Genomic DNA, 144,179 nt, shown 5'->3' with positions numbered 1-144,179 from the left:
TGCACTACGTTAACTGCTATATCACTCGTTTGTGTGTTCTTCTTAGTGACGGGTTTGCGAGTAAGACTATTTACAAACTCAGCATCACCCGGTCTATTTTCCACAACCACTTTATTGGGGTCAGTTACCTGAATCGTATTATTGTTGTCAACGGGTGGATCTCCGTCCTCCGCTGCACCTGTCTCTGCCGCAGGCGGAGCCGCGTTTGACGGTCCAGCCTCAACCGGTTCGCTGATATCATCAGTAATATCATCAGCCGCAGAGCTATTGTCCTTATTTTTACCAGGACACGCACGAATTAAATGACCCACCTCCCCACAATTGAAACATTTCATCTTGTCCGTTGTAGCGTAAATAACATAATCAAAATCATCAACTTTGAAATGCAGTGACAGATCGAGATCCTCATCTTTTAAGATCATGTAGACAAATCTCCTAAAAGAAACTACATGTTTTAGCAGAGGAGATGTACAACCAATTGGAATCTTTTTGATGGGGGACACTAATTTACCATAACGGGATAAAACTCCCACCAAAGTTTCATCGCTTATGAAGGGTGGGACATTAGACAGCAAAACATTTCTGGATGGCGTGGAAAGTGGAAGGACGGGAGAAAACAGATTATTAATGACTATTCCAGTCTCAACTAGCTCATTTGCTTTTTCCACAGTGCTAAGAAAAATGACAGTGGCACTGTTCATTCTGGAGGCTGACATGATATGTTCATGCCCCACAACCTCTCCTACACCCAAACAACAATCCTCGACGCTCACCGCGGACGCCACTTTCACTCCATGGCGCCGCGTGAGTTTACTCAAACCTTGCACACCTGGGGCCGTCATGCTGTCCGCAAAAGAAAGGACGGTAGCACGCGGCCCAACCAAAACAAAAATACCAACACTTGCTAACAATAAATCAAGCAAAAATGAAAAAAGAAAAAATAGAAAAAAGTATAGATTCAAAGCACACTCGCACCGCTCTTGTCACGCTCAACAATCACACCGGAAGTGAGAGAGAGAGAGAGAGAGAGAGAGAGAGAGAGAGAGAGAGAGAGAGAGAGAGAGAGAGAGAGAGAGAGAGAGAGAGAGAGAGAGAGAGAGAGAGAGAGAGAGAGAGAGACTGCATCTGTTTCTGCTTTTTATTTGAGTATCTCGTGGTGACAAATCACATTACCCATGTTTTTAACATATACATTATATTTAGGCATCAGCACAATCTGAAAGACATTTCCAGCTGACAAGTTGCACTGCCCATATTTTACACAAGATGGTAGTACATCCTTTTCATTTTTCTTTTCATCTATGTTGAAATATTCAACATGTTAATATTAATGGTACAGTTCAATGGTACCTTATTTAGCATCAATCTTGCAATTGTTTAAATATTATAAATTTTTTAAATATTGAGTGTAAATTTATGACATTATTTTTATTTTTGTATTACCCTGGAATTAGTTTAAAAAAACAAAACAAATGACCACAGCTGTGAGGGGGTTTCTATTACAGCTGCTGAGAGAGAGAGACAGTAAATTTGGCATCTTCTCCATTTTACTGTCTTAATCCACCACTCTCTATTTTTTTCCCTCTACTAGAAAGTTACTCAAACATAATTGTGAATAGTTTTTTCTTTTGGTCTTGTAGAAAATGGGTAAGTGAAAATAATATTTGCTGTGATCTCCCATTCTCTGCCATTCACCGCTGTCGAAGTTTACCACGCAAATATTTACTTCTGTGTTCCAAAACTCGAAGTATGAAAAGGTCTGTATTAGAATGTTCACGCTGCTCTTATCTTTTACTTTTAATGCACACACACTTATATATACAGTATAATGTATATTAATTAATACTTTTTACTTAAGTATTTTTCTCATGAGCGACTTTAACTTTTACTTTCAAAGACATCGGATTGTGGTACCGTTCATATTACACAACTGTCTGTCTTGTCATTGAAGTCGTAGAGTTTTCAAATTACACGACCAGTCGGCGACAGGGGTGAACACATTACAAAACACATCCAAATTACATTTCACAACAGAGTACACGTGAGAAGTGATACGAGATACGAAAACAAATGCATGATCATATGTTATGCATTTCAGAATATGATGTGTATGTTTTTAATCGCCTAAAGGCATCATATATTTTATAGGTTACAATATGAAAAAGTACCTCCTACTGAAAAATCGACCTATTTGCTCACCTGACTGGCCAAGAGAATTAGCAATTTCTCTCCAACACTTCTCTTTCTCATGAGCGACTTAACTTTTACTAAAGTCAGTTTCAAAGTTCAACTTTCAATCTAACTCTAATGCCGAGTTTACACTACATGATTTTAAGCCAGATTTTCACTCGCTGACAGTTTGGTGGAGATATTCGGCAAAAGCATGAAATCATAGGCAAATCAGAGCGACGATCGCAATGTATGAATTATCAAAGACACGATTTGAGGGACTCGCGTTGCCGATGTCAGCGAGAAATCTAGGATGTTAAATATCTGGACCTGTCTGCTATTCCAAATCGTGCAATGTCAAATGTGTTTTAACTGAATACAACTGCAGCAATGACCTAAAGCCAATGAGAGAGCAAGAAACAGGGCACGGGAAGTTTATGTGGGAGGAGTCCTGATGTAACTGCAACAGAACATCAACTAGCATGGCTGCGGTATCAGGAAAGTCTCATTGGACCGAAGAAATAGAGGAAAAATGTGTGGAACATTGGCAGGAGCACCAGTGCCTATTTGATGTTTCCTCTGACCTGTACCACAACCGGGTGGAGAAAGAGAAGTGTTGAAGAGAAATTGCCAATTATCTTGGACAGTCAGGTAAGCAAATAGGTAGATTTTTCAGTAGGAGGTACTTTTTCATATTGTAACCAATAAAATACATTGAGGGGAAAAAGTATTTGATCCCCTGCTGATTTTGTATGTTTGCCCACTGACAAATGATCAGTCTATAATTTTAATGGTAGGTTAATTTGAACAGTGAGAGTCAGAATAACAACATCCATGTAACAACATCACAAAAAATGTCAAAAATGTTATAAATTGAATTGCATTTTAATGAGATAAACATGTACATGTGGTAACTGTGGTCTAAGTGGACAAATTGACTCAGGGCAGTTATTTAAAATGTTACACACAGTACCATCTTAGATGTGCATTACATCTTAAATTATCTAATGGTTTGCCTTAGCTTAGAGAAACATGTTCACACATGCCATTGTTTTTACTTGTCACTCTTTAAGGGATAGTTCATCCAAAAATGAAAATGTTCTCATTATTTACTCAACCTCATGATATCACATATGTGTATGACTTTCTTTCTTCTCCAGAACACATTTGAAGAAAAATAGAAAAATATCTTAGCTCTGTAGGTCCTTAAAATGCAAGTTAATTTAGATTTATCTTTTGAAGCTCCAAAAAACACAGACATCAACATAAACATCATCCATGATACACCAGTGGTTTAATAAATGTCTTTAAAAGCAATATGATCACTTTTGGTGTGGAAAAAAGTACTTTTTAACTAAAAATCCAACTTGAGGGTAAGGTTCGGGAGAGGGTGGAGTCCAAGGGGTATCATGTGACTTATTCGCGTTGCCATGATACAGAAGTAATCTCACGTTCTCCACTCAGTTGAGACATCCAGGATAAGCACACAAACGCACCATTGTGAGTAAAGAAACAGATAAATACAGATCAAAACCAAAACCAACCAAACTACTGTACAGCATTCCTCCCTCTTACTTGGAAACAGCACTGCTGATTTTCATGTCTGAAATGGAAATGCGATTACGTCACATGCGTGTACCGCTCCTGAATGGAAGCATGGTTTAGAGTTCAAAAAAGTACTTAAATATTTATCTTTTCCACACCAAAAGTGATCGTGTCGCATTAAGACATTAATGTAACAGCTGGTGTCATATGGACGATGTTTTTGCTGATGTTTTTGCTGATCTGTCTGTGTTTTTTGGAGCTTCAAAAGAGAAATCTCCATTCACTTGCATTTTTAGGACCTACTGAGATAAGATATTTTTTCTATTTTTCCTTAAGTCTGTTCTGGTGAAGAAAAAAGTAATATACACTTGGGATATCATGAGGGTGAGTAAATAATGAGAGAATTTTCATTTTTGAATCACTTTAAAGCCTCATTCTCAAACTTGGGACTTCTTAAAAAAAAAAAAAGCAGTCCTATGTCTTATATGAGTCAAATCTAATAGTACTCCTTTTAGTATAATATTTACATAACTACAATTGTCACATCAGTGCATGACAGCCACAAGCCTGCAATGAACCAGCTGTGATTGGTTGAGACACTGTGTTTGTGAGATGATCATTAGCCGTCTTTGACAAAATCAGATATGATACCATTCTTAACTGCCACGATATGCAACATTTTAGAATGTGCTTGTGGCTCCCTTGTAGAGTGGATTATTAGCCTAAAAGACAAGTGAGAACTTAATTAATTACCAGTGTAAAGCTCAGTTATAAGCACAGTTATAAGAGATTTACCACTAGCATGTGTGTACTTCTCACATTGAGCACTTGGTGTCAAAATCTAATTGAATGTTGTTGCCAACCAAGAATCGTTTAATGCATGGTTTAGAGAGACATTATCCAAACTTCAAAATCTTTTCACATTTAGCATAAAAACATTCAGTATATTCACAATAGAATATTAGCTTACTACCAATTAAATGCTGCACAGTATGTATACTGCCTGCTGTTTTATTTTATAATAATATGTGAAACATATTTTTAATTATTACTATGGTAAATTGCAGTGTGCTCTGTTATATACTGTATGATTTGGCAAATGTAGTTTGTCATCTGGGTCAGAACAGTATAAATAACATGGTTTGTAAAACTGGCTTAAAAATCAATGTTTTTTGAAAATGTAAAAATGGCAAAAGGTTTCTGTGAGGGTTAGGTTTAGGTTTAGGGTTAGAGGATAGAAAATAGCTCACTATTAAAACGTATCGGTTACCTAAGGTAACCTCGGTTCTCTCTAGATGAGGGAACGAGTATTGCGTAAGCTAGCTTACGCTACGGGAAAGATTCATCTTTTCTGAGATATTGAAGCCAAAAAATTATCCTTAATTTTTGTATCCATTGTCAACGCAGTGCGGCAGCTGCAGACCTTGAGCGGGCTAGCTAGCGAGCTCATAGGTTGCTCTGCGGCAACTGCTGCAGCCTATAGACGAGCTTGGGCGAACTCGCATCCAATGAGAGGCGTCCGCAGCGCCACTGCATCAAAGCCCGCCAAAATGGGCGTGATTAGAGTGCATATAAGCGTAGTTCGTAGGCTGGAACCCTGGTTTTCATTGACTGAAGCTGAAAAGTCGCCGTGGCGCTGAAAGCACGGCCGGCTACGCAATACTCGTTCCCTCATCTAGAGAGAACCGAGGTTACGTTAGGTAACCGATACGCTCTCTTACGAGAGGTTCTCTCGTATATGCGTAAGCTAGCTTACGCTATGGGAACCCATTGTCAACGCCGTGCGCGCCAAGCATCCACTGTATGAGCCCCAGGGAATTAAGGGGGACCCGGGGAGCCCTTATGAGTGGGGAAATAATATTTGGCCGGCAAGAATGCGGGTCATTGATTGTGTAATACATAAGCACATAGTGGGAAGGGAATCGACAGAGCGGCGGTGCCGGTCTGTGTGGAATGTGACCCATCAGTGCAGCTCACCAGGGGAGCTGTAGCGTATTAAACCGCTAGTAGTTTTGCCTGCAGAGCGGGCACTTCCATATTGTAAAATCTGACAAAGGTGGAGGGGAAGTCCATCCCGCTGCCACACATATGTCGTGAATGGAAATCCCGCTGGACCATGCCCACGAGGATGCCATGCCTCTAGTGGAGTGAGCCCTAATGCCCAACGGGCATGGCAGGTCTTTTGACGCCGTATGCAGCAGCAATAGCGTCCACTATCCATCTAGATAGTGTCTGTTTCGAGGCGGCGAGACCTTTGGTGCGCCCTCGAACGAAACAAAAAGCTGCTCAGAGCGCCTGAAAGCGGCAGAGCGCGCAGTATACAATCTCAGTGCTCTGACCGGGCAAAGGAGATTGGCGTCGCGTTCGCTATCGGATGCTGGCAGCGCCGATAGGGAAATGACCTGTGCTCTGAAAGGAGTACCGATCACCTTGGGAACATAGCCGTGTCTAGGCTTTAAAATGACCTTGGAGTCACTTGGTCCAAACTCAAGACACGCAGCGCTGACAGACAGCGCGTGAAGGTCTCCCACACGCTTGACTGATGACAGGGCAGTCAGAAAAACGGTTTTGAGTGAAAGGTATTTCAAATCCACGGAGTGAAGTGGTTCGAAAGGGGGCTTTCATAGTTTCGAGAACTATAGAAAGATCCCAGATAGGAACCGATGGGGGCGCTGGGGTTCATCCTTCTAGCTCCCCTGAGGAAGCGGATGACCAGCTCGCTTTTACCCCATGACTGGCCGTGCAGGGGTTCAGCGAACGCCGCAACGGCCGCCACATACACTTTGAGCGTGGATGGGGATCTGCCCTTATCCAGCAGCTCTTGTAGAAAAACGAGCAGCGACTGACACCCCACATGTCCGCGGGTCCAGGTCTCTGTCGGTGCACCATTTTGAGAACACAGACCATTTTGACGCATAGAGTCTTCTCGTGGAAGGGGCTCTAGCGTGTATGATGGTGTTTATTACTCCTTCTGGCAGAGCGACGGGTAGTCGCTGATCACCCACGCATGCAGCCCAGCTCTGGGTGGGGATGCCAGATTGTGCCGCGAGCTTGAGAGAGGAGATCTGCTCTCACTGGGATGGGCCACGGCGCTGTCAGTGACAGCTGCGTAAGCTCCGGAACCATGTCTGATTCTCCCAACGCTGGGCTATGAGGAGCACCGAGTGACGCTGCTTCCTGATCCTCTGCATTACCTGTGGCAATAGCGAGACGGGAGGGAAGGCGTAAGCGGGCGCCTGGGCCAGTCCTGGGCCAGCGTGTCCTCACTTTTCGAGAAAAATATTGGGCAGTGAGAGTTCTCTTTGGACGCAAAGAGGTCTATCTCTGCTCTGCCGAATAGGTGCCATAACGCCTGGACTGTTTGAGCGTGCAGGACCATTCCCCTAGGGGAATATTGTCTCTGGACAGTCTTTCCGGGCCGTCGTTCAGGTGGCCTGGCACGCGCGTCGCCCTCAGCGAGCGCAGGTGGCACTGGGACCAACTCAGTATGCGTTTCGTCAGATGGAAGAGGTTCCTGGATCTGACACCGCCCTGACGGTTTAGGTAGGATACCACAGATCTGTTGTCCGAACGGACCAGGACGTGGTGACCCTGAATGACCGGGAGAAAGCGCACGAGCGCGTACTCGACCGCTATCATTTCCAGACAATTTATGTGAAGGAGCTTTTCCTGAGCTGACCATAGGCCGAAAACCGGAGAGCCCTCGCAGACCGCGCCCCAACCCGTGTTGGACGCGTCTGTCGAGATGACTTTTCGGCGAGATACAGCTCCCATTGTCACTCCCCGCTGTGGGGGCTGCAGAGCTGATATACAGGTCTGAGTCACCTTGATGGGCTGGCGGCCTGTGGCCCAAGCCCGGCGAGACGCGCGGGTGTTTAGCCAATGCTGAAGCGGGCGCATGTGCAGTAAACCCAGCTGAAGTACTGCTGCGGCTGAGGCCATGTAACCTAGCACTCTCTGGAATTTCTTCAGAGGCGTGAGGCTGTTCATCTGAAAAGATGCGGCTAGTCGCTGAACACGGCGTGCGCGCTGTGTAGATAAGCGAGCCGTCATTGCCACGGAGTCTAGTTCTATTCCCAGGAAGGAAATGGTCTGACTGGGCTGTAGTGAGCTCTTGGTCCAATTGACTGCAAGACCCAAACTGTTCAGATGGCTGAGGAGAACTGCTCTGTGAGACAGAAGCTCCATATGTGACTGAGCCATAATCAGCCAGTCGTCCAAATAGTTCAGAATTCGCAAACCCTGACTCCGCAGGGGTGCGAGCGCCGCATCCATGCACTTCGTGAAAGTACGGGGTGCTAAGGACAGGCTGAACGGAAGGACGGTGTATTGATAAACCTGGCCGCCGAAGGCGAATCTCAAGAATGGCCTGTGACGGGATTTATCTGAATCTGAAAGTATGCATCTTTCAGATCGAGAGAAATAAACCAGTCCCCTGGCGCACATGCGCGAGGAGTTTCCTGATTGTAAGCATTTTGAACGGTCTTTTTGCAAGCACCTTGTTCAAAACCCTGAGATCTAATATGGGTCTGAGGCCGCCGTCTTTCTTGGGAACAAGAAAATAACGGCTGTAAAGCCCCGACTCGCTCAGAGAGGGTGGCACTTTTTCTATGGCCCTTTTGCACAGAAGGCTTGCTATTTCTGAACGAAGCATGCACGCTGCTTCCGTGTTCACAGTGGTTTCGAGCCAGCTCTGAAGCGAGGAGGGCGGCGATCGAACTGTAGCAAATAGCCCTGTTGTATTGTGCTTAACACCCACTTGGATATCCCTGGAATAGCTTCCCACGCTTTGAAGCGTAACGCTAGAGGGTGAATGGCCAATTCGCTCTGATTGCCGCACACAGAGCTGAACAAAATGTTTTGTGAGTGACTTCCGATTGGAATGAATGGGGAAAGAGTCACATCTGTTACGTGATGCGCAAGCATAGTCATGGGCACGGGACTTACACACAGAGGAATGTTTGCTGGCCGTGTAACAGAGCGGGCAGAGAATGGGCGCCAAGACGCATTTGTGGGCTCTTCATTGACTCTGACGCCGAGCGGTTCGTGAATCGCTTTATGAGAGCGTGCTCTGATAGGGGCACGGGATGTGTTATGCTTGTGTGTAGGGGCGAACACTGAGTTGTGGGCACTTTTTCTACACATAAGACATGTTTGCTCTTTACAAGATTTATTTGGGTCGCCATGAAAACGGCGTTTGAGTGCAGGCAAGCGGGCAGTGTCACCGGCTTGTTGGCTGCTAAATTCACCACTGTAGTAGCCTGAGAGAAGGGGACTGACAGGGGCAAAGCTTTGACGGTGGTCCGCCGCGGCGGACTGAGCCGTCGTTTGTTCAACAAAGTTAGGAAGACTTCGGTTGCTCTGGTTTCAGCGCTACCTTAAATCGAGGCCCGCTGGGGCGGCGGTCTGCGGCGGCTGTCTGAGCGCTGATCGAGGGCGGCCGCCCTGTCGACGCTGAGAAGTCTGAGTTTGTTGAACTGGGCGCTGTGAAGAGGCTCGTGCAGGAGGCTGATCACGTGAGCAGCCTGCAGAGGAGCTTAGCGCGACGCCGGCAGGAAGAGGTTCATGGCTTGGGTGGCTTTCTGGACTTCTGAGAAGCGGTCAACAATGCCACTCACCGCGGAGCCGAAGAGACCGGTCGGAGAGAGCGGTGCGTTGAGGAACGTGGAGCGCTCTGCTTCTCCCATGTCGGCTAGTGTTAGCCATAAGTGTCTCTCGGTCACAGTCAGCGATGCCATGCACTTCCCTAGAGCTTGGGCTGCAGCTTTGGTAGCGCGAAGGGCGAGGTCTGTCGCGCTTCGTAGATCAGTAACAGCCTCTGGGTGCCTGCCTTTCTCATCCCACTCCCGAAGAAGGTCTGCTTGTAGGATCTGTAAAACGGCCATTGAGTGCAGAGCAGATGCGGCTTGGCCGGTGGCGGAATAGGCGCGGCCAACATAGGCGGAAGTCACTCTGCAGGCCTTAGACGGGAGCACAGGCTTGGAACGCCATCTCACGGAGGGCGGACAAAGGTGTGCTGCTACCGAGTCCTCGACCGGGGGGATGGAGGAGTAGCCTCTCTCAGTGGCGCCGTCCACCGACGCGAGAGAGGTGGAGACGTGGGAACGGGTCCTTGGCTGAAAAAGGAGCGTTCCACGACTTTGCAAGCTCCGTATGTAATTCCGGCAGGAAGGGAGCGGACCGGGCCGCGGGTGTAGAGCGGCGATGGCTTTGAAGAAAGCAGCCGTCGAGTCTGTTGGGTGCCTGCTCAGGGGGCAGTGACCACTCGAGCCCGAGGTGGTCGACGGCCTGTGTGAGGAGGCGTGTTAACTCCCTTCGACTCGGGCGCGGTCCTGCTGGATTCCTGGGCCGAGGAGGAGGCTTGGGAGCCTGACCACTCCTCGCTGTCCGAGCCATGATGGAACAGCGGCCCTTATCCTCCGCCTCGTCATCCGAGATGGCAGCAGTGCGGCCGCTCGGCGGCAACTGCGCGTCCCGGGGGCGGGAGGGTGAAAACGATGCTCGAGGGAGAGGCTCCGGCGAGGCAGTCGCTTCAACCACAGTTTCCGGCAGCCTTTGTGAGCGGCGCTTCTTCCTGCGCGTGCTGAAGGTAAGCGGCGCGGCGGTTTCTGCTTTGAGCGCTCGAGTCGAGCCCGCAGGGTCGACATCGGTAGCTCCTCGCAGAATCGCATCCGCCTCAGTGAGGGCGAGCTCTGCGTGCCCCAGTCCCAGGCAGAGAGCGCAGATGATGTGGCGGTCTCCTGTGCTGAGAAGGGCGCGACATGAGGCGCAAGTGGAGCGAGGCATCTTGAAAAAGACGCTCGTACTCTTTTGTGAATAGTTTGTGAGAACTAGCTTGCTTTAAAAAGGATACGTCGTCGGATGGCGTAGCTCGCAGGATGGCTGAAGGTGGCTGAGACGGCCGGCTTCTTCTAGCGCTGTCCACGCTTGCTTGATGCCCCTCGAACGGCGACGCGGCTTCCAGGTCAGCGATGCGAAGAGCTTCGCTGAAGAGATGAAAATCAGGGTTCCAGCCTACGAACTACGCTTATATGCACTCTAATCACGCCCATTTTGGCGGGCTTTGATGCAGTGAGCGCGCGGACGCCTCTCATTGGATGCGAGTTCACCCAAGCTCGTCTATAGGCTGCAGCAGTTGCCGCAGAGCAACCTATGAGCTCGCTAGCTAGCCCGCTCAAGGTCTGCAGCTGCCGCACTGCGTTGACAATGGATACAAAAATTAAGGATAATTTTTTGGCTTCAATATCTCAGAAAAGATGAATCTTTCCCGTAGCGTAAGCTAGCTTACGCAATACGAGAGAACCTCTCGTAAGAGAACCATTATGTTTATGGAAAGTCTTTGTAAACCATGTATACAAACGCGCGCGCGCACGTGTGTATGTGTGTGTGTGTCTCACTGCTTCCCACTTAGCCTTGGCTTTCTCCTCCTCAAACTTGACATATTCATGAATAGTGATCAGGAGCTTCCACACTAGGAGTGCCGCCAGTCCCAGCAACAGAATAGCAGCAGTCACAGAGAGAACAACCACCAAGACATCAGGACCCTTAAGACACTCTACAAAAATAGACAAGCAAGGACAGAGAGAATAAAGGGATTTTCATAAAGAAAGGTTCTGATCTTTGCTTTGGTTATTGAGTATGAGTGTGTCGTTTTTGCACAACTAGCAGAACCAAACAGACTTACAAAAATAATGTTTTTAAACAAAATGCTCTTGCCTCAAGTAAAATGTTTGACAACTACATGTCACACAATGTCTCTCTCTCTCTCTCTCTCTCTCTCTCTCTCTCTCTCTCTCTCTCTCTCTCTCTCTCTGTCCCTGTCTTCTCACCTGGTTCTTTAACAAGATAGAGGAAGGATTTTCCACTGGCATCTTCATAATACTGGAAATTCTGCACACGGTCATTCTCATCCTTGTAGCTGCAGTTCACTGAGTTCTTCTCATGAAAGACTGGAGAGAACAGAGATAATGAACAACTTTGCAAGAATAACATCTGAACAAAATATGACAGCATGACAGCATGTTAACATATATTCATAATAGAATCAAAATAAAGTAAATAATAGCATTGTTAATGGAAAACAAAATATTAGTGCTGTAGATTTACATATTGTGTAGATTGGATTCTGCACATATAAATGGCATATTGAAGATGTATACTGTGGAGTACAGATGTACTCTGAAATTGATTTATTCGCTACTGTGGCTGGGAGATATATCTGTATATTGTAGTTTTGTTGGATGTTGTCGATATATGTTGAAGGTGTTCTGGTTTGAGATTTGAGGTTAACCAGCTCATCCACTGGCACAATCTTGTCTCTGCAGATGTGATTACAGTTCTTCTCATACAGATCCCCTCTCTTAGTGTTTACACTCGACACACTCCCTGCAGAAACACACAGACACACATAAATCCACACTAAATAATTAGAAAATTAAAAAATCAAGGCAACATGATGCAGTAAAATCCCTATGTTAATAATTGTTCTCAGTAACATTGCTTTGTTTAGTCAACTTTAACTAATTGCAAAAAGTCTTGAGAGAATTACTCATTTCCTACTCAGCCAACTTTCAACTCAATTGATAGCATTACATGATGGTAACTGCAATCTTTGCATCTGTAGAGAGATAGGGCTTGCCAGGCAAGGCAGTACATACAGTTGTTTGACATAGACATGCAATGCACTTCAACACTTAACATACAAACCTCAATAATGGTGAAAAACCACAGACCTCATTAAGTGAAAAGATGAGCTCATAATGTCACCACACAACAACTGACTAACAGTGGGAACCGAAAACAACAATTACCACATAAATAAAGTCAGCAAACAACAAGGAAAATAAGCCTGTAACACTAACCACATAATTTATTCATGCTTCAAGAGACACACAAATCTACAAAATTCAATATGAAGGTGTTCATTAAGACAACTCTGTTAGGCTAGTTGGGACAACATTCAGAATAATGTTGGTCTGACATGTGTATTGAAGTAGATGCAAAGTAATTCACATTTAGTATCTGTGACTCAAGAACCCATACAAGTTGGATAAAATGCAAACACACACACACACAAATGCTAATAAATGGACACACAAACACAATCAATGAATCTTATGTATAGCGATACACCTGGGTGAATTTCATGAAAACATTTGATTTTAGGGTAAAATATGATCTGGGAATTTCATCATTGGATTCACCTGTATTCATGTTAAAGCGATAGTTCACCCAAAAATCATTTACTAATCCTCATTCAAATTGCATTCAAATCCATATGCTTTTCTTTTGTTGAACACACAAGGGACATTCAAGGTGGAATGACAGTCTCAGTAAACATTCACTTTCATTGTGTGGAACACATATGTGTTCCTTGGAAGAAAGAAAGACAAATGGGTTTTGTACAACACGAAGGTGAGTAAATAATGACAGAATTTTCATTTTTGGGTGAACTATCCCTTTAAAGCAAATATATAAAAAGACAATCACACACAAACATTTTCCATTGTTGTTCAAACCAAACATCAGAATGATAAAGATATATTATTTGGGGGAAGAAAAGCAACTTTGACTGAGAAAAAACTCCAATATGTGCATCAAAAACTGTGTCTAATAAAGTGGCCACTGACTGTTTATTAAATCTAATAATGGGTCAATGACGTGATGCTCATTTTACTGTCCTGATCTATTAAGTTATTTAAAAATTCATAAAAAATGCAATTCACGGACACACACACACACACACACACACACACACACACTCTTGTTGTGTTTCCATGTTTTATGGGGACTTTCCATAGAAATAATGGTTTTTATACTGTACAAACTTTATATTCTATCCCCTAAACCTAACCCTACCCCTAAACCTAACCCTCACAGAAAACTTTCTGTATTTTTACATTTTCAAAAAACATAATTTAGTATGATTTATAAGCTGTTTTCCTCATGGGGACCGACAAAATGTCCCCACAAGGTCAAAAATTTCGGGTTTTACTATCCTTATGGGGACATTTGGTACCCACAAAGTGATAAATACACGCTCACACACACACACACACACACACACACACACACACACACACACACACACACACACACACACACACACACACACACAAAAACCTCTTTCCTCAGCAGGAAGCAAAACCTGCCTATGTTCACTGTCTATGGACTCACTTTTTGATGGTACAAGCATCAGGGCAGGTGGGGCATTTCTTGCAGGTTAATCCATAGGCTCCAGGCTGGGTGCACTCACAGACACCACACACACACAGTGTCCACACCCACAAAAGAGCAACCCTCAACTCCAAATACAGTAACAGCTCTCACTGTCCCATTCAGGGTTACACTGGCAGGATCCACAGTTGCACTCACATTACCTAATGGACATAACATACATATAGATGACCATTAATGAGCCTGTGAAAATAATGGAAGGATAATGCTGAAGTACATCATGAATATTTACATTAATTCCTGAATTATAATATGGTGTTACTTAATCCCTTAATGTTTGTGATTGGAGCAACAAAGCTTTACAGTAAAACCTCAACACATTTCACAAGTCAACACATTAGTTTCAACACACTGAAAGGATATTTAAGATAATAGGTTATATCTGAGAAAACAATTTTCACAATGCAGTCCATGCTTCCAACGGTTTCTCTCACACTGACTAAAACACACACACACACACTCACGTTGCGCAGCTATCATTATGAGGACTCTACATAAACATAATGATTTTTATACTGTACAAACTAGAGATTATATCCCTTAACCCTAACCTTAAATCTACGCCTCACAAAAACATGTTCTGCATTTTTACATTTTCAAAAAAACATTATGTAGTGTGTTTTTTAAGTGATAAAAATTTTGGGGACACTAGAAATGTCCTCATAAACCACATTTATAGCATAATAGCCTTGTAATTACCAGTTTGTAACCTAAAAAATAGGCCTCGTAAACCACCCACGCACACACGTATAGTAGTATTTACTGTAGACACTTGCAGTGGTACTTACTGTAGACATGGACATATGACATCCATAAAAATGACCTTGGAACTATTCAGTAATTGACAAATGGCAAAGGAGTGTGAAGTTCGCATCATTTATTCGCAGATGCCACTTTGATATGTTACAGCTAATGCAATGAATACATTGTAAAGTGTGCTTTAATTGTTCAAAAACAATATGTGACCACTGTATACTTTATACCACAGTTTTCACTTTAAAAAAAAACAGTATGTTATTGTCTGTTTTTGAGCAAAGTCGTTCAACTGAACATGACCTGAACAAACTGAATTATGTGACTGAGGCTCTAGGCAGCTGGGCAAATCTAAGTAGGTTATGTGCACAGACATGCAAAATTGAAGACCATCATTCCATAACATGCAATAAATTATTTGGCTCTATATGTGGATCACATTACCTAATATGGTGAAACACCTACCCTGTGGTGAGCAGAGAAGCTACAAGCAGCATTAAACGATCCGGCATCATCATTCAGTAAATGGCAAGAATAAAAGTTATGTATAATCCTCATGAAAATGCAATCCATTAACCGATGGCTCATTTTTGCACTGCAATTTCATGCCCTATCATGTAAGTCTTAATATGTTGTATAACATATTAAGATCAAAACATATAAATATTTAAATCATTGTTTTCTTATACACAATTAAGTGAACATGGGGGTGAATTTTAAATAAGTTCACTTCATTGTTTTAAGCAGTTCCCAAGTCCCAGAGTAATATGCATAACTTTTTTATCAAGAAATGTATTTAGAAAATGTCCAGGTTTCTTAATTATTTCCTAATGTTTCAAACAACATGTTATCTTGGTGATATTGTTTTAATTGATGACAAATGTATAAGTTTTTCCTGTCTTCAATATCACATTTTATCCTATGAGTCTTATGTAATATTCCTTTAAAGGTGTATTTTTGTGTAATTGTTATCACTTTAATACCAACCGGACTGGAGAGAGGTTCCATATTGAAGAGCACATCTAAACATGTTCAGCAGGAGACACGGAAATAAACACAGAGACAGCGGAAAAACACTGGGGCAGCGTACGTTGATGGAAGAACTGTCTGCACCCCAACTCCAAGAATTTCTAACTGCAGCCCTGGGTATAATTATTATATGTGATTTTATGAGACCAAGTATCCCATAAAGCATTGGTTGGACAAAAATAAATTTCACCTGAACACAGCTGTCCTTTGAACGGACGCAATTTCATCACATTCGCAGTATTGCCCCCAAACCTTCCCAAAATCAGTTGAGTGACATGTACATTGGCCACACACACACAGTCTCCCCGTCCACTACAGACCAGTGTCTCTGGGTTGGGGCTAGAGCTGACCTGCTGGGTGGGCTTATATTCCCCCTCAGAGTACTCACATCGAGCCTGGATCGCACAGGCACACACCACACTCAAGGGTCCCGTTGCCATGGTGACAGAAGGGGCTGGCCGTTTTTGAGGTCTGCTGACAGTCGCAGTCACAAGCATAGTCAACAGTCACTTGCAGTGCATTTTGGAAGCCTATTGGTTTCAATAGTGAATGTCTAGTGAATGTCCAGCTCTTCTCTTTGGGACAGCCGTATAGTTTCACCTCAGTGCTAAATTACACCCAAAAAAGATTAAGATGGAGTGAAAGCAAAGATACAGTATGCAATCCTTGTATTACAAAAAAACGAAGTTTAGAAAAACAACCACACATACTGTTTATAAAATGTCTTTGTGCAGTTTGACAGAATAGCAGGTTAGTCCAAGAAGGACTTCATACCTTAACGCAAATGTGACAGGGCGGAGGACGGGGCCTGGTCGTGATTTTACACACCTGGTCCCTTATCAGGCTAATCGATCCTCCAAGAGGGATAAAGGCTGACTGCGGATGGTGGTGCGACAGAGAAAGAACGTTTACGGGCAGCTGTCCATCCTATGTGTGTGTTTGTGTCTTTTGGTTTATTTCATTATTAAACTATTATTTATATTGTCAAGCTGGTTCTCACCTCCTCTTTTCCCTTAACCCCATTTACACTGGTTGCCTTTATCCCTCTCGGAGGCTTAATTAGCCTGATAAGGGACTGGGTGTGTAAAATCACGACCCGGCCCCGTCCTCCACCCTGTCACAGCAATATCTTAGGTTTACACATTATGAATATTTATGCACTATTCTTCACAATTTTGGAGATAAGTAGTACAAGCTTTTTTTCTGCATATAATTTTAACGTGTTTTGTCCCCATCCATACTACTAAAACAATATGGATTTGAGATGGATAGGCATCAGGCACTGACCTTATCTCCAATCTTGAGTCTGGTGCAGGATCAGACACCTGTCTTGACCTCTCCATAACGAACAGAGATAACTCATCTGGCACATCCAACAGCTCCAACTCAACTTTGGACCTGCTCCTCTGCAAAGTCAAAGGACTGATAGATTAAAGGTCAAGCTCTCGAGTGACTTCTTATGTTTATTGAAGTTAGGCTGACAGAGGAATTTTTCTGTGACAGTTATCAAATCATGGAATATTTGTACTTAAATTATTTTGTCACACCACAAGACCATTTAACATTAAACTAGTGGAGGCAAAAAGGTGATTAAAAATGGTGAAAAACTTAAAATAAAGAATTTTCCTTATACATTCATCAGATGCACAGGTAGCTGTCTAAACATGCAGGGCATTTTTGCCTTCTGCACCTCCACCAGTGACTTAGGTCATCCAGCTAGGGGTCATCAGCTGGGAGTCACCCATCAGAGATGTTTGACCCCATGAATTCCAGAACATCTCCTGGTGGAGGAGCAATTGTGAGGGACACCTCCCTGCCACCCCTCGCAGTTGGACTCCGGATCCTTTCCATTGCATTGCATTTGGCTTGGTTTCGCTACCCCACTCAATCCCTTTCCAGAAAACCTCAGATAAGGCCTAACAGGGTCAGCAGAAAAAATTCCTCCCCACCCATTTCCCACATTCTACTTCACCACTAATAACAAATGTCCCATATTCCTACGGTCTCACTTCTGCACACCCCACTTTTCATCCTACCTTCCATAGCTAGAAGCTCCCTTTCTCTGCTTCCCCTTCCATTTTCTTAAGAGACTCCTTCAAAAACTGTTCAAATTATACTGATGTCTTCAATAGATGCTGCATTGATCTTCCCATGAATCCTCGATGCCCAACTGCCACAGGGTAAGTGGCAGTCCTCCATTCATTTTCCATGCACTCGGCTGCCAGATCAGCATATTTTAGCTTCTTCATTTCATAGGCTGCCCCTAGTCCCTCTTCTCATGAGACAGTAAGCTCAATAATATGAATACTATAATAATATAAAATATAATAATAATATGAGTAATTAAATAGAAATTCAATTATATAGCACTAATTTTTGTCAAAGATGTTTGACATGCAGTTCTGGGGACATGAGGAAATTACATCGTACAATAGTTGAAAATTATTTCAGTTATTTCATATGTAACTTTTAGGCCCACGGCTGTGTGTAACATTATAAATTGTCTTAATTCTTCAGTCATAATGTACTATATTCATTCTGATATTATGCTATTCATTTAAACATTTATAACCAAGAAATCACTTGATTTTAAAAAGATAAACAGCATTCTTAATTACATATTTCTATATGATTATTTAAGTCTTTTATCCACTAAACATTAAGAGTTGTATTGCACTACACATATCAATTTAAGAGGTGAAACGCATGAAATGGCTGATATGAGTTAAATTGAAGACACATATTACAATCTCCACCTCAGTGGACAATGCAAGGGAACCATAATAGTATTATAGTATATCTATGCACTGCAAACAATAAGGCTGTAATATAAAAACACACAAAACAAGGACTCAATAATGACTGGGATGAAATATAATTTATTAAACATAAAAATAATGTGCAGAAATAGGCAATATAACAATTACAATAATACACTTTAATTGTTTCTTTTGAAGTTATAATTGAGAGATGGTTACATGCTAAACAAATGATTGTGTACCTTACTGTGCTATGAAATTGGTACATTATAAACAACTAGAGATGAGCATCCATTCACAGGGAACCGCCTTACAACTATAGGGGCTTTTAGATACCCTTTTAATCCTTTAAATGGGTCATGACATGCCTTTTTTATTATTGTACCATGTTGATTGAGGATCATTTATAGTATTAGTACTTTTTTTTTTTTTGGTTTTTGCAAAAAACAGTCATGTAAAACTAAATAATATGATTTTTCACCCTCATTTTGACCCTCTGTCAAAAACACTCGGTTTTGGTGCTGCTTCTCCTTTAAGACTTGACAGTAAACCCCCACTGTTATGATTGGCTCTTTGCTCTTGACTGACCTGCTCTCTCCTTGTAATCTAACTTCTGACCCCTGCTTGGTGGGGCTACATAAGTGATAAGGTAAAGTAGGAGTTGTTGTGGAGGCGGTCAGATGCAAATGTCTACCACAGTGTGACATCACAATCTGGAGGAAGCAGAGAACAAGTCGTTGTGGCAGCTTGGTGTCATCGAATACTCTTTTTGCAGTGAGGAGGACGTTTTCAGTTCTGAAATTTACAGTATGTTTTTTTTAGTACAATGACCTCTTATACTGCAAGTTAAAAGATCAAGGAAAATCTTATTCCTCCCCTTTAATGCATACCTTGGATCTTTGGTGGCCCGGGACCTCGTTCCACCCCGTACCTCATCCATTTTTTTTTTTTTTTTGGAGTTATGCCCACAGCTCTTTAGTATTCCTCAATTTTTCTCTTCTTAATAGTTTAACAAAAATGTTAAAAAAAAAATCAAAATTGCAAAAATATATTTATATAACTGCTTATTACCAAAAGAGTATAGGGTCATTAAAGACACAATAAGTGTCACTTTTTTGTGCTTCCATAAATATGTTTTTTTTATTATTATTATTTCATAACTATGTAGGTTTACTATCACAAGATACAGTATATTTCTTTGTTTATTACAACCAAAAATGTGGATGTACTACTGAAATTTGTATATAAAAACCACTTGACTTGACTATTTGGACCCTCAAGACTGTGTGTGAAGTAAAAATAAAATCAGATGATTTGACATTTTAAATTAAGAGACACATTTTGCTCGGGTCGTTTGGAGTAACCCTAAGAAAACTTTTTGATATTCTTGACTCAAAAAATCATGATATTTTAAAAACAGATATTTTGTACCTTGAAAAATATGTTTGAAAACGTTTTTAAATTCATTAAATAAGTTGTGTACCCTCTTGTGTATTCAAAATGCAAATAAAGTATTTCAATACATTTTACTTGATGGTTACACCACATTACATTTTGAAGTAATTACACATATTTTTTTACGGAATTTATGATTCCAGCATAGACACAAAGATTACATTTCTACATACTTGACACCTGTAAACAAAAACAAATAATAATAATAATAATCATTTTTATCACCTTGGACAATCTTATTTGTTAATGAACATAGAATAAAAATTATTAATTACTGTAAATAATTAATTATATAATAATATATTGCATTACATATTTAATCATTTTAATATAAACTAACTGTAATAAGGCTACTGCTGTCACAGATCCACTGGACTCCCTCTCTCACGCCACACTCTGCTCCCTCTCCCTCTCCCTCTCTCTACCCAGCTTTCACTCTCCCCATAGTTGATTACACACACCTGCATGTCATCAGTACTCTAATCATGGACTGCATAAAACCCCCACTCCCACGCTCAGTAGGTTGTCTGTTCTCATCTATGTACATCCTAAAAATACAGACTTCTTATCCACCTCAATACTTGCCAGTTTGTTTACCTACCTAGTTATTTGTTCCCATCATCTGAGTTTGGTGTATGTTTTGTCCTCCATGTATTTGACTCTCCCATTGTTTGCCACGATTCATTCAAGGACAAAAAGACTTGAGTTTTCTGATCATCTGCACTTTGTTAATTTCCCTTTTACTCACCAGCTGTTCATGTCATACCCGTGTTTGGATTAGCTCACCTGTTTGTTTCACCTCTCATCCCTTTCCTTGTCAATAAACCCTGTGATTGAGTCCATCCCTCTGCCTCTGAGAGTTTGTATTCAGACAACTGCAGACTAACCCAAACCCTAAAATACAACTTTAGTTTTTTTATTAGAAATTACATGACATGTGTCATATAAAAAGTGGTTTCTGTATGGTTTCAGGTTTTGCTTTTATTCTGGGGACTCATTCAGAACCTCAGCAGGAAAGCAAAACCTGCCCATCTACAAAGCTTTACAGTAAAACAGCAACACATTTGACAAGTCAATTAGTTTTGACACACTGAATACACCAGAGGAGATTACAAATATATATATTGTAGCAGGAGTACAGTAATGCATCAATTAAAACATTTAACTTCCTAAAATAAAAAGTAACAATCAGTATCTGGGGTGGGCACTGGCTGCATCAAGTACTTCAGTGCATCTCCTCCTCATGGACTGCACCAGAAATGCCAGTTCTTGCTGTGAGATGCTACCCCACTCTTCCACCAAGGCACTTGCATGTTCCTGGACATTTCTTGGGGGAATGGCCCTATCCCTCACCCTCCAATCCAACAGGTTTCAGACGTGCTCAATAGACGTGCTCTTCTCTGGCCATGGCAGAACACTGATATCCCTGTCTTGCAGGAAATCATGCACAGAACGAGCAGTATGGCTGGTGGCATTGTCATGCTGGAGGGTCATGTCAGGATGAGCCTGCAGGAAGGGTACCACTTGAGGGAGGATGTTGCTTTTGTGTTTAGCTTAGATCTGCATCTGGTGAAATAGCGCGCCATCTTTTTTGCACTTCTTTGTCTTTCCTGACTTTTTTGTGTAATATTATTATGCAGAAACACACTGACACAGTAATTGATGTATGTCGTCATGAAACAGAGTCCCTCCCCTACAAATCTGAACACATGTGGTCAATACCAGGTGTAAATGGGGTCTAAAAGACACTGTTGTATTTTGTGGGTTATCAATAGTGCTGGGTACATTGGAATTGTAATCTGGTACTGATTACAAAGTACATGAGTAAAATTGTAGTCAGTAACGCAATCTCTTAGGTTTCATTTTAAAGTTATCAAATCTGATTGCTTTTGGATTACTTCTGGCCTAATTCTTGTTTATTTGATGTCATATGCTTCTGAGTAGGAAAAGCTGGTACAATTTGTATATAATGTTGCTTAAATCCCTTAACGAAAACTAACTTAATGGATCAAAATATGGTAATATGATTTTGTGTGTGTTTGGGTTTTACTCTCTATGTGCCTGTTTCTGAATTAAATAAAAATGGCTCTTATACTTCAATGATTTTGCATTACAAATACCATCCATGTGTTGACAGATCAGAACAGTTACATTTGTCTCAAAAGTTGTTGCAATAGCACATTCATGGACATTTTTGAAGTCAAATGCAAAAGCAATACGCAAAAAAAAAACAAAACAACAACAACAAAAAAACTTTACAGCACCCACTCTGTGTGGGGATTACTGCTCCATCTTCAGTTTAATTACAGCCACCAGTATATCAATTCCACAAGCCTCCTCCCCCTTACGAAAACACTGGAAGACTTACCAACCTTATGAATTTGAAATATTTTGCTGCCACATTGCTGAACCACCCTTCAGTGTGGGTCAGTGCAAGAGTGCTATGGAACGCATGATGTCGCAGAATGACGTCAGTGTCTTCTAACGACATGCCACTGTTCAGCAGTGTTGTCTACTTGAAAAGAAGCACTTGTTTGAATGACCAAACACAATATGATCACCACAAACAAGTCCAATAGGGCTAAAATGACATTTAAAGTGCCTAAAATAACTGGCAGTATTTTTGGCTCTGAAATCATTCCAACCAGAACTCCTGTATGAAGAAGTGTGTTTCAAACAAACAACATGTCAGTGGTGACATTTATAGAATAAACCAGAAAGCAAGTTGGTGGTGTCCAATGTTGAATTTGATGCACCATCTTCCCTTGTGGTGTCAAAACACCTTAAATTGGTCCGGGCAGTTCAAACTTTCCCAGCCGACTGAATTGCTTAGCTGACCTGTTTTCACATCAAGGCATTCACCCATAAGTCAGGCTCCACTGGATTTGGATGCCTTGACTCACAAGTGACGAAGCACAAATATGTTTCCACCTCATAAATCTGATACAACAAAAATTTTGTGCAAAATCAGAGGACGTAAGGATACAAGGCTATGGATTGTGCCAAAAGGGACCAACCGGCCTTGGTTTCTAAAAATGGCATCTTAAAGGAACATGTATATATAGTCTGGTATTCATCTTGGGATGAAAACCCTGTAGATTTTTTACATAGCCACACAGATGTAGTACTCACCAAGCAAGGCTCCGTTGGGAAAATGGATGCCATAGCTTAAAATGACCAGTGGAGAAATGCAAATATGCAAATATGCTGGATCAGGAAACGGAGCTATTGGTTGCACAGAAATTGCCTAACTAGCCTTGGTTTCCAGAGCTAGTCGAAATGCTGGAAGCTCCACCATGTGAAATTCCGCTGTGGAGAGATTTACTCTCAGTCACAGGGCACGATTTGGCATCCACAGCAACAGCTGTGGAATCTACACACAGGGTTGGGAGAATTACTTTCTAAATGTATTCCACTACAGATTACAGAATACATGCTGTAAAATGTCATTTGTAACATATTCCATTAGATTACTCTAGGTCAGTAATGTATTCTTAATACTTTGGATTACTTCAGCACTGGTAGATTTTTTCAATTTTTTTGACTATAAAAACTCTATAAGACAAAATACACATATTAAAAATACATTCCATTCTATTCTACACATATAATATTTTTACCGGAAGACAATACAAAAAATATTATCAAGAATACGAATTTTGCCCTAATATCAAAGGTCTTACTAGAAAAAAAAATATGATCAACGGGAATTTTCTTGATACAGATATATGATCATGTCTGGTAACGTGTGCATGTAAAATGGCTAGAAATAGCATTTTAGCTTAGCATAAAGTTGACAATTTACACAAGGTTTATATCTATTTCTTCTACTCCAATCTTACTTCAAACTTACTTCTCTGTTTGCTTGTATGAATGTAACACATCATAAGAAAGTGTTTCACTGCTGTTCAAATGCACTTTGGATCGCATCATTTAACGTTTTCCATCTGAAAGGACTACAAATGCAAAGTAATCTCTTCAGTAATCAAATTACTTTTTGAATGTATCTGTAATCTAATTACTAATGATTTATATTGTAACTGAAGTGGAATACAGTTATATTTTGTATTTTAAATACGTAATCCTGTTACATGTATTCCATTACTCCCCAACCCTGCCTACACATTTGGACATAGAATGGAACACGTGGAACATAGATGGTTTGTCGCACACATTGCTTTACACAGTACGCTCCTAAGCCAGAGCCCCTTCTACCAGACGCATTTACACACTAAAGTGTTAAGTATTTTTAGACTGATGTTAATCACAGAATGAAAACCCAACATATCGCTCGATAAAAGTGATGCTTCATTTCCTGAAAGAGCATTTGGTTGCAGGTTTCTCCCCATTAATGCTAAAAACATATGTTGTATGTCATTGGCACTTTGATGAGCAAGCATGAGATTGTCACACAATTTTTACGTGGTGCGAGACATCTCGGACCCTCACACCCTGTTATGGTGCATTCACATACAAAACGAAGAAAATTATCAGCTCGCATTGCTCGCTCGAGTTTGACATCTGGATTATAAATGTGTTTAACGCGAACCCACGAGTATTCCCCCTTCCAGAAAAGGACAGGAGGAGGGGCTTCTACGACTTGGTTCATATGAAAGTACAACCAATAGCTGGAATCAAGTAGACGCACATATTTTCAGAACTTAGCAGGAAGTCCAACTTCCTCGCTCACTTTCCTCCAAGCGATGACCTGTCTCTGTACATGTATGACGTTGTGTCATACAATTCCGGGTGCCCACAAACCGCTACAACAAATTTTTCATGAATTTTTCCAGATTTCTTCTGCTACTACATCAGTACGTGAGTAACATCCGGACAACCTCAATGCATTCTCGCAACGTGTCATGCAGATTTTTCGCACTAGTTTTTTTTGCGTGTTCGAGTCGCATCATTCACTTCATTTCATGTTATGGCACACACTCTGCCCAATGCGAGCTTTGTGCATTTACATTGAGCATATATGCCAGTTTAGGCTGTTGAGTCAGCTCTTTGTACTATCTCTAAACAGTCTTGCTGGGAATCTGTCAGGTAGCAGGTTGGATTCCCCAAATACTTTTGCTAGATTTTCACTCGTTTCACTCGGTATACCCACATGGTTTCTGTGAAGGGAGATTAAGCTCTAATCACTAAAGAGTAGCTCTGAAACAAAAGCATTGTGACACAAATTTTGTATACTCCCCCCTCGAGCTAGTTACAACATGAATGTCTCTATAAGGATTTGCTCTAAAAACACACACACAGAGAAGGTTGTTTCCACTGGGTAAACACCTCTCTGGGTTGTTAAACACAACAGCAGTTTTAATACTGCTCTAGTGGTGCAAACCCTTTTGTACAATACCCGTTTGGCTAGTTACACTAGGAAGTCATTTCGGAAGGTTAAAAGTGCTCCCTCGCAGACGAGCCTTTTTCTATTAAACTAATTGTTTCCCAATATTGGTAAAAGTTATTATTATCATTTTAATCTAGTGATTATTCCAAGATTTCACTTAAGAAAAATTATCTTCTGTCTATTTTAAAGAAAGCGCCCCCCACATCAGGTTGGTTTAAGGTGCCCCTGCTGGCGGCCCCTTTTATAACCACGATCAAAGGACTGAGAATTTTGTCCTCCCTCCAAACAGTTTATCACTTCAACTGATGTGAGTTCTGTGGCGAAAATGTGCTACCCTCAGACTATTATCTTGCCTCCTTTCAGGCAATATGTACAGTATTTATTTAGTGTCACTGATGTGTCACTCACTGACCCGGGCTCTCGGGAGTGACCCCTAGCATCAGTTCAATGACGTAACATCTCATTCCCTCCTTTCAGGGAACACTGGTTACCGTAATTAGATGTTTCATTTGTAAACGAATCAGTGTTTTGAGCCAATCTTTTATGTGAACGAATCATTCTCGTTCACTTTCTACTGTTTCGGTTGTGAATGACTCTGTGCTTTTAATTGAACCACTTTAGTCAATGACTTGCTCATGACATAAACAAACTAATTTGTCACCACCTACTGGCATAAAAATGAAAAATTCAAGAAATCTCACTGAACAAATCAGTGAACAAAATCAAAACTAGTGAAGAATCAAAATAAAAGTCAAGGAGAGTGATACAAATAATGACAGAAGTGTTCTAAGATTCACAACAGAAGCCTTTTTTTGTTCGACGGTCTACAGTGCTTTCACTCACTTTGGAGTCCATTTTTAGTGGATAATGTGATGTTTAGTGTTTTAAATTGGAATATAAAAAAACTAATCAAATTTGGCTCCATAATGCCAATACTTGAGTCACAATGAGTAGCTGACCCGTCAAAGTTTAAGGAGTGGATGAGTTGATGACCATTTATGCTGGTCTTTTCAGCAGGGTATTTAGACACCAAGGTGAAATGAATTTGAGATTAATTTGAGATTGCTTATGGCATGTATTCTTGATGACTTCTTCAAAGGAAATGTACTTGTAATGTGAGAGGGTTTTGTTCCAAAAGCTCCAAATCCCATGCGCAGATTGCTGGTGACACTGCACAGAGCATGAGGTAGATCACTGCCAAGAGCATAAAGCTTTTGCAAGTCATCCCTCATGGTATTGGTCATGTCAATCAGGTAATACTACGGTGGACGAGAGAGCTCAATGTGCTGCAACCTAAAGAAGACGCATGCAAATAGAAAAAAACGCATGCAAATAGAAAAAAACGCATGCAAATAGAAAAAAACACCATCAAATTAAGAAAACATCTTCATCAGTTTCACAGCACACGTGTACTCCAAATACTCACAACACAACAATACAGAAGCTGCAACGTCACAACACAGCAAATACAGCGCTGCAAGTAACACAGACCACAACGGAAATGTTTCCGGGGGAACCAAATAAGTGACGAACCCGGCTGGGACGTGCGTGCTTACAGCAAATAACTGATATTGACAAGAAGTGAAAGCCTATATATTTTTTTTTTTATAAATAAACTATAATATTAAAATAATATTGTAATATATTGTATATAGAAATAATATTATAATATTATATTGTAATATTATACTTTTTTATAGTTCTTCTACTTTATTTTATTTATTTTAACTTTTTTTCCGCAAAACATACAGATATTAATTTTTTATGACATACAACTTGTATACAATATACAGAATGTATTAACAATATGTTCAATGTCATCAGAAATGAGAAAAGAACAATGAGCTGAAAACTAAAATAAACAAAAAAGATAGAGAAGAAGAACATGAAGGAAAGATATTAATCTTTACATCAGTTACACCAGAGCCATTCTCTCCATGGCTCTGAGTTACACTATACAAACTGTTTCATGTTATGTTTACATTTTCATAAAGAAAAGTTTCATAAGAAGGTGTAGGTAATGTAGGGTCCAATGTTTTAAAGTTGAGACACTGACACAGAGATGTATAACGGATATATAAAACGCATATTTTAACAGTTTTTTTGTAAAGTAAAAATAAATTTATTTGCAACCGTTATGTTAACAGCATTACATTTCTGTCCTCAGAACAGCTATTTAGCTGATGGACAACGTGCTGCGTTGTCATGGGAACATCCCAGATGAAAATAATTACGTTGGAAGTTGTCTTTCATTGCTCCCTTCATCAAGTGTGTTCCAAACGGCTACATAAATGGCACACTAGTGCCATGCTCACTCTAAAGTCCCACTTGAAGAGCTCTGCCGTCTAACCCTTCAAAGGGAGTAGGGCATAGGGATGCTCACGTGCAATAAGCACGTCCCAGCCGGGTTCGTCACTTATTTGGTTCCCCCGGAAACATTTCCGTTGTGGTCTGTATTACTTGCAGCGCGTTTCTATATTTGGTTGTGTTGTGAAGTTTTGCAGCGAGTTTCTGTATTTGGTTGTGTTGTGAGCTTTTGCAGCGCGTTTCTGTATTTTGTTGTGTTGTGAGTATTTGGAGCACACGTGTGTTGTGAAACTGATGAAGATGTTTTCTTAATTTGTGGGTGTTTTTTTATTTGCATGCGTTTTTTTCTATTTGCATGCGTCTTCTTTAGGTTGCAGCACATTGAGCTCTGTCGGCCACCGTATAATACAGATCCACTAGGTAATCAGTAACTTGCTTCACAGTGACAGTGAAATGCTTTGAATCATCTTAAAGACACAGAAGATAGCATTAGGTTACTTCAAGACTTCTTTTTCAATGGAAGATCTATTGTAATCTTGTGAAAGCCCCAGGCTATGTCTATAGAAAATTATTTTGGTGTCTATAGACCCTATTCACAGACTGTGTAAAAGTATTCAAATTTTTAATCATTCAGTGAAAATATATAACAGTTGCATTAGTTTTAACACTGTTGTGATGTGGTTTCAAAAACAGCTGTGAGAGAGTGACAGTAAATGTGGCTTCTTTCTCTCTTCTGACTTTAATTATCCATTTCGCTCTCTATTTATTCCTAATTTGGAAAGTTGTGGAAATGTAGTGGATTTCTCCATTCCCAGTTAGAGCAAATAGTAATGCAAAAATAATATTTCCTGTGATCTCCTATACACCACTATAGAAGTTTGCATCACATGGGAAGTCGACATGTTGCTTCTGAATGTTAGATTGACCTGACATCGGCAAACATTATGCTGAGTTACTGACAAGCGGCAGCTCCCATCAGACATCTTTGCATTGGTTCATGCTTGTTTACTTTCTCCTGTGGTGCGTCCGGAAGCATGTTGAATAAGCAGCGTGGGAGAACCAGATTGCATTTGCATAATCTGTGACAATCGCAATCCTGAGGTTACCTTTTTCCTCCATTTTTTGGGGAGCAGAGTTAATAAAATATGCATTCCCCGTCACTGTATGACATCCTTTACACTTTAAAACTTGCTTTTGGTGTTTCTCTGTGGACATTTCACCTGGAAACTGGAGCTCACACATGCCCTTACATTCAAAACCACTTCTCACTTTGGCTACTGACGGCATTGCTTTGAATGTTGGAAAGCACAGATGAATTTTAGCTCTAGAAGAGTCAACCTACTGTTTTCAATTTCACTGTGAGATCAGTCTGAAGTTAACGCTGCTATAGTTTACTTCTGCATTCCAAACCTTTATACGTGGAAAGGGTCCATAGGCAATTATTAATCCTTTAGTTCAAATGTGAAAATAAAAAATATACAACCACAGACCACACATATCAGTTAGATGTGCTCTTCATGGAAGTGGATTTTAAAAGCACAGTTAAACCTCATGTTTAGTTTGAGGTCTCAGAGACCCCAAGGGCTAAATAACTAATTACGACTATTATTTAATTAGGACAAATAGCAAATAGAAAACAAAACAAAACAAAAAGAGGAACTGTAATATTAATGATATTAGAATAGATGAGTTCATATATTTAGGAGGTACATCATGGAAAGAAACAGAATATGTTTATTTTTGTGGAAATATCATAACTGGTCTAAGGTTGAGGTAGATTTTTTGTGGCTTGATCCGAGTGATGTCATTGGCTGAACCCCCTGCGTTGTCACTCAGGGGGCGGTCCTCTAGCATCTTCATGCTACTTACAGGAAACTCCATAAACTTCATGCCACAACCAGACTGAATGAGACTATCCCTAAGATCACACTGGTACAAACTTGACCCTCCCTTTCTAAAGATCTAACACCCACGTTTCAAGACTTTAATGGTATAGCTCACCCAAAAATTCTCTCATCATTTACTCGACCTCATGCCATCCAAGATAGGTGTGGGTGAGATACAGATCAGCATTTAAGTCCTTTTGTTTTACTATCAATATCCACCTTTGACCAGCCCCAACCAGTAATGGGCTGAATGTGAAAGTCACTTCAACTTCAAGAGAAAGTGTAGATCTACAATAAGAAAGGACTTAAATATTGTTCTGTTTCTCACCCACACCTATCATATCGCTTCAGAAGATATAGATTTAACCACTCGAGTCTTATGAATTATACCCGCAATATTCCTTTAATTCAGATCAGTGCTGAGGTCTCTATGTAAAATAACAGGAGATGACTAGCCATTATCCACTTAGTGTCAGTGACTTTTTGATACAGACATCTCTCTCACTCTCTCTTTCTCACACACACACACACACACACACACACACACACACACACACACACACACACACTCACCCTGCGGCTTGTGCCCAACTATATGGCCATAATCTTTTTGGTTACTATGGTTACCCTACCCTGCAATTGCATACTTAAGGTGGCGATGACACTGTGTGTGAGCGCACTTTTACAAGATATGTGGGTGAAGCTTCATAATATTGAGTTAATTTGCAGATACTATTTTGAAAAGTAATGATGTCACTCATGTGCCTTCAAACCCACACTTATAAACACACACACACAAATTCCAGTATCATAACATCAGTATCGTTCAGCACACAAAGCTTATTGTCAGTATGCCATTTTCCCACAAGCACACATGATCACACATTTGTAAAATTATTACGTTGTGACTGACATTAACATCTCTGTCCCCAGCTTTGAGGCTTTGATTTAGTCAACATTTACGTCAGAGCTATGGCCTTTGCGTTCAGTGGGAGTGCTCTGACACATTGAGTTCTGGCACTCATGGATGACCTGAGTTTGAATCTAGCCTGGGTCATCTTCTCAACCCGCCACCCATAACCGTTTTTCATGAGATTTGTTTTACAGTTAAACGAACTGTATATATATATATATATATATATATATATATATATATATATATATATATGTGTGAGTTGAAGTCAGAAGTTTGCATACCTTTTACCTTAGCCAAATAGATTTAAACTCAGTTTTTCACAATTCCTGACATTTAATCTTAGAAAACATTCCCTGTCTTTGGTCAGTTAGGATCACTACTTTATTTTAAGAATGTGAAATGTCAGAATAATAGTAGAGAGAATTATTTATTTCAGTTTATATTTCTTTCATCACATACGTGGGCCAGACGTTTACATACACTTTGTTAGTATTTGGTAGCATTTAAATGGTTTAACTTGGGTCAAACCTTTTGGGTAGTCTTCCATAAGCTTCCTTGCTGATGTCTTGAGATTTTGCTTTAATATATCCACATAATTATCCTTCCTGATGATTTCATCTGTTTTGTGAAATGCACCAGGTCCTCCTGCAGCAAAGCAGCTCCACAACATGATGCTGCCACCCCCATGCTTCACGGTTGGGATGATGATCTTCGGCTTGCAAGGCTCATCCTTTTTCCGCTAAACAAAAAGATGGTCATTATGGCCAAACAGTGGACATTCTCCAAAAGATCTTTGTCCCCATGTGCACTTGCAAACTGTAGTCTGGCTTTTTTATGGCAGTTTTGGAGCAGTGGTTACTTCCTTACTGAGCAGCCTTTCAGGTTATGTGGATATAGGACTTGTTTTACTGTGGATATAGATACTTGTCTACCTCTTTCCTCCAGTATCTTCATAGGGTCCTTTGCTGTTTGGTGGGATTGATTTGCACTTTTCGTTCCAAACCATGTTCCTTTCTAGGAGACAGAATGCATCTCATTCCTGAGCAGTATGATGGCTGTATGGTCCCATAGGGTTTATACTTGCATACTATTGTTTGTACAGATGAACGTTGTACCTTCAGGCCACAATTATTTTTTCTGAGGTCTTGGCTGATTTCTTTTGATTTTCCCATGATGTCAAGCAAAGAGGCACTTAGTTTGAAGGTAGGACTCTAATTGCTAAAATCTAATTGTCTCATTTCCTAAAGGCTTGACATTATTTTCTGGAATTTTACAAGCTGCTTAAAGGCACAGTTAACTTAGTGTATGTAAACTTCTGACCTACTGGAATTGTGATATAGTCAATTAAAAGTGAAACTATCTGTCTGTAAACAATTTTTGTAAAAATCTCTCATGTTATGCATAACTTAGATGTTCTAAATGACTTGCCAAAACTATAGTTTGCTAATATGAAATCTGTAGAGTGGTTAAAAAATTAGTTTAAATGAATTCAACCTAAGTGTATGTAAACTTCTGACTTCAACTATATGTACAGCCGTGGCCAAAAGTATTGGCAGTGACATAAATTTTGTGTTTTGTAAAGTTTGTTGCTTCAGTATTTGTAGATTATGTTTCTATGTTATACTAGAAAACAATGCAAAGCTTTTCATAAGTTTTAAAGGCTTTTATTGGCAAAAACATTCCATAAAGGGTCAATATTTACAGTGTTGACCCTTGTTCTTCATAACCTCTGCAATTCACTCTGGCATGCTTGATATCAGCTTCTGGGCCAAATCCTGACTGATGGCGATCCATTCTTGTCTTATTAGTGCTCAGAGTTGGTCACAATTTATGGGCTTCTGCTTGTCCACTTGCCTTTTGAGGATTGACTAAAGGTTCTCTATGGGATTAACATCCGGGGAGTTGCCTGGCCACGGATCCAAAATTTCAATGTAATGATCTCCGAGCCACTTCATTATTACTCTTGCCTTGTGACATGGTGGAATCCATCATGCTGGAAAATGCACTGATCATCACCAAATTGCTCCTGGATCATTGGGAGAAGTTGCTCTTGCAGGACGTTTTAATACCATTCTTTATTCATGACAGGGGCAGAATTGGGCTGAATTGTGAGAGAGCCCACTCCCTTGTATGAAAAGCAACCCCACACATGGATGGTCTCAGGATGCTTCACTGTTGGCATGACACATGACTCCTGGTAGTGTTCACCTTTTCTTCTCCGGACTATCGATTTTCCAGATGTCCCAAACAGTCGGAAGGGAGCTTCTTCAGAGAAAATAACTTTGCACCAGTCTTCTGCTGTCCAATCTGTCCTTGATGTTTTTCTTGGAGAGAAGAGGCTTCTTTGCTGCCCTTCTTGATACCAGGACATTGTCCAAAAGTCTTCACCTCACTGTGCAGATGCACTCACACAACCTGCTGCCAATATTGAGCAAGCTCTGCACTGGTGGTGACACGATTCTGCAGCTGACTCCTCAGAAGGAGACGGCTTGCTGGTATGCTCTGGGATGTCCTGAAGCCTTCTTTGTATGTGAGGCAATTTTTATGCAAAGCGATGATGGCTGCACATCTTTCTTTAGAGGTAACCATTGCTAACAAGAACACAATGATTGGAAGCACTTCTTCCCTCCTTTTATAGCAATCAGTCTGCTCTTATAATCCAATCAGAATGATAGAGTGATTTCACCTGACTAGTACTCATTCACACTTTCCCAGGTGCTGCTGATATGATTAGTGAAATGATGTTAGCTGGTCATTTTGTGCCAGGGCCAAAAAACTGTGAAATTTTTATCTGATCACTCTGCACAACAATCTAGAAACAACATGAATCAACACCACAACAACTGAGGCAGAAAACTTTGCAAAACACAAAATTTATGTCACTGCCAATAGTTTTGGCCACGGCTGTACGTTCTGTACATGTAAACATGAACGGAAAGTGACGGAAATTCGAATTTACATCGAATTTTAATTCAAACAATAGCATCAATAATTTTATTCTGTATAATTTTTACTTACTTTGGCTAATCCTGTCCTTGAGTAATTTTGAGATGAAACTGTAAATCTATAGTTTGCTACACTGCAAGCGATTACACTACCAGTAGGGCATAACTACACTGAAGCATTTTCTTTTTTTAAATATTTAACTATCAGCATTAAACAGCATTTGAACAGATAGACCATTATATAAATAAATGAACTGAACACATAGTGATGCACAGCAGAATATAATAAAGATTACAAATAAATACTCTGCAACATATAAGATGTGAATTGATGTGAAGGGTATTCTTCGTAAAACTTGAGATTAATTGTTCTTTAATAGGGTTCATCCACATAAATCATCCGACCATATAGACTAATCCTCAGTACAGATCCACACGATTTATTTACCTACTGCAAAATGGATGATAGTTTTGACCTTTTCTACTAAAACCAACTTCTGGAAACAGACACATACACAAACATATATTCTCATTTAGTAATAGGCCAAAGTAACAATTGATTCAATATAAAACTATTTACAGAACACATGTTACACAATACATGAAGCATAACATGGGTCTTTCTAATTTAGATTTTTGCTCTCGATGCACTCTCAACATCCCAGGCACAAACATCCACTCTTTATGTAATTTATCTGTACAGCATTTTTGGATGGATGTTACTGAGAAACTGTCTGCCATCTTGAAATACAGAATTACTCTCTAATCAATTTTTGTATATTTAATTGATCCCCCATCTGCTCTGATTAAATCTACATACTGTATATTGCTTTAGCAATTGCAAAGAAAATCATGGTTCCTAACTGGAGAACTAAGCAATCATTAAGTACTAATTTGTCAAATGTAATAGAATACATAACAATGGGATAAAAGCCACATCAGAACATTGCACAAAGAATTTAACTGAAATATCAAATATCACCATTTATTATTATTTTCCCAACTATTGTAGATGAAAATCAATTTTTTTGTAAAAATCCCTATGATAAATGTTATTGTCTTATTTAATTTATTTGAGTTTTTAATATTTTATGTGTCTTTTGTAAAAGTTTCTGTTTGTCTGTTTGCTGTATGTGCCGTGAAATATTGTCAATAACAAAACCCAAACCCATCCGACCAAACCATTCACTAAAATACATTGAACTTCCCAATGCTTCCTATGAGAGGGAAAGGAGGGTTTAGGAGAGCATGTACATGAATCGAACCAATTCACTAAAATGTATCTGAATTTCGAATGATATAGAGAGTGGTTTAGGAGGAGAGTGCTTTTGAAGAATAAGAACAAGTTCTCAGGTGAACGTGTCAGAAAATGTTTCATCCAGGAATGGAATAGCATTTTTCCAGGACAGACATACATACCCTCATGATGAAATCGTAAGGTTTCATACCACTTTTCTAAATTTGGCTAATTTGTACGACTTTCACTACAGCCAATGATGTCACTGGATATCGTTTCCATCTAATATATGACAGTTACGTGCTTCTGTCACACACAACACCTTCCTATCATGTTTACACTCTCTACTGATCGGTAAGGTTTAGATAAGAGGTTTGGGTAAGGCCATAATATTAATAAGCATGTCCTTAATGCCTCTTGTGTGAAACTCGTTCTTCCACATTAGACATCCGGACATTTGCATGTGATGAAATCGTACAAATTTATATGAACAAACTCATATGACATCATACGAAATAGCCAACTCCTAAAATATGTATGGATTTTAATGAGACTAGGTTGGACAGACAGCCAAAAACGTTGACGAGGCCAAAAAATCCTGGACAGGAGGCAACACTAAATGGAACACAGTGAGTCTTTCAATCCAAATCAAACATCCCAGAATTTAAAATAAATGAATAAAAATATATATAAATAAATAAACATTTACATAAATGTTTAAACCATCTGCTACAATTTGATTTTAAATAGCATATAGGCAAAACTGCAGAATCTTGTAATGAACATGTTCAGATATACAGGCATGTAAGGGACAAACTCCCTGCCATTCTTCTAGTGTATTAAAGATAACTGCTTCTCAAAGTAAAAGATCAAAAAGTCAAAGGATTAATTATATTAATAATAGGCTGTTATTCATATTATTATATTAAAATTAACTTTTAAACAAAAAAATATATACACATATTTATATATATACAGTGGGTGAAAAAGACTGTCCAAATAGCATGCATTTCATTTATGAGTCATCTCTACAAATTCACAGTTACAAAACATATTTTTGTTCTCTTTCCTTCTCGTGTTCGTAACACATTTTGCATAACATTGGTCTATCAGGATAACAGTTTGTTGTGATGATAAGAACTCCACTAGAAAATAGAGATTTATTACAACCCCAATTCCAAAAACAGTATGAAAAAGTAATATTCACCCTTTGCTATATTGAAAACACAAGAACTACGAATTATATTATGTTTTTCCTTTTTTTTTTTAATGTGCAGTAATTTCAAATCAGACCATTGCAACACGCTCCAAAAAGTTTGGACAGTAGAGTGTTTACCACTGTGAAACATCACCATTTCTTCTAATAACACTTTTTAAGCATTTGAGCACTGAAGAGTTTGTTAAGTTTAGAAAGTGGAATTTTCCCCCAATCATTATTTATAGGTCTTTAGCTGCACAATTGTTCAGGGTCTTCGTTGTTGTATTGTGTGCTTCATAATGTATCACACATTCTCAATTGGAGACAGGTCAGTCTAGCGCCCACACTCTCTGCTTACACAGCCATGCACTTGAAATCTAGGCAGTATGTGGTTTGAAGTTGTCCTGCTGGACAATGCAGGGACGTCCCTGTAAAAGACGGTCCTGGATGGCTCTATATGTTGCTCCAAAATTTTTACATATCTGTCTGCATTGATGATGTCCTCACAGATGTGTGAGTTACCCTTAACATGACACACCAATGGCCCATACAGACACTGGCTTCTGGACCTGATGCTGATAACAGCTTGGATGGTCCATTTCCTATTTGGCCCGGATAACACGATTGCTTTGTTTTTCAAAAAACTTTTGAAATGAGGACTCTTCAAACCCAAAAAAAAATAACACAGTTCTACTTTCCATCTAAGATGAGACCGAGCCCAGAGAAGTCGGCAGCGCTTGTGGACAGTATTGATGTAGGGCTTCTGCTTTGCATAGTAAAGTCTTAACTTGCATCTGTGGATGCAGCGCGAGTGGTGTTGAACTAACAAAGGTCTACTAAAGTAATCCCAAGCCCATGTTCATGATATCCATTACAGATGAATGATGTTTTTTTTAAGACAGTGATGTCTGAGGGATTAGAGATCACACGCATTCAGAAATGGTTTTCGTCTTGCCCTTTACACACCGAGATTTGACCAGATTCCTTGAAACTATATTGTGCACTGTAGAGGGTGAAATAACCAATATCCTTCCAATTCGTCTTTGGAGATCTTTGTTCTCAAATTGCTGGATTATTTGCTGAAGCATCTGTTGTCAGATTGACAAGTATTGAATGATCTTTGCTCTTGAAGGACTCCAAATCACTCCTTTTTTATTTTATTAGCATTTTCCATACTGTCCCAACCTTTTTGGAATTGGGGTTGTAGGTCAAATGCTTTTATGCTGAAGTAACAGAAAGAACTCAATCTTTGAATTCAAAAAGTTGAATCATACAATTCTGTCATCATCAAGAGCCAATTTGTTATCATTACTGAACAGTTTTATTAGTGTTTTGATGGGCAAGACATCAAAAGCATCTGATCTCACATAATTTAAATGAATTTTGTCTTTCCCATTAAAAACATTTTTTATCCCCGATTTGGAAAGCCCAATTCCCAATGCGCTTCAAGTCCTCATGGTGGCTGGTGGCACGAGGAGGTTACTCCATGTGACTCTACCCTCCCTAGCAACCGGGCCAATTTGGTTGCTTAGGAGACCTGGCTGAAGTCGAACTCGTGACTCCAGGGGTAGTAGTCTTTACTCGCTGAGCTACCCAGGCCTCCCCATTTCCATTTTTCAATCAACTTTTTCAATCCAACACTGCCACTGAGAGAAGAGAAAGTAGGAAAGTCAGGAGAAGAGAAGCAATAAAAAGGGAAGAGAGGGCAAACCAGGGGAAACATACAAATATGCATAACGTTATGAAGAATCCAGCCCCTACAATCAAGATGCATCTGTCTCTGTGTTAGACTATGACGAGACCTTAGTATTTCCCTTATGAAGGAAAGAGGTTGGGAGAAATAATGAGAGGTTGAAACATGTAGACTGGTGGGGCCTGATTAGATCAATGCTAAAGAAACTGCAGATACCACTGGACCCAGCAATTCTGTCACCCCATCCTTTTTGTTTCTCTCTTTTTTCTCTCCCCCTCTCTTGCCTGTTGCTAAGTTACTGCCTTGTGTGCTGGAATTGTGAAATTGTGTGGTTGAGATAGAGAAGAAGAGGGATAAGCCACATTACACAGGCTTGATCTGTGCGCGTGTGTGTGGGTGTGTGTGTGTGTGTGTGTGTGTGTGTGTGTGTGTGTGTGTGTGTGTGTGTGTGCACAAGCGATTGCTTTTTAGTTCTCTTGACAATACTTCTTGAATTATCTGTGTTATTCACCTATGACACCACTTTCCTCCATGCACACACTGTGTTTAGAAAGAAAAGCTTAAAAAAACGATTGTCATGACCAGACCTGATCTGGGGTCAGCCTAGTCTAATAACACATGATGTTTGTTTGGATTGAGCGCTGCTGGAGATACTGATCTTTGACCAGACAAAGTGAGTGTGACGTGTTCTCCCAGCAGAGCGCTGAAACGAGACAAAACAAAGAAGCAACAATTAACACAGAAAGCCTGTGTTGGTGTGTGTGTGTGTGTGTGTGTGTGTGTGTGTGTGTGTGTGTGTGTGTGTGTGTGTGTGTGTGTGTGTGTGTGTGAGCGTGTATTTATCACTTTGTGGGGACCAAATGTCCCCATAAGGATAGTAAAACCCGAAATTTTTGACCTTGTGGGGACATTTTGTCGGTCCCCATGAGGAAAACAGCTTATAAATCATACTAAATTATGTTTTTTGAAAATGTAAAAATGCAGAAAGTTTTCTGTGAGGGTTAGGTTTAGGGGTAGGGTTAGGTTTAGGGGATAGAATATAAAGTTTGTACAGTATAAAAACCATTATGTCTATGGAAAGTCCCCATAAAACATGGAAACACAACGTGTGTGTGTGTGTGTGTGTGTGTGTGTGTATGTGTTTGTGTAGAGCTACCTGATCTTTGCAATAAGTGGTCAACTCACTGAGTGTGTCTGTCTTAATTAACCCATACACAATGTATACCTATGCTAGATAAAGCACACAAAACAGACACGCACAAGTGCATGCATACACATATGCATATTTGTGCATGCGCATTGACTTCTTTTGTTTATACTGTGCAAATGATGTTTTCTATCTTCTAAGCCTAATCCACACTCAAAAGGGCTGTCATTTTTTAATTAGTTAATATAGTGCAAAATAATTATACAGTATATATATTTTTTAAATACTTAACACAATCATGCCCACCGACCATATTTAATTTCAGTAATAAGGAATCTTTCTACCAACGGTGGAATTCAACATTAAATTAACACCTTCATGTTTTTGCGAGTCAGCAGGGGGTGGTACGCAAATCTCCAGATATACAAATACAGCTGCATGCAGCAGCTGGATGGATTGAGTTGCTTTTTTGAAAGTTTTAAACTACATTTTACTTGACACAACATCCTAAAAATGCAGTGTTTATGGCACAAAATGCTGAGAATCTATAAGACGTGACACAACCATATTGAGATGCTCCAAAAGCAAGATTTTGAAGTTCTGATCTACTGGACACTTTACGATCCCATAATCCCTCAGGAGCTGAGGCGACGTCAAGTTCAAAACATTGGATTTAAAAGAACTGCTGTAAACCATGAGTCGGACAGCTCCTCTCCACTGTAAGTGTTTTATATAACAATAATATAACATTTTCACGGCTGTTGTTCTTATGTCATATATTCAGGACACGAGATAATGCCCACATCCCTGGATGAAGTATATGTCCGAAATCTATTCATACTATTTGCATGCATACCTAAACGAATGTACTGTTTTGGCAGAAGTTAAGTGTGTCCTCCATCAAATACAGTATATACTGAAACAGCATGCCGTTTCAGATGCAGCAATGGTCTAAAAATAAATATGTATATAAAACAAAAAATGTCTGTAACACGTTCAAGCTCGGAGATGGAAGTGAGGAGACGGAGAGCAATGATGCAATCAAGTAAGGCTCTTTATTTATCTGCCTTCAACACTCTGTGTGCACTCTTCTCAGTGCTTTTCTCAGTTTAATCAGATCAGTGTAACACAAACTTTCTCAACATAAACTTCTTCAGTCTTCAGCTTCACAATAACATAAGACACGCCAGTCACTGGTCACTCGTGTCATTCTCTCTTTCTCTCTCTCTCTCTCTCGTCTGGAGGTGGCGTGGCTGTTTATATGTCGCTCTCCCCATGCTCACTGGAATTAGAGACAGGTGTTAAGACAGAATTTAGCTCCGGTGCAAGTGCAGATGGGCGGATTGTCCATCGTGATATTATAATGTATTTTAATTATCTCGAATATATTACATTTATAAGTTAATTTATACAGTATATACAGTATATACAGTATACAGAATATATATATATATATTCAGAGATTTATATAAATGGAGATTTCTCAGCAAATATTAAATAGGCAAACCACACAACCATACAGACATTTATGTGTACTTTTAGTATCCAAGCACAAACACTCATAGAAGCAGGTAAACATGCATAAACTGCGTATTTAGACATATTGGTAGATCCACACATGCACACACATACATTTGAATGCCTGTCTTTAATGGATGGAGAATCTAATTCTACTTAGTCTGCGAGTATGATTTTTATAATAAATGAAGTCAGTGAAATAAAAAGCAGACTCTCTCACATAAACTCACATAAATTTAGAAACAGATGTGAGTGCACACATAGTGCCATGCTGTGAGACCTCTCTAGGTCTTTTGGTTTGTGCTAGACTGCTAGTGCACCTCACTGGGTGATCTCAGAAAAGTGCCATTTTGACCGAGACAGAGGGAACAAGAGAGAACGTGATAGCGAGGGAGTGTGAACCCCCCACAGACAGTTGTAACTATGTGACAAAGGAAGGTTAAGCATTTGTGTTCTTAAACTTCTTTCTGTTCTCTACAGTCCCTGAGTTGAACCAACCAAAATAATTATACTTAGACCACTAGAACAGTGTGTCCTGTGTGTATTTGCTCCAATTATATGTAGCTGACTTGTTGTGCTGTAAATAAAGTTAGCCACTAGTTTTTGTGTGTTTGTGTATGCGCATTACGAAGAGGGAGTAAAGCCAACTTGGTTGCTAGGGGACCACTTTACTTAAATTTTGTTGCTAGGCTGCAAATTTACCCACTTTTCTGACCATTCAACCTGCAACCTATGTCTCGATTTCTTCCTCTCATTCCCTCTCTCTATTTTTCCAACCAAAATAACAACCATCTGTTACTATGCGTAAATGTTGCCTGTTGCTAAGGCGCATGGAGAACCATCTAAAAATATTCAGTTAAATACATGTCTTCACAAACAAAGAAGATGAATAGTTGTTGTTGTGCAGTGTGGACTGTGAAAGAAAGTACAAAGGAATTTAGTTATGTGTGAAGTTAATTGAAGCTGTGTGGGAGATCTGCAGCGCACTTAAGCTTTTCTTTGCATCTTTCCTATTAATCCATGTAATATGATAAAAAAACAAAAGTATTTAGTGCTTTGTAGTAACGGATTACATGTAATCCTAAATATGGATTACAAAAAACTGAATACTTGTGATTGGATTACATTTCATTTCATAATTGTGCATAATCAGAATACAGATACTTTTAATGGATTATCCAATTACATTATTGATCACCCAACAGTCAATATTAATAACAAGTGCGTAATTTACTTACTATGCTCCTAAATGTTAAAAGAGCGATCTGAGCCAAAGCCTGAAACATGTGCGATAGGTCAAGCCAGGTAGCATATAACTTGACTTTCAAAGTCAAGTGAAGTGGAGTGGTGGTGGTGTAGTGGGCTAAAGCACATAACTGTTAATCAGAAGGTTGCTGGTTTGATCCCCACAGCCACCAGCCTTGTGTCCTTGAGCAAGGCACTTAACTCCAGGTTGCTCCGGGGGAATTGTCCCTGTAATAAGTGCACTGTAAGTCACATTGGATAAAAGCGTCTGTCAAATGCATAAATGTAAATGTCAAAGAAGCATGGGGAAAAATAACTGAGCAATGAAATCTTTGTCTTACAAAAATTATAGCCATTGAAAAAGTCTCCACGTTCAATCTTAAGAAACACTTGGAGGCTTTTTATATGTTTGCATATGTATATGGTTTACTAATGTTAAATGAAAGAAGTATTAATGGGTACTTAATACATTTGAAATGTATTTGAAAACATGGTCATATCAGTCTTGCATTATTTATAGTAATAAGACAACTGGGCAAATTACATTGCAAACAATAATCTAATTGTACCACATGGTAATGCTGAATGGTCTGGGGATTAATGTCGCTCTGTATAAGTGACCTTTGCGCAAAGTAATTGCACACTTTTGTCTAACCACCAGCAATTGATTGTTGTAGGCTATTTTGGCAGGTCTGACAGTTAGAAAACAGCCTTCAACTTTATCTGGCTCAAAAGTAGAATAATCCTATAATTGTGTTATCATATTTCAGCACCTTAGTTAATTAAAAATAAGTTTTAAAATTTTTTGGCAAAGAAAGTGAAGAATCAATATTGTGTTGCAGAACGGCTTTACTTTCGCAGAAAAGTTTGCACTGGTTTTATCGACACTTCATTTTTCATTTCTTAATTTATCTCCGTGTCTTCTCTCCCACGGTTTTCTCTGTCAGTGTGACATTTGGCAGCCACCGCACGCCCGCGCTCTCTCAACAAACATGCTTGGCAGCATCTCACACACTGTCTTCACTTTTTCAAATTATTATTGTCACAGTTTCACTTGAGAACACTGTCCACTGTGTAAATCAATCCAATGGGTTTTGTAATCATAATTGCCGTGATATTTGGGGCAGTCTTGACCTCTTGACCTCTGCTTTTGGCAAGCCACATATCTCATTAAGATTAAATGAAAAGTCTTCCAAATGCACTTTCTTTACAAGATCATGGAGGTGAGTCTAGCGCAAAGCATGGACAACTGATGATTTTTCAAACCAATCATGGGTTGACGGATTTGAAAGGTGGATCAAATCTCTATTGATCAGAACATCTTCACCAGCTTTGAATGAGAATGGTCTCCTTGGCGACATCCAGGCTGTTGGCTCTCTTTCTTGACACCCACCCCCTTCCACATGAACCACACACACACACACACACACAGAACAGGAAACCTGAGCACAGGTCTCAGTTGAGTTGCATTGCCAATTCCTTGCAGGCTGATCCTGCTTATGAAGACAACTTGCTGATAGTCAAGAGTGTAAGTGTGAGAGCGTGCATCAGAAACTGGACACATTTTCTCCCATTTGCTTGTTGAGTGATGGTGTAATGACTTTAGGAGAATCTTTTAGTACATTTTACTCTAATGAAACTCGCCCAACTCAACAGGCAGTTGCCATTATAGTGGCTTGATCGTCCACAAACCTCAGCTTCAACGTTTTGCCTGTCCGTTCAGGATGAACGGTACATTCTTTAACCACACTGTCTTTATGCGCGGAGCTCTGCTCAACCGCAGTCAAGAACTGGCGGGGACACTGGTTGATTGCTGCACGGGTAACGGGAGCGAAGTGACCGCGAACGACGGCGGTGGGTCTTTAGTTCTCGCCCAAGATGAGCGCAAGCTGTTCGTGACGCGCGTGGTGCAGATCGCGGTGCTGTGCGTTCTGTCGCTCACGGTGATGTTCGGGATCTTCTTCCTTGGTTGCAACCTTATGATCAAGTCCGAAAGTATGATCAACTTTCTGGTCAAGGACCGGAGACCATCCAAAGACGTCGAGGCGGTGATGATCGGACTGAGTTAGTCACGGGTGTCACCTGTAACTGTCCGGCTGGACCGCATTCCAGGTGCAGCATGGCAAGTGACCCCCAGTTGTTCTCAGTTTGTGGGGCACGAAGATATGCAACTTACATTTTTACTCCCTTTGAAGCCGACGCGGATGAACTGTTTCAAAGATTACAGAGAAACACACTGACGTATTGTTACGAAAAGTTGCACGTTTATGAAATGCGAATGTATTGTTTATTCATGCGTAGCTCTTTGTATTTAAGGTTATTATGCTTATGTATTAAGAATGACAATATGGGAACAAGTGAATTTACAGTGAAGTGTTTACACGTTTTTACATCAGATTTAAGTAGTCTATGGAAAATGTTTGTACAAGACAATCACTTCCGAAAGCATGTCTTTTTATCTGAACAGTAACTCTTTTGCACTTTGCATTTCAAGTGTTATATATCTTTAAGATGTCCAAATGTATTTTTCTTCGAGTTTAGTTAAGGCACGCGAGGGGGGAAACCGCTCATTTGGTGGAGGGGGCATTTGCACGGTTCTTGTAATTTTTTTATGACTCCTTCCCCGTTTGCACGGGTTGACGTCTTTCCCCTCAGCATGCGCGATGCTCGGTGTGTCCAGCACTTTCTAAATATGACCTCAATGCTGCATGGAGTAAACTTGAAGTAGTGCAGCGTGCTTTGAATAAAATGTTGTTTAAAAATGCATTTGTTTTCTTTTATTTTCTTCCGAAATTCAGCCACGGAGTACGTTGAAATGACTGGCCAATTCAGAAAGATTTAGTTGAAACAAGCCTTTAAAAGTTTGTGTAGTTTCAGAGTGATATTTATTGACAATTATCTGAAATCTAAATGATGAATCCAGAATGTTCAAATGTAAATGTTATATATAAGGTAGATTAGATTTGTTTTCTAAATTCTTTGTCTTGCATTTATGAACATTTACACATACACACACAGCAGTAAACAGAATAACAGTTATTATGCAGGTGTCATGAGGGCCACAGATTAAAATATCAAAACAGCGCCTCTCAATCTTGCTCAATGAAAACCTTAGGCAATATCTATTGTCTAACAAGCAAATGAGAGCGAAATTGAAGGAATATAGGGAGGTGGAAATATGTGAGCCACCTAGGAAGAAAAAGGGAAAAAATGACTTTTTTTTTTTTTATCCTTGAGAAGGCAGACATAGAGGGTCATGTTATTGTAGAGAAGATCAGAGCACTTTCTCTTTTGTCCCCTATTCAGCATGGACAGCAGGATCCTGCTATAATACAGCTATTCAGCATCCAAAAGGAAAAGTCCTTTGCTGTTTCTTCTCTATTCCCTGTCCCATATGTTTTATGGGCTGTAAAAGAAAGATTCATTGGACTAACATTTAGACCTGTTTCATAAATTATTAAATTGTAAAAGCAATGAATATGTCCGCTTTCTAGTGTCAGTGCAGGACAGTTATATAAATTAATATGGCCAATAAAAAGTCAGGAGCACTATGTATGTATACATTAATGACATTCTCCTGCTCTCTCTCGCTCTCTCTCTCTCTCTCTACTGTAGTATACTGTACATGCATAGAGACAGAGAGCATGAGAAGAAAATATATGAAATCCCACGTGGACTATATTTAGAATAATTACCTACTGTATAGTGGCACATATTTGACACTCTGAGCATTCCCTAAACTTCATGAGTCCTCCACCTGGGATGCTTTTAAACTTTATAGCAGATATATGCTGCTCCTGTTTGGTTGCTTTTCATTACTATTCATTCCATTGCATCTATTAAAAATAAAATAGACAACTAAAATAAATTGCAAAATTTGTATTAAAATATTTGTGCAGTAAAAAATGATCACAATTTATATTTGTTTACAAAACTGAAAGACATTTAAGGCTTTAGACCAAATGGTTTCTATGATCATCAAAGAAGCATTAAGTCTATGATACTATGATCATCAAAGCATCACATTTTATATTGTCTTGCTAGTAACCTGGCCTCATAGAATCAGGTTAGTATATCAAAATAAACATTATGATTTTATGTGTAATTTTAAGTGTTGTACATATTGTGGCAGTTTCCTGGTGAAATGAACACTAGAAGCGCTATTCAACAACAAATACTTTTATTCCCTTTTACACAAATCAGAAGTAAAACAGCATCACATTTCACATACTTTTCACCCTCTGCTTTCTTATGACGAACACTTTTACTTGACTTGAAAAGACATTTTAATGCTTGCATGACATAACCAGCAATACATTTTCAAGCTTGTTCAAGCATGTTCAAATTGCACTCTAGCTCAACTGATAGAGCATTGCACTTGCTAGCAGAGAACTGGGTCCAAATCCTGCAGAGCACAGGTGAGTCCGATGAAGCACCAGAAAATAACATGATTACTTTAGCAATTGCATTTTTCATGTCTCATTTACTTTTTATGACACTATCGTTTAGGTTTGGGTTAAGGATATGGACTATGGAGGTCAGCTTTGTTCATCTGTTTGGGAGAAATGTTTAATTTGTAATATAAATTTAACTCGCTTTTAGCACCATACATTGGACATTTTACCTCAGAACTGCCACGATACCTGTAAGGAAACACATATAATTTAACTAGGCTGCTATTTCTACTGTTTCAGGCATGTTTTAAGCTAAAATCATGTCAGTATTACTCTTTAATCTCATTCAAATGAATAACTAAGACTTACCTTTTTTCTGTAGTAGAGGTTACATCAGATATATGCTCATGTAGAAGTGAAGTGCATACATTTTTAGTGAAAGCAATGGACATAAAGCATCTATGAAACATTAATAATACCACTAGATGGTACTCAACACGAGCTGCAGTTTGAAGGCTGAGGTGCCGGCAAGGTTTGAGTATTGTGCACTGTTATCAGAATGAGAAATACAATCGATAAAAAAACTGGAAAACATAAAACTTTAAAAGGCACACTTTTTGACAGTTGTGCCGTTAAATGCTGTTTATGATTAGTGAGGCGTAAAATGGGGCCTTGAACTGTCATTCAATGTTCATTTGGTGAGTTTCAACATGCCTCTGGTTACATATTTCCTTGACTCATGATGAGACACATTGTGTTCGTAAAATGCTGAAATACATTGGGTCATCTGTCCTTACTTGACTTGATGACAGTTTCCACTCCCAGTTTGAGCACTAGAGAGTCAGACAGGGGGCTTCCACAGCAGATGCTGCCTGTTCTGCAGCTTGGATCTATTAAAATATGATTTACTTTCATGGAAGTTTGGATATCTCTTTTAGTTTTAGTTTCTGTAGCTGTGGGTATGTTTGCCTCTTGTTATTGTTTAAGTAATGAAAGACATATACTGTATGCAAGGGCATAGCAGCCATGGGGGACGTTGGGGACATGCACTCCTTAAAAAGGTGATTTGGTCCCCCACATTTTTTCAAGCTAAAACCATACTGAGTCCAAATGGTGGATTTGTATACAGTAGGCTATTCTTTGCATTTTGTTGATTTGGGCTGATTGAGCAACCATCCATCCAATCACAAGACAGTTTCTTAAAGCGAAACATCCATTACATAATAGGTCGTCAGTCAGTCAGTCTATTCAACATGGCGCCCAGGGCTGGACTGGTAATCTGGCATACCGGGCATTTTCCCGGTGGGCCGACGCACTTTGGGGCCGATCAGGGGCGGACTGGCCATCGGAAGAACCGAGCGGGCTGGTGTGTCGGCCGCGTAACGTGCCGACTGGCCGCGATAATGCCACCGCGTTATGCAGAAAAGGACCCACTCAACTTTTGGGCCAGTTGCTAAATGTTGTAGATGTTGTAAAATCCCTGCCCGATTTCTCTTCCCAGTCCAGCCCTGGTGACGCCATTCATTTAAGTTGCCTTCAACAATGCTCATTTATCTATGTTTTTTATGGGCATTGTTGTTGATCTAAATTAATAACAAACACAGAGTAAAAAATAAAGTTATGCTCATGCACAATTCTCCTTAATAATTAAATTATTTATTCAGGACCAGCTTGTGCTTAGTCTTTTATTGTCATGTGTGAAACAGAAGCAAGTGCTTCACAAGATGCCCATTATTTATGCAGCTAATTTTGCCAAATGTCACAATTAATTAAATTAGCATTATTTGAACCTTTAAAATACAACAAATACAAGAATATAATACTTTTATAATAATATAATACTTATATCATAGTTGCATATTAATATATACTATAAAATAGTAATACTGCATTGTAAGTTATTTGTGGAAGCCACCTACTCACAGCTGTCACAATTACATTATTAAATGTTTATTTTTTAACTAACATGGTAATTTTGTTGCAATTATAAGGATGTTTTCTTTACCTTTGTGTGTTAAAGGAATATTCCGGGTTCAATACAAGTTAAGCTCAATCGACAGCATTTGTGGTGTACTGTTGATTACCACAAAAATACATTTTGGCTCATCCCTTCATTTCTAAAAACAGAAGAAAAGAAAAAAGAAAGAAAGAAAATAGAATGATTAACTTAACTTAAATTGTATTGGCTATTCCGTTAAACAACTTTTATGCTGTTGATCAGAGGGAATTTTGGAGATTTACTTGCTTGAGGGACCTCGTGGAGTAAAATCCCAGAATTTTATACTCTGTTGGGTTACCACTTGATGTCTAAAGTAAAATCTAGGTCTTTAGGTATAACCATATATAGAACCACTGAGTAGCGAGAATCAATTTGAAATAATATTTGGTACTGTTTCTAGGCTCTACCATTTGCAATTCTGGAGAAGTGAGCACATGTAAATCATGTCTGTCTATCCATCCAACATGTGCCTGGTGCTCTCAGGAGGTAATAAACACAAATTCATACAAAAACACCAGAAAATACATGCGTATAAACACAAATTGACATACTACTAGCAAATGGCTGCTTAAATGGACTAACTCTTAAAAATATCAGTGTGTGTGTGTGTGTGTGTGTGTGCGCGCGTGTGGATGTGGATGTGTGAGAGTGTGTGAGTGAGTGAAGTGTCCCTGTGAAGGGATCAAGAAATGAGAGCAGTAGGCACGTATACTTAAATTCCTCTTATAATAACCTTACATTGATTTTTCTCTTGTCCAGACCTTTGTGAACAGATTTAATCAAGTAAGTGTAAAGATACAAGCAGCTCAGACATCTTTCCTCTCCTCTTTCTCATCTTGTTTTTCTATGCCCCCACAGAGACAAGGCCTGTAAAAATAGCCGCTCTTCCTCCTGATTACGGCACGCGCCTTGATTAATTACAGTGTTTGAGGTGTTACTTTGGGGTGGGTGTGATTGTTGTGGGAGAGGAGCAATGAAATGAGCGAGAGAACTGGAGAGTGGGAGCAGACTGAAGAGAATAGGCAGCGCTTTCATTAAACTCTTGTGCCTGCAAAAGTTTGTGAACACGTCTTGCTACTGAAACAAATGGCTGGCATGCATCAGGGTCCATAGCATGGATGTAGAAATCAACAATGATATAGTAGTTAAAAGCTAAAGCTTAATATAGGGTACAATGGGGCTAATGGCTCTGCGGGGTAAAAGGATCCTTTGATTTGTAAATAAGTAGTAATTTGTAATTTTCAATTTTGTTCAATAGTTTCAAGTTTCAAGCAGGCTGTGTGTTGATCAGCATTATTTATAAGAGTGTTTTACAGATATGATGTCATCTACAATATGCAGAATTGTCCAATGTTTATGGCTGACAAAATCTTGTCAAATTAACAGAAAAAAAACTCCAGCCTGTTGCCAAGCATGTGTCAATTAACTTTCACATTTTTATGGTCTGATTTTGTCTTTTTCAATATGGCGGACATGCTGATGTACCGAGGTATTCAGAAATAGTTGCTAATGCATCATCTGTTAATATCTTTGATTAAAATTAACTCCTTGGTAAAATGGTAACTGCATATTAACGAATGCTATATTTGCTCAATGTAAAAGACATACTGTTCTCCAGGATAACATGAGACTTGTTATATAAACAAATCTTCAGGCACATTAGGCTACTTCAGCATTTCACAACCCTGCTGAAACAAACCCCCAATAGAAATTAGTTCCACTAAGAATACCGTTATGAACCATCAACAGACTACTGCTAAAGCCATTACCAAATGTTTTGGACAACGTTCCATTAGGATCTAAGGGTTTGTATTGGTTTCCATTACAGATAGGCCTTAGGTATTGGTCCCAGATGGTATCCACATAGCAAGCTACAGTGCATCCGGAATCACAGCGCTTCACTTTTTCCACATTTCTTTATGTTACAGTCTTATTCCAAAATTGATTAAATGTATTATATTCATTATTTTCCTGAAAATTCTACAAACAATACCCCATAATGACAACGTGAAAGAAGTTTGTTTGAAATCTTTGCAAATTTATAAAAAATAAATAAATAAATAAATAAAAAAATCACATGTACGTAAGTATTGACAGCCTTTGCTCAATAATTTGTTGAAGCACCTATGGCACCACCATGCTTCACTGTAGGGATGGTATTGGCCAGGTGATGAGCAGTGCCTGGTTTCCTCCAGACATGACGCTTGCCATTCAGGGCAAATAGTTCAATTTTTGTTTCATCAGACCAGAGAATTTCGTTTCTCATGGTCTGTGAGTCCTTCTGGTGACTTTTGGCAAACTCCAGGCGGGCTGTCATGTGCCATTTACTCAGGAGTGGCTTCCATCTGGTCACTGTACCCTACAGGCCTGATTGGTGGAGTTCTGCAGTGATGGTTGTTCTTCTGGAAGTTTCTCTTCTCTCCACAGAGAAACACTGGAGCTCTATCAGAGTGACCATCAGGTTCTTGGTCACCTCCCTGACTAAGTCCCTTCTCCCCGATCGCTCAGTTTGGCCGGGCGGCCAGCTCTAAGGAAGAGTCCTGGTGGTTCCAAACTTCTTCCATTTACGGATGATGGAGGCCACTGCGCTCATTGGGACATTTAATGCTGCAGAAATGTTTCTGTACCCTTCCCCAGATCTGTGCCTCGATACAATCCTGTCTCGGTGGTCTACAGAGAATTCCTTGGACTTCATGGCTTGGTTTGTGCTCTGACATGCACTGTTAACAGTGGGACCTTATATAGGCAGGTGTGTGCCTTTCCAAATCATGTCCAATCAACTGAATTTACCACAGGTGGACTCCAATCAAGTTGTAGAAACACCTCAAGGATGATCAGTGGAAACAGGATGCACCTGAGCTCAATTTTGTGTGTCATGGCAAAGGTTGTGAATACTTATGTACATGTAATTTTTTCATTATATCGTATTTTATTTTTAATAAATTTGCAAAGATTTCAAACAAACTACTTTTACATTGTCATTATGGGGTATTGTTTGTAGAATTTAATCCATTTTGGAATAAGGCTGTAACATCATAAAATGTGGAAAAAGTGGAGCGCTGTGAATACTGTCCGGATGCACTGTACCAACAGAAGCAAACATCTAACCATTAGAGACCAACAAGGGATCATAGTTTCCATTATAACCAATGCAATTACCAAGTAGAAGTTCTGCAAGGGTTTCTTTGGTTTAGTTTTTCCCACCAGGGGGCTGTTCCATAAACCAAGATTAGAGTATAAGCCAGGCTTAATTCGGTTAGTCAGGCTTATTTTTGGTAGATTTGGTTTCATAAATCAAACTTAAAAAAGTTCAAACTCAGTTACCCCAGCAACTTATGCTGGCAAATTAACCTGGTCCAGGGCAGGCTAACTGTCAGGCTAAGTCTGAGTTCAGGCTTAACGCGCATACCATTTATACTCACCTGCTGGTATTTCGATGTCATTTTATTTTACTTAACTACTTTCAGAGACAGGTCAGACCCATTGACTTTTAATGACAGCTACCTGTATGAGCGATATAGGTTCTCAAGAGATGGCATTGCATATATTTGTAGATTACTAAGCCCACACATTGCAAATAATACACACCGCAACAGAGCGCTCACAGTCCCACAGACGGTGTGCATTGCACTTCGCTTTTTTGCCAGTGGAACATTTTTGAACACAGTTGGAGATGCAGAGAATATCAGCAAAGCATCAGTTTGCCGCTCTGTACGAACTGTGTACCTTTCTTTAAAAAGACTACTCAATGTGTTCATCACATTCCTGGCCACAAAGCTATTCGTACCATTAAACATGCCTTTTATGGAATAGCTGGTAAGTTCAAATAACTATAAAACATGGAAATATTTCTTGACTGTTGATTTTACATGGGACATATTTAAAACAAACAAATAATTTTCCTAGGTTTCCCAAATGTTATCGGTGCATTGGACTGCACCCATGTGCGTATTAAGTGTCTGTCTGGTCCACATGAAGCGGACTTTGTGAATAGGAAATCAGTACACAGCATCAATGTACAGGTACGGTCCCACTGAGATGATATTGAAGGCTATGCTCTAGCACTGAGTGTTCTGTACTAAGCTGGGCACCAGTGTTTAGTTCATTGCAATTAAAATGTAGTGACCTACAGGTTTAATTTATTTTAGATGATTAGTGATGCAGATTGCATCATCACAAATGTAGAGGCCAAATGGCCAGGCTCTGTGCATGACTCCAGAATCTTTAGAGCCTCATCTCTCTACCAGCAACTAGCAAGAGGTATGCTAGTAATCACTTAAATCGCAAAAAGTCTTAAAAAAAGAAGAAAAAAAACTACATTATATATCTATATATACATTCATTCTGTCTATGCAGGAGAATTCTCAGGAGTTTTGCTGGGAGACAAGGGATACCCATGCCTGCCTTACCTCTTGACTCCCCATCAGGAGCCCCAGACAGAGGCACAGCACCGCTACAACATTGCCCATGCACGCACAAGAGGTTGTATAGAGATGGCATTTGGGCTGATAAAGTCAAGGTTTCAGTGCCTGAAGCACCTCAGAGTGACTCCACCTAGGGCATGTGACATTGTAGTTGCTTGTGTAGTGCTCCATAACATTGCTTGTCTGAGGAGAGAGAGGCAACCAAGGATTGTTGAAGAGGAAGACTGGGGCAGTGAAGCAGTATTGGAAGAAAACGAAACAGGCAGACTTATACGAGACACATATGCAAATAATTATTTTGCTTAATATGGTCTAAACCATGTGTAGCCTTTAAAATTTTCCACTGGCCCCTCAACTTTCTCCTTAGTTGAACAAACACACAGAAGTCAAAGTATTTAATGTGATTTGTCTTTATTCAGAGTGAATCTGCCTGTTAGGGGTGAAAACACACAAATAAATGTTGTGGAAAGTGATCAAAAAGGTAATGTTTTTTTTCTTTTCCTTTTTAAAAATGGTAGTTCTACTTGCATTTGTCTGTAGCTGTTGAATTTCCAGCTCCAACTTCCTCATCTTCAGTTTTTTATACTGGATGTCGATATCAATCGCTTCCATTTGTTTAAGGAGGTAGCGTTTATACACTCCTTTTATGTTTTCTGGGTTCTGTAGCAACATAGATTTAAGTTATTTCATTGAATACTCTTGTCACATTGTTTTCATTTCTTAATACTCACTTTGTCACATGTGGTCCCAGACTGAGAGGGCTCTAGAACAGTGTCAGCATCCTGAAAACACATTATGATCATTTTATCACACAAGTACACTTTTTAATATTCAATACAGTATAGCATGGAACCTGTGAGTACCTCAGGCCTCCTTGAACATACAGACACAGTCTCCTCATCCTCCTCATCTGATAGGCCTTCTCCCTGTGACCACTGATTAAACTCAGTTAAACTCATTAGCTTACATGACTGATTTAAAAGGTCTCATACTCACAGGCAACATGATGTCTGGTGGATCAATAATGCATACAGAATCTTGATAGAAAAAATATTTTTTTTTTTTACCAAAATGCACCATTACAGTAGCACAAGTACCTCTACGTGACAGTACTGCTATAATAAGGAATAATAAGAAGGAATAATGATAATAAAACACACACACACACCTTTTATATACTCACTCCTTATACTACGTGATATCATTTTAGATGATGTCCCCCCCTCTATTCCCTCAAGGACGGGCCTCCCTTTATTAATTTCCAAAGCCAGCTCCTCTGCAGGAGTGAAGCTGGCTGGTGGTGGCCCTCCCCCAGTGCCAGCAACCTCAGTCTTCTTTTTGGTCGCTGCAATTAAAAAAAAAAAAATTAAAAAAAAAACCTGAATAGTTGTAACTTCAAGCTGGCACTGATTACATATGTACATAACATTAGATTTACTTACCATTCTGAACTATATTTTTATATTTTATTTTCACCTGCTGCCAGGTTCTTTTTCCTTCATTTAAGGTGCTGCTGCGTGAAAGCAATTAATGTTACTGTTATTCACACACAAACTTTGCAATGTATTGTGACACACATTCAATGTTGATAAAGTATTTTAAATAGTTTACACCGCTACTTACGCATTGAGACGATCAGCAATTTCCTGCCAACCTTTCTCTCTTGCTTTATTTATTGCCGCTGTATTGCCTTTTTTGGTGATGACATTGTAACCCATTAGTAGGATTTAACACCGGAAAAAAAAAAAAAAAAAAAAGAAAGAAAAAAAGAAGAAAAGGAGGAAAAATATCTTCTTGGGTCTGAGCTCACCAAATACATATATTCAGAACTTATAATAGTATCTGGAGTCCCGGGTTCGGGGTCTCACACCTTGCGTTAACAAAAGAATTTTTTTTTTTCCTTAAATGTGTGTCTGCACTTGTTTAAACGGTTGTCTACAGTCCCAACTAGATAATAATTAAACTAATAAATTAAATAAGATGAATTAATGAATGAAACAATCGGTTCACTGAACAGTAACTGTATTCACTGAAATTTCTCTTTCCCTTCAATTCAACATTTACATATCACTTTGCACACATCACATGAGACTATCAGAGTCTTTACAAATCCCCACTTGAAAACAAAATATATCATTCATCAATGACAATAAAGAAAATAATAAAATAAACAAAAGAATCAACCTGTATATGTACACTGAAGTCTAAGTGCAATGCAATTGACTCAGTTCAGTTTGTGTGGCTGTAATCGACTCAGTTCAGTTTGTGTGAATGTGACTCAGTTCAGTTCGTGTGGAAGTGTATGCCTACTACAGTTTGCAGGAATGAACGATGAATGATAACGAATCTTTGTTTTTCTTCTCGTGAAGACAGAGTCCCCAGATGACGCAATTCCTCCACAGTGGAATCCAGCGCTGTTCTCCCTCACTGCGCGATCCAACACGAATCCAACACGATCACAGAGCGTTGAAACACTCTCCAAACTAATGCAATAAAACAGTTCAGACATTTATTTAGAAAAATATTGACGACGATGGATTAGATTAACGATAGCCACACATGTGGTTCACATCACTCTCTTCAATGAGCTGGCGCGCATGTGACGTCAGCACCCATCGACGCAATTATTATTTTCGTCCCTCAGCAAAAAAAAACAAAATAATAAATAAAATAATAATACATATGTCTGAACACTTCATGCACCAGGCAAGAAAATGAATATATATATATATATATATCTCAAAACAAAAACAAAAATACATGGAAATACATAAGAACACGGCCTCAATTAATTGGGTGGGTTACATCCTCCCCTGCTGAAACTCTGATGTCCTCATCAGATACTTAATTTGGTACACGACCCACAAGGCTAAATAACAATTCACTTTGAGTTTGTTGCACTCTCATTTGTTGTTGCATCATTTCAAGTACTTGACTAAAATAATTTGGTTTGGGTTCTACGCGTGCACTCTGCATCCCACATTGTGCTTTCCAAACAAAATCTTTCAATTTACTTGGGGGTCTCTTCTCTCTTTGGGACCTCCTTAACTCAATATGAGAATCAAGTTTCCCTTCAGCACTCAACTCGGGATGTACGGACACCTCATTAACATCATTCACTAAGGGTGAGACATCCTGTTGAATTACAGCCTCCCGGCTCTCTTTCACGTTGTCCTCAACAGATTCAGTGCCTTGCCAATCACCTTGGTGCATATCGACTTCATGCTTATTCAATGAACTGGGAAACACAAAAGAATCAGAGACCTCTCGCAAGGCTGTCCCCAACTGAAATTCTGGGGCATAAGGATTCAGACACACATTGGGACCTTCAGTTTCCACATTCTCATCACAACATTCAGCCTCCAGGTCCCCTTCCAACTCACGTTTACGCCTCCTGCATGTATCTGCTCCTTCAACAGCCGGAGCCTCATCAATTTCATCAGGACTAGTTGGAAGAAACCCACATGGGAGTAAAAGATCTCTGTGCAGGACACGTTCAGGGCCTTCGCAATTCTCAGGTTGAATAACATACACAGGGATCTCTGCATTAGGCTGCTTTACCACTACGTAGATGGTGGATTCCCAACGATCTGCAATCTTGTGCTTTCTCCGGATGTTAACATTTCTTACAAGAACACGATCGCCAACTTCTACTGTAGCAGCCGTCACTTTCTTATCCCATCTAGCTTTATTCATCAATTGTCTCTTTTCCGCGTTTTGAATGGCCAATTGATAAGCGTACCTCAGCCTTCGTTTCAACTCACTGACATAATGAGTTTTGGAATTATGCCCCTTTGGGTTAATCCCGAAGCAAAGGTCGATTGGGAGACGAGGTTGGCGTCCGAACATAAGAAAGAAAGGAGTCTCACCAGTCGAGTCATTCCTAGTGCAATTGTACGCATGCACTACAGGACGGACATATTTTCTCCAATGTTCCTTCTTTTTATCACTCAGGGTTCCCAGTAAATCCAGTAGGGTTCGGTTAAATCTTTCTACTGGGTTTCCCGGCGGGTGATAAGGTGTAGTGCGGGACTTAACTCCAGCTAGTGTGCACAACTCCTTCACAAGCTCAGACTCAAAATTCGCCCCCTGATCACTATGTATTCGCTTAAGAAAACCAAAACTGCAAATCAGATTTTCCCACAACACTGAAGCCACAGTTTTGGCTGTTTGGTCTTTAGTGGGAAATGCCCAAGAAAACTTAGTAAAAAAATCAGTAATGACTAATATGTTGCGGGTGTCATTTGAATCCGGCTCTAATGAAAAATAGTCAATACAGACTAATTCCAAGGGAGAATAAGCTTTGATGTTCACTAGTTCTGCAGCTCTTTGTGCACGAGCCTTTCTCTTGACGCACCTCTCACAAGTCCTGCACTTTCTCTCCACATATTCTGCCATTTTAAGCCAATAAAATCTGCCTCTTGCGAGCTCCAGAGTCCTTTCATACCCCATGTGCCCCGTTTCGTCATGAACTCCTTCAAGAGCTCTATCTCTGAAACTCGGGGGAACCACCAGCTGCCTGTATTGTTGCCCATACTGATCAGATACCTTACAATACAGTACGCCATCTACTAAGCTTAGTCTGGGCCTTTCCCTCAGCATTAGACTCACTTCTTTAGATTCTTTGAGTCTATCTGCATGAGTTACAGTTTCTCCAGACTTCACAAGGTCAATTACCCTTCTGATGGCTATATCCTCTCTCTGTAACTTGTACCAATCTGTGGGAGTCATACTGGGTAAAGCCGTTTGTCCAGGCCAGTGCTCAGGTTCTATCAAATCATCAGGAACCACATCATCATTGCAAAGAAACATCTCGACAGCAGGATTTGGGATGACTCTGCCTTCCAGCAGGTCTCCCTCCTCACACGGCTGTACGACATGCGTCTCGCAATACACTAAATGTCGCAAACACACAGTTTTGATTGCTTGATGCTCAATGTTTTCAAACTCAGTTGCTGCACATTCTGCTCTGCTTATCAAGTTTGCTACTCGTTCATCGATCTGTATGGCCTCCTCATCATCCATAAGTGGTTTTTGAGGACGACGCGACAGCCCGTCCGCGTCGACATTAGTTTTGCCTGCTCTGTACTTAATATCAAAATCATACATAGACAGAGCCGCGAGCCACCTATGGTCAGCCGCATCCAATTTAGCTGTAGTGAGCACATACACTAATGGACTGTTGTCTGTTAACACGGTAAACTTCGTGCCATACAAGAAATCGTGTAATTTTTCACACACAGCCCATTTGAGTGCTAAGTACTCTAACTTGTGCACTGGGTAGTTTTTCTCACTCTTAGAAAGACCGCGACTGGCATAGGCGATCACTCTTGTCTTCCCATCTTGAACTTGATATAAAGCAGCGCCTATGCCAGTGACGCTGGCGTCAGTGTGTAGAATGTATGGTAACTTCCAGTCCGCAAAACCTAGGACAGGCGCAGTTGTAAGCTTTTGAATGATAGTGTCAAAAGCAACTTGACACTCATTATCCCATTTGACAGCTAGGGATTGTGCTTTACTCCTAACACGGTAAGATGATGTTGACCGTCCTCTAGTAGAAAATTCACCCTGCAATAGCGCATTCAGAGGCTTAACTATCTGGGAGTAGCTTTCAACAAATTGCCGGTAATACCCAGCAAAGCCTAGGAATGACCTTCATATCTCTGACAGTCTTTGGGAGGGGCCATTCTGTTAGAGCAGAAATCTTGTCTGGGTCAGGGTGTATACCTTGAGCGGAAATAACATGCCCTAAATATTTAACAGAAGTTTGAAAGAACTTGCACTTGGAAGGTGCTAACTTCAGCCCAACGACGGAGATACGTTGGAGAACCTTCATGAGTCTAGCCTCATGTTCTTCAAGTGTGTCAGAGAAAATGATCAAGTCATCAAGAAAAGCTATAACTTCCTGCAAATTCAAACCAGCCTTTCTCCATGGTTCTCCATGACTTTCTCCATGGTTCTCTGAAAAGTTGCTGGAGAATTCGTCAGCCCTTGTGGTAAACGCCGAAATTGCCAGTTTCCAAACGGCGTAGTGAATGCAGTTTTGGGACGATCACTCTCTTCCACCTCCAACTGGTAATATCCACTTTTTAAATCTAGGACCGTGAACCACTTTGAACCTGACAGCAATGTAAAAGTTTCCTCGATCCTGGGAAGAGGATACGCATCTCCCTTCGTCAACTTATTTAGTTTGCGGTAATCAACCACCATTCTCAGGTCACCATTTTTCTTCCTCACCAGTACTACTGGTGAAGCATAAGGACTATTAGATTCTTCTATAATCTCACTAGCAAGCAAATCTAACAAGTGTTTCCTCAAGTCCTCAAAATCAGCTGGAGAGACACGACGAGTACGCTCTTTGAAAGGAACATGCTCAATTAGCTCTATTCTATGTGCCACGCCTGACACTCGTCCCACATCTAGATCATGCTTGGCAAATGCACTTGATGCCTCACAGTTTATCCTTCCAACTATGCGAGCTTTGAGCTCCTCAGAAATGGGGGAACCATCAAAATCTAGAATCACAGGGTTGTCTGCCTTTACCATAAGACTTGCTATCAGGGAAGTGGTAGTTTGAGAAGTACTAACATTATCACAGATAGGCACAGACTTAATCCAGTCCACCACTGAACACTCAGCGAGCACTCCCTTTGGCTGCAAGGTTACACTCTGGTCTGAAACATTTCGAAGGACTACTTTGACTTTATTTCGAGCTCTAGCCTCAACTTGTATCAACTTGCATTCCACGACTAAGCCACCTGGAATGTGATGCATCAGTGGTTCATCAATGATCATCATTTTACTCTGGCCACAATCTTTAGCTCAATACACCCCGGTCACCTCACGCTTTTCCCCTTTACTGATCGTTACAGATTTCTTGCCCGACAGTCTAACTGGGGTGAGGCACTGTGCCCCTTTACAAGGTGTTGAAATAGCGTCACAATTACAATATGCAGCCATCCAGTTAATGCTTATGGGCATTTGCAGTAGGTATTCCTTTCCCTGCAGCATATTACAATATTGTACAAGATGACGGAGAACACTTGTACCCACTAACAAGGGCAAATGAGCACTGTAAGTTTGATCTGGACAGACCAGCGCTAGTACGGCAACCACTGCATCTGTCCCACAAGCAGACTTGGGAAACTGCACATCGATTTCAATATATCCTAGATAAGGGACTAACTGCCCTGCAGCCCCCTCAACCCGGAGTAGTTCTACCATGGGGGTAATACCCTATGCTGTAAATACTGCTTGTAGAAAGATTCAGCTACACAAGTCACCTGGGACCCAGTGTCGATTAGACAACAACATTCAATTCCATCCACCCAAGCCTTACTTTCCCAAGGTTCTCCAACTAAGCCCCTAGGAACCTGGTTTATCTTTTCTATGGAACCTTTTACAACTCCAGCCTCTGTTCGTTCCACAACAGAGGCTACTCCATGTTTAAATGAGCAGTGGGTGTTGTCACTTTGTTTGGAAAACTCCTTTGCTCATGTCTCTGCACCAACTTTTTCTGCACCAAGGCTGCATTCACTGGATTAGTGCACTGTTGCAAATAATGAGAATCCTCACCACAGCGATAACAAAATCCACTCATGGGCAGTGACTTAGCTTGAGTTTGAGGCACAGGGTGTGATGGCTGCCCTTCTTTGCCCATTTTCTTGTTAGGCACATTTGATTGGTGTGGATCATATGGCAGTTTCTTCACTGAAGCTGGCTTCTGTGCCTTTGCTTTAGCCACCTCAGCTTCAAGCTCTTTAATGCGTCCTGTCAAGGCAAGATTGGCTTGTGCTTCCTCAGGGTTCGCTGTAAATCCCTGATCGGCAGTAATATGCATTTGGCTCTGCGCTTTTACAGGAGGCATGCATAAATGGAGATTCATACATTTCTCTTTAAGCTGATTCTCATGCTCGAAAGACCTCAGTTTGAAAAGCAAGCTAGAATAGCTCAAGTCAGGCTGTAAAGAATCTGATAGAAAATCTTTAAGACGCAACTGTGTTATCAGGACTTCATCCCAGCACCCTCTGATGAACTGCTTGAGAAGCAAAGTGTCAGAATTTTTACCAACCACTCCCCTCTTTTCAACCACCTCCTGCATCAAGGAATGGAGTCGCCTCAAATAATCAGAGGGCTTCTCACCCCGGTTTTGGTGCGTCTCTATAAACTGAATGTACAGCTCATCTCCCCCAGTGACACTACCATAAGCTTTATCTAGCTCCCGCGTGTACGTTTCTGGTGGCGCATTTGTACCTACTCCTAGGGCAACATTAAGAGCAGGGGGAAGGAGACTATCCAAAATGTGTCGTCTCTTATGCCTCTCCACCAGAGAAGTGTCTGAAAGTAACTGCCTAGCGTACAATTTCCAAGTGGTGAAATCAACTTCCCCACTAGGCTTGGGGCAATGCCCGGAAAACATTCTTAACTTGGGGAGTGAGGGAACATGTCCCTGGTAATCTGAGTCATGTTTCACCACATGTTCTACCACTACACGCTGTACTTCCTGTGGTATAGTGAAAGTGATAGGAGTTTCATGCGTTGCGTTCCTCTCCACAGGAGGTGAATCATCTAGAGTCGCAAAAGACACTTTTGATGCCGAATTGGCGACTACAGTTGGCGTTGCTGCTGGCATTACATTACAAAACTTTCCTGGAGCAGGGGTCGAAGTGGAAGGGCCCCTATCAACACAATCAGCTTTGTGTGCAAGCTTAGTCGCAACCTGCTGGCTTAGATCATTTACATTTACACAGTGAAGTTGTGCCATACTCTCTATTTGCACCAACAGCTGATCAGCCATATCATCCAGGGTTTGACCTGAATATTCACTCTGTATTGGTGTTGGGTAGCTAGAGTGAGATCACATATCTTCGATCTGTCTACTCTCTAGTGGCACAACACCCCATGCATTTTGGCCATCTGCATTCAAATATTCTTCTTCAGCTATTAAAGGGGTAGCAACCTCCTGAAATTCACAAAGAAGCTCTCCTGACGATCTGTCACCTAACCACTCAATTCTCTTCACCTCATCAAGATGATCGAAACATCTCCTCACTTCCATAAGAGTAGTATTTGGATCTACTTTTGTAAGTATTACAGATCTTTCAGCATCAAAATTCCATTCCAAGTCCATTGTGAGAGGAAAGAAATTAATTTAAAAAAATGCAATAAAATAATAATATTCGAGAACAGTTAGGACTAAAACCCGATTTTGTCAAACTAGCGCAGCCCCACGTTGGGCGCCAAATTTTTCTCTCTATTCTTGGATGTAACCCATTAGTAGGATTTAACACCGAAAAAAAAAAAAAAAGGAGGAAAAATATCTTCTTGGGTCTGAGCTCACCAAATACATATATTCAGAACTTATAATAGTATCTGGAGTCCTGGGTTCGGGGTCTCACACCTTGCGTTAACAAAATAATTTTTTTTGTTTTCCTTAAATGTGTGTCTGCACTTGTTTAAACGGTTGTCTACAGTCCCACTAGATAATAATTAAACTAATAAATTAAATAAGATGAATTAATGAATGAAACAATCGGTTCACTGAACAGTAACTGTATTCACTGAAATTTCTCTTTCCCTTCAATTCAACATTTACATATCACTTTGCACACATCACTTGAGACTATCAGAGTCTTTACAAATCCCCACTTGAAAACAAAATATATCATTCATCAATGACAATAAAGAAAATAATAAAATAAACAAAAGAATCAACCTGTATATGTACACTGAAGTCTAAGTGCAATGCAACTGACTCAGTTCAGTTTGTGTGGCTGTAATCGACTCAGTTCAGTTCGTGTGGAAGTGTATGCCTACTACAGTTTGCAGGAATGAACGATGAATGATAACGAATCTTTGTTTTTCTTCTCGTGAAGACAGAGTCCCCAGACAGGGCCGTGGGAAGTAGGGGTGCTGCATGTGCTGCAGCACCCCCCGTTGGAAAATGTAGACATTACAGCACTCTCTGACAGATGCAAAAAATAAATAAATAAACATATTAAAAAATATTTTAAATGCTCCTGGTTGTTATTAACCTAAGAAGTTTTAAGCATGAGGAAGTTTTGAGCAAAACTAAACAATTATTAATAATTAAAATAACGCAAAGCATCATTGTCAATGTCAACTGACGTCACGTTGCAACCGTTGCAACAGTGAAGGTATCTAGAGAAGAGACTCACACACTTGTCCCTAATGAATGTCCACACAGACATTTTGAACGCTTTGGACATCCATTCCCTCATGAGAGACTTTATATACTCAACTCCTGAGCCTAAGCCACATTTGGAGTAATGTAACGGGCTCCCTGCTCAAGGTAAAGCGTTTGGTTTATTATGAGCTTACAATGAGCAGTTTAACGTCACATAAATTACGCATTAATTTCACACTGATAATTTTGCTGCAAAAATGTATTTGGTTATATTATTGTGTGCTGTGCAAATTCGGCTTTTGAAAAAGTGAAAATGTGCCTATATTTGGATATTTTCGGTAGTGCTTTCAGCCTGTGGACCGTTTTAATTATGCATAGGCTGAATTATTCTCATTAGCTGTGTTCTGTGAGTGTGTGTGTGCACTGACAGAGAGGAAGTTTAAATAATATATATGTGCTGTTAAAAATATAAATATCTGCTTTTGTTGTGAATATGTTCTTGTCCGCTGCCTGTCAGCTGCCTATGCTAACAACCTTTTGGACATGTTTAACTGTCTTGGCTATTTGTATGTGTCTGGCTGTGTGCAACGGAGTCTGGTTACAAGATAAATATGTTTGGTTCTTATTGGTGTGAGTTTACTTTATTATTAGACTATTATTAAGAGGTGTCCACCTGACGCAAAAAAAATGCACCTCCAACTACAGCACCCCCAACTTAAAACCTCTTCCCACGGCCATGTCCCCAGATGACGCAATTCCTCCACAGTGGAATCCAGCGCTGTTCTCCCTCACTGCACGATCCAACACCGAATCCAACACGATCACCGAGCGTTGAAACACTCTCCAAACTAATGCAATAAAACAGTTCAGACATTTATTTAGAAAAATATTGACGACGATGGATTAGATTAACGATAGCCACACATGTGGTTCACATCACTCTCTTCAATGAGCTGGCGCGCATGTGACGTCAGCATCAATCACGAAATGCATTTAACATTCATAATGTTTAAACTTACAACATTATTCCCATTACATAAATGTGCAAACAGGTTTTAACAAGTATACTTTTACAGCATAAACGCTTTACATGTGTTCTATTGCACACTTTATACTCAATTACGAACAGCAATAACCATCCACATTTTCTTATATGAACCAACACAAACTTGGACATTATTTATGAAAATATGAAACAATTGTGACTTACCTAATGCAATAAAACAGTTCAGACATTTATTTAGAAAAATATTGACGACGATGGATTAGATTAACGATAGCCACACATGTGGTTCACATCACTCTCTTCAATGAGCTGGCGCGCATGTGACGTCAGCACCCATCGACGCAATTATTATTTTCGTCCCTCAGCAAAAAAAATAAATAAATAATAAATAAAATAATAATACATATGTCTGAACACTTCATGCACCAGGCAAGAAAATTAATATATATATATCTCAAAACAAAAAAACCCAAAAAAAAATACATGGAAATACATAGGAACACAGTCTCAATTAATTGGGTGGGTTACAACATCTTTAAATTCTTCATATGTTTCCAATAGCAAACGCTGTTCTGTTGCCGTGAACATCGCTGCTCTATCGTTTCCTTTTGTTGCCATGGTAGCCCACAGTAAATCGATTGACCCATGCTCAACTTTTCAGGACTTTTAAACAATGGCGTGCACGCGCAATTATCTAGACTATTTAAACCTGACTCAAATTAGTAATATCACATGATCCTCAACTTACTGTTATGGAACCAATTTAAGAGCGGATGTTTAGCTCGGCTCATTCAAGTCAGGTTTTGGACTTTAATCCCCGCTTTTCTAAGCGGCTTTTATGGAACAGCCCCCGGGGCTGTTTACAAAGCTGAAGCCATGAAAAGGTATCAGATTAATTTCTTATCCAAAAGCATTTCAAACTTACATGGTTAGACACTTCTGTTTAGTGGAAACCGATAGTGTGTTGTCTAAGGCACTTCTCTTGTGTTTGTGACAACTAGTTTAAGTTATTAATTGGGGGGGGTGACCTGTTCGATCATTCGTGAATCAGACATTAATATCATCCAGTCACCATGCAACTGTATTATTTTCTGCGTTTGCAGTCGCAAAATTAACATAATGATTTGTGTAAATGTGTAAATGTAGACCTATTAATTTTTCTTTTCAATTTGTAAAGTAAAACTCAACAGGAACTTTTATACTTGAGTGATTCAAAATCTAATCAAGTACAGTAATTATGTTGGTCAATGCCTTTGTTGACAATTGGCTTCTGTTGGTCCCTCATTTTGTTAAAAAAAACATTTTTTTGGGATATTTTGGATACTGCAACCCATTCATATGGCACTAAACCATTAAAGAATTTAGCTTTTGTGTTCCACAGAAGACATAGGGTAGACAGAGTGTCACGATTGTAGGTGAAGGCAGACAAGAGACAAGGATCTAACTGCAGTGATACTTTATTGGAACAACGGGGCAACACGAAAACACACGAACAAAGAAAACATCCACAATGGGAAACAGTAAAACAAAAACACGGAAGGCATACGAAGATAGAACAGGCGGGGTAACATCGACGGGAAACAGGCATCCACATACATCAAAGACCGACAGGGGAATGGAGAAACAAACAGGGTTAAATACACAAACATAATGAAGACTAAACGAGACACAGGTGAGAACAATGAAGAGTGCAGGCAGTGAGAGAGGCCAGGAATTGTGGGAATTGTAGTTTTATACACAGACGGTGAAACACGGGGCGGACAACAAGGAAAACGTGACATGGAATGTGATAAGTGATATGTGAAACAGAAAACACGGGGCAGACAACACAGGGACGTGACACAGAGTATAGTTGTAACACTTTTTGTTTTTACTGTACCGAACAAACCCCAGGATCAAAATAAATTACTCTCAAAATGTTAAATCTTGGCATGACCAAATAGTGTTTATCAGAGGCCGACTGGGCCATTCAAGACTAACACGTGCTTATACTGACTGATTTTCTCTGTGATTCTAGGATGTCCCAAAGTTCATTAATTGGGTAGAGAAATCAATAATTACAACAAGCAAGGTTTTTATAGTCATTCAGAAATAATTAATTATTCATAATGAAAGAGACATAAGAAATAAAAAACTACTCATTGAAAACGACTGTTAGAATGACAATCTGGCTAGAGGAATGTTCCTGTAAAAACAATTATATAATGCCTTCTAGTGGATATTTTCAATACTGCAACCCACTTATTACTCAAATCTGTGTTCCAGGGCAGGATGTTCAATAACCGTGGGGCCTTTACTACAAATGCTCTATCACCTTTCGTTTTGCATCTGGATCTTGGTAAAGCCAGCAGTTCAGGCAAAGATCAAAGAGCTCTAACTGTTCTGATGCCAAACCATGTAATTCTTTATATGTAATTAATACAATCTCAAAATCAAGTCTTAAATGAATAGGTAACCAATGCAAGGAAGCTAAAACTGGAGTAATATGATTAAAAGACCTAGTTTGTGTCAAAAGTCTAGCTGCAGCATTTTGCACTGATTGTAGTCGTGCTAAAGTGCATTGATTTAAAGTTGAAACATTACAATAATCTAGGCAAGACAAAATAAAAGCATTCTTTTCTATCCTTAAAACTTAATACCTCTCTCACCTTAGAAATGTTCTTAAACTGATAAAAGCAAGACTGAACTAACTTCCTCACTTGGTATTCAAAATTGAAATCACACCAAATTTCTCACCACCAGCTGAATATTCGGGTCAATTTGACGTTTTTCTCACAATAAGTTGTTGGAATTTTGGCCCATTCCTCCAGACAGAACTGGTGTAACTAAGGTTTGTAGGCCGCCTCGCTCGCACACACTTTTTCAGTTCTGCCCACAAATTTTCAATCAGATTGAGGTCAGGGCTTTGTGATGACCACTCCAATACCTTGACTTTGTTGTCCTTAAGCCATTTTGCCACAACTTTGGTGGTATGCTTGGGGTCATTGTCAATTTGAAGACCCATTGATGTCTCAGTGGCTGATGTCTTGAGATGTTGTTTCAATATATCTACATATTTTTCCTTCCTCATGATGCCATCTATTTAGTGAAGTGCACCAGTCCCTCCTGCAGCAAAGCACCCCCACAACATTATGATGCCACCCCCATGATTCACGGTTGGGATGATGTTCTTCAGCTTGCAAGCCTCACCCTTTTTCCTCCAAATATAACGAAGGTCATTTTGGCCAAACAGTTCGATTTCTGTTTCATCAGACCAGAGGACATTTCTCATAAAAGTAAAGTCCCCATGTGCACTTGCAAACTGTAGTCTGGCTTTTTTATGGCGGTTTTGGAGCAGTGGCTTCATCCTTGCTGAGCAGCATTTCAGGTTATATAAATATAGGACTCGTTTTACTGTGGATATAGATACTTGTCTACCTGTTTCCTCCAGCATCTTCACAAGGTCTTTTGCTGTTTGGTGTGATTGATTTGCACTTTTCATACCAAACCATGTTCCTTTCTAGGAGACAGAATGCATCTTGTTTGTACAGACGAATGTGGTACCTTCAGGCCTTTGAAAATTACTCTGGATGAACCAGACTTGTGGAGGTCCACAATTTGTTTTCTGAGGTCTTGGCTGATTTCTTTTGATTTTCCAATGATGTCAAGCAAAGAGGCTCTGAGTTTGAAGGTAGGCCTTAAAATACATCTACAGGTACACCTCCAAAGCTAATTGCCTAAAGGCTTGACATAATTTTCTTAAAGGCACAGTTAACTTATGTAAACTTCTGACCAACTGGAATTGTGATATAGTCCATTAAAAGTGAAACAATCTGTCTGTAAACAATTGTTGGAAAAATTACTCCTGTCCTGTACAAAGTAGATACAACTATAGTTTGCTAAAATGAAATCTGTGGAGTGGTTAAAAAATTTGTTTTAATGACTTCAACCTTGACTACGCACACCCGGCCCCCAATCAGGCAAATCAGCCGAGGAGAGGGATAAAGGCAGCTGGATGCGGCAGTTCATGAGAGAGAGAGCGCCACACGCAGCTGACATGTGTGCGTTTATGTTTTTGTCTTTGTTTTAATTTTACATTAAACTTCACTTTGATGGTTCGTCTGGTTCCTGCCTTCTCCTTTCCCATTTTAACACTGTTACACCCTCGCATAAAAAAACTAGATTATGTTTTTGGCCACTAAATGCATTAAGTATAATATAAATATTACATGTAAATTAAGTACAGCAGGCAGAAAAACAAACATCTCTGGAAAGTTAAGTCAGAGGTTCAGTTAGTGGTAGGTAGAGTTAAGAGAACTCCTGATGATGCTAGCAGTACTTTACATATCATTAGAGACTTGACAGTAAAGGAAACAGCAGTCAGAACATAATGAAGTTTATAACGCAGCTTTGTGTGTTGCTGGGAGCTGTGTGTTACTCCTCAACATGGCAGGTAAGATCTAAAAATTGCTTGATGCAATGAAAAATCATGGAACTATTTTTAATAATTGACAAGACAATACAATTACTTGAAATGGCTGTTACTCGATAGGTTAAAAAAGAAAAATCATGTAAGACTACATAAGCTGACAATATTTGAAGTATTTAGATTTAGTTGTATACTCTTAATGGGATAGTTCACACAAAACTGACAATTCTGTGATCATTTTCTCACCCTTGTGTTTTTCCAAACATGTATTTCTTCCGTGAAACTCAAAAGATCCTCAGACTTGAAACAACATGATTATGAATAAATGATCACAGAATTTTTATGTGATAGACATTGAAATGTATTTACAGCCACATTAGCATTTGTACTACCAAGTAAAGTGGTATGAGTATGTATTGAGACATAGAAGCTTGTTATCTATGTACAATGGACTGACACTCTCACTCCAGGCCAGTATATCAGCTCTGTAATTTGAATGAGCTGCAAGAACTGCCAACAAGCACACAGGCCTATGAACACAGAAAACTAAACACAGAAATATATTTTTAAATTTTTTTCCCTCTCATTATATGCTCTGGTAAGTTGCAACATTCTTATTGATCATCCAAACTCATGTTGTTCCACACAGAATGATCTGTATACATTTTTAGGCACTTAAACAGAGAACTCCCACATCTTTTCTTCTTTTATCAGTGTGCGGCCAAGCTCCCCTCAACACCAAGTTTGCTGAAGGGGCTTGTCCTTGGCAAATAAGCATATACATATACACCACTGTAGTCTATGACTGCGATGGTAGTCTAATTACTAAAGACTGGGTTTTATCTACATCTACATGCTTGAACAGTTATTAAGTTTAAATCAAGAGCACCATAACACAACTGTAGACAGATCATGATGTAGTTACACCTTCCTCTCTTTACAGAATCTCTGCATCTGACGTTATAATTTACTTGGGACGTCTCAGCAAAATAGCTCAAACTCTCATGAGATGTCCAGAACAGTCAAAAATCAAATAATCCACCAAACTGACATAACTTCACATTTTGACAATAACATAGCATTAGTACAGCTCTCCTCTTCTGTGGATTTCACTGATTATATTCGGCCAGTCTGTCTGGCTGCTGCTGGTACAATATTTACTGCAGGTACTGAGACTTGGGTCACTCTGTGGGGATATAGTGCTTCAAGTAAGTGGACATTGCTTCATAAACAATTCAATACTTATCCACCTTTCCGACACTTATTTCAAACATCACAATTAGCTAAAAAGTTTAAAAGTATTTTAAAAGATATTTGCACTGATCTATGTGTTTTATGTGTTAGACACCAATCCTGATGGCATGCTGCTGGAGGCAAAGATTTTCGGAACAAAAATAAAAAATTTTTTTTTACATGTATTATAATGTTGTTTCGGGGAATAACATCACAAACAACATCTTATGTGCTGCAGTTTCAAATCAGGAAGAGAGTAATGTATGTCATATATTACTCATTACATTTCTGTAAAGCAATTATACAGTAATATCCTGAGGCAACATCAGTAAGTGCCTTACTCATAGTGACAAAACAGGACTGTGATCTCAGTTTTTGTCCTATTTCTGTCCAGCGTGTCTCAGATTAAACCTACAAATTCTGCTGGAGCAGTCTAGAGCTTTAGATATATTTATATCATCACACCTATGTTGGCTGTTACAGTTGCTCACTGCATAATGGCACAAATATTTATATTTACTACATGTTAAGTGGTTGCTTTGCAGCTCAACTCTGGTGGTCCAATGGTCATTAATAAAGGTGCCCAGTGGATTCAGTCTGGAATAGTGATTGGTGATTGAAGCTGTCTTTATCCTACATATCCTGGTTTATACACCAGACTGTCTGATAAACAGGACTGGATCATAAATAGCAACCAGCCTAGATTTGTCGATTAACCCTTTGTTGAAACTCTCTTCAGAAGAGGATCACCCAACCTCTTATTTTCCTTTTCCCTCACATTCTGTAATGATTACCTTGTCTTGTTTCACCGTTGCCCTTTGTTTACCATTTTTGTCACTTTTGTATTCCTTAGTTTTCACTTTTGTCCCTTGTGTAGCTCCATAGTCTCCCTGTTAGCGTTCGTGTTCTCTGTCATTGTTTTCACCTGTCCTCATTAGTTTGCCATTGGTTTCTGTTCATCACCTTGTTACCTTGTTTGAGTTCTGTTTGTTCATTGGCCCCTTTTTCCCTTGTTCATGTATTTAAACCCTGTCTGTTTGTTCAGTCTCTGTTGGTCGTTGAATGTTGTTGGATGTTCGTGTTCCCACCGTTCCTACGAATGTTGATGTTCGCTCCCATGCCTGTTTTCCCATGTTCCCAGTTCCTGTGTTTTCGTGTCTTGTTTTCATTTTGCCCATCGTGGTAGTTTCATTTGTTATGTCTGTTTATCTCCTTGGTCAATAAAACCCGCGTTTGGATCCTACCTTCTGTCTGCCTTCTCCTGATTACCCACATCGTGACAGAACGACCAACCCCAATGGATCCAGCGGCCCAACAGGCCAACTACCAGCTGCTCTGCTTGAATTGAGGACCACGTCCAGGACTTCCTCAAACTGGCGTTTGTCTCCGACTTCCCGGACTTAATCCTGGCATCTTTCTTTCGGGGAAACCTGAATGCCTCACTAAGGGAGCGGTTGCCACTGGCGACGCTCGGCTGGACTTTGGAGGAGATGGTGGAAGAGGCTCTGCTGGTCAGCGGCTCGTCACTCACGGTGTACGTGGCAGAGGAGAATCCTGCCTCACCTCCCGCGGTGGTGACCTTCAGCTCGCACTTGGCTCTTCCTGTCACGCCAGTCCCACCTGTCAACGAGGTCACCCTCACGCCAGTCGCCTTCCATGAGCCAGCGCTGTCCACTTCGTCTGCCCGGAGGAGGGAGAGAAGACGGGCTTCCGCCTCCCGGCCCGCGCATGTCACGGTGAGCGAGCCAGAGCCCACGCATGTCACGGTGAGCGAGCCAGAGCCCATGCATGTCACGGTGAGCGAGCCTGAGCCCTCGACCGTCCCCGAGCCAGCGCCTGTAGCCTCGACCGTCCCCGAGCCAGCGCCTGTAGCCTCGACCGTCCCCGAGCCAGCGCCTGTAGCCTCGACCGTCCCCGAGCCAGCAGCCATGACCGTCCAAGAGCCAGTGCCAGCAGCCATGACCGTCCAAAAGCCAGTGCCAGTAGCCATGACCGTCCAAAAGCCAGCGCCAGTGGTCGTGCCCGTCCAAGTGTCAGCGCCTCTCGAGCCGCCCAGAGCTCCTCCTCCTGAGCCTTCCAGGGCTCCTCCTCTCGAGCCTCCTACGGCTCTGCCCCCAGAGACTCCAGAGCTTTCTAGGGCTCCGCCTCTCGAGCCTCTTACGGCTCCGCCTCCCGAGCCTCCTACGGCTCTGCTCCCAGAGACGCCAGAGCTTTCTACGGCTCCGCCTCTCGAGCCTCCTACGGCTCCACCTCTTGAGCCTCCTACGGCTCCACCTCCAGAGTCTCCTACAGCTCTGCTCCCAGAGCCTCCCGAGCCTCCTACGGCTCCGCCTCCCGAGCCTCCTATGGTGCTGCGCCCAGAGACTCCAGAGCCTTCTAGGGCTCCGCCTCCCAAGCCTCCTACGGCTCCGCCTCCAGAGCCTCCCGAGCCTCCGTCTTCGCCTCTAGAGCCTCCTGTGGCGCCACCTCCCTCTGCCCTGTCTCCTGGGCCTCCAATGGCACTGCCCCCTGAGCCTCCTGAGCCTCCCAAGGCTCTGCCTCCTGAGCCTCCCACAGCTCTGCCTCCTGAGCCTCCCACGGCTCCGCCCCCTGATCCTCCAGAGCTTTCCATGGTTCTGCCTCCCTCGGCTCCGCCTCCTGAGCCTCCAGAGCTTTCCATGGTTCCGCCTCCCTTGGCTCCGCCTCCTGAGCCTTCCTCATGTCCGTCTCCTGAGCCTTCCAGGTCTCCGCCCCTAAAGCCTCCTACGGCGCCCCCCTCGGCTCCGTCTCCTGAGCCTTCCTTGGCTCCGTCTCCTGAGCCTTCCAGGCCTCCGCCTCTAGAGCTGCCTATGGCGCCACCGCCCTCAGCTCCACCTCCTGAGCCATCCTCGGCTCCGCCTCCTAGGCCTTCCTCGGCTCCGTCTCCTGAGCCCTCCTCAGCTCCATCTCCTGAGCCTTCCTCAGCTCCGTCCCCAGAGCCTTCCAGGTCTCCAACTCTAGAGCTGCCTACGGCGCCACCGCCCTCGGCTCCACCTCCTGAGCCATCCTCGGCTCCGCCTCCTAGGCCTTCCTCGGCTCCCCCTCCTGAGTCTTCCTCAGCACCATCTCCTGAGCTTCCAGAGCCTCCCTCAGCTCCGCCTCCTGAGCCTCCCTCAGCTTCATCCCCAGAGCCCCTCTCAGCTCCGCCTCCGGGACCTGTCCCTGTCCGATGGCCTCCTCCCAGGCCCCCTGAACCGGCCCCTGCTCTACGGCCATCTCCCAGACCACCAAGACATGTCCCTGTACTGTGGCCACCTCCCAGGCCCCCCGAACCGGTCCCTTTTCCTTGTCTGCCCCTTGTTGCCCCCTGGACTGCCTGTCTGCCCCTCGTTGCCCCCTGGACTGCCTGTCTGCCCCTCGTTGCCCCCTGGACTGCCTGTCTGCCCTTCGTTGCTCCCCTTGGTCTGTCTGCCCACCACAAGCTTCCCCCAGTCAATGGACATTTGTTCTTCCTGTTTTTTTGTTATGTCACTTTTGAGCATCTGGAATCTGATCCTTTAAGGGGGGGCTCTGTAATGATTACCTTGTCTTGTTTCACCGTTGCCCTTTGTTTACCATTTTTGTCACTTTTGTATTCCTTAGTTTTCACTTTTGTCCCTTGTGTAGCTCCATAGTCTCCCTGTTAGCGTTCGTGTTCTCTGTCATTATTTTCAACTGTCCTCATTAGTTTGCCATTGGTTTCTGTTCATCACGTTGTTACCTTGTTTGAGTTCTGTTTGTTCATTGGCCCCTTTTTCCCTTGTTCATGTATTTAAACCCTGTCTGTTTGTTCAGTCTCTGTCGGTCGTTGAATGTTGTTGGATGTTCGTGTTCCCACGAATGTTGATGTTCGCTCCCATGCCTGTTTTCCCGTGTTCCCTGTTCCTGTGTTTTCGTGTCTTGTTTTCATTTTGTCCATCGTGGTAGTTTCATTTGTTATGTCTGTTTATCTCCTTGGTCAATAAAACCCGCGTTTGGATCCTACCTTCTGTCTGCCTTCTCCTGAGTACCCACATCGTGGGTAACCCACACATTCATCTTAATCTCATCTTTTCCTTCTGTCTCTTTTCTTAAAGACTGTGCATTTATGTAGTTTTATGAAATTAGCTGAATTTGCTGTAATTTTCTATAAGTCTAGGATCGGTCAGATTTTTAATTAACACAAATCATCATAATGATTGTAATAAAATGCATAAAACTTTGATATAGTTTAGCATTCTATTAAAAATGTCTATTCTTCTTAGACTGCGCATACTACAATAAAGTTAATTATGTAATGCAGAGCTTCCTGGAAACGGACTCTCATTTATCATCCTCACTTAGGGATGAGAACATTGCTATTTTGAGAGACTGGTTAACTTTCATTATAAGCAACCATTACAATGTTTCTTTAATAAGATTTGTTTTACAATACTATTTCACTTCATGGCCAAAATGTTTGTGAAAACATTTTAACCTGTCCTCTGCAATGTGATCATGTATACATTTTCTTTGTAAACATTTAATAATTATTTAATGTAATCACTTATATGCAGTACAGTATATACATTAAAAAAGGGTTTTTGAATGCTCTCATTCTTTCTGTCTCTATATTGTGGAATATGCGCACAGATAATATTCTACAATTACTAATGTGCTAGATGATAAAAAATAATGTGTTCCAGTTTTTATTGATTTATCCAAAGTGTTTGATTCAGTGGATCATGGTCTTCTCCTGCAAAGGCTCAAATGTATAGGTTTTAGTGACTCCGTGCTGAAGTGGTTTTCAAACTATTTGACTGGAAGAACTCAATGAATTATAGATATAGAAGAACCATAGATAGTTATAAATGTACACCTGTAATAGTAAAGGTGGGTGTTCCTCAAAGATCTATTCTGGGACCAATTTTAGGGGGGTGTCGTTTGCTTTTATTTGCAAATTAATTGCATCCACTATTTGTATGTCAACTAGACTACTGGATCTCTGTACTGGATCTACTATTGGATCTCTGTAGGACAGCCAAGTACATTTTTAATACATGGGATATGTTTCTGTTACATTCATTTTCCCTTGTATAATATAGCATAATTTGCGGACAAACACATAATTTGTGGACAGACACAGTCAGAATTGTGATTTAAAATTCTTTAAATCCATTTAATAGCGAATTCCCAGTGAAGAAAATTATCCATGAATCCTGAAGAGATCGGCCAATCTAAGAAGTTGCTTTTACCATGGAACCGGAACTCACTAGTGATGGTGCACTTCCATGAGGCACAGCAAATTAAAGTTGTAAGCTATACCGTTATGTTCAATGTGCATTTCTTAATACCAAGTCAGAGCAAGACAAAAAAGATAAAAATAAATAAAAGGAGGTCAAATGAGAATGTTTAAAAAAAGGCATATTTTATTTGTATTTTCAAAGCTGCATAACCAAACCTCATTCTGCACAAGAGACTTCAATGGACAAACTAACAATTATAAAACACATGAAGGAGAGAATAAACTTAGGATGAAGATCCAAAAGCATACTAGAGGACGAACATAAAAAACTCTTGCCAAAGGACAGATTCATTCTCGATCGCATTGATTGATAGAGTAGGTTATAATTTTTGTACAAACAACGTTTTATTCTGTACAAACAGATCGTAGTAAAAAGGCACTTAGTCACTCTCTCCATCATCACTGATGATTCCCTGCAGGTTGCCCCAGGATGCTGCTCTCTTGTGCCCCTTGTTTGTGTTGCTGTCCCCACTGTCCGAGTCTGAGTCCACAACACGTTTATAGGCAGATTTGGGAGGAGAGACATTCTGAGGGGATGCCATACCGCTGACGCTGCTCTCCTTTTGGGACGTCCTGATTAACGAAGTATACAGAGTTCAGAGTGTGCTTGAGATTACTGGGCATTTCTTTAGATTTAGGTCCAAACAAAGTAAAGATGACCCCAGAAAGTCATGATGCACTCTATGATTTGCATCAAAAGTTTAATAATAGTTAAGTGTAAAACACTGATTAATGCTTTCTTTTAATTTCAACAGCGCAAAATGTATCTCACAAGAGATATTGCCTTTACCCTGAGTGGAGATGATGTTACTGACATCCAGCTCAGCCAGCTCCTGTGCTTCTTCTCTCTTCAACCGAGCTTTCTTACATTTCTCGATCGACGGCTGACCTGGGACAGAAATATTTCCCAGGTAGACAGATTATGTGATTGTGAAACAGATCACACTGAAATATTCAGAAACAATGTGATTTTCAACTGTTCCAGAGCAAAACTTTATTTTTAAATGATGGTAACCAGTTATAACTGGTTCATTTCATTCAGATAATTTTTTTCATGAAACAAAAGGCCAAAGAGTTCACCACAGTACATTTTTGTACTTCACTTCGTGTTGCCCGAAAAAATGAAACGCGTCCTTTGATCATCAAGGAAGCTGCTACATCACACATTTGCTGCATCACATATTTCTTTCCCTAATTGCCTGTTGTGGGTGTCGCATTCTGTGAATGAAGACCTTTGTAACAACTACCAGACCAGGTTGCAGGTCTACAATTGGTATTTCAACCACACCTTAGCACAGAGTACTGTCACTTTAAAAAGCATGTTATTAACTGTCCTTTTTTTGTTCTAACCAATAACCATTTCAAAAGGAGGCTGCAGAACTAATGAACCGGAACGGAAAACATTACATTTTTAGTCCTTGCACTGAATATAATTTTTTTTGTACTGTATCCCAGTCCGATACCAGTGTTGATTTTTTTGCATAATCAGTTTAGAATATTTTTACATTATTGTGTGTAATTAATTGGGAGTACTCCTTTAATATGTAAAGAAGCACAAACCTCTAATTACACATTATTTATTAAGAAACACTTTATTATTAACTAGTTTACTGGATAATGTAGCAGCAAAATTAACAGCAATTCCAGTATAAGTCATCAGTAGAAAAGAAACCAGTGTTTTATTTTTGCTTTTTTAAAAAAAAAATCAAAAATGTTTCCATTTACAGGATTCAGATCTCTTTTTTGTTCGATTTAGTTGTAAGACATCAGCTCACTTTTCATTCTCACAGTTATTTTTTGGAACCCATTCAACTTAAATATTGTTATAAATACTAATAATGACAATAATACTAATAAAATAATAAATTGTTATTAATATTATTATTATTGACATTTAATTTTAAATACAACAGTAATATATTTAAGTCACGCACTTTTTAATATCTCACGCTTTTATTTTGACCTCTCCAGGAAGTCATGTATGTGTCTGTTTGTAGTCAAGTTCACAGTAGTTTAATTCACTTCTCATTCAAATTCTAGTAAAATGCACCTCCAGTGCTGTTCCAAATGCATATTATAAGTTAACCAAACTATTGAGCATCTACATCTGAGATGTTGTTCATGAGTACCGCTCAAATACTGCATACTGCTGTGAAGGCTAAAAATAGCATTGAGTGTGTATGTGTGTGTGTGTGTGTGTGTGTGTGTAAACAGAGCAGCGCCATTCAATAATGCGCTGGAGCTGTGCGTGCATTTATATTTTAGAAAACACAGCCTTTTGTGATTCACAGAGCTATCGCACGTCTTCAAGTGGCTTTGAATAAAATGCATGAATCAAATGAACTACTTTAATTGTGTTTTTATGGTTCTTCTATAGAATTTTTGGAGCTTGACAGTAACAACCATGACTAACATACAGTGTTGGAATGGGCTCGTCGGACCGATACCCGATCCGTCTAAAAGCTTCAGTATCAGAGCCGATACCGATCCAGGTCGGTGCATCCCTAATTATGAGCACTTTCGGACCGTGTGTGTGCACGTGTAAAGTAAATGACAGAGCAGAGTGGCACCTCTCGTCCATTCAGAAGCACGCAGCGCATTCTGACTGTATATCTTTGAATTAAATAACATCCTTCTGCTATTTAATGGTCACACCTGGCCATATCGAGATTTGAATTTCATTATTTCTCAAATTATCATTGATTTCATTTCAAAAAGGTAATATCCTGTAAAAAAAAAAAATACCAAAAATAGCAACATGATGATATTGTACAATTTAAAATTTTTAGGTAACACGATATTTCGTAAGTACTGGTATACCACGCAAACCTACATTAAAACAGCATAGCAACATATAACACTCACAGCATAAATAAAACTGTATTGTAAAACGAATTATATGGTCATTGGGAAGCACTGGAATTTCTGCCATCGAAAAAGCCATTCAAATTGAAATAAGGCGATATGAAACAGGTGAGGCTATCGTGTCAATACTGTATAAGGAGCCTCCAAAAACAGTCCAGTCCTTCAAGAGCAAAGATCCTTTGAGGTTTGTCAATTTGCCAACAGATACTTCAGCAAGTAATCCAGCACTTTGAGAACAATGTTCCCCAAAGACGAATTGGAAGGATTTTGGGCATTTCACCCTCTACAGTGCACAATATAGTTAAAAGAGTCAAGGAATCTGGTCAAATCTCGGTGCGTAAAGGGCAAGACGAAAACCCATTTCTGAATGCGTGTGATCTCTGATCCCTCAGACGTCACTGTCTTAAAAAAGTAATTAATCTGTAATGGATATCATGAACATGAACATGGGCTTGGAATAACTAGTAAACCTTTGTTAGTCAACACCACTCGCGCTGCATCCACAGATGCAAGTTAAGACTTTACTATGCAAAGCAGAAGCCCTACATCAACACTGTCCGCAAGCGCTGCCGACTTCTCTGGGCTCGGTCTCATCTTAGATGGAAAGTAGAACAGTGGAACTGTGTTTTTTTCAATCGTGTTATCCAAAGAGGAAAAGGGCCATCCAAGCTGTTATTAGCATCAGGTCCAAAAGCCAGTGCCTGTATGGGCACGGGGTGCGTCAGTGCCCATGGCATGGGTAATTTGCACATCTTTGAGAACATCATGAATGCAGACAGATATGTAAAAAGTTTGGGGCAACATATACTGCCATCCAGCACCGTCTTTTACAGGGACGTCCCTGCATTTTCCAGCAGGACAACTTCAAAGTACATACTGCCTAGATTTCAAGTGCATGGCTGTGTAAGCAGAGAGTGTGGGCGCTAGACTGACCTGTCTCCAATTGAGAATGTGTGATACATTATGAAGCACACAATACAACAACGAAGACCCTGAACAATTGTGCAGCTAAAGACCTATAATGAATGATTGGGGGAAAATTCCACTTTCTAAACTTAACAAACTCTTCAGTGCCCAAATGCTTAATAAGTGTTATTAGAAGAAATGGTGATGTTTCACAGCGGTAAACAATCGACTGTCCAAACTTTTTTGGAGCGTGTTGCAATCATCTGATTTGAAATTACTACACATACTATATATATAACATTTTCAAAAAACAATGAAATTCACAAGAGAAAACATCATCCGTTTAGATGTAGTACTTTCAATATAGCAAAGGGTGAATATAATTTACAAATCTTTTTGTTTATATTTTTGTTTATATTAGCATTTTTCTTACAGTCCCAACTTTTTTGGAATTGGGGTTGTAAAATATTTTGTATGTTTTTGGAGCCAAGATGTTATTGCAGTGACGCAACAGAAGAACATGGGCTAAGTATAATCACTTGTAGTAATATTTCTTATATCATTAAATCTAGTTATTCCAAACAAATTTAGAATGCGAATTTTCAGTGTTTGTATCCAGAATTGCTGGTTTCAACAAGAATTTTAGATAAATCACTAATTGACCTCTGCGTTATATTATTAGTTGCTTTTTTTTGTTACATACAGGTGACCATATATCACGTAAGGAGCAATTACAACGAAAAGTAGCCAAAATAAGTTTTCAATTATTAAACATCCAAGAATGGATGTGACACTTGGCACAGCGTTAACCTGATCATTAAAAACATTGCAAGAATGCATTTTGCACTCAGCATTCTGACGATTCACCAAAGCACGTGCCAGTTTGGGTGTGCACATCACAGATTCTCCAACACATATTGTTTAAAGCCACCAACCTTCCACACCCAGTTCCTCCAGCTCTTTTTTCAGCACTGCCACCTTGGCCTTCACTGATCGGCAGCCGTCCAACAGCTTCTTGTAATTCCGTCTGACACCACAGAGGGCGATGTAACGCTTCAGCCTGGACACGGCCTTATTTTCTTCATCCTGACACACAAAAAAAGTTTTTAAAAAATATTACTTTTCTGTGGGACAACTTCTCCGATCTGGAATTTATTTCCAGGGGCAATTGTTTTTACTTAAAGATGGCAATTTTTTTCTAACCTTTTAAAACACCATTTAAATCAAATACTTCAATTGAATCAGTAAATTGAAACATTTTAAGTCTAAACAATTATTGCTGTTATCAATTAAATAATTATTTAAGATAAATTCTAAAAATGTGTTTATTGCATGTGATACTTATGTGCATCACATACAATAAAAACACTTGTAGAATTTATCTTAAATAATTGTCTGGTCTATGTGTTAAGGCCTGAGTATACTTCGTTTTTCTGCGTCCCAGATCAGATCACACCCAGTGGACCCTATGACATTTCAAAGTTGCCACAAGCGAATATGAATGCACTGCCCACTACAACTTCTTTGTAATACTCTTAGTATACTGTAGTCAATGGCAGGCGCATATAACGACGATGTGCACATCCATGTGTCGAGAAAATCTGGGTCGTGCGCGGACTGTGCTGATGACGAAATTGAATGCAAGGAAAGATCAACAACAAGGACAACCGAAATATACTCTGGCCTTCAAAAGGTTAGTTCACCCAAAAATGAAAATTCTCTTATCATTTACCCTCCCTCATGCCATCCCAGATTTGTATGAGTTTCTTTCTTCTGCACAACACAAAGATTTTCAGAAGAATTTTTCACCTCTGTTAGTCCTCACAATGCAAGTGAATGGTGACCAGAACTTTGAAGGCCCACAAGGCAGTATAAAAGTAATCCATAAGACTCTAGTGGTTAAATCCCTATCTTCTTAAGCGATATGATACGTGTGGGTGAGAAAAACTGTAAATCTACTCTTTCACATTCTGGTGTGACATTCACTTTCACCCACCTACTTGATGGGGTGATCAAAGGTGGAGATTGATAGTAAAAAGGACTTAAATATTGATCTGTTTCTCACCCACACCTATCGTATCACTCCTGAAGAAATGGTTTTAACCCACTGGATTACTTTTATGCCTCCTTTATGTCATTTTTGGATCTTCTGATTTCTGGTCACCATTTACTTGCATTGTGAGGACATACAGAGCCGAGAAATCCTTCTAAAAATCTTTGTTTATATTCAGCAGAAGAAAGTCAGATACATCTGGGATGGCATGAGGGCGAGTAAATGATTAATTAAAATGTTTGGGTAAACTTTCCTTTTAAGCTGGCATCAGGATAGCCCATTTTCCTAGTGATTTTCAAGTGTGAGCTTTATTTACATAATCATCGACCATTAGGTGAGAGACTAAGCGTGTTACAATCTGACAGAGGGAGGTTGATAATCATTCGACTTCTGGGACTCCCTGCTGAGTTTATGGCTTCAAAAACTGGAAAAGCACATCAAGCTCATCAAGGGGGGCTCGTGTTCTCTTCAAATGACCAATGAGCTTCTCCTTCAACTGAAGAACTGATAAGAACAGACGTCAAGCTAATTTGAATAGTTTCATCAGCAACACATATCACAGCCGCATATCATCACAAACGCTGATTGTAATCCATAATGATTCTGTAACAAAGCATTTTTCTTCTACACCAACAGTCTGTTTTTATGGAACAGAATTTCTTAACTCACTGACAGCTGCATGTGGACCGTAGCAGTTCTAGCTCGATTGGTACCCTGGGCGAAACCCGCTTCAACACGCCCCCAAAATTGTTGACTGGGTGGGGGGGTTCCGCCGCAAGATGTAAGTGATGCTAGCAAAGCAAGCTAACTAACGCTAGCAAACGGTCTCTTGCTGCATTCTATTCAACTCAGAAAGTCGGATTTTCCAACTTCCTACTTGGAAAAGTGCAATGGAACACCACTTGAAGTTGTAATTGAAGTTGAACGAGACATTGCGTTTAACACCTCATATGGGGAGTGCCTTCATACTTATTTGAAACCACTCTACAATAATGCCAATATTCTAATATTGGCTATGGTGTTTGAGCCCCACCTGCTTTGGCACGAAACTGACCGCTATACAAACAGGTGCACAGACACCATTTCCTCAAAATTTCTCACTGAGAACAAGGAGCGCATCACTCGTGCCTTAAGAACTCAGAGTCTTGAAGTGCGGCTAGTGTTTGCAATGTCTCGTTCCCTTCGTCTCAGGGAACCGAGGTTACGTATATAACCAAGACGTTCCCTTACGACTTAGTCCACTTGACATTTGTTTATTACACATATGGGGAACATAATCCCATCACGCCACACTACACGTAACTTGCCAGAGAGGAAACACGGCGGCACAGTCTTATGGGATAAGCATGCCGTAGTGAGTGATCCTCGTGATGGCCAGGATATGAGACGAATATATGAACTATAGTCATATTGTACGAATTAACTCCCTATGAACACAGTTGGGAAGGGAATTTATTTATAATAAAGTGCTTGTGACTTTATGGAATTATAACGGCCTGAATGCAGGCAGTTGTATAAATTGAAGGGGGAAGGTCAAAAATCCCTTGTCTCTTCAGTTATATCGATACATATATAAAGATGTATTGATCACTATGTATCTATATTCTGTTGCTTAAACTTCTTTAATAAAGTGATGAATTAACTATATGCATTCGCACATAATCAATTTTATTTTTCTTATGCATAACTGAAATATACTTCGAATCATATGTGTGTTAAGAGTTAATTTTTGATTTCATGCACATTCCTTGAAGCCTCTCTCTCTCTGTTCTGCACGGAGGCTGACTTGAAGGTCGTCTTGGGAATAAGTTTGATATCAGACACCAGGGGGAATGTTAAACATATGTTCCAGATGTATTCTGTGGTTGATTTTTACCTGTCCATGACTAATTATATGATTTAAAATCCTATGTAATAGCACTTGAATAAGTAGAAGTGTAAATTTTCTCTTATTATTTCTTTCCTCTCCTTTGCCTGAGGGGTGAATATTTCTTATCTCACTGTTTTGGTTAAAATGACCTGATAAATGTGTGCTCTGGTTCCCTTGTGCGCAGAGAAACACTGTCGTTCGTCAGTGTTTCGTGTGTGCATATTGACCTTCTACCCAGGTTTTGAACCCAGGGAGACACAGCAGGCAGACTCGAAGACGCCCGAGACCATCTGCGAGGTCACTTCAGATGTAAATCTCGAGCCAGGACGACAATTGCGCTGATTAATGTTGATGTGCTATAGCTATCTATATGTTGTGACTTTATGCTCTGTTAGCCAATCAGGAGTTAAATAATAGAATATACGTCCTTGCAAATGGTATAATTGATGTAAAATTTTGTGTAAGGTATGAGTTAGCTTTCGATCTCCTCGTGAGACTTTGTCGCTTGGCTCTACCAATTTCACTGCAAACTATTCTTCAGTAAATTTTGGATTCTTTGATTGAACTTCTGACTCCTGGTTTTCTTTCTCCATATCTGGTCCAGGTCATAACTGTTATACCCCTAACAGTTTGGTGGAGGATGCGGGCAATCACTCCGTGGTGACAAATCAGCTAACAAGGTAGGAAGCTTTTATTAATTGTTAGGGCTGTCTGGCTGGAAGAGATTTTGAAGGGGAGCGGGAGAGCTTCACTCCGACGAGGCGTGTGAAGAGAAGTCGCTGAGAGAGCTGTTTAAGGGTTAAAACAGCAAACAGCGCAAGTGATACGTGCTCTGTGGGGGGCTCAGGTGGGCATTGGGCTCAGGTGGGCATTGGTGTAGCACCACCCCGGCAGAAGTGCGTCCCTGGACGGGAGGTCCAGTGGCACCGTAAACCTGCTCAATTTCCTCCAGCTCAGATAGGGGATCCCCGAGCTTAGTGAATCAGGCAGTTAGGGATTCAGATATTAGTTATAAAATAAAATAAAATAAAATACAATAGGGATTGTTTTGCCAGGGATGCATCAGGAGCGGTCCCAAGTAAATAAATAAATTGTGACCCTAATTGGTATGGATCAGTATATGTGACCAGGATGTTTGTGAAGAATACTTTGTGGTGAAATTGTGTAGAAATCCAGGACTGTTGCTGTTATAGTTAATTTATCAGCGTAAAATATTGGCTGCTAAAATCTTTTCGGTAGTGATTTTCAACTGTGACCAAGAAAAATGTCTGATAAAGGGAATTTTCTGAGTAGTTCTGACCAAAACGAGGAGGGCATACGCTGTAAACAGCTCTGCTCTGACGAGCTCAAATCAAAGAAATGTGCTCAGCTCATTAAGAAAATGGTCAGTCAGGGGTTTGATTATGATTGGAAAGTCATGCAGCAGATTGACTGGCTGCAGAACAAAAAAGACGCTGATAGGGCCAAATATTTATTCGTGTTTGCCTATTCATGGATTTGTAAACTGGGTGGTATTCCCTTAAACCATGAAAAGGCAATTGCAAATATGATGGACGGATGGTCTAGTTTGATTGCCCAGCGTGATAGAGTGGCAAAAATTATTGGGCAGGAAGTCGGCTGTGATCTGTGTAGTTTGAGTAAGGGTTTCGAGGCTGTTTGTGAAAAAGCAGAAAATATTGTGAAAAATGAGAGTGTGAAATTTTAGAAGATTTTCTGGGCAGAAAAAGTGTGTGTGTGTGTGTGCTCTCAGCTTGCCTGACAGAAAAACAAATGCAGTTCTATTTTGATAGCAGGGAACACTGAGACACTTTATCAGTGATCAAGGCCAAAGAGCGTTCAGTCTCAGTCACCATTCACTTTCACTGAAAAAAAAAAAAACACAATGAAAATGAATGTGGTCTGCTGTGAGCAGATGTGGGCCCCTGTGTGAGAGAATGCATTAAAGCAACAGATTGGGCTAAATAAGTGCAGGCGTGAAACAGCAAAAGTATAGGAGCATTTATGTCAAAATGTGGTCTGAGGTGATCAGTCTCTAGAAATCTTCTTAACATTTCATTTTGTATTACAGCTAGCCGATGATGAGTGTGATGATGATGTTAATGTGGGTAAAGTATCTGCTATTTCAGTTGAAGTGGAAATGAGTCCCCGCAATAACATGACCTGCTATAATTGTGACGAGAGAGGTCATACCTCTAGAGATTGTACCAAGCCTGTTGCCAGATGCAGAAATTGTAACAGAGAGCGCCACATTGCTAGACATTGTCGAAGTGGTAAACAAAAAAAAAATCACAGAAATGAGAAAAAGGAAGGTCTTAAAAATGATGTGTTTGTCAACAGTGATGCTCCGAAGTTTAACTCTCTCACTACAGCTGAACTCAAAAAGCTGAGGCAGCTGATAGGTGACGAATAGGGGTCAGCGGCCTCCGGTTCTTGTAATTATGAAGACACCCGCCCATACTTAAAGGGAAGGGCATATGTACACACACACACACACACACACACATATATATATATACACTCACCTAAAGGATTATTAGGAACACCTGTTCAATTTCTCATTAATGCAATTATCTAATCAACCAATCACATGGCAGTTGCTTCAATGCATTTAGGGGTGTGGTCCTGGTCAAGACAATCTCCTGAACTCCAAACTGAATGTCAGAATGGGAAAGAAAGGTGATTTAAGCAATTTTGAGCGTGGCATGGTTGTTGTTGGAGTATTTCACAATCTGCTCAGTTACTGGGATTTTCACGCACAACCATTTCTAGGGTTTACAAAGAATGGTGTGAAAAGGGAAAAACATCCAGTATGCGGCAGTCCTGTGGGCGAAAATGCCTTGTTGATGCTAGAGGTCAGAGGAGAATGGGCCGACTGATTCAAGCTGATAGAAGAGCAACTTTGCCTGAAATAACCACTCGTTACAGCCGAGGTATGCAGCAAAGCATTTGTGAAGCCACAACACGCACAACTTTGAGGCGGATGGGCTACAACAGCAGAAGACCCCACCGGGTACCACTCATCTCCACTACAAATAGGAAAAAGAGGCTACAATTTGCAAGAGCTCACCAAAATTGGACAGTTGAAGACTGGAAAAATGTTGCCTGGTCTGATGAGTCTCGATTTCTGTTGAGACATTCAGATGGTAGAGTCAGAATTTGGCATAAACAGAATGAGAACATGGATCCATCATGCCTTGTTACCACTGTGCAGGCTGGTGGTGGTGGTGTAATGGTGTGGGGGATGTTTTCTTGGCACACTTTAGGCCCCTTAGTGCCAATTGGGCATTGTTTAAATGCCACGGCCTACCTGAGCATTGTTTCTGACCATGTCCATCCCTTTATGGCTTCCAGCAGGATAATGCACCATGTCACAAAGCTCGAATCATTTCAAATTGGTTTCTTGAGCATGACAATGAGTTCACTGTACTAAAATGGCCCCCACAGTCACCAGATCTCAACCCAATAGAGCATCTTTGGGATGTGGTGGAACGGGAGCTTCGTGCCCTGGATGTGCATCCCACAAATCTCCATCAACTGCAAGATGCTATCCTATCAATATGGGCCAACATTTCTAAAGAATGCTTTCAGCACCTTGTTGAATCAATGCCACGTAGAATTAAGGCAGTTCTGAAGGCTAAAGGGGGTCAAACACAGTATTAGTATGATGTTCCTAATAATCCTTTAGGTGAGTGTATATGGCCAATGAATAGCAAGTGCTCTAAACAGAGAGGACTTGTGAAGAAAGAGATGTTATGTCTAGGTTGTAAAACCTTAGGAATATCTTAAAACATGTCTTGTAAGGACACACAATTTGTCCATGCCCATGAGGAGGCCATGCCTCTAGTTGAGTGTGCTTTAACAAAAATTGGGCAAGTCTGACCCTGCGACTGAAGATTTTGCTATGAGAAGGACATTTATTTTGTGCATCCTCCATAGCAAATAAAGAGCTGATCAGACAGTCTTAAATGGCGGGTGCGATAAACGTATGCACGTAGCCCCCGCACAGGGCATAACTAATGCAATGATTGTTTCTCATCTGAATTAAATGGAGGAGGGAAGAAGGTCTGAAGATGAGCCACCTGCGCTTTGAAGGGTGTGGTCAGGACCTTGGGTACATAGCCTTTCCTGGGTTTGACAGTAGCTCTTGAATGACTGGGGCCAAACTCATGAATTGTCATCTGATAATGCATGCATGTCACCTACCCGTTTTACTGAGGCCAGAGCCAGCAGTAGTGCTGTCTTAATGGAGAGCATGCGCAAATCAACATGGGGAGCATGTGGGGCCCTTCGAGAGCTTTTAGGACTAAAGTTATGTCCAAAGTCAAGACTGTAGCCGGCCGAGGTGGGTTTAATCGTCTTGTTCCTTTAAGGAACTTTATGAAATATAAATCATGTTTGCCTATAGAGGCACCGGTTTCATGTGCGTGATACGCAGATATAGTTGCCGCATACACTTTGAGCATTGACGGGGTGAGTCCTGTGTCTAATCGCTCTTGAAGAAATATTAGAATTTCATGTATGGGAACGTTTACTGTGTCCTTGCTGTGTGAGAGACACCAGTCAGTGAACACCATCCATTTTAGTGCATAGAGGCATCTTGTGGATGGTGCTCTGGCTTGTAAAATTGTGATCATGACTGAACGTGTAAGTTCTGGTGTGTGTAGTGTGCTCCGTTCAGGGACAACGCGTGCGGGTTCCACAGGTGGGGCTGGGGATGCCAGATTGTGTCTTGCGTCTGAGAGAGGAGATCCTTCCTCAGTGGTATTTCCCATGGTGAGCTGTACAGCATCTCCATCATTTCCGGAAACCATGGCTGGTTAGCAATTTCGGTGCAACTAATAGAACTGTTTCATTATCATCTTTGCATATGACAGAGTGGATCAGGCATACAGGAGGAAACGCATATTTGTGTTTCGCCAGCAATTTGAGTCCCTTCCTAGCGGGGCTTGGGACTCCGAATAACAGGGGGGACAGCGGGCATTCTCCACGAGGCAAATAGATTGATTTCTGCTTTGCCGAATATTTCCCAAATCCTCAGTATATTTGGATTCGGTATCACCCCTTAGCATGACAGTAGGCCTGCGCTATGTTTCAGGCGGCCTGGAACATATGTCACTCTCAGAGAGAGACGATGCTCTCTCCATAGGAGGTGGCGACGTGACATTCTCGACAGTGGCGGTGAATGAATTCCGCCTTGGCTGATTATATGTGCCACAATTGTCATGTTGACTGAGCAAAGAAGCTCAGAAAGCCTTTATGGCTAGATTACAGCCGATAGCTCTAAGCTATGATATGGGGCGGCTGTGGCTCAGGTGGTAGAGCGGGTCGGCTGCTAATCGCAGGGTTGGCGGTTCGATTCCTGGCCCACACGACTCCACATGCCGAAGTGTCCTTGGGCAAGACACTGAACCCCAAGTTACATTTACATTTATGCATTTGGCAGACGCTTTTATCCAAAGCGACTTACAGTGCACTTATTACAGGGACAATCCCCCCAGAGCAACCTGGAGTTAAGTGCCTTGCTCAAGGACACAATGGTGGTGGCCGTGGGGTTCGAACCAGCGACCTTCTGATTAACAGTTATGTGCTTTAGCCCACTATGCCCAATGGCAGGCTAGCACCTTGCATGGCAGCTCTGCCGCCATTGGAGTGTGAATGTGTATGTGAATGGGTGATTGTGACACAGTGTAAAGTGCTTTGGTAACCTCTAAGATTAAAAAAGCGCTATATAAGTGCAGACCATTTACTGAGCAGCTGATGTGCCACGCCCTCCTAGCACCAGGTGCCAAAAGTTGGCCGTCCATTGCACACCGCCCCCCAACCTGTGTTGGAAGCATCCGTGGTCACCACTTTCTGCCTGAAGTTTGAGGGTGAATTCCACCTTGGCGGTTTATATATGCCACAACTGTCTTGTTGTCTGAGTGAACCAGGACATGACAGTTTGATATTTCTGACTGAATAGCCTTTAAGGCTAGAAATACAACTGATGGCTTAAGTCACTGTGTGACACTTGCCCCAGTGCGACACCTCAATGGTAAAATGCAGGAGATGTCTGTGGTGCTAAAGCAGCTATACATTGGCGCGATATAGTGATGCATGGCGCTTCAGCCAGCACTGAAGAGCCATGTGTACGAGACCTAATGGAATGGATGCCGCTACCACAAATCCCAATGCTTTCTGAAACAAATTTCAGTGGAAATGTTCTCCCCATTTTACACTGTAGAATGGCTGAAGCAGTAAGTCTGTGCTGGCAAAACAAAGCCTCTGATTGTGGCAGTAACAGCCAATTGGCAAGGTAGTTCAAGATGCGTACACCGCTCAGTCTCAGAGGGGCGAGAACCACACCGATACGCTTTGTGAATGTGCGAAGAGCAAAAGGCAGTCCGAAGCGCTGGACTTTGAATTGATACGCTGTTCTCTTGAGCATAAATCTCAAAAACATCCTGTGATGTTGTACAATTTGGATATGAAAGTATGCATCCGTATCATCTATCAAAGCAATCCAATCGTGTGGGCATACATGCTATAAGATCCATTTCTGAGTAATCAATTTGAATAGGTACTTTATAAGTGTGTGATTTAAATGTCTCAGATCCAGGATTGGCTCAAAACAAGAGCGATGGCTAACCGGTTGTGATATACTCCATTGGGGCTCTCATAGCCTGTGACTGCTGCTGAATCGCGACATAACGCTCAGCAAACTTATTCATAGAGCCGCTAAAAAGTCCGGCTCGAGACACTGGAGCATCCAAAAGAGTGGCTTTTTCCTAATCACTCATTTCTGCCCTGGAGCACTGCCATTGTGTGGAGTGCTGGTCAAGCTTGTTCTGCTGCAGAGTAAGCTTTTCCCGCCAGTGCGGACGTTTGTAGACACGGTGTGGAAGGATGTACATGGGCAGAGGTGTGCTGCTACCGCCTCCTCCACAGGGGTAATTGGGCATAATGCGAGTGCACCATATAAGGTCACGCGCCAGGACTTCAATAGTTCGTTATGAACTTCGGGGAAGAATTGTGCAGGATGCTGCCGTTTGATGGTGTCCGGACTGCTGGAACCATTCATCAAGGCAAGACTGTTCAGATTCCTCTGGGGGAGACCAGTCAGGTTGAAGCTCTTCGACCACCCTTGTAAGGACATGAAGCAACTTCGTCAGTGGTGCATGCACGTTCCTCGCCCTCGTTGGGGGAGGAGTGGCAACATCATCCACTGACCATTTGCCTGATGCAGCGAGAGACATGATATCATCATCATCCCCAGCATCAGATCTACCTAACGAGACGAGGACATAAAGGAACTACGATTTCAGAGATTTAGGTGTGTGACATCACACAATCATGTTGGCAGACAGGAAGATATACAAAATTAGTGATAAACATTCACTTTTATTAAATAATATTGATAAATTATTCAAAGTTCCTACATTACATGATAGTAAAGATTGTTTAACAAACATTAGCAGAGAAGCAGGTCTACAAATCATGGTAAATTATACTCTCTTGATAATTGTACACCTGTAACACAAATGCTAGTGTTGCAGATTTTTTATGAATTTAGTTGTTAGGAGACATCTCTGGTGACAGTCAAACACCTGCCAAGCTAACGGGAGCATTGCAGTTTTGTTTCATTAAACATAATTTTCCAAGCATCTGGCAATGGAATGCATTTAGTCAGATATCAAGTGGAATATCCCAAATATGTTTTAAATGGAATGCAGCATCTATATCTAATCTCATCTTCACCCCACACCCAAAGAGATTTAGTGGGTATTAGCTATACATATGTAATTTACCACAGTTGTAAGGTTCTTGAAATTGCATGAAGTGTTTGATTTGACTATGGAAAGGGTGTAGGAAATTAGGAACCCTGCAGTATTGTGCTTGTAATATTTACACAAGAAAGCGTCAAGAGCATTTCTTACCAGTTCTGAGTGGGAATGTCAACAATACAGCAATTAATTCGGACAGTGAAACATGGCCGAGTTATCAAGGGTCTGACATATGAAACTACTTGTGTTTTACATTTTATTTTCTTGTTTTTCACTGCCCAGACACAGCGGAAGTGTGACAGCAATAGACAATTGCTTCCAGGCTTAGTGGAACTTCCCAAAAACTGCCTGGGATGGGAAAAATGTAAACATTCACCCCCCACCAGGATGGATCAACATTCTTCAACTAAAGCATACATTTTCCATAGTTCTAATGGCATTGGTCAACAGCAATTACAGATTCCTGTACGTAGATGTGGGTTGCAATGGGCGGATTTCAGATGGTTTAGTGGATGCTCACTGCAGGATGCCCTGGAGAACAGAACATTGAACATCCCAGCCCCTGCACCACTTCCTTAATCTGACCTGCTGGCTCCTTATTGCATTGTGGCAGATGAGGCATTTCCCTTGAAGGAGTACCTCATGAAGCCATATCCAAACCACAGGCTATCTGTAGAGCAAAGCATCTTCAATTACAGGCTTTCATGAGCTCGGAGGGAGGTAGAAAATGCACTTGGCATCCTAGCAAAACTTTTTTGTGTCTTTTTAACCACCATTAATATTCAAAACTGCCAAAGTGAGGACACTGTTTTGGCTTGCTGTGCTCTGCAGAACTTTCAGTGTACAGAGTGCAGTGAACTATAAATGGTGGGAATCAACTAGGAAGGACCAGATCATGACAATGTCCCAGGAAGATGGGAGACAAGACCCTGACCTTCAGCAGGGCTCTCTGCCACACACAACCAACAGTACAACACAAGCCAAAATAGCTCAGGGATTAACTATGCCAGTACTTTAATTCAGACATTGATGCATTGCCCTTTCAGTGGGGCAAAATATAGCATGTGTATGTATGCAAATATAGGAAAAGTGTGAATATAGTACAATGACAAACATGTTTGTTGCCAGTACTTAGCCTTGGTTTTATAACTATGGTCTGAAATTGCTAAATAAATGTATGAATTTTCCAACTTATTGTTTTGATAACTTTTTGAGAAAGAGTGCAAATATTTTTACCCAAAGTCAAAGCATTTTATTTTGAAATGTGCAGTACAATGGGCAATATAATTCTTATTAGGCAAATAAATAAAAATAAAAAATAGATACTTAAAATATAAAATACAATTGTCCATGAAATATTTACAATACAATTTACAATATGCACATCCCTTTACTTTTTTTTTTGCCATAAAGCATTACAGGTGTGTAAACTGTCCATCAAAGGCTTCTTTCTAATGCATGGTTCTGGCCCACTGAGTACTTGAAAATGCAGTTGTCAACCTCATGCTGGAAATGTGGCAGTAAATGTGGGGGCAAATTCCGCATTCTGTGCTCAAGGTTCTTGCAATAGGCGGAGATGGCATCATTGGTGTTTTCCTGTGATGCTAAATTTTCCAGGGTTTTACCAATGGTGCGCAACAAGTTTGTGGACTCCTCACTGGAGGATTCGTCCAGCATCTTCCCCTGAGGCCTTAGTGTGAAGGTGCTTGGCAAAGGCTCCTCTCTCAGCGCTGTGGACTCTGCTCCACAGATGGCGGCTTCAGATAGGGGAGTACTGGGCCATGGCTCAGCCTCAAAGAAGCTGGGCTCTTCATGGGTGCTGGTCCAGGTGTCAGTGTTGTTGCCATCTGAGGGTGAATAGGAATCACTATCAGCCGAAGGTTCCTTAAAAAAAATGTATTCACCATGAGAAGGATGTAATACAATAGATTCTTACACCTGTTCACCAAACATTCATAACAATTACAGGGCATTGCAAAAACAATAACCTGCAAACTGGAGAAATGGTGATTAATGGATCTATTCAGATGCACTTCATGGCACATTTGGAAGACAATGTGAGTGAAACGAAGTTAACATATGAAAAGCTACCGTTTTTTTGCCTTAATGTCATACAGAGCTGGCCTCTTCTAAATCATGCTTATTAATTCATCTTCACTTGCCTCGCTCCAGACAGCCATGTCATTTGAAAATATTTGCATATTGGAATGAGAAATGCGAGTTCTATGTGTTCCCTCTTGATTTCGTCGTTTGCTTGCTTTGTCACTTCCATTTTTCTTCTCATGCACTGGTTCTCTAAGCTGAACAGATCAGAATGATCCGACCCACCGACAAGATCCACTGCGATTCAACATGCTCAATTTGCCGGAAAAATGCAGATGGGGAACGACTTCAGCCAACGGTGTGGAACACACCGCCAAAACTAACCCGTCAGACGCTCACCGACGGCATGACGGCCGACCGTCCGCTTAGTGTGTCAGGGCCTTATTAGCTACCTATGTATTTAATTTTTATTAGGGCGCTAGTTTCAGTTGCTTGCCAGCTATTTGCCACATAGCTAGGTGTGCAAGCTACCTAATTTAGTTAACATATTGAGGGATGTAGCTAAGGCAGTGTTAACTTTGTGAGAGATTGAGGAAACAGGGCATGTATAAAGATGTTTAAGTTGATTTCAGCTCCTTAGTGTTTGTATTTGTTTGCTCATAGAAAACAAAGGAAAATTCACACATGAAATTCACCTCTGCAATGCCTTTTTATTATTTTATCAAGACATTTCTCATGATGCGTGCACACACACACACACACACACACACACATATATATATATATATATATATATATATATATATATATATATATATATATATATATATGGCAATAAAGAGGTGGATGAAGAGGAATCTTCATTTGTTTTCTGTGGCTGTTTTTATGGGAATGTGGATCTTTCAGATCAATTTGAGGAGTGCCTATTGTTTGCATGTTCCACATTTTATCGTAAGTGTGTCATGCAGTGTGGGACTAGCACTGGTCTGGTCTTGGTCTTGTCTCGGTTTCGATACACTCTGGTCTTGGTCGTGGTTTAGGTGGTCTAGACTAAAACACTGGATCCTAATTATATTTTAATAATATAATATATAATATTTAATAATAATCTAAAACAAGAAATGTGAAGGCTATTTAACATTAAATAACATTACATAACAGTGACAGTTCCAGAGACAGATTAGGCTTTGTTCTGTTCGCTAATGTGCCTCTTTGCGTGATATCATGGGAAAATCAAAAGAAATCAGCCAAGACCTCATAAAAACAATTGTGGGCCTCCACAAGTCTGGTCCATCCTTGGGAGCACTTTCCAAATGCTTGAAGGTACCAACTTCATCTGTACAAACAATAGTACGCAAGTATAAACACCATGCAACCACGCAGCCACAATACTGCTCAGGAAGGAGATGCATTCTCTCTCTTGGAGATGAACTAAGTTTGGTGCAAAAAGTACAAATCAATCCCATCAAATGGCAAAGGACCTTGTGAAGATGCTGGAGGAAACAAGTAGACAAGTATCTATATCCACAGTAAAACAAGTCCTATATCGACATAACCTGAAAGGCTGCTCGGCAAGGAAGAAGCCACTACTCCAAAACTGCCATAAAAAAGCCAGACTACTGTTAGCTAGTGCAAATGGGGACAATGATCTTACTTTTTGGAGAAATGTCTTCTGGTCTGATGAAACAAAAATTTTACTGTTTGTCCATAATGACCATCGTTATGTTTGGAGGAAAAAGGGTGAGGCCTGCAAGCTGAAGGACACCATCCCAACTGTGAATCATGGGGGAGGCAGCATCATGTTGTGGGGGTGCTTTGCTGCAGGAGGGACTGGTGCACTTCACAAAATATATAGCATCATGATGAAAGGAAAAAGTTGTGGATATATTGAAGCAACATCTCAAGACATTAGCCATGAAGTTAAAGCTTGGTTGCAATTGGTCTTCCAAATGGACAATGACACCAAGCATGCCTCCAAAGTTGTGGCAAAATGGCTTAAGAACAACAAAGTGAAGGTATTTGAGTGGCCATCACAAAGGCCTGACCTCAATCCTATTGTAAATTTGTGGGCAGAACTGAAAGAGCATGTGTGAGCGAGGAGGCCTACAAATCTGACTCAGTTATACCAGTTCTGTCTGGAGGAATTGGCCAAAATTCTAGCAACTATTTGTGAGAAGCTTGTGGAGGGCTACCCAGAATGTTTAACCCAAATTTAAAAAATTAAAGGCAATGCTACATTGATGTAAAGTTCTGACCCACTGGGAATGTGATGAAAGATATAAATCTGAAATAAATAATTCTCTCTACAATTATTCTGACATTTCACATTCTTGAAATAGTGATCCTAAATTACCTAAAACAGGGAATGTTTTCTACGATTAAATGTCAGGAATTGTGAAAAACTGAGTTTAAATGCATTTGGCTAAGGTGAGTGTAAACTTCTGACTTCATCTTAAAATGTTATAGACTGTAATTAAGGAAAAAAAGAGAAAGCATTTTTGAGAGATATGCTGATTAACAAAATGGGATGAGACAGTAATCAAGGATCAATTTATCTTGCCTTTCCTCTGGTTGCACTCTCCCCCTCATCACATCTCATCAAGTTTAGTTACGCTCTTCTGTTTTCCCTCCTTCTTGTCCTTCTCTTGTTCTTCCTCGTCCTCCAGTGAGGAAAGAGAGGAGTAAGAGTCCTCTGCTTCCTCCTCCTGGTTTTCAAGTAATTTTTTTTTCTCTGAAGAAAAAAAAAAAAAAAAAAATACAAATTTAAATAATATAGGTAAAGAAATGTAAGAACATGTTCTTATGTCACCTCTGCCAGTGTTTGTTGGGGACTGACTGCCTCAGTCATCATTTAGTTCCTATTTTTTCCATACAGTAAAAGTAAAGGGTGTCTAAGACTAAACGTTTTTCCCAAAATCTCCTTTCACGTTCCACAGAAAAGAAAGAAGAAAAAAAAAGATATTTTAGCCTTTTAAGATTTAAGCATTTGAATTTCATAAAACTGGGTTCCCACTCTTTCAACCAATGAATTTCCATTAATTTTCCATGACTTGAAAGCTTATTTCCATGCCCATGCCTTTAATTCTGACAATAGCACCGAAATAATTTGAGAAAAAACAATCAAAAATTGTTTGACAAAAGTTCAACTGAAAACATTTCATTTTAAATTTAATCCATACGAACACATTGTGTGAATCCTAAAATGGGCGGTTATTGGCAGCACATCGTTGTCTTTAATTGGTCAGGTATTCTAAATAATATGATACATTTTAAACTCTTCACAGTGTTTTTAATCCAGTGCAAAGTATCACCAGTAAAGACATTTTAGGAAAGAGCATACCAAATAAATATATTAACTATAAAAATAAAATAAAAATAAAATAAATACATGATTTTTCCATGACTTAGAAGATTTCATTAATTTCCATGGCATTTCCTGGCCAGGAAATCCAAATTTTTAAATTCCCTGATATTTCCAGGTTTTATATGACCGTGGGAATCCTGATACAACTGCAAACTGAATTGTGAAATATTTCACAAAAGTAAATAAAACTAAAAATATTTTATTAAAGATTACTCAATTCAATTTAAATGGAATTCAATGAAATGTTGTTATGAAATTGACATGCGTAAATCTTAAAAACATTTTTTTTTTTTAGTAAGCCGTAAATGAGATTAATTTTCTTTTTTTATTTAAATTTTTCAACTTTTCTATTGATTTTGGACCCTGTGTGTAAATATAGGCCATGCTTACTATTGTTCTCCATCACTTTGGAAGATAAATCAGCAGCATCCTCCCTTTTATCTTTCTCCTCTTCACTCTCAGCAGTTGCTTCACTTTCAGAGCTGCTTCTCTTCCACGTTTTAGTGCTTTCTTTTTTCTCGTCTTCAGTCTCAGAGCTACTCCCAAACACTTGTCTCTCAATTTCTTTCATAGCATCCGTCTCTTTTCTTTTCTTCTTTATCTTCTTTTTGCTTTTCCCTCTTTCATCCGCAGACTCACTGCTGCAGTTTTTTGTCAGTTTATCACTCGTTTCCTCGCTAGCTGAATCCTCTTCATCTTTTTTATTTTTCTCTCCTTTCCTTGCTGTATTTTGCTTTCCCTCTTCATCTGAATCATCCAACTCATCATCCTCCTCTTCTTCACTCTCTAATTTATTCCTTCTCTTCTCAGGAATCTTTTTCTTCTTGTTGTCCCTTCCTTTTGAGCTCTGCTTGCCCCCACTCTTATTCTTTTTCTGCTGTGTTACTTTTTTCATAGTGCTCTTTTTCTCCTGTTCCTCTTCATTGTCTTCATCTGTATGATCACTTCCAGCTTCTTCCTCTTTTTGTCCAGCCTCATTCATTTTCTCTATTCCAGAGTCGGGGGAATCTGGACAAGATAACTTTAGAAAGTTAAGCATGCATATGGTATATTCGGTGGACCCACTTAAACAAGCAACATCCTGATAAGTGTATGAAACAAGGACAAGCTCCACAAATGCAGCATGGTTACCTGGAGAAGTCTCGTCGAGGTGTGATCTCTTTGTCCTTCCCAACAATTTATTCTCTAAGCCTTCATCCCCATCATCATCATCATCCACCCTTTTTCTTTTGCTCTGGATTTTTGGTGGAGCTACAAACTTAACAAGAGGCTCGTCATCACTGCTGACCTGAAATTTTAAAGAGGTCCTCCACTAAAACCACGTCCTAAAATATTACTGGCCATTAGTACAACTTTTGTTGTCCACTATATTATCAAACAAGCTTTTGCTCTTCTCTAATGCAAGTCTATGGAAGCCCTGTGTGTTTGGACAGTTTCTGTAAAATTCACTTTAAAACTATCCAAAAAATGTTGTATGGTAAGAAAATTGTTGCTTGGACACTTACAAAACCAACACAAGGTAACAAAATAGGTTTTTCCCCTTATCCAAATCTTTAAAAAGTACATTCTGTGGATTAATCTGCATTCGCCCTTCTTCCCAAATGAATATGTATAACATCGGTAAGGACACCCACATTTGCACACCATTCATGGAAATCGCCAATTCATTTCAAAGGGATGTTCTATAAAGCATATCTGAGACCCAGTTTACACCTGGTATTAAGATGCATGTTGGGTGATCCAATCACATGTGGTCAGGCGAGACACATCACGGTTTACACCTAATCACTTAAATGCGTCTCCTGTGACTACTTGTGTTCAGATTCAAAGGGAAGGGTCTCTGATTTCATGACGACATACATCAATCACTATGCCAGTGTGTTACTGCGTAATAATAAAGCACGAAAAAACAAGGAAATCTAAAAAAAACTAAACAGTGCGCTGTTTCTCCAGCTGAAATCGAATCTAAAAAAAAACACAAGATTTCAAACAGAAGTACTCATTAACCTCATGCGACCCATGTGTGTTTTATCTTCACAATATGCTATGCATAATTTAATTTAAACCAACTGAACTCAGTTCAGGACACTCTGGGCTGTTAGTAAAGGGTTAACATTTTGATGCACCAAATCCTGTGATAAAACAATATGGTGCCGATCTCAGTGGAGTTTGTCTTTAGAAGAAACGGCAACAAAAATACATCTGGTAAGAAACCTAATTAAGTTTTTACAATATATTTTGTTTGAGTCAAAAGAGTCACTAGTTTCATCCAATATGGCATTCTGAAATTTTACAAATGCAATGACCGCAGACAAGGACTATAGTGTACTTTTGGTCAGATGTTTAGCTGCATAGGTAAGCTATAGGATGCTCCCTTGATCCCCATTTAGTGTGCTGTCTGTCTAAATGAGTCCAGTGCAGACAGACAGCACACTAAATGGGGATCAAGGGAGCATCCTATAGCTTTCCTATGCAGCTAAACTTCCAACCAAAAGTTTAGTTTCAGGCTGCAGATTATGTTTGCACCACTGAACACGTTTAGTAGACATGGGACAATAGTGATCAGTACTTAGATTGAGAACTTATAATGCTAAATTTTAACATGGTTGGAAGTGATTGGACAATGCTGATCATTACTTTAAATCAAAATTATTTATTCTATTTGATGAGTGTTAAATGCTTCAGCACTATCACTTGTTTGTTTGACAGTGCTAAGACAGAACATTGAGATTTGGTTGCCAAAGCAGAAAAAAACATTGTAATATAAAAGTCAAATCATTTTTATTTGTATAGTTTTTTATTTGTGCTTTCCCAGTAAACATTGTCACAAAGCAGCTTTACAGAAAATCCGCTGTAATATCAGTAACGTGTCAAAAACAAGAATAACCAACACTCCTGGAAACAAACTATTTGATAAATTTTGACTTTCTAATAAAATCTGACTTTCTATAGCTTGGTATTATTTAAAATTTCACAACTTAGTCCCGCTGTCCCCATATAGGGAGCACATACATTTTTAAGAAAACTATTAGCTCATAAAATAAAATAAAAACCTATGAATAATAATAATGTATTAGGTGATACTAGTTACAAATCAAATAGACAAATGGAAAATGCACACAGCAGTCACACTCGGGTCTCAGGAAGTTAAAGTAGATTCACATGTGTGTGCTTGTCATCTGTGTCACTGCATGTTAATCTCAAGACACACTGAAGAAGATCCGTGAAGTACTTTTGCTTGTGTATGTATCCACTTTTTTACATTTTCAGATCAGCCGGTTATTTCTTTTTTCCTTTCAAAGTTTAAATTCTTGTTTTAGTGCAGCGGTTGATTGACAGATGAGGGGTAGTGCTTCATTACTGTCGGGACGCATTCAGGATGGATAGTGTTTTTGCCTCAAATGCGATCATATGCATTTTTGACAACCTTTGAATGTGGTTTTTGTGATCTGAGCACAAAATGTTTTGCATCCCGTTTAATCCTGTATTGAACACTGACCACATGTGATCGGATCACCTGAAACATATCTTAGTGATGGTTCACAAAAAAAAAAAGAAAATTTGCTTATTTGCTCACCCTCATGCCACCCCAGATGTGTATGAATTTTCTTCTGCAGAAGAGAAATGAAGATTTCAAGAAGAATATCTCAGCTCTGTTGGTCATTTCAATGCAACTGAATGGTGGCCAAACCTTTGAATAGGGCTGTCACGATTATGAAATTTTGCTGACAATTAATTGTGACAATTATGACGATTAATGTCTATTTGAGGGCTGTGATAATGAATTGCCTCATTAAGGGCTTTCACAATTAATAGTCATGGGTAGCTCAGAGGTAAAGACGCTGGCTATCACACCTGGAGTTCGCTAGTTCAAATCCCAGGGCATGCTGAGTGACTCCAGTCAGGTCTCCTAAGAAACCAAATTGGCACGGTTGCTAGGGAGGGTAAAGTCACATGGAGTAATCTCCTCTTGGTCACTATAATGTGTTTCATTCTCGGTAGGATGCGTGTTGAGTTGTGCGTGGATGCCGCAGTGGATGGCGTGAAGCCTCCACACGTGCTATGTCTCTGTGGCAACACGGTCAACAAGCCACGTGATAAGATGCGCGGGTTGACAGTCTCAGACATGGAGGCAGCTGGGATTCTTTCCACGCCACCCGGATTGAGGCGAGTCACTATGCGACCACGAGGACTTAAAAGCACATTCTTTTAAGTCCTCGAGAAAAAGGGGGAAAAAAATCCAAAAAACATAAAAAAGAAAAGAATGTCACTTTACATATTTAACTTCAAATATATAAATAAAAAAATAAAATAGCTATAAATATTATTTCCTTTTAAGGCTTTACAAACTTATGAATGACATGAAATATTTTTACAAATCTAAATATTTCAAAATATTAAAATGTCTTTTTTTATAAAAAAAAAAATATATATATATATATATATATAGATAGATATTTATTATATGTACAGTGCATTCAGAATGTATAAAGACCCCTTAATTTTTTCACATTTTGTCATGTTGCAGTCTTATGCTAAAATATTTAAATTTATTAAATTCAATTTAATTTTTGATAACTGCAAATTATTAAAAAGAACAAACTGCTATAACACATTGACATAATATTCAGACCCTTTGCTATGACACTTGAAATTTAGCTCAGGCGCATCCCATTTCTCTGGATCATCTTTGAGATGTTTCTTCACTTTACTTTGAGTCCACCTGTGGCAAATTCAATTGATTGGACATGATTTGGAAAGGCACACACCTGTCTATATACAGTAAGGTCTCACATCTGAAAATGCATATCAGAGCAAAAACCAAGCCATGAGAGCTCAGAGACAGGATTGTGTTGAGTGTGTGAGAGGAGAGGAAGAGACGATTTGCTGCCGTTTTCCCCTTGATTGGTCTGAATTACTCGCTGCAACAGAGTGCTGCCTGCTCTGTCTTGTCTGCTCCACAATATTATCACTGCATAAGAAAAGGGACATGTGGCGTGAGAGCGTTAGAACAGTGTCAATTGTGTGACTCTCAGCAGCCCTGTGGGTTGGCAGACCTGTCTAGAGAGAGAGCTGAAAATGGCTGTCCACCGACAATCCCCATCCAGCCTGACAGATCTTGAAAGGATCTGCAGAGGAAGAATGGTAGAAAATCCCCAAATCCAGGTGTACAAAGCTTGTCGCGTCATACTAAAAAGACTTGAGGCTGTAATTACTGCCAAAGGTGCTTCAACTAAGTACTGTTTTAAGGGTCTGAATACTTGTGTCAATGTGATATTTCAGTTTTTTATTTATAATAAATTTGCAGTTATCAAAAACCTGTTTTTTGCTTTGTCATTATGAGGTATGGAGTGTAGATTGATGTGATATATACATATATATATATTGTAAGCATTTTAGCAAAAGGCTGCAACATAACAAAATGTGAAAAAATTAAGGGGTCTGAATGCACTGTATATAATATCTATAATATTATGCAATAGTAAAACATTTCTTCAATTTCACACGTTATTTTAATGCTCTGATTAAACCCACAAGCCCTTATTTGTCATGAAGCCAAACCTATGAGATTTCGTTTCATAATTTTATCACTCCACAGAAATAGAGTGAGCGCGCGTCATCTCCTCTGTCACTGCATGCCATTAACACAGCGTGTATCATTGAACCAAGAACATTTGCCATTACACGATCGTTTAAAGTGAAACAGGAGCATTTACATTCATTATCAAATTTTATACTTGTTCTTTTAGATTTTTGCTGGAGCTTGGCACGAGCCTATGATGACAGTGCAGACAGGAGATTGTTGACCTCCACAGTGTGGCTCTGTCACACATCAGTCAACTGAATGACACACAATGCGCCGTCCATGGCATTTATACAGTATATTCACTTAAAATTCCCATATTTGAGCATTAAAATGTGATTGGAATTTGAATGCCCAATAATCACAGTTGTCTCAAATAACCACGGTTAGATCAAATAGGGATTTTTCAAATTTGGGTGAGAACACACCACTATGTAACTCCTTTTTCACTGTATACCTTGTATATAGTAAGCACTGGGCAACATCAAGATTTGAAGCTCGGTTACACTTTCTACTGCTTGGTGCATGCCAAAGTGCTAGATGGCGCTATAGCAAGTGTAATCAAGCTTGAAATCATGATCACCAAGAATACTGCTGATGTAAAGGTTTATAGAGGAAAAGGAGTTACATTTTCGTCTATTCTCACCTAAAACCAATAGGATCGCTCCTGAAGACATGGATTAAACCACTGGAGGCTTGTGGATTACTTTTATGCTGCCTTTATCTGCTTTTTGGTGCTTTTGGTTACAATTCACTTGCATTGTGTAGATTATGTGGAGATATTCTTCTAAATATCTTTGTGCTCTGCAGAAGATAAAAAGTCATACACATCAGGGATGGCATGAGGGTGAGTAAATGATGAGAGAATTTTCATTTTTGGGTGAATTATCCCTAACCCAGGTGTAAATGGGGTCAGAGAGCAAGCAAAAAAGTTCTCACCTGCATTTTCAAAAGTTCCTCTTCAACGATTTTCTTCATAAACTGATTATCCTTCATGTTAAGGGACTCTCTCCCTACTTGCTGCAAATATCTCCTTCGAAGAATACCCAAAGTCAGTGCACTGAAAAGTGGCAGAGTAACAGAAAATTAGACATGCATGTATTTCTGATGGACCACAAGAAATCAATGCAGAATGCCATATGACAATCGACACTAGAAATGATCCAACACATTATGCAAATCGCTAATGTATTCATATTCTCGCCCTCTTCTTATTCCAAACCTGTATGACTTTCTTTTTTTCTGTGGAACACAAAAACAGATGTTAGGCAGTATGTTAGGGACATACAGCCTCCATCATTTTTTAATTGTATGGTAAAAATATATAAGCTATTTATGAAAATAAATATGAAAAATGAAGATGTTTATGTTCCACAGAATTCAGTCATATATTTGGAACAACTTGAGGGTGAGTAATAAATAATAACTTTTTCATTTTTGGGGTTAACTATTACTTTATTGAAGCTTTAGTTCATTAAACAAAACAATACTGTGTGATGTCACAAGTGTAAGAGTTTGAAATGGTGCTTTTGTCTGGTTGAAGCATGTTTGCAAAACTGTGAATATGTAAAGCCTAATATTGGGTAGCACATGTCGAGGCACAGGAGAAGCTGTCTGTATATACTACAACAGCATTAAAGGTGTTAAAACCTAATAAGCACATCTTGTCAGCCAGAAAATACCTATCAGGATGTGCTACCAGCATAACTAGTGTGATCTGGTGTATGGCTGTATTAAACCCTAGCACCACGTGATTAGCACATCCTGATAGTTTGCATATATTTTCAGGAATACACTGTGGTATGATCCAATCAGGCTCTTTTTCGTGACCTGTTATTATGCATTGGATTAATGTGACATCTCGTGTAACACTTCATTGCATCTTCCGTTGCATCGTGCCAGAAGACATCTGTAAATATCAGCTATTGTGATCTGAAGTCTTTCTGCTTTCCTTGCTGGACTCTTTTCCTTTGAGATGATTTTGAGAGTATTTCTCAAGGCCGGAGATTATGATACAGCCTTAACGTTTGACCGTTTCAAACTGTATTTTTTTTTCTTGCAGTTTACCTGAGGTCCGAACACTGCTGAAGTTGTGTCACGACGAACTTTCGGATCGCGTCCTCTTCTTTGACCATGTTTTACACATTTGTAAACAGCACTGCGTAGTATGTTCGCCACCCTACTTAGGCGTGCTCTCTTTGCCGTGGCGTGCACAGGCACGTTGCTACACGTCATCACGCACTACTCCTGCTAGAGACCCGTGGACGTTGCAATTAACAGTGTTCTTGTATTTTATGTAATATTAAATTGGTCTAAAAATTGGATTTTTAAATATAAGTATATATACAGGATACCGGATTTATTCATCCGATAGTCGAATAATATATTAACCTTGTAGAAACAAAACAAGAAACAATAATAAAAACGTGTAACGTCAACATGAATTACGATTTACAATTTTTTAACAATTGTAAATAAGTTATTGATTAAACATACAAAAAATATTATAATGTGCAACAGAGTGTGATTTTTCAAGTACAGAGTAATAACATGTATTTAATAAAAATACATTTTATAGAAAATGTTAATGGAATATTATTTCCATTTAGATCAAATACCAAGACCACATCAGGACGGCATTGCATAGTTGGCAAAATTAGGGAATGTTTTTGGTTTAGAAATGTGAGTCTCCGCAAGTATAGCTTTCCATAATTAATGAAGACATTTTTGTGAAGGGGATTGTAATCAATGGGCCTTCATCAGTCTCACGTATATATATATATATATATACACACACACACACACACACACACACATACACACAGAGAGAGAGTACTGTGTAAAAGTTTTAGGCACTTGTGAAAAATGTTGCATAGTGAGGATGTCTTCAAAAATAATGCCATAAATAGTTTTGATTTATCAACTAGTATCATACAGTCCAGTAAACATAAAAAAAAAAAAGAAGCTAAATCAATATTTGGTGTCCCCACCTTTCGCCCGATGTTAGCTGGGATAGGCTCCAGCCACCCGTGACCCTGTACACAGGATAAGCGGTTGACGATGGATGGATGGATGGAATATTTGGTGTGACCACCTTTGCCTTCAAAATAGCACCAATTCTCCTATGTACACCTGGACACAGTTTTTCTTGATTGTGGCAGATAGGATGTCCCAAGATTCTTGGAGAATTGGCCACAGTTCTTCTATATATTTCGGCTGTCTCAATTGCTTCTGTCTCTTCATGTAATCTCAGACTGACTTGATGTTCAGTGTGGGCAATGCCATCTGTTGCAGGGCTCCCTGTTCTTCTATTCAAATCTATTTGCTAAAGTAATGGTTGAGAGTCTAAAATGTATTTTTCCTATTGATACACTAACGCTGAAGATATAAATAACCAACTAAAAACAAGAGTTTTTGTGAAACATCTTAAGTGCCTGAAACTTCTGCATAGTACTGTATATACAAGACTTTTATGAATTAAGATCGCCATTGTTATTTAGCTTTTTTTGGACTAATATGCACCCTTGACCATTGAGCACCTAAAGTTTATCCCCCACTTTTAAAGCATTCTCTGTTGTTGGACTTAGTTTAATTACAGGATCATTTATAGATTAATACTCAAACAATGAGTGTTATTTTCAATCCTTCTGATGTGAACAAAAGTTCACTGGCATGTGTAATATGGTGTCAGAGACTGTTGTGAGTATTTTGTTGAGGAAAAAAAAACAATATTAGTCTTACAAACAGGTCTGTAATGGTTGAATCTTGCCCATACAAATGATGATCCTGTGATCATCGAAACTGATCCTCTATCATCTATGCCTATAAGAACATGCTGCAAACATGTTTGTCAGTTTCCCATAAGATCTGACTCATTTGTACTATATGAAACCCCCACCAAGTACCTCTCAAACTGTCATTCAAACACACAAGTCAGATTGTCACAGTTTACCATTTAACACTGACAGATACCCTTTCACAACTTATTTCACATTTACTCATTAAATATTTTCAAAAGTCTGGACAATAAATTAACTAAATAATAAATTAAATTATTTAAAAAAAAGGTAAACTTCTCACAAAAACTTTTTTTTGCACCAGAATGTGGCAAATGTCTACACTAGCCCTTAATTACCCCCCCACCCCTCCCTTTCAGTGCAATATTAAGCGTACCAAAGTTAATTTGTCTTCTTTCCTCAACCAATCCTTTTTTACATGCATATCGGTTCACAGGACCCCAGTTACAGAAGGACTCCGCTCCCCTAAAAGACCATTCCACTATTTCTTTGAACCAACTTAATGCTCAGTCTTTGTAGACAGTCTGCTCTCTGTGACCCCTCTCGTCATGCATAATATGCCTCCGCACATGGATACGCCTCACCCGTCTATCCCCGGCCCCTACACCCGCCCCCTCCTCCTCTGATTGGCCAACACTTGATGACAAACCCCTGACTCCAACAAGGCCATGCCTCCTGATCCAGAGCCTTGCCCGTTTTCATAGATTAGGATGTTGAGTGTCTCCTCAAAGATACGAGCCTCTGGGAACTCAACCTATGTGAACAGACGAAGAAGAGTTGGAGTGAGACAACAGACAGATGACATCTCATCAGCTGAAAAGCACCATATGCACCATACAGTATACACTATACTGTATAGCCAAAAGTATGTGGACATCCAAACACCACACCTAGAGGTGCTGGTTGAACATTTAATTTTCAAATCATGGGCACTGTAAGGGAGTTCTACTGAAAAAAATGTCTGTCTAAAGTGACTGCATGGTTGTATGCTTAATTTTATGTTCCTGATTGTAATGTGTGTGGCTGAAATAGCCTATATACACCTATACACAGCCTATGAAGACATCTAGCAGTACATACAAAGACAAATCAACAGATAAAACGATAATTCACCCAAAAAGGAAAATTCTCTCAACAATTAATCACCCTCATGCCATCCCAGATGTGTATGAAAGGCAGCATAAAAGTAATCCATAAGACTCCAGTGGTTAAATACATGTCTTCAGAAGCGATATAAGAGAGAGAAACAGATAAATATTTAAGACCATTTTTCTAAAATTGTCTGTGACGAGGAGGGCCATGACCATGCATACCTGGCCCCCAATTGGGAAATTGGGAAGGAAGGAGAATTTATAGTACAAAAGGAATTAAATATTGATCTGTTTCTCACCCACACCTATACCATCACTTCTGAAGGTATTGATTTAACCACTGGAGTAGTGTGGATTAATTTTATGATGACTTCACGTGTTTTTTGGACCTTTAGTGTTATGGTTGCCATTCATTAGCATTGTGAGGAGATATTCTTCTAAAAATCTTCATTTGTGTTCAGCAGAAGAGAGAAAACCATAAACATGCGAGATAGCAAGGGGTGAGAGTAAATGATGAGAGAATTTTCATTTTTTGGAGAACTATTCCTTTAATTCCATTTGACACACTTTGGTCTGTTTCTTCTCAGTTGCATAAACAATGGAGGTGCAGCAGACTTCAGCAATCTTGCGTCCCTCGCCATAGAAAGACCAGCAGCATATCTCATCTCCCAACACGTCTTTAATGAACAGCACTCTGCCATTGAAGCGCAGCCCCAGTTTATCAAACAGCTCGATGTTCTTCAGGAGGTTATCATCTGAGTTGCTATGGGGACAAATAATGAAGTTTAAAAAGACCAAAAGGCAGCTCGAGCACACATTAAACGGTTCCTCGTTCATTTACAATTTTTCAGTGTTCTTCAGGAGTAACAACTTTTGCCAGAGAGTGAGGTTATAGCACAAAGGAGGAAGAATCTCCCAAGATCACACTAATTACTATTCAAATGCTGGAATATTTATGTGTGACATTTTTTTTGATGATTTCCTTGCACTATTTCTGCACTACAAGGAGTAAATACGTATACATTTAGATCCAGTATAGAACTAAATTAGAGTTCATGTGCTTTCGGAGGTTGAATGAACTCAAACTTCTACTCTTTATTCTATACTATTCTATTATGAAAATTCTGAAGGTGTGAAAATGAGTATTCAATGTACCTGGTATAGGAGTATTTATTGTTCCCTCTGTTATTCTGCAGTTTCACCACTGGCTGTAAGAAGGAAAAGAAGGAAAATGTATAAAACAAAAACAGACAAAAAAAACGTATCTAATCCCAATTGTTAAATGTAATTGTTTAAAGTTGTATTAAACGTATTATTATTATTATTATTATTAATAATAAATGTAATTATTTATATCTCTGTCCCACATTTCATCCATAACACAACAGGCTAAAACTTTATTTAGTTAATTAAGGGATTGTATATTTTATCTGTTGTTTTTGTCTCTGGGAAGTAAACCTTAAAGCGATAGTTCAACCAAAAATGAAATTATGTCCTCATTTGCTCACACTTATGTTGTTCCAAACCTGTATGAATTTCTTTCCTCTGTGGAACAATAATTAAAATGTTCGGCAGTAACAGTCAAAATTCACTTTCATTGCACCTTTCTCCATACAATGAAAGTGAATGGTGACTGAGGATGTCATTCTGCCTAACAACTCATTACATCATACAGGTTTAGTACAACATGAGAATGAGTAAATGAGGACAGAATTTTAATTTTTGGGTAAACTATCCTTATGAAATCTCTGTTATCTCACCTTCCTACAGGTGACTATCATCCTCTGCTCCTCTTTGGCTGAAGTGATCATAGGAATGTGACATCCCCTGCAGACATCCCTGTGTTTCTGTATTAACATCAAACAACAAGCTATTAGAAATTGATACTGTAGTAGCATAACAAAAAGTTAGATCATCATCACACTTTCCTTGGCTCAAAACTGGGCACAGATCATTTTATTTCTCTGGAGCCATGCATGTTTCTTCAGGCCAATACTGCAGTGAGCTCCACCTAATGGTCTAATGATATTCTCCTTACTTGAGACATGTGTTTGGGTAAATGAGTGGGCAGAACGGTGCAATGTAAAGCAAGAAGTCCTGTGGAACCTGTGACTAACCTGTATGTTGGTGAGGCAATGCTGCACAAGGCCCTGGAGCCTGTAATACTGTGCCTCCTTCAACACCTCCTCCAGCTCCAATGTGCTATCTGGCAAAGGAACTGTCCCGTCCCGTAGGAAGTTCAGTACCAGGGAAAAGTGTCGCCCACATCTGTCCAGCACCACCCAGCCTTGGAGGAGGAGTGGACACACATTAAAACATGCATATAATGCACACATAAATGGCAAGCACTGGCTGAAATAACCAGTTCCAATCTGACTGGCTGGCTTAATGAAATTTTGGTGAGTTTATCAGTTGTGTTTTCAAAGTACCAGTTTGCTGCAATGAGTGATTTGAGCAAGCACAAATCACTAGATTTGTAGTGATTGTGCATCTGCCAGGTTAGTTGCATAAAATATCCTCTGAATGTAGTTTGAGGCATTAATTATTAAAGCTGAAGTGTGACTTTTTCAGTGTTAAAATATTTTCTCTTATCCCAACTTAAAAGTGCACTCAGTAATGTTTCCCCATTAAAAACGTTTTGCTCCTAAAGAAAATAAAATAATTGTAATTTTGAATGATCAGTAACCTTATAAAAGCTGTTTTATTCAACGTGGGGTAGGGGCGCCCTCATGGGGGCTGCCATGTTAAAATTACATGACCAGCTGAATACTACTCGCTTAATCTCAGTAACCGTCTTGTGATTGGACACTTCCACTCTTGGATTAAATTAATCATGGCCGATTATGAATAGTGAATTTCTACAATGGCATCTGTAACTACTGATTTTGAATGATGCTGCATCCACACCACTAGGTGTTACTGTGAGGCCAAGACGACAAGTTACTGAGTGCACCCTTAAGACGCAAAGACAACTGAAAGGAAGCTAATTGTAGATAACTTTTTTTAAGTGCTAACGTGTTTCTGTGGCGCTATAACAATTCCTGTTTGTTTTGAATGACCCATCCATTTCGAAAGAAAAACACTAACTCAACCAGTTGTGTGAGTTGGGGCGGGGCTATCTGTTTGTTTGACCAACAGCAGACTGGGTCGTATTCAGAAAGCTGTTTGAAAACAATTCTGCAATTCTGTTCAGTGGTGCTAATGGCGCAGAAATTACATCAGCTTTAAATGATCCATGAGCAGAAATTCTGATCAAACTCTTTACACATGATTTTAGTGTATTCTGTACAAGCATTCATGGAGACTTCAATGCCATTTGTCGAATTATTTCTTTTTTAAGGCAACCAGGCATGGCTCGTTTTGTTGCTACATGACATTTAGGGGTGTGTATAAATTGTAACACCATAACAGACTGGCTATTATTGGGCTATAATCCATTTCAGATAAACTTCCCCCTAAACGGCACTTACAAACAAAATTAACCATGACTCGTCGCTTTACGTGTTGTTCAGAAAGTCTCTTTTTATCTAAATGGTCAGAATGAGCAGCAATCTGAACCAGACTTTATGCTTTACTAGACTACTTCAGACAAAAAATTAAATTAACTGTTCCTCACTCACACATTTGAACCCATTTTCTTACCCTCCGAGTCAATAGTGATCTCCATGCTACCATAGCACAAACTCCTGAGCAAATTATCCTCCTTGCTGAGTGTCTGGACAGTGGTGTAGTGGAGAGTGCCCCCCACATTGAGTTTCACATATTTACTTCCTGTTAGGCCCCTCTGTGCCTTTTCTTCCACAACATGGCTGGAGGACAGTGGGGCTGAGCTGGACGCAGTGACCACATTCCCACAGGATGAACCAGATGCCTCGGCAGACATCAGGGGAATGGAAATAAAACACTGCTAATTTACTGCCTAAAGATATAGAGCACACAAATACAGAGCAAAGAGTGATTTTCAGTTTGATGAAACAGGTTATTGCTCACAGGTTTAAACGTATAAGGACAAACACATAAAACCATTATGAGGGCAAAATAAACCAATTAAGGAAGTGGCACATCACAGATACACTGGTGGCCAGAAGTTTGGAAAATGTACAGATTTTGCGGTAATGGAAATAAATTGGTACTTTTATTCACCAAGTGGCATTCAACTGATCACAATCATGTGAAAAATTACTATTACAATGTGAAAACTACTTAAACTACTTCCTCCATGTACAGCAATGACAGCTTTACAGATCCTTGTTATTCTAGCTGTCAGTTTGTCCAGATACTCGGGTGACATTTCACCCAACGCTTCCTGTAGCACTTGCTACAGATGTGGCTGTCTTGTCAGGCACTTTTCATGCACCTTACAGTCTAACAGATCCCACAAAAGCTAAATGGGTTTAAAATCCATAATGCTCTTTCCCAATTATCTGTTGTCCAATGTCTGTGTTTCTTTGCCCACTCTAACCTTTTCTTTTTGTTTTTCTGTTTCAAAAGTGGCTTTTTCTTTGCAATTCTTCCCATAAGGCCTGCACCCCTGAGTCTTCTCTTTACTGTTGTACATGAAACTGGTGTTGAGTGGGTAGAATTTAATGAAGCTGTCAGCTGAGGACATGTGAGGCATCTTATTCTCAAACGAGACTTTGATGTACTTATCCTCTTGTTTAGTTGCTGTTTGCAACGTTGTAGTTCTGGCCTTCCACAACTCATTCTGTCCTTGTTAGAGCCAGTTGTCCTATGTTTTTGAAGACTTTAGTGTACGTCTTTGTATGAAATCTTCAGTTTGTTGGCAATTTCAAGCATTGTATAGCCTTCGTTCCTCGAAAACAATGATTGGCTGACAAGTTTCTAGAGAAAGCTGTTTTCTTTGCCATTTTTGACCTAATATTAACCTTAAGACATGCCAGTATATTGCATACTGTGGCAACTTAAAAACAAACTGTCAGCTTTCAACTGTGTTTGATATAATGGCAAGTGATTTTATGGTACCAAATTAGCAATTTAGCATGATTAATCAAGGATAAGGTGTTGGAGTGATGGATGCTGGAAATGGGGCCTGTCTAGATTTGATCAAAAATTACTTTTTTCAAATAGTCATGGTGCTGTTTTTTACAACAGGAATGTCCTGACTATACTTTGTGATCAGATGAATGCCACTTTGGTGAATTAAAGTACCAATTTCCTTCTGAAACAGCTAAATCTGTACATTATTCCAAACTTTTGGCTGCCAGTGTATGTGTAAACAAGGTAATATTGAACCATTAAACAAAAGACATAAACGGTGCATGTGACAAACACTCAAACTATTGCATATATAACATATAGCAGTTTATATAAAATAAAAAAAAAGAAAGAAAATCATTAGATACATAAAGAAATGCATTTAGCCATTATTACATGCATTCTAAAGTACTGGAACTGGAGTTTCCCTAAAACATGGCATTAAAAACACACTACTTCTGTAGTGTTATGAGAGGGTTGTGAATATGTGTCCACTATACTAGAGGCCACAGATGTGTTTCTGTAATGAGAACAGAGGAAATGTGTAGAATTAGGTCAACACATAGAGAGATCTTTTAACTCCAGCTGAGAAATCTATCAGCTAATCCTAGCACAGACATCACCAAATGTGTTACAGATAGAATGATTAGTCTAAGGGAAAACATATGTTCAGAATTTCTCCGTGATTAATAATCCTTTTGATGTTCGTTTCTAAATATTGATAAGCTCATTAGCCCCTGTGCTAGCTACTGTGGTAAAGTTGTTTCTATATTGGACATTTATTTGACATTTGCTGAGCAAATTAAGGGACTGTCGCAAAAGTGCATAATATTTAAAAACAATTTTCAATTCCAAGATTCTAAAATAAGTGTATCACCATACAAATAGAATGTAATGGTGTGAATTAAGTGGAATAGCACGAATAAATTATTTAATGCAGTGAATGGGTTATTCACTAGGAACTGTAACATTGTTATTACATTAATTATACAATATATACAATATAACAAGTTGGAAGGACAACTGAGTTTTACTCTTTTGCTTCCTGTTTGGAGCATGACATCCACCAGCATATGCTTTCAGTGTATGGAAAACATCTGCTTGGAAATCAGCTAAATAGCATGTAAGTAACTTTTGTGTAACATGGAACAAGAACAATAGTAAGGGTTTCGCATGAGCATGCAATGCTATTGAAGACAGAAACTTTAGTTGTGTTTAAACTGTCCTGAAAAAAATGAAACAAAATACACTGAAAAAATACACAAAATCATATTTCCACATTTCAAGTAATGCAAGATGTGTGTCAAGTGTTTGTGAATATATTACAGGTGGTGTGACATAATCAGGTCAAATTAACAAGCTGTTAAATGGATTTTAGTATTTAAAAATTCCAGAAAAATTCACAAAAAGATATTTCCAAAAACAAAACTGTAAATACATTGCAGGTGATGTGAGATCTTTAGGTAAAAAAGTCAGAAAGTTAAATACATTTCATTAAAGCATTCAATTTACATTAAATGGGTATAACAGGGATATAAATCACAAGAAAATGATCTAAATGTAAAAAAATGTTACCAACATAAACATAACACATATAAAAAGAAACACTTTTTAAAGTAGTCATGGAGTAATGTGTCTTTTAAATGATGTTTGTGCATTTTGCACTTTTGAGACACTCCCTAACTTGTATTGCTATTGTTGGGATCACTGTATTTGCGTTTTTCACTTTTGATGCTAAACAATTACATTTATCCAATAACATCATAATAATTTTTTGCAATTATCATTTAGAGTGTTATCTAAATGAGACACTGCATGAATCGCCATTATTTTGCGATTAAATACCAATCAATGTTAAAGGAAGGATTGAATGTATAACGAATATCCAATATAAAAACAACTTTACAACATTGTGCTAACTCATGTTGACATTACAGAGGCTGTCAATGATCAAAACACTCACCGAGCTGGATAACGAATAGTCCCCACGATGAAGTGCTCAAAACACGAAGTAATCGCGACAGTCGATTACATCTATACCAGTAAACCTGCCATGATTTATCACCAACTCATTGTTTCCTCTGTTCTCTAAGCACCTGTCTTTTTCCTCTATCCTGTTTCTTAATTCTTGTTGTGGTGGTGGGTTGACGATGACTGCTTTCCCCTCGCTAGGAGCGTCTTTCGTTGACTGATTGGCCCAAACAAACGTCTGTCAAGCGAGTTAGTCCCGCCTCCTGTCATGGCATACGTGATATGATTTGTAGAGTAGCGTGGCTGTGTCTGAATGCAGCCAATCCTGAAGCGGTATTTGTAAATATATTGTTGTGTATATTATATACTTTTGTAGTATGCTTTTTAAAATAGTATGCATGCTACATAGTATACAGTTTAAAAATAGTATTAAACTGGATATTATTTATGCATTTAAAAAAAAATACTATGCATACTATTCTTTACAAAATAGTTATTTCTTCGAGCACAAAAGGTGAATGTGTATTGTTTTTACTCGTACTATATTCAAAGTCTGCTTTGTCACTTTGTTTGATAAACAAAATTAAATGTAAGTTATTTAATCTCAAATCTTTAATAAACTTAGTAAATCAAATACGATGGCTACATCAATAACATTACATCTCATTGGTTCTCATTGTGTCTTGTGACTAGACATCATAAGGTAAGATCCAATTAGGTTTGATGTCAATGATGCGGTCCATTAAATTGACAGAGTTTAATTATTTAATTTTAATTTGATAGCGAATAGCGACTTAAAATCGTTCTGTTTATCACACAAAGTGATTGTGTGTGTGTGTGTGTGTGTGTGTGTGTGTGTGTGTGTGTGTGTGTGTGTTTAGCAGAAAGAATACTTAAAAAAAAAAACCTTTAGTGTTCCACAGAATAGACAAAGCCATAAAGCGTCTGAGCAACACTGGGTTGAGTAAATTATAATTTTTCGGTAAGCTATCCCTTTAAGAGGTGAACCGGTAGGCCTAATGTCCTCTTCAACTTGGTCCACATTCAAATTACTCCTAGCCACCTTAAGAAGAGCAAGTTCACTCTGCCAAATCAAAATTACATAATTTGAATCAAGTTAAACAGCTATAGTTGATAATTAATTAAAAGTAGCTTTGTAAATGATAGTTTCTTTTTAATCAATATATCTGCCAACATGTATTAATAATAAAATGTAAATACAAATGACACATTTAGACACATGCTCACCATCCAACAGACTTTTATTTAATCGTAAATCTCAGCAAATAAATAATGTCTTCATACCAAGTATATAATGTTGATAAATAAATAACAATCAAGTAATACTAGAATGCGAGAAAGCCCTCCACAACATGGGCTTTAGTAATGGCACAGTGAAAAAGACAAAACTCTCTGCATATTAACAAGAAACTATGAGATAAAAGAAAAGAAAATGCAATTTATAAAAAGCATTTCAATTCGATTACTGCATCACAGCAAGCAGTTTTTTTTTCTGTATATATGTTTCTCGACATAGTGCCTATGCAACAACATCAACTCTGGTAACAATGACAGTAAGTAGAATTAATTGATCATGAATCCCAAGCTGAAGCGGTAAAATATACAATCGTCGCGTGCCGTAAGCGAGAGGGCATTCCGCTCCTCTGAAACATGGTCATTCAACATCAAGCAGAAATAGATTCTTAAGAAACAGCAAAGAACAATATGAAATGCTGGCATTGTCCTCATTATTACATAATAATGTGGGGAATACTATGGCAACCAGTGAAACATGAAGTGATGTCACATTATGGGATGTATTTTGGCACTGAATCAGTTTTGTATACAGAAGCTTCAATATTCAATCAAAATATTTACATTCAATATGTTCCTGTGTGTGTGCATGTGTAGGCGTGTCTCTGTATACAAATATGTGATCATGAGAGTATAGTTTTTGAGTTTCAGATTATATATTTTGTGTACTTTGTCTCTCTTTACTCCCTGTGTGATAGTCTCTCTCTCTCTCTCTCTCTCTTTCTCTCTGTCACTCACCTTTTCTATCCCTCTCTAAATCTGCAGTCTTCTCTTTGGCAAGTTTATAGTCCTTAAAGTGTTAGTTCACCCAAAAATGATAAATTTGTCTTCATTTGCTCACCCTCATGCCATCTCAGATGTGTATGACTTTCTCTCTTCTGCTGAACACAAACGCAGATTTTTAGAAGAATATCTCAGCTCTATAGGTCCACACAATGCAAGTGAATTGTGCCAAAATTTTCAATTTTGAAACTCCAAAATCCACATAAGGGCAACATAAAAGTACTCCAGAAGACTCTGGTTGTTAACTACATATCTTCTAAAGTGATATGATAGGTGTGGGTGAGAAACAATTCAATATTTAAGTCTTTTGTCCTTCACTTTCTCCTTCTTCTGTTTTTGGTGATTTACAGTCTTCATGCATATCACCCCCTACTGGGCAGGGAGGAGAATATATGACAAAAAATGACTTAAATATTGATCTGTTACTCACACACACACACCTATCATATCATGTCTGAACACATGGATTTATACACTGGAGTCATATGGATTACTTTTATGTTCTCTTTATTCCCTCTTTTCTATGGCCTGTGGATGGCAGCTTCGGTGTGGAGCTCTCCAATTCTTTTGTTGTTTTTGTTTGTTTGTCATGTGTTTAGTAATTTTTTTCCAATCAGTTTTACCAGGGACGAACTGCCGATCATTCGTTAGCACATACCAGACAATCTTTTTCCAGTTTTTGACTATTCTAACGTTTTGCTGGACATTTTAGTCAGAGGCGCAGCTGTGTTGTTCAAGCGCGCTATGATATGCAAGAGAGGGAAGCGAGCCGGCTCGTTGGTCAAGCTCCAACAACGCTGCATTCGAACAGTGCTGCCAAGTATTCATCTTGCGAATCTCCACCCTTTTCCTAACAAAAGGAACAAACTACATCTCCTCACCCGTACAAACAAGGACTTTTCAAACTCTGCTGGCTTGTGCTTCATAGAAACCTGGTTGAGTTCCGGACAGCACGTTACATCTGCTAGGCTTCCAGCTGTTCAGAGTTAACGGAGAAAATGAGAGGTGGTGGAACATGCTTTTAGATCAATGAAAGTTGGTCTACAGATGTAACAACATTAAAGAAGATGTGCTGTCCTAATTTGGAAGTGCTCTTTATCAATTGTAAGCCTTTCTAATCGCCACGTGAGTTTTCCTTGTTTATTCTGATGCATGCTTATATTCCTCCACAAGAGTGCAGCACTGCAAAAGAAATTCAGCTAACAACCTTGCATCAGTGTGGAGAGGCCTGAAAGACATTACTAACTACAGCACACTATCCCCCAACACTGTAGGGAACCAACAACTGGCTGATGGCCTGAATGTGTTTAACCATTGATTTAAAAAGTCCAGTCTCACACGTCACACCTCACACCCCACACCCGCTCTGACATTCACTTCACACAAACATTAACACCTCCTGCAACCACCCTCCTCCCCTCTCATGCACTCAACCTGCACTGAAGATATGTGAAGAGGATGTGTTCTGGGTCTTCTGGAAAAGACAAGGAAAGCACAAGGCCCAGATGGTGTTTTATCCACTTGTTTAAAATCTTCTGCTGATTAGCTGGCCCCCATCTTCTCACAGCTCTTCAACAGATCACTGGAGCAGTGTGAAGTTCCCAGTTACTTCAAATGCTCTACAATCATCCCTGTCCCAAAGAAACCCAAAATCACAGGGCTTAATGACTACAGACCTGTCGCACTGACGTCTGTGGCCATGAAATATACCTGAAAGATATCACTGGACCCTTTCTGGATCCCATAAATCAAGCAAACAGGTCTGTGGATGATGCAGTCAACATGGGATTGCATCATATCTTGCAACATCTGGACAGACCAGGGACATATGCAAGGATCCTTTTTGTGGACTTCAGTTTGGCTTTCAACACCATCATCCCAGCTATTCTCCAGACTAAATTACACCAACTCTCTGTTCCCATGTCTATCTGTCAGTGGATCACCAGCTTTCTGACGGACAAGCAGCAGCTAGTGAGAATGGGAAAATTCACTTCAGCACCTGTACGATCACCACTGGTCCCCCTCAGGGATGTGTGCTCTCCCCACTACTCTTCTCCCTGTACACAAATGACTGCACCACCAAGGACACCTCTGTCAAGCTCCTGTAGTTTGTAGATGACACCACTGTCATCGGCCTCATACAGGATGACGATAAGTCTGCATACAGAAAGGAGGTTGAACAACTGGCTGTCTGGTGCAATCAAAACAACCTGGAGCTGAACACACTCAAATCAGTGAATGATAGTGGACTTTAGGAGGAACACACCAACAATGACCCAGCTCACCATTCTGAACAGAACTGTGGCAGCAGTGAAGTCATTCAGGATCCTGCGCACTACCATCTCACAGGACCTTGAGTGGGAGACCCACATTCATTGTGAAAGGCCCAGCAGAGGTTGTACTTCCTTCACCAGTTGAGGAAGTTCAACCTGCTACAGGCGCTGCTGATACAATTCTAATCAGCAGTCACTGAGACAGTCCTCTGCTCTTGGTTCAGCTATGAAATCGGATATCAGAAGACTACAAAGGACAGTTCGGATTGTTGGTTGCCACCTGCCAGAGTGAGGAAAGGGGCTGGAAAGATCACTCTGGACCCCACTCACTCAGCACTCTACCTTTTTGAACTGTCGCCTTCTGGCTGGCACTACAGAGCACTTCAGGCACAGGAACAGTTTTTTACTTCAGGCTATCCATCACATGAACAGTTAAAACTGCCCCACTGAGAAATTATTATGTACAATACACAGCGTGGTCTATTTATCCAACATAACCTACCTCTTCTGCCATTTACATTCCCTTGCACTATCAGTAAATAACAGATTTGTATATGTAAATGTATGTACATATGTATAGATAGATAGATAGATAGATAGATAGATAGATAGATAGATAGATAGATAGATAGATAGATAGATAGATAGATAGATAGATAGATAGATAGATAGGATATATATAGTCTTATTATGTATTTATATATATACCTAAATTTTCTATTTGCTTTTTAATTTTATTAAATTTTTTATTATCTCTGTCTTGTTGTTTTATTGTTTGTGCACTGAAAGCTTCTGTCACCAAGACAAATTCCTTGTATGGGAAAGCATACTTGGCAATAAAGCCAAGATTCTGATTCTGATTTATGTGGATTTTGAAGCTTCAACATTTTGGCACCCATTCACTTGCATTGTATGGGCCAACAGAGCTGAAATTCTTCTAAAAATCTTAATTTGTGTTCTACAGAAGAAAGAAAGTCATGCATATCTGGGATGCCCAGAGGGTGAGTAAATGATGAGAGAATTTTAATATTTGGGTGAACTATACCTTTATGGCACCCAACATGCCTTGTTAGAAAACATGCCGGACTGTGAAGATATTACTGTTGTTACACATTCATAGACACACACACACATCCAAGCAAGCATATGCAGATGCATGTACTTAAAACAATTCCATTGTTACTTTTTGATGCACATATACAGTCAATAATGCACACTCATACATCAACACACAAACATACTACACAGGTGCCCAATAAACAAGCAACAACAAGCAAACACACAGCATACATCAGTGAACCAATAGAGGGAGGAGAGAGAGACACTATGTAGAGTGGAGATGCTAGTGTTGGAATTAATATAATTAAACCAATGAATGTCTTGCGTAGAGAAAAATAACAGTATCCCTTTTTTTCTTCTCCTTTCCATTCATCCACACTTTGAATACATTAGAAGACTCCTGCCTCAGATGGACACCTCATACTCTCGCGTGTCCTGCAGTTAAACAGAAGAAGACACACACACACACACACACACACACTTTACTGGCAATCGGGATGGAAAATTCCACTGACTTTAATCATCTAGGGCCTTAGTCGCTTAAAAATGTGACGCATTGAGATTAATGAATTCTCTCTGATGTGATGTCTCGGCAGACGTAAGAATATGCCTGCAGTACATGTCCTTCTGTACCGTAATCAGTGAGTCATTTATTGCCTAATAGCCTAATTCTAGCCATTAGTGATCTGTTTTAATCTTTATAAGGAGTATGTGCTTTGCCCATTTATTTCTTCCTAAGCATTTCAAGTTGGTATTCATTCACATATAATACACATTTAAATCTAAAACTTCTACAAGTTTATGAGAATCTTACCCCTGCCTCATAAAGAGGGTTGTTAAAGTCAGACTCCACTGTAATGGGACTGTAAGAGTGGGTATGAGATAGAGACTTCCAGAACAATGGTTTCCACTGCCACCTACATACACTGAGGGTGAGAAAGAGATAGTGATGGAGGTTTTAGCTCAGAGAAGCAAAACAAGAAACAGTTGAAAAGGATTTTTTTTGTTTGTTTGATTGTTTTTTTTTATTATTATTGTTTTTTTGTCCATATCTATTACCTTTGTGGCCATCTGCATGCGTGTGTACTCCTAAAAGCAGATATATGCATTTAAAATTTACAATCTTGCTCTTCCAAGAAAATGGACAAAAAATACTGATGATATATCTTGCATTCACAGGCCTATACACATTTCTGTCCAATAAAATGTTTCTCTTGAATTAAAAAAAAAAGTCCCCTCGCCCTAATAACTTGTACTTCTGACTTGCAATAGCAAGTATCAAATTATAGTTCACAGATGTAATGTCAAAAAAAGACTACTGGCTATTGTAAAAAAGGGACGTGCCCTTCGATATGTTTCCGCCCCAACTTCCTGTTTTTATATGAAATATGTCAACTCAGGAAGGAAACCTGCGCTCATCAAGTGATTTCATGGGGTCTTGAATACAAATTACTTCCTGATGTTAAAAACACAAGCCTCTCAAACTTACTTGCTGTAGTACATGTAGATCCCACCTATTAGAAGGATGACCAGAATGATTGGCAGAATGATAGCCAATGCAATATTCTCACTCAGCATTTGATGAGAGGCCTCTAAGGACTGCGACACTGAACAGAGGATCAATTAATAACTTATTATAATTGACAATATTGGGCCAGATTATTACATTAATATGCATAACACTGATGCAATGATAGTCAACTTTACCCTCCAATTTATGATCATCCAGTAGCCCTTCATAGACCACTGCAAACAAAGTAAATATTAAGTATTAATCCTTAAAAACAAAACACCAAGTCTTTCCAGCATTTGTTGAATTGGTCCACCTCCTTTTACCTTTACAGAACGGTGGTGGGCTGTTCCACTGAGAGGGATGTCCTGGGACGCAGTTGATGATGACTTCCCCAATGAGCTCATAGCCCTCGTAGCAGAAGAAACGCAGAGTCTCACCTGCCTGGTAACTGTGCTTATACAGAGTCTGGTAGCCATTGTCTGGCACACCCGGGTTTGGGCATGGATCATATTTTACTGTAAATAAATGGAAGGAACACACACACACACAAATATACACATAAAGACAGATAGAAAGGGAGACACTGTATGGTTGAAGGCAGAAACTGCTGTGCAAAGGCAAAACACAGTAACTACACATTTCATCAAAACATACATCAGGCCTCATAGATTTATAATCTGTGCTGTGACAGATTGGTTTAAAATTACAGTAGCTACAAACTCTACACTAAAATAAAGTTTCGGTTTTGCAGTATAGTAACATACATTATGCCTCACAAAGCATTTAAATATACCCACAAGATGCTCCTGAATCAACATCTCTTGTTGGACGAGGAATGACATTCATGTTAAAAAAGGTCCTACCCCTAACTATGAACAACCCCTAAAATCAAGGGAAATCATAGGTTGATAAGAATGTTATACCCTACCCTTTCCCTAACATCTGGCTTTTTAATAGGAATGTTGATCCAGGCCCAACCAAATCATGGTCACCATACTCACAGACACATTTAGGGCTGCGGTCAGTCCATTTGGGCATGCCAGTGTCTCTGCCATGGCAGGAAATCTGGCTTGGGCCTTCCAGCTGATATCCTTGGTTACAGGTGAAGCGTACCACTGTTCCTACAGCGAAACCAGACTCTGGATGTACTGAGCGTGCTCCATTGACCACCTCTCCTGGGTCAGGGCACTGCTGGACTGGAGGTGCATCAAAACCAGGAGAAAAAGACAGTATGCAGAATTTTAAACAATAAATCCATAAAGCGATCAATTATCCTAATAGTCAACTGGTAAACTGATCAACAGGGGTATAGAGTAATTGAGTAAAAAATTATTACGTATTTTACTTAAGTACTATTTTTGGGGATTTGTACTTTACTCAAGTGCAATTTAAAAGGAATACTTTTTCTTTTACTTAATTACATTTCCAAAGAATTATTTTAACTTTTTTACTCCTTTTCCACCTTTTCGCTGCAACCATCAAATGACAGATGACAGACCAGAGGTCAGTCATTTCAAATCGAGTGTCGCACTGCAGCTGTGTTGAGTTCCAACCATCTGCAGAGGCCGAATTTTGGATCTGATTTGAGCTTCTGATACGTTGAAATATTTGTATACGAATAGACCGTATGTGATGCATTAATGATACGTTGTGATGTATTAATTAAAAAAATTAGCATGAAGTGAGAAACACTGATGCTTTTGTCCTAAACATTATTCTAAGCACCTGCAACGTCTACAGATTGGACAGTTAGGATGTAAACAATTATCATTCACGTTGCAAATACAAGCTTTAGTAATTAAATGTGTACATGTCATTCATTTCTACACTTGCCTTAATTTTTAAATCACATCTATGAATTTCTACTCACTATTTGCTGAATTATTATTGTTGTTTTTAGGCAACTATTTATTATAATAACTATAAAACCAGCTACGATAATGCTTATAATAATGACAATAAAAAGAATGGAATCTGAGTAAATATTAATTATTAATTTTATTTAGAATTGTAAAATTAATTAATCCGTCTGCTATAACAGTATGGTTTGGTAGAAAACCTCAGAAAACAATTCACAAAACCAACAAACAACATTACTCACTTTCTTCAAAGCTTCATTTGATTATTTTTTTTTACTCATGATTTGTGTGAAAGTGAATAAAAGTAATTGTTGTTTTAGCAGCTCAAGTGTTCATTTCACATGGAAATTGCTATGTTACCTACAACAGGCCCCATTATTGTAACATGATTCTTTGACTAGGTTGTGAATGCCACTCTGGGAGACATATGAGCCGTCGGAGAGAGTAAATTGGCAACTTAACAAAACAATTGAATGTAAGGGTGCTTTCACACTTGGTTCGATTGCTTGGACCAAACCCAAGTTAGTTTCCTCCCCCTCCCGCTGCCTGCGCTGCTCTGTGTTCACATTATATTATTTGGGTCCAAACCATGGTCTGATTACATCATCAACATGAGTACAAGTGGCTGCTGTTTGCCACTGTATCTAGGTAACAACTCGAGAAGACATCACTGTGTTAAGTGAAGTATTAAAGTTTGTCTCTTTGGATTGACCATGATAACTTACATGCACAGAAAAGTACTTGTGTTTGTCTCCAGCAGATGCATTGAATTTGTAATGATGTGATGAATATTACTGTTTGTCTGCAGTGAGCACGTGCATTTATTGGAAGAAATGTGAAGAATGTGAGCTGCTCTCTGAAGGCGGTGTATTTGGACACAAGCAGGTATGAGAAATGTATTATACCATAATAATCGCTATCGTGAGCTTACAAAGACGCAATTAGTTCACTTCCACGATTTGGTATGATTCCATTCATATCAGCAGCAAATTGTACCAGAGTTCAAATGAACTGTACCCCAGACCACCTTTTCAAGTGGGTGCGCACCCGAGTTCGGAAAACAGCGTTCACATTATCCAAACAAATCGAACTTTGACGTCATTACACCCTGGGTGCATACCAAAAGTGCTAGTGTGAAAGCACCATAACAACATCCTCTCATACAATCTCATCTCTTTATTTAATTCTAGCTAGGAAAAAAAGATACTTTTTACTTTTTTAATACTTAAGTACAATTTAATGTGAATACATTTTTACTGCCTATCAAGTATGTTTTCGGCTAGATACTTGGACTTTTAATATAGTAAAATTAAATTATAATTTAAATAAATATATAATTTTTAAAAATTTTTTTGTAACTAAATGCAAAAGTGATGGAGTTCTCCAACAAGTTCAGATTCTAATCTTTCAAATTATACCACATATGCATAACTTGTGAATCCAGGGAATTAAGAGTTAAGTGATAAAATGGCTTGCCATATAGAGCCTCTCCACAGACCTGCTGGTGGGTCCACAGACTTTATTTTCTTCAACTATAAAAAGATAAATATAGCTCCGCTCACTTTTTACACAGGTGGGAGGGGTGTTGCTCCAAGAGAGATCCCATTGACAGGTAATGATGTCAGAGCCAACAATGTCATAACCAGGTTGACACTGATAGGTCAGAACGCTGCCTCTGACCAGAGATGGGTGGGAGGAGCTGCTCCAGCCAAACTCGATAGAAGGGAGGGCAGGGCATGTGTCATTAGGTTCCACATCTGCAAGAAATGGGTGGAAATGACATCACAATACACTGTTAAACTACAAAAGATAAAAGGCTTGTTTGAGATGCCAATCGCCTCTCCTTGAAAGCAGACAAGAGTAGGGGGCAGCAGTCAGGGGAGGAGTGAAATAAGTGCTGTCAAGTCAGACAGTTCTCACTTCTTGAGAAAAAGTGAGAAAAAGCCAAAAGTGAGATCAAAGACAAATATCGTCCCGTCATGCTTATAGTTTGTGCAGCTGGGAGAAAGTAACAGCAGCGCCTGGCTCTAAAAAGTCGCAATGTATTTTTCACATATGTCGCAGTGACATCACAGCAAGATTTCTAACCAGCATACACCCGCTGGTGATCACCAATGATCGGTTTGGTGCAGAGCTGTGTCCGAAAGCTTAAGCAGCTGCTTTGACTCCTCAGTGCCCAATCAGGCATTGACTTCACAGGCAGTGATTTACTGTATGTATGATGGCACCTCGTAAAGATGCTTGTTTTCAAAAACTGACCAGAAGAAGGTATCTCAGTAGACAGGATGTGACACAAACACTGGATTCGGATGTGCCTTGATTCCAATCTACTTCAATATACCATCTCCGGAGGCAGCAATTTTCAGCTTTCGGATGCAGCCAATGAGATTGAATCAGCTGATATGTTTTACCTCGGTAGTGTATAAGGAATCCTTGGCTAAGGATGAATGAAGAGTCATCAGGATCGCTCTGAAACTGAATGGTGACCTCAGATCCCCCAGATACGACTCTGAACCTCTCTCTTGAGCCCAGGTACTGCCCGATCACATGTGACATCAGATCATGGCCATCAAATATGGTTAGAACATCATTATGGCGTATGTTCAAACTGCAAGCAAAAGACAGGAGGTAGAGGATGACCAGAGATGCGTTTTATATTATTTTAATACATTCCTTGAGGTTCAGCTACAATATTAGGAAAGGTTATGCACAAAAAATTTATTAGTCATGTATTTGTAAAACATGATAATTTTCCACCCTCATTTTGACCCTCTGTCAGAAACGCTCAGATTTGGTGCTGCTTCTCTTTTAAGAATTGACAGTAAACGGCCACTGTTATGATTGGCTCTCTGCTCTTGACTGACCTGCTTGCCACCTCATTGCTCACCACTACTGGGCGGGTTACAGAAGTAATAAGATAAAGTAGGAGTTGATGTGCGGTTGTGGATGTGGCCAGATGCAAATGTCTACCACAGTGTGACATCACAATGTGGAGGAAGTAGAGAATGAGTCATTTTGGCAGATTGGTTTCAAATGCTCTTTTTGCAGTGAGGAGGATGTTTTGAGTTCTGAAACTTACAGGAGGTTTTTATAATACAATGACCACTCATTTGTTAAAAGATCAATACAATTAGATTTTTCATTTCATGAACCCTTTAAAATAGATTCTAGAGTTGAACTTGACAAATACTTACATTTGTACATCCAGTTCAATGCGCTTGTCCTCGCTGACATGTATTTGCCACACACAGTCCTGCCCCTTAGAGTAGCTCTGTGGCCAGTCAGGAGACAACACTGTTCCCACTGAATCTGTCAGCTCCCCGCCACACAGAGCTATGCCAAGAAGACACAAACAACATCATGAGCTGACTTTGAGGCAATAGTCAGAAGTTATTTCAATATATAACAAAATAAATCCACACATACTGTATGATATTTGTTAAGTAAAATATTTAATTTAAGATAGATGGGTTAATAAAGTGGCTCTGCAGCACGTCAAAACTAGAATGGGGCATCCAGAGTAGACAGCATCATAGATTATAATGGCCGCGTTTTACATTTGACACAACACAAATCACTGCTTGTGTCCTGTGTCAACAGTGTGTTAAGTAGCATTCTGGTCTTTTCAGCAGGAAAGCCCTGAGCAATCAAATAAATTGTAGTTCATGGAAGCCCCAGCAGGTCAAATGTGAGAATCCTAGAATTATCCTGAAATTGCCTAAATGTGCTGAGCAGGTTTTTTTATTTAACTTTGAATCACCATAATGTTACAACTGAGGTTTGGGATAAGAGAAAGCTTGCAAAATGATAAAACCTATACAGAGCCAAACAACAGGAAATCTCTACAGTATATCACTTTTAAAGATTAAAAAAGAAATCATTCAATAGAGATAGCCTGGCAGTGCAATCTTTAAAATTATTTTTAAATCCTCATCCAGTAATCACAAATGAATGGAAAAGTAATGGAACAATCATGGAAATGAATTAGTCAAAAAGTGTGGAAACCCTGAAATAGGTGTGGCAAATACTGTATGAAAAAAAAAACAAGTTTTCATACCTCTGCAGACAGGCTCACTCTCATTCCAGTGAGGTTCACTGGGGTCCACACACTCCATAACTCCAGACCCCTGCTCCATGACGAATCCAGGAGAGCATGAGAAGGTTACTATGGTACCAAGTGGGAAGGTGATGTCACTGCTGCTGAAATTCCCATGAGGCAGGTAAGGTTCATAACAGTGTTCTCCATCAAAGGCTGGAAGAGAAGGGGAAGAATAGAACATTATTTAGCATTGGAAATCACAGCAAAAGAACCAAGATATAAAAGTGCAAAACGATTGTGGAATTATTTATTGAAACTTTTAAAATAGTTGCCTTGCATCAATACAAAAAAGGGTGACTGGTGTTGAAAATATGCTGATAAAATAGGGTCACAAAGGAAAAGTAAATTATGAATTAACCACTAACAAAAGCTTCCATTGGCCAAAATCAAAGGACAATGCATCAATCTATATTTCATCAGTTAATTCAGGATGATTCATACATAAACATTTTGTTTAATCATTGAACCACAACACTTATATATCTTATGTCTTATACTGTATGTCTCTAATATATCTTTTCCCTACATTTATGTCAGTTGCTATCAGTGTCCCCCATGCTCATGTATGCATTTTCCCTTCCTCTCCCATACACATGCAAACAAATGCCCATATATTTTGATTCTATGTTATCTTCCAGTTTCAGATCAGATTAATTCTGGTGGTGATTCTGGTAACCTACGCAAAAAAAAAAGAAAGACAGCTAAAAAATAGATGATCAATCAAAAATGATATGTACAAATATGCAGATATATATATGATATTTATTATGTATATATGGTGTATGTGTTGGTCCAGTGATTCTTGCTTTTGACATGAGTGACCCAGGGTCAAAAATCACCCACATATACAACTTTTATTCCAAGCAAAATTGCTACTGGATATCAGTGGATCTATATCAGAAATGGGTACATTTCATTGCATTTTCTATATAGATGTATGTCTAACCTCCAGTGTCTGTCTTTCACTTTAAGTGTCTTACCCTCGTAGCGGAGCGCCAGTAGCAGAGGGATGCTGGAGGAGTCCGCGGTGAGTTCCACATAGAGATACATTCCCTCACTCACAAAGCCTCGCTCTGGAACATCATCCAGATCTGAGTCGAAGAGAAGAGGAGCTGTAGAGCTATTCCCACTGCGTACAATCAACCTAGGTATAAGAATGAGAGAGGAGGCAGTGTTGGGTAATTTACTCCAAAAATGTAATCCACAACAGCTACAGATTACTAATAATTTATCTAATCATATCTGTAATCAGATTACTACATCTACTATGACCTCGTTTCCACCTGGTATTAAGATGCGTTTTTGGTGATCTGATCACATATGGCCAGCGCTAAATACAAGTGTAAACGGGGTCTAAAATGTTTTGTGATAGGATCACAAAAAACATAGTCGTATGTGACACAAACACATTTATAACACATATACTAATTATCATTTCAAAATTATCTATTTACTGCTTTAGTCAGATAGTCCAGGGTGGAGAATCTCAGAGCTCAAGCCCAGTCTTGCACTCGAGCCCCTCCATTATGGACAGCATGCCAAATCTGTTTGCCTCAGTGCGCTGCAGGGCTGTGAACTCGTGAAATATACAAAAGTGAACAACACCTGAGTAACTGGAACACTTACTTATCATTGTCTTCATCAAGAGCAATCCTCTCAAAGTGGAGGTGGAGCCTGTGACCTTCCTTGGCCTCCAGCAGCCAATGGCAGCTCAGGTTACTGCCAGTGCTATGGTTACTCACAGAGGGGAGTGTTGGAGAGAGGATGCGGCCCACAGTAGCATTTCTGATCCATCCTCCACAAGATACAGCTTTAAAACACACATTGAAGATGGCTTGATATAAACATTAACATTAAATCAAATCAATATTGCTAAGCAGCCACAATTTTATTTTCATCATCAGAGCAACAGAAATAAGGATTTATAAAACCAAAGGTTCACAACATGAAATATATGTCTATATATATATATATATATTCCACACAACAACTCCCAGTCGCCAACCTCCTAGGGTATCAGGACTTGAAGCGAGTCATCTTGCAATGGGTCGAACGAAGTCCGGAACAACACACAGCACTTTCGCTCGCTGATGTTTAGCGAGCTTGGCCACCCGATCGCATTCGCCCAGCCACTCCTTGACACCTGTCACCGGTGGCTCCTGGCAGAGGAGCATAAGGCAGATGAAGTGGTAGATCTTGTGGTGCTGGAACAAGCCATCACCCAGTTGCCGAGAAGAACCGTGGAATGGGTCCAGTGCCACCGTCCAGTATCACTAGACCAGGCCATTCAACTGCCAGAAGACCATCTGCCGGGGTATCAAGCTGGGACATACTGGACACAGGTGAGTATCCAAGGGGGTACATATCAAGCCTTGGTGGAATCAGCCTGTAATCAAACTGCAATTCATCAATGCTTGGTATAAGGTGATGCTTTGGATGCATCACACCGGGTGAGGGTGAGGTATGTGCATGTGTGTGCAGAGGAAATGGAGAACCTCACCCTCCCAGACCTCCGTGGAATTCTCCTTGGGGATTTCCCTCTGGGGCAGTCCCGTGACTACACCCTCAGGCACGCCTTCGATCACGTGAGGGCGACTGATGATCAATGGCTTCAGCCTAACGTTGAGCTATCCTACCCCTTATGATTTTAATGGGCGGGTTGTATCGGGTGATGCAGGACACCCAGACAAAAGAGGATACAACCCAGTTGTAAATAACCAAGAACCGTCCTGAAATGCTATTCCTGGTGGCTCATTGTAATCCTATGATGGGACATTTAGAACAAGACAAAAACTAATCGTTTCATTGCCTGTTTCTATTGGCCAGGCTGGTGAATCTTCCGGCCAACCCAAAAGTGCCATTGCACCCTATTCTGAATTGATGGACCTCGTCAGGCCATTAGAGCAATCTGCACAGGGGCATCACTTTGTGTTAGTCCTGGATCACGCAATGCGATACTAGGAAGCTGTGCCGCTTCACAACATCTCAGCAAATCATGTTGCGGAGGCACAATTCTGTAATATTTCCCGAGTTGGGATTCTGAAAGAGATCCTATCTGAACAAGATACACATACACTTTGCGAACTGTACAAATGATTAGGAATTAAATCAATTTGTATCAGGTCTACCATCCACAGATTGACAGGCTGGTTGAGCGATTTATTCAGACCCTTAAGAACAGGATTCGTAGATTCATTCACAAGGATGCAAGGAATTGGGATAAATGGCTCCCATATTGTTCGCAGGCAAGCCTAAACAGGGTTTTCCTCTTTTTAATTTTTATACTGTCGCCGAACTCACAGCGTCTTAGACATCCTGAGGGAAAATTGGAAGGCGGGAGCAAAGATTTAATTCAGAATATTCTTGACCTGAGAGCAATACTCCACACACTGGGACGGTTAACACAGGAAAATTTGCTCCAGGCTCAAGAACGTAAATTTCAGCTGTACAACAGGGGTACTCGGCTTTGCAAGTTGACACCAGGAGATAAATTACTCATATTACTACCCACATCAAGCTCTAAATTACTGGCAAAGTGGCAAGGACCCTTTGAGGTAACACAGCTGGTTGGGGATGTCGAATATGAGGTAATACGAATGGATAGGAGTGGAGCATGGCAGACATACCACCTTAATCTCCTGAAACTTTAGTGATAGGAGGTCCCTGTGGCATTGGCGATAGTAGTTCAAGATAGTGGGGGTAATCAAGGAATCCCATAATGACTGGTCCTGCCTGGTGGCCCTGGTACCCAAGGCTGATGGGTCGGTTCAGTAGGTTCAGTCGGTTCAGTTGCATATATATATATATATATATATATATATATATATATATATATATATATATATATATATATATGTAAAATAAAGGATATACTGACTGTTCCTGCATGAAAGTGAAAAAATATATAAAATTACCCACCTATACACTGGGGTTCTGGGGTGCTCCATCTGGGTCGGCTGGAGTTCAGACAGATTGCATCCTCATGACCTCTGACTTCAAACCCTGGATCACAATGGAAGTGAGCCTGACCACCAGGGTGAATATCAGTTACAGTCACTCCACCACCCTCAGGGGAGATGGGGAATGAGCAGGACAAAAGGAACGCTGGAATAAGTGTTAGAAAAATTAGAAGATACTATTATTCCTGTCAGGTCAAAACATATAAATGTATTCTTTATTAAAGGGATAGTTCAACCAAAAATGTATATTCTGTCCTCATTTACTCTCCCTCATGTCATTCCAAACCTGTATGACATTTATTATTTATTTCACAGAACACAAAAGGAGATGTTATGCAGTATGTTAGTCTCAGTCACCATTATCATTGCATCTTTGTTCCATAAAATGAAAATGAACTGTTACTGAGGCCTTCATTCTGAATAACATCTCCTTTTGTGTTCCATGGAAGAAAGAAAGTCATAAAATATTGGAACCACTTTTGGTGAACTATCCCTTTAAAAACAGCCAGTCTGAGAGAGATACCTTCATAGCGAAAGCTGAATACCCCATGATTCGCTTGCTTCAGACTCTTATAGTGAATATGCACTTGATTGGTTGAGCTACGAATCACCTGACCTTCACTCATCTCCGTCTCATTGGCCAAAAGCTCTGGCACTGCCCTACCTAGCTCCAGAATGGTAAGTGACTCCTCCTTGGACAAGTTTACCTTCTTAACCTAAGACAGACAAGTAGTGTAGTGTTGCCATAACAACAGTTAATGAGAATATTCACCAAGATTCTATCAAGTGCATATCGCCCATGGAAATGCCAACAAGCTGCATCAGTTATATTAACAGCCAGTAACCATGGTGACCTTCAGAGGGGCTATCTGAGGTTACAATGAAAACTATAGAGTTGGTGAGGCTGTTGTACCTGTATCTCAACACCATATCCAGGATAAACAGTGATACTGTAGGTGCACTCCAGTGGGGAAAAGGCAGATGAGTAGGAGAGAGGATCAGGGGACTCAACTATTCCCTCCATTCCTGACAGGCTGGCATTACATTGCACTGGAGAAACAGAGAGCGATGCAAAATACAATAAGATTATTTAAAGCATACATTGTAAAGACAACTTGCCACTGACTAATTAAAATGTTTATTTAGGAAAAAAAAAAAATACAGATGGTCTGAATCTTTGCCTTTTCTGAATGTAACCGGCTCTGCTCCCCCCGCTCTAAGCGGGACTCGAACCGAAGTCTCCGGCGTGGGAGGCGGGTGCGCTAACAAGGAAGCTAAAGGCTACTGCCTCTAGTGTCAGTTGCTAGTGCACCTCTTGAGGTCAGGAGAGTGAGGTTTACACACTGCACAGCTATCTACCAGCTGGCTCCCGTTACACTCACCCCCCTAAACCTCACTCCCATCCGGGTCACGGCACCATTGTAACCGGTCCTGGTCGCCCCGCTCCAAACGGGACTCGAACCGAAGTCTCCGGTGTGGGAGGCGGGTGCACTAACAAGGAGGCTAAAGGCTACAGCCTCTAGTGTCAGTTGCTAGTGCACCTCTTGAGGTCAGGAGAGTGAGGTTTACACACTGAACAGCTATCTACCAGCTGGCTCCCGTTACATAAACATATGCTAAAACTTAGTGTTGGATTTGAGTCCAAAAGAAGCCGAGTCGTACTCAAGACCAAGTCCATTACAGGCAGTACGAGTTTGAATGAATCTGTTGAAGAATCTGGATTAAATTGTAACCTTAAACTCAACATCAATATTTTAAGCTTACTTTAATCTTCACAACTAAGAAAAACAATTTGTCAATATAAATGTAAAAAACTAATGATTAGTATCCTGCTGAACAAATTTCAGTGGTTTCAGAATGAAAGCATTTGCTTTAGTTGTATGAAGAAAAAACTATCCTTGACCACACTTCCTATTGCGTTCTGTTGACAATTCAATTATTTGTTGCTTTTTCCAAGTGCCAGCTTTACAAGTAACACACAGAGGTTGCGCTACAAATATGTGACGGACTGAGATTTACAATTTCCATCATGGTCTATTTCATCCGTCATATTAGTTTAAATGTCCCTGAAATTTTATTTTGTCTCGATATAGTCAACATTTTCAGTTAGAAATTTAGTTTGAAAATCTTTGAAAAGAGCTAGAAGGGATTCTTTGTTTGATATGATACCTGGTGTGTGCACTGTTGTAATTGTTGTTGTAGTAATCAGAGTGGTTGTGGTCTCCTCTTCAGCTGGCGATGATGTCACACCACTCCCTAAACCTGATTGGCCAGCTTGAGGTGCAGCCGATGAGGTCACTGCAGTAGTGAGGATGCCTGGTGACATCACTGTCGAGGCGGGTTCTGATTCTCTGACATATGGGACAGCCTGGGTCGGGTTGGTGGTAGTACCTGTGCGTATGGATCACAGATGAAAATAAAAAAATTCATGTGGCTCAGCAGTGATAACGCTGAAATGGTTCTTTATTGAAATGATGTAGAACAGTGGTGCTCAAATGGTTTTGCTTCCGGATTGTTTCAGATTTTACATTGGACTTCAAGTGACTAGCCATAACAGTATCAAAACTGAAATGATGTTCCTCCTGTGCAGACAGAAAAACAAATGTGTGCAGATGGCAGACTCAAGTGTGTGGGAAAACCTAGAGATTTTCATGAATCAGAGCTAAATGCATTCTCAGTACTTCATCTGGAGTCCATATGAATATCATTTTTTTCCACTATGAAGCTGAAGCGTTGAGTGAAATCTTGTGTGTAAACAAGGTGGAAATACACATTACTGAGTCAAAACATACACCTACCACATTTACTGTGAGACTCAAGCACAATCGATGAATGCGGAAATGCGGCTGCGTGCCTGAATGGTTAAATGTGCTTCATGGTCAATGCCCATCTTGCGATTGATTATAAACAGTCACTAATGTCTTACGTGAATGTGGTATGTGTCAAAATATCAGATCTATGCATAAGACTGTAAACACACTAATGCAGCCTAACAGATCTGTAGCTGTCTAATTAGTTGTTAATATTAATCAAACATCTATATTAAAGAAAAACACTGACTGTGGTATTGAATTTAAAATATCAAAAATTGTGACATTTTACTGGTATTGGTATACCAGTATATATATATATATATATTTTTTTTTTTTTTTTTTTTTTTTTCTGATCAGGTGACCAAAGGTTCTGCCAAATATAAATGGGATTTGCTTAGCAAGAATAAATGTTAGAGGGAACATTGTTGGGTCACAACCCACAAGTTGAGCACCACTATTGTAAAGTAAAGGAAGTAACTTGTTTTTTAGGATGGACTGACCTCTGCTTCCAGGGGTGTGTCCAAGGTACTCCTTACTCAGAAGTGCAGCATGGAGGAGTTCTCCCATGGGGCGGGGACTAGAGGTCATGGTGGGTGGAGCCTCAGTATCTGGCATCCCTAAAGATGCACCTATAAGGGCAAGGAGTAACCAAGATATCTGTCAAGCCTTATTCCTTTCTGTTTAATTATTTAATAAAAAATGATCGGCATACTAAGTTCATTCACCTTGCGTAAATAGCTAAACATAGAAAAGCACACACACTCACACAGTAATGAACATGTTACCTGAAGCCAGGTGCAGCAGTGTGACAGACAGTGTCACAGCAAGAACTGTGGACACCATTATTTAATATGAGAGGACAGCCTGAGCGCAAGCAAACAAGAGAAAGAAAGGAAAACAGTAAGAAAGAAGGGTAAAATGGAAAGATCTAAGACTAAATAGAAGAGGTTTCAAGTAAACGTTTGTAAGTCAAAAGTTGATCTTAAAGAGGTCATGACATGAGGAATACATTTTTCCTTGATGTTTTTACATCAAAGAGATCATTGTACTATTAAAACACACTGTAAGTTTCAGAACTCAAAACGTCTTTCTCACTGCAAAAAGAGCATTTGTTGACACCAAGCTACTAAAACAACTCGTTCTCTGCTTCCTCCAGATTGTGATATCACACTGTGGAAGACCGCCTCCACAACCGCACATCAACTCCTACTTTACCTTACTACTTCTGTAACCCGCCCAGTAGTGGTGAGCAGTGAGATGGCAATTAGAGAGCAGGTCAGTCAAGAGCAGAGAGCCAGTCATAACAGTGGCCGTCTACTGTCAATTCTTAAAGGAGAAGCAGCACTAAAACCGAGCGTTTCTGACAGAGGGTCAAAATGAGGGTGAAAAATTATCATGTTTTACAAATATATGACTAATTAAATTTTTGTGCATGAACACTACTAAGATTATAAGTGAACCTCAAAGGAATGTATTAAAATAATACCCAATGGCCCTATTATGATCCTTTTAACTCATCTCTGGTCAGCCTTCATATTACAACTAAACCTCTACCTCCTGTCTTTTGCTTGCAGTTTGAACATACGCCATAATGATGTTCTAACCATATCTGATGGCCATGATCTGATGTCACATGTGATCGGGCAGTACCTGGGCTCAAGAGAGAGGTTCAGAGTCGTATCTGGGGGATCTGAGGTCACCATTCAGTTTCAGAGCGATCCTGATGACTCTTCATTCATCCTTAGCCAAGGATTCCTTATACACTACCGAGGTAAAACATATCAGCTGATTCACTCTCATTGGCTGTGTCCGAAAGCTAAAAATTGCTGAAAATAGTCTTAAAGGAGAAGCAGCACCAAAACCGAGTGTTTCTGACAGAGGGTCAGAAAGATAATGTTTTACAAATATAGGACTGTTTTTTTTTGTGTGTGCACACACACACACACACACAAACAAAAAACCTTTACTAACATTTTAAGTGAACATCAAGGAACATATTAAAATCATAAAAAAGGCATGTCATGACCCCTTTAAATTTTCAGTGCTTAGATGGCCTTTTATTCTCTTAAATTGGTTAATTTAGAGAGAAGGTGAAGTTAACCAGTTTTCTTTTAACAATGAATGCAATTATTAATTAATTATAAGATGCATCTAAAAATATTACTTTTTTCAGAAGTAGTACAAGTTCTCTTATATGCCATAATTGCTCCATAAAAACAAACATATAAAAACTCGCAAAATATCCTCACAGAGTTGTTAGATCTATTGCGGTACACCAAATCTTATGGTCCCGCCATGGCCCTGGAGGCCTGACAGTGCACGAGACATATGGCCCCCAGCCGTGCCCACGTTCTCTGATCAATGATGTCACCGCTAACACAAGAGGCAGGTAGCAAAGAGCAGGTCTGGGCTGCCAGGGTCGCCCATTTGGTATTTACAGCACACGCCGATGCTGATAAAAAAAAAAAAATAGGGTTCGTAATGCAAATTACAACTGGAGGATCTCGGCTCTATAAAATCACATTGGTGATGGTCGTTAGTTGGCATACAGTACCCACACATACAGAATGATCCGCGAGAGAATGCGGGTAGATGTAGATATGATGTTTCTGACACTGCGGACAGAGCGTTCAGATCCGTCTAGTAATTTATTCAGATGCTCTCAAAAACATCTCCTCTCATCCTTTCCCTATGACGCAAGACGCCCATTTCCCCCCAAAACGCATCAGCAAACCGTCTAGATTGGATAAACTCGCATATTTCTGATTAACAGCAAGATCGGATGAATATAAATTGTTTGCATTGATTTCATAAACGTATCCATGCCATTTACTGTATACAGGTGGCTGTTGCGCAAGGGAAAGGGCTCACCAAAATATCTGTATAATCTGTAATATATACTGTATATATACCAGTCAGAGGGAAGCAAAAAATATACGCACCCGCAAAACGCCGTCTCTGTTTTATAGTCGTCAAAACAAATCCAGGAGGTGTCTTACTGTATTTAGTGTGTTTTTGTCTCTAAGCCTCGTTCTTGCTGCTGCGTTTCTAGCGCGATGCTCCGTCTCTCACTAATCCAGCCCCATCCAAAATACCACAACTTGGTGCGTCAAATGGCTTTTAAATAAACATTTGCACGCGCTCACAGTTAATGCTAATTGTTCGTGTCCCAATCAAACCCCGGTTAAATAAAACGATTGTTGCCTGTCCACTAAAAAAAACAATCAGTTGCATTCGGTGTCAGTTCAGTATATTGTAATTCGTTTTCAAGTCCGTTTAGGCCTACAGGCAGGCTTGTAGGTGAGTGAAACAGATACAGATACCAGTTCCTACCCGTATGCTTGACGCGTTGACTGTCAATGTGTGGTTGGTTTGAGGGTATTTTTTTTAGTGGCGTGTGTTAATCTCGTTGGCGCCTCGTGTGGGGGAACTGCAGTACTACAAGACGTTGAAGGCGCTCTGTGTGGGAGCTGTCCAGCAGTTCGGTGCTGAAACTTGCCCTGCTGTTTCCTGCGGGTCGCATCTCTCTACGAACGGCAACGAGAGCCTTACGCATTCAAAGTAAAAAAAAAAATACAAACAAATAACACATGTTTGGTCCGTTTCGAAAAGAAGGAATTATTCTTCAATTCTTTGGGGCAGTTGACATCGAACGTGTACAAAAATAAATAAATACATACATAAAATAATAATAATGAAAAAGAAATAAGCCAGAAGTTTCTGTTCCGTTTTAAAGGGATAGTTCACCCAAAAAATGCAAATTCTCTCATCATTTACTCACCCTCATGCCATCCCAGATGCGTATGACTTTTTTCTTCTGCTAAAAACTAATGAAGATTTGTAGAAGAATATTTCAGCTCTGTAGGTCCACACAATGCAAGTGAATGGGAACCAAAATGCTGAGGTTCCAAAAGCACATAAAGGCAGCATTAGATGTAATCCATATGACTCAAGTGGGTAAATCCAAAACTTCTGAAGAGATAATGATAGGTGTGAGTGAGAAACAGATCCATATTTAAGTCCTTTTTACTATACAGTAAATCTCTACTTTCACTTTCATCTTCTTGTGTTTTAGCCGATTTGTATTCGTTATGCATGGGCAGGGAGGAGAATTTATAGACCATTTAAAGTGATGTCTTTGTCCCTTGAAAATTTCCTGCTAGCTGTCAAACTCATTCAAAACAACAGCGGGAGGCTCTTGATTCATAGTGACTTTAACACGATTATCATTATTAATGTTAACATAAATTATCATAATTATCATAAAATGTAATTATTAAAATGTGCACCATGTTGTTCGGTGGGAGGCTGCTCTCTGGATGCCTGGAACTAATGGAAATAAAAGTGCTTAGATCTCAGAAAAAGCAACCACAAATGGATGCATGAACTGAGACAAGAGACAAGAAAAGTATTTTTATATATATAAAAAAAAATAAATAGGAGTGATTTAATATTTTGTGTGCATTTAACTATATTACAATTTCATCACCTCTCTTGAGTAGACACTAGTATCAACAGCACATCTGGATGAGTCACATCAGGTAAATGTTTGATGTTCTTTGAGAAAATGTTTAACTCCTTGAGCCTTATTTAAAGGATTCAGTAATGATATCGGAAATGCTTCAGGGTCAGTAGCATTCTGATTCCTTAGTTATTGTTTACATCCTTGAAATGGTCTATTGTAAAAAAATGACTTAAATATTGATCTGTTTCTAACCCACACCTATCGTATTGCTTCTGAAAATATGGATTAAACCAATGGAGAATTATGGATTACTTTTATGCTGCTGTTATGTGATTTTTTGGAGTTTAAAATTTTTGGTCACCATTAACTTGCATTGTGAAGGCCTACAAAGCTGAGATATTCTTCTAAAAATGTTCAGCAGAAGAAAGAATGTCATACACATCTGGGATGGCATGGGGTGAATAAATGTTGAGAGAATTTTCATTTTTGGGTGAACTAACCCTTTAACACTTGAAACTCTTTTTAACTTGACATTGCGTCTAAACAGTGGCAACAGCGGGATGTTTACAGCGTGGACGAACGCAAATCGCGTTCGGAGTGAACGCCCCTCACGGAAGCACTGAATGCGGAATCTCCTGTCATTTCAGGGCTGCAGACCGAGAAATAGATAAACAGATTAAGGGACGTGGTGCGAACGAAGGGGGGACGAGAGAGAAATGGAGAAGTGGTAAGCAATACACCACATACACCACAGCATAATATTTAATTAAAGTGCGCTGCAAGAGTCCGAATGGGAACTTGACATTTTCGGTGCAGATCGGTTCTTTCCGTCGTCGCTCTCTTCCGGACATCCGTGTGCCATGTTTCATCAACGTGAGTACGGAGAATGAAAGCGACCACACAACTGACTGCAGCAGGCATCATTATGCAATAGAGCAAGATGCATTATATGCTTCTCTGCGGGGAAGCCTTTGGTATTTTGGATTAACACAGAAACATTCATCATCTGTGGTCTGCTAAATTGTAATTCTTGCGCCTAAATATGTAGGAATGGGGAGTTATAGTGTATATTGATTTTACTCTCTGAAGAAGTCTCATGTAACAAGTACTTATCTTGCTATTGAGTTGTGCTGTCATAACTGAGGCAATAAGGCAGCTATTGTAGCTTGCCTATGAGAAGACACATTTGCCTGAATGTTCTTTTCTGTATCTTTGTTTCTTAAAGCTCACTCTCTCAGCATTATGTCCTGGTCTCTGGACTTGGTGCTGCTTCCCCCATGTGCACTGCTGGGTGGTCACCCCCTAAGCGGGCTGCTCTGGACCGTCCTCCTCCTCTTCCTCTGGTACTGCTACCGTGTGGGTTCTGACCCACCATCCCACTCTGGAATGCTCAAAACCAGCTCAACTTTCTCTCGGTCATCCAGTCGCACACCTGTCGACCCTGGACATTCAGCCACTAAAGCATCAGCGGCAATCGCCATGGAGTCGGTGGAGGAAGAGGAGGGGACAGAGAGCTACCTGACACCGGTGTGGAGCCATGCTCCTTTTCCCACTGAGGCTGCACCGGGAAGCAGGAAGTTATACAAAGCACTGCAGGAGTATGCCAAACGCTACAGTTGGGCCGGAATGGGTCGTATTCACAAGGGCCTGCGTAATCAGGTCAGATGTGGGAAAAGTGGGAATTAGTAAAGAGAAGAAGAAAAAATAGTGAGGAGAGGAGAGCTGAAAAGGGCAGATGTCAGGTCAGAACCCTGTAGAAAAAAGAAAGAGAGAACAATCCTAAACTGGTTAGCAGGTCTTTGCTTGTTTCCCCACTTTTGGCTGGAAAACCAGGTTAAACCAGCTGATACCAGAGAACCAGTTTATAATTTAGGGGATTAGGGTTCACCTGCACTTTCTCAAATGTTTGAATCTTAACTTCACTGTTTGTTTCGTCAACTCCCCTTTTTCTGCTGTCTAGGCCAGGATCAATGATCGGCCCTCCATTCAGAAACCTCACCTCTTTTACCTCCCAGATGTTCCCAGCATTCCTTTCTTTCCCAAGGATGCTCATCGCCATGACATTGAGGTTCTGGAGGCCAATTACCCCATCATCCTTGCTGAGTTCCAGGCAGTCTACCAGGGGGGAATTGATACTAATCTAGGGTGGACCTATCAAGGACCAAAGGTAACTAAACCTAACAGCCTCATCCAGGCTTCAATCAACCATTCCAGGGAATAAAGGGATATAATCACCTATAAATGATCATTCTGTTGATATTTACTCACCCTAATGCCATTCCAAACCTGTGTGACTCACTTTCGTCAGTGGAACACAAAATCATTGTATGAAAATAAGATGCAATGAGAGTGAATTGAGACATTGAAGCTCCAAAAATCACATAAAGACCATATAAAAGTAATCCATTCAACTCTTGTGGATACATCCATATCTTCAGAAGCGATATTGTAGGTGTGGGTGTCAAACAGATAAATATTTAAGTCCTTTTTTGCTATAAATCTCCACTTTTACTTTCACATTCTTTCACATTTTGAAAGTGAAAGTGAAGATTTATGTAAAAAAAAAAATGACTTAAATGTTGATCAGTTTCTCACCCAGACCTATCATATAGATTCTGATGATATGGATTTAACTACTGGAGTCCTATGGATTACTTTTATTCTGCCTTTATATCCTTTTTGGGCCTTCTGAGTTCTGGTTACCATTCACTTGCATTGTGCACTTCCATTTGTGTGACATGAGAGTGAGAAAACGATGAGAGAATTTTCATTTGAGTGTGAACTATTCCTTTAAAAAGTGCCATAGGGGATATAACCACAGTAACACTTGTAAAAGTAGCAAACTCCTAAAGAGATACTGTTTAAATCACTTCTGTTTTGTCATTGCACTCCATCTCACATTCACATTTACCAAGAGTCTTTCACCCTCTTGTTCTCTTTTCTTGACCATTTTATTTTATAATTTTTTTTATTTATTATTATTTCCTCCCCTTTCCTACCCAATTTGGAATGTCCAATTTCCAATGCACTCTAAGTCCTCATGGTGGCGTAGTGACTCGTCTCTATCCTGGTGGCGGAGGACGAATCTCTGTTGCCTCCGCATCTGACTTGTTGAGCGCCTTACTACGGAGACATAGCGCGTGTGGAGGCTTCACGCTATTCTCCGCGGCATCCACCCACAACTCACCACGCACCCCACCAAGAGCGAGAACCACATTATGGTGGCCACGAGGAGGTTAAACCAACATGACTCTACCCACCCTAGCAACCAAGCCAAAACAGTGGACCAATTAACAGAAGTCAGCAGATATAAGTTACAAATTGAAAGTGAAAATGTGTTATGTGTGTTATGACTGAGACTATTTATTCATCATCTTTAGGGCCAGGCAGTATTCCCTCACTATAATGCTGGAGTGTTTGTGGCCAGTAACTGCCGTGCATGCCCGTATACGTACCGAATCCTCCTGTCTCTAAGAACCTTCATCAGTAGTAACTCTCTGGGGTCTGCTGGATTCTGGCTCCTTGGAGCTAGGGCCACACTGGGAGGGGCCTATGGTCCTACAAACACACGTCTGCGCTGCCATCTTGGTAAATCACGAAACAGAAATGATGATTTTCATGAAATTATGATCATGGCATATGATCTTTATGTCATGATCATCTTCTGTGCAAAATGTGTGAATGCCTGCAAGCAACTGGCTTTTGATGTGGCTGTCGTAAAACTCAAATGTAAAACAAAGTTACTAATGTGCTGATGAGGCCATAACTGCAAACATCAAATTTACACCTGAGGCATTTCAAGGCCCTTGCATTTGTCAGCAACTGTTTAGAGGTCTGCAGGAATATTCTGGGTTCAATAACAGTTAAGCTCAGTTGACAGCATTTGTGGCATAATGTTAGTCACCAAAACAATTTGACTCATCCCTCCATTTCTTAAAACAAAAGCACAAAATCTGGGTTACATTGAGGCACTTACAATGGAAGTGAATGGGGCCAATCCATTTCAAAAGTACAGCCAATTTACCTCAGCCAACAACATAAACAGTATGTTTTTGTTAACATGATTTTAGTGTGATAAAATCACTTTCTAGTGTCATTATAAAATTATGAGCTTCACATTTCTGCCTTTAAATCCTCCAGAAATGTACCCCCATTCACTTCCATTGTATGTGCCTCACTGTAACCTCGATGTTTGCTTTTTTTTTAAAGAAAAAGGAACCAGTCGAAATTAAATTTTGTTGTAATCAGCATTAAGCCACAAAAGCTGTTGATTGAGCTTAACTTGTCTTGGATCTGGAACGTTCCTTTAACCCTTCAAACACTAGCAATCATCTGATTGGAGCTGAACACTTTGAGTTGAATCTGTCCTCATGAGTTCAGTTTTGAACTTCAATTTCAATTTTCATACTTAAAAGGTGAAGCGTGTATTTTCTGTATCACTAGCTGCACCAAATGAAATTGCAAAAGTAATTATTGTTTTTAAACAGGTTTCCCAAACACTCCCCCTGTCTGACATTTTATATTATAAGTGCTATGTGTGGTTTACGAGGACATTTCTTTTTGTTACAAACTGGTAATTACAAGGGTGTTATGTTATAAATATGGTTTATGAGGACATTTCTAGTGTCTCCATAACACTTCAAAATTATACTAAACTATGTTTTATTGAACATATGATGTATGACATAATGTGACAAAAAATGCAGAACATGTTTTTGTGAGGGTTAGGTTTAAGGTTAGGTTTAGGGGACATAATCTCTAGTTTGTACAGTAAAATCATTATGTTTATGGAGAGTCCTCATAAGGATAGCCCCACCAACATGTTTGTGTGTGCGTGTGTGTGTGTGTGTGTGTGTGTGTGTGTGTGTGTGTGTGTGTGTGTGTGTGTGTGTGTGAGCGTGTATTTATCACTTTGTGGGGACCAAATGTCCCCATAAGGATAGTAAAACCTGAAATTTTTGACCTTGTGGGGACATTTTGTCGGTCCCCATGAGGAAAACAGCTTATAAATCATACTAAATTATGTTTTTTGAAAATGTAAAAATCCAGAAATGTTTCTGTGAGGGTTAGGTTTAGGGGTAGGGTTAGGTTTAGGGGATAGAATATAAAGTTTGTACAGTATAAAAACCATTATGTCTATGGAAAGTCCCCATAAAACATGGAAACACAACGTGTGTGTGTGTGTGTGTGTGTGTGTGTGTGTGTGTGTGTGTGTGTGTGTGTGTGTGTGTGTGTGTGTGTGAACACTCCCCATTGTAATCTATCTCTGTCTCTCTCTCTCTCTCTCTCTTTCTGTCTCAGGTCTTCAGACACCTGCTCAATGTGAGCTAGTTGTGGGTGGAGAGCCACAGTGTTGGTCAGAAGGGCACTGCCTCCTTGTGGATGACTCTTTCCTGCACATCATCTCACACAATGGTCAGAAATTGGCATGTCCAAACCTCTATATTCATAATCAGGGTTGGGGAGTAACAGAATACATGTAACAGGATTACATATTTAAAATACAAAATAAAATTAACTGTGTTCCACTACAGTTACAATTTAAATCATTGGTATTTATAATACAGTTACATTCAAAAAGTATTTTGATTACTGAAGCGATTACTTTGCATTTTATTGTCATTTATTTCATTGAATATTTAGTCCTTTCAGAAGGAAAACATTTATTCATATAAATGATGCGATCCAAAGTGCATTTGAACAGCAGTGAAACACTTTCTTATGATGTGTTACATTCATACGAGCAAACAGAGAAGTAAGTTTGAAGTAAGATTGGAGTAGAAGAAATAGATATAAACCTTGTGAAAATTGTCAGCTTTACGCTAAGCTAAAATGCTATTTCTAGCCATTTTACATGCACATGTTACCAGACATGATCATATTTTTTTTATCAAGAAAATTCATGTTGGATCATAATTTCTTTTTTCTATTAAGAGCTTTGATATTAGGGCAACATTTTTATTCTTGATCATTTTTGTATTGTTTTCCTGTAAAAAATATCTAAAAATCCTTAAAACAAGATCAATCAAATTGACAAACAACACTGCATAAGATATTTAGGTTTTTCAGAGAATGTATTTTTAACATGTGTATTTTGTCTTACTGTACTGGCAGAGTTTTTAATAGTCAAAAAAAGTGAAAAAAATCTACCAGTGCTGAAGGAGTAATCCAAAGTATTAGAATACATTACTGACCTTGAGTAATCTAACAGAATATGTTACAAATTACATTTTACAGCATGTATTCTGTAATCTGTAGTGGAATACATTTCAAAAGTAACCCTCCCAACCCTTTTCTTAATAATGCTGAATGACTTACAACTAATTGAGAAGTATGACACAATTATGTTTCGTTTATGTATCAACTAGGTCTGAAATATTTCTCTTAAGAGTCCTAAGGAAAACTAAATATAGACACATATGAGATTGGTGTTGATATACTGTATGTGTATAGAACTTTAGAAGATTAATGTGCATAGATTAGCTAAATAATTTGGTCTTTGAGTTTGGAATTTGAGTCCATATGAATGTTTTGGAATTTTTAATGCAATTTGAGACATTGTTTGGATATCTTCTGAACTCTAGAGGAAGTGCAAGTCTTTTTTAGGAGACACAGAAGTTCTAACTTTTTTACAAAGGAGATAACAAGGTCAATGTGTCACAAATTTGCTTATTTAATTAGTGACAGAAATATTTCAGTACATATTTAGTATTAACTTTATTTAATTTATTATCTTTTTAAATGTTTAAACATTCTAAGAGTTCCTGTTTATTTCCAGGTTGAAATTAGTTTTTTTTTATTGTAACTAACCAGCCATTTCTGTGTTTGTCCTCTAGGGGGTGCTGAAGATGGTTCTAGAGTTAACTTCAGCGTGGATCTCTGGCACCCTAATGTGGCTGCAGCAGAGAGACAGGCTCTAGACTACATTTTCACCCCTGAGCAGTAATTCAAACTACATTTCCCAGGATGCACTGTGCAATTCTCTCTGCCACATCAAAATGCCAAAATGTTGTTCAAAGTTTACAAAACGAATTTTGGTTTAGTTAAAAAGTTTAAAAAAGTCTAAATTTTTTTTTTTTTTCCATTCAATTACCACATATTTTAAGTGTGTTTCTGTTCTGCAGAATCCTTAAAGGAACAGTTCACCCAAAAATGTTCACCCAAAAATGCTAATTCTGTCATCATCTCACCCTCATATTTTTAAATACCTGTATGACTTTTCTTTCATGCAACACATATGTTATCTTTAGTCAACATTCACTTTCATTGCATTTATTTTACATACAATGAAAGTGAATGGTGACTGAGATTGAGCATTCTGTGAAACATCTCCTTTTGTGTTTCATGGAAGAAAGAAAGTCATACGGGTTTGGAATGACAAGAGGGTGAGCAAAAAAAATAAATATATATATATATATATGTATTATTTTTTTTTATTTTGTTTACATAACGTAATAACCAAAATACAGACCAGACAGCATATG

At 39.8% G+C, this 144,179-nt stretch overlaps 5 protein-coding genes and 1 pseudogene across 9 annotated transcripts; 3 read left to right on the top strand and 3 right to left on the bottom strand.

Moving 5' to 3' along the window:
* The first annotated feature begins 42,866 nt into the window (after positions 1-42,866).
* On the top strand, positions 42,867-44,076 carry LOC127648397 (reprimo-like protein). The gene has a single exon (XM_052133062.1). The coding sequence runs from the start codon at positions 43,110-43,112 to the stop codon at positions 43,452-43,454; it is 345 nt and encodes a 114-aa protein (XP_051989022.1). The 5' UTR covers positions 42,867-43,109; the 3' UTR covers positions 43,455-44,076.
* Positions 44,077-51,926: 7,850 nt separating this feature from the next.
* LOC127648145 (putative nuclease HARBI1) lies at positions 51,927-52,666 on the top strand. The gene is made up of 2 exons (XM_052132739.1): positions 51,927-52,038; positions 52,135-52,666. Exons 1-2 carry the CDS (start codon positions 51,927-51,929, stop codon positions 52,506-52,508), a joined length of 486 nt encoding a protein of 161 aa, XP_051988699.1. The 3' UTR covers positions 52,509-52,666.
* A 21,836-nt stretch (positions 52,667-74,502) lies between these two features.
* Positions 74,503-102,905, bottom strand: LOC127647948 (HIRA-interacting protein 3-like). The gene is given in 10 exon segments (XM_052132477.1): positions 74,503-74,788; positions 74,791-74,829; positions 75,047-75,145; positions 78,963-79,113; positions 94,317-94,349; positions 94,351-94,472; positions 95,505-96,128; positions 96,252-96,408; positions 101,644-101,764; positions 102,772-102,905. Coding segments are annotated over 10 exon segments (1,566 nt in total). The 5' UTR covers positions 102,840-102,905; the 3' UTR covers positions 74,503-74,636.
* An 811-nt stretch (positions 102,906-103,716) lies between these two features.
* On the bottom strand, positions 103,717-112,750 carry LOC127647988 (BTB/POZ domain-containing adapter for CUL3-mediated RhoA degradation protein 1-like; annotated as a pseudogene).
* Positions 112,751-113,802: 1,052 nt separating this feature from the next.
* Positions 113,803-135,596, bottom strand: LOC127648446 (seizure protein 6 homolog). 5 transcript variants are annotated; one of them, XM_052133121.1, is made up of 20 exons: positions 135,564-135,596; positions 133,016-133,094; positions 132,731-132,859; positions 131,587-131,808; positions 130,331-130,467; positions 129,941-130,133; positions 129,377-129,562; positions 127,085-127,268; positions 126,439-126,602; positions 125,417-125,611; positions 124,554-124,692; positions 123,771-123,967; positions 122,922-123,116; positions 120,502-120,696; positions 119,824-120,015; positions 119,695-119,733; positions 119,477-119,594; positions 119,047-119,076; positions 118,802-118,913; positions 113,803-118,422 (listed from the first exon to the last, which is right to left on the bottom strand). In XM_052133121.1, exons 2-20 carry the CDS (start codon positions 133,071-133,073, stop codon positions 118,393-118,395), a joined length of 2,715 nt encoding a protein of 904 aa, XP_051989081.1. In that variant the 5' UTR covers positions 133,074-133,094; positions 135,564-135,596; the 3' UTR covers positions 113,803-118,392. The 5 variants fall into 5 exon arrangements, with proteins under 5 accessions (XP_051989081.1, XP_051989079.1, XP_051989083.1 ...); XM_052133119.1 differs by lacking the exon at positions 135,564-135,596 and adding an exon at positions 135,173-135,550; XM_052133123.1 differs by lacking the exon at positions 135,564-135,596 and adding an exon at positions 135,230-135,550.
* Positions 135,597-137,297: 1,701 nt separating this feature from the next.
* LOC127648389 (aspartate beta-hydroxylase domain-containing protein 2-like) lies at positions 137,298-143,912 on the top strand. The gene is made up of 6 exons (XM_052133053.1): positions 137,298-137,422; positions 137,921-138,354; positions 138,656-138,862; positions 140,076-140,283; positions 141,997-142,110; positions 143,532-143,912. The coding sequence occupies exons 2-6, from the start codon at positions 137,938-137,940 to the stop codon at positions 143,639-143,641; spliced, it is 1,056 nt and encodes a 351-aa protein (XP_051989013.1). The 5' UTR covers positions 137,298-137,422; positions 137,921-137,937; the 3' UTR covers positions 143,642-143,912.
* The last annotated feature ends 267 nt before the right edge of the window (positions 143,913-144,179 follow it).

Source organism: Xyrauchen texanus, chromosome 8 (genome assembly GCF_025860055.1).
Source record: "Xyrauchen texanus isolate HMW12.3.18 chromosome 8, RBS_HiC_50CHRs, whole genome shotgun sequence".
Taxonomy (NCBI): domain Eukaryota; kingdom Metazoa; phylum Chordata; class Actinopteri; order Cypriniformes; family Catostomidae; genus Xyrauchen; species Xyrauchen texanus.
Note: the sequence above shows the minus strand (reverse complement) of the source record. Positions and strands in the feature narration are given on the sequence as shown.

What these genes read in the sequence shown, in the direction of transcription:
- LOC127648397 (XM_052133062.1), top strand. Translation starts at nt 43,110, where the DNA reads ATGAACGGTACATTCTTTAACCACACTGTCTTTATGCGCGGAGCTCTG.
- LOC127648145 (XM_052132739.1), top strand. Translation starts at nt 51,927, where the DNA reads ATGATTAGTGATGCAGATTGCATCATCACAAATGTAGAGGCCAAATGG. An exon ending in CTACCAGCAACTAGCAAGAG is followed by an intron (nt 52,039 to 52,134) that starts GTATGCTAGTAA and finishes CTGTCTATGCAG; the next exon opens with GAGAATTCTCAGGAGTTTTG.
- LOC127648446 (XM_052133121.1), bottom strand. Translation starts at nt 133,073, where the DNA reads ATGGTGTCCACAGTTCTTGCTGTGACACTGTCTGTCACACTGCTGCAC. An exon ending in ACTGGCGCTCCGCTACGAGG is followed by an intron (nt 125,612 to 126,438) that starts GTAAGACACTTA and finishes CTTCTCTTCCAG; the next exon opens with CCTTTGATGGAGAACACTGT. An exon ending in CCCTCCCACCTGTGTAAAAA is followed by an intron (nt 120,697 to 122,921) that starts GTGAGCGGAGCT and finishes ATGCACCTCCAG; the next exon opens with TCCAGCAGTGCCCTGACCCA.
- LOC127648389 (XM_052133053.1), top strand. Translation starts at nt 137,938, where the DNA reads ATGTCCTGGTCTCTGGACTTGGTGCTGCTTCCCCCATGTGCACTGCTG. An exon ending in GGACCTATCAAGGACCAAAG is followed by an intron (nt 138,863 to 140,075) that starts GTAACTAAACCT and finishes CATCATCTTTAG; the next exon opens with GGCCAGGCAGTATTCCCTCA. An exon ending in ACGTCTGCGCTGCCATCTTG is followed by an intron (nt 140,284 to 141,996) that starts GTAAATCACGAA and finishes TTTCTGTCTCAG; the next exon opens with GTCTTCAGACACCTGCTCAA.